This window comes from Phacochoerus africanus, chromosome 5 (genome assembly GCF_016906955.1).
Source record: "Phacochoerus africanus isolate WHEZ1 chromosome 5, ROS_Pafr_v1, whole genome shotgun sequence".
Classification (NCBI taxonomy): domain Eukaryota; kingdom Metazoa; phylum Chordata; class Mammalia; order Artiodactyla; family Suidae; genus Phacochoerus; species Phacochoerus africanus.
Window position 1 is genome coordinate 17,925,970 of NC_062548.1, and position 142,899 is coordinate 18,068,868.

The 142,899-nt window shown below is 44.3% G+C and overlaps 5 protein-coding genes and 1 non-coding gene across 13 annotated transcripts in view; 2 read left to right on the top strand and 4 right to left on the bottom strand.

The window, feature by feature from the left end:
* Positions 1–41: 41 nt before the first annotated feature.
* TRNAK-UUU (transfer RNA lysine (anticodon UUU)) lies at positions 42–114 on the bottom strand. The gene has a single exon. It is a non-coding gene; the product is annotated as a tRNA-Lys (tRNA).
* A 5,155-nt stretch (positions 115–5,269) lies between these two features.
* PSPH (phosphoserine phosphatase) lies at positions 5,270–31,402 on the top strand. Of its 4 annotated transcripts, XM_047779960.1 has the most exons (8): positions 5,270–5,426; positions 6,062–6,210; positions 10,568–10,622; positions 20,814–20,972; positions 22,078–22,212; positions 23,866–24,011; positions 26,560–26,708; positions 30,910–31,402. In XM_047779960.1, exons 4-8 carry the CDS (start codon positions 20,833–20,835, stop codon positions 31,015–31,017), a joined length of 678 nt encoding a protein of 225 aa, XP_047635916.1. In that variant the 5' UTR covers positions 5,270–5,426; positions 6,062–6,210; positions 10,568–10,622; positions 20,814–20,832; the 3' UTR covers positions 31,018–31,402. The 4 variants fall into 4 exon arrangements, with proteins under 4 accessions (XP_047635916.1, XP_047635917.1, XP_047635915.1 ...); XM_047779959.1 differs by lacking the exon at positions 5,270–5,426 and having other exon boundaries at positions 5,830–6,210; XM_047779961.1 differs by lacking the exons at positions 5,270–5,426; positions 10,568–10,622 and having other exon boundaries at positions 5,827–6,210.
* A 7,777-nt stretch (positions 31,403–39,179) lies between these two features.
* NIPSNAP2 (nipsnap homolog 2) lies at positions 39,180–70,587 on the bottom strand. The gene is made up of 10 exons (XM_047779963.1): positions 70,432–70,587; positions 58,604–58,743; positions 58,476–58,521; positions 55,556–55,650; positions 55,149–55,219; positions 53,456–53,596; positions 51,896–51,927; positions 44,981–45,075; positions 41,870–41,953; positions 39,180–40,321 (listed from the first exon to the last, which is right to left on the bottom strand). The coding sequence occupies exons 1-10, from the start codon at positions 70,521–70,523 to the stop codon at positions 40,257–40,259; spliced, it is 861 nt and encodes a 286-aa protein (XP_047635919.1). The 5' UTR covers positions 70,524–70,587; the 3' UTR covers positions 39,180–40,256.
* A 4,624-nt stretch (positions 70,588–75,211) lies between these two features.
* Positions 75,212–79,883, bottom strand: MRPS17 (mitochondrial ribosomal protein S17). Of its 2 annotated transcripts, none has more exons than XM_047779970.1 (3): positions 79,771–79,883; positions 78,898–79,037; positions 75,212–75,638 (listed from the first exon to the last, which is right to left on the bottom strand). In XM_047779970.1, exons 2-3 carry the CDS (start codon positions 79,018–79,020, stop codon positions 75,369–75,371), a joined length of 393 nt encoding a protein of 130 aa, XP_047635926.1. In that variant the 5' UTR covers positions 79,021–79,037; positions 79,771–79,883; the 3' UTR covers positions 75,212–75,368. The 2 variants fall into 2 exon arrangements, with proteins under 2 accessions (XP_047635926.1, XP_047635925.1); XM_047779969.1 differs by lacking the exon at positions 79,771–79,883 and adding an exon at positions 79,542–79,760.
* Positions 79,884–79,923: 40 nt separating this feature from the next.
* On the bottom strand, positions 79,924–110,645 carry ZNF713 (zinc finger protein 713). Of its 4 annotated transcripts, XM_047779965.1 has the most exons (6): positions 110,409–110,645; positions 98,729–99,162; positions 98,060–98,145; positions 93,058–93,184; positions 92,382–92,474; positions 86,893–90,143 (listed from the first exon to the last, which is right to left on the bottom strand). In XM_047779965.1, exons 2-6 carry the CDS (start codon positions 98,763–98,765, stop codon positions 89,095–89,097), a joined length of 1,392 nt encoding a protein of 463 aa, XP_047635921.1. In that variant the 5' UTR covers positions 98,766–99,162; positions 110,409–110,645; the 3' UTR covers positions 86,893–89,094. The 4 variants fall into 4 exon arrangements, with proteins under 4 accessions (XP_047635924.1, XP_047635921.1, XP_047635923.1 ...); XM_047779968.1 differs by lacking the exons at positions 86,893–90,143; positions 110,409–110,645 and adding an exon at positions 79,924–80,001 and having other exon boundaries at positions 98,729–99,316; XM_047779967.1 differs by lacking the exon at positions 98,729–99,162 and having other exon boundaries at positions 110,409–110,644.
* Positions 110,646–118,205: 7,560 nt separating this feature from the next.
* SEPTIN14 (septin 14) overlaps positions 118,206–142,899 on the top strand; it is a 41,127-nt gene continuing 16,433 nt past the window's right edge. The window contains exons 1-6 of the mRNA XM_047779125.1: positions 118,206–118,259; positions 128,292–128,412; positions 129,100–129,295; positions 133,797–133,983; positions 137,198–137,359; positions 142,531–142,627. Coding sequence (XP_047635081.1) covers positions 118,206–118,259; positions 128,292–128,412; positions 129,100–129,295; positions 133,797–133,983; positions 137,198–137,359; positions 142,531–142,627 — 817 coding nt within the window. The remainder of the gene's footprint in view (positions 118,260–128,291; positions 128,413–129,099; positions 129,296–133,796; positions 133,984–137,197; positions 137,360–142,530; positions 142,628–142,899) is intronic.

Below are 142,899 nucleotides of genomic sequence, written 5' to 3' on the forward strand. Positions count from 1 at the left end.
CACTGAGCTACTAGGGAGATCCACAAAACAGACTTGCATAGTGCCTGGACAGGGACTTGAACCCTGGGCCCTCAGATTAAAAGTCTGATGCTCTACCAACTGAGCTACCCAGGCTCTTCAAATCTTATGATTTAAGAAATACATTTCATAAGGCTACAGCTTCCATAAATAATGAGTCCTCTGATGGATCTGGGCAATGGAAATTTAAAACCTTCTGGAAAGGATTCAACATTCTAGATGCCATTAAGAATATTTGTGGTTCATGAGAAGAGGTCAAAATATCAACATTTACAGGAGTTTGAAAGAATTCGATTTCAATCCTCATGGATGACTTTGAGGGGTTCAAGTCTTCAGTGGAGGAAATAACTGCATATGTGGTGGAAATAGCAAGAGAGCTGGAAATAGAAGTGAAGTCTGAAGATGTGACTGTATTGCTGCCACCTCCTGATAACACTTTAATGGATGAGGAGTTACTTCTTATGGATGAAGAAAGAAGGTGGTTTCTTGGGATGGAAACTGTGCCTGGCGAAGATGCTATGAAGGTTGTTAAAATGACAACAAAGGATTTAGACGATGACATAAACTCAGTTGATAAAGTTGCCACAGGATTTGAGAGGATTGACTCCAATTTGTGTGTGTGTGTGTGTGTGTGTGTGTGTCTTTTTAGGGCCGCACCTGCAGCATATGAAGGTTCCCAGGCTAGAGGTCTAATCAGAGCTGTAGCTGCCAGCCTACACCACAGCCATAGCAACCTGGGATCCAAGCCGTGTCTTCAACCTACACCACAGCTCATGGCATCGCTGGATCCTTAACCCACTGATCGAGGCCAGGGATCAAATCTGCATCCTCATGGATGCTAGGAGATTCGTTAACCACTGAGCCATGACAAGAACTCCAGACTGACTCCAATTTTGAAAAAAGTTCTACTGTGGGTAAAATGCTATCAAGCAGCACTGCAAACTACAGAATAATCATCCATAAAGGGAATGTTCAGTTGATGTGGCAGACTTCATCATTGTCTTATTTTAAGAAGTTGCAAGGAGTTCTCTTGTGGTGCAATGAGTTAAGGATCTGGCATTGTCACTGCAGGAGCTTGGGTTGCTGCTATGGCATGGGTTCGATCCCTAGCCCAGGAACTTCCACACGCTGTGGTGCAGTTCTCCTGTAGTGCAGTGGTTAATGATCTGGCTTGCCTCTGTGGCATTGCTGGCTCTATCCCTGGCCCAGCACAGTGGGTTCAGGATCTGGCGTTGCTGCAAACTGCAGCATAAGTTGCAGATGTGGCTTGGATCCAGTGTTGCCATGGCTGTGGCCATAGGCCAGCAGCTGCAGAGCCAGTTCGACCCCTAGCCTGGGAACCTCCATATGCCATGGGTACGGCCCTTAAAAACAGAATATAAAGTGTTTCTTTTGGTCATGTGGAAAATTCTTTGTGGTCAAATTCATTAATATTTTTAGTAAATTTTGAATCCTAGTCAAAAATACTTCCTTCAAAGTGAAGAGAAGTTTATTTCTTCTTATGTCACTTGTAATTTCTGCTTTATGAATATTACTGATATGTATAATATTTATCTTCATTGTAAAATATAGCCTTGGAGTTCCCATGGTGGCTCAGCAGGTTAAAAATCTGACTAGCAGCTGTGAGGATGTGAGTTCGATTCCTGGCCTCACTCAGTGAGTTAAGGATCTGGCATTGCTGTGAGCTGCAGTGTAGGTGGCAGACACAGCTCAGAGCCCAAGTTGCTGTGGCTGTGTGGCGTAGGCTGACAGCTGCAGCTCCAATTTGACCCCTAGCTGGGGAACTTCCATGAGGGTGAAGCCCTAAAAAGACCAAAAAAAAAAAAAAAAAGCAAGAACCAAAAAACCCTGGAGGACTTGGTCCCTTAGGTCTATCCTCACCCTTTAATTTTAGAGCAAACTCTTTGTTCTGGAACATAATATTTGCCCCTAAGCTGTGGTTCTGGAGTTTAGTGAAAGGTGTCTAAGATGTGTTCCAAACCCTCTGCTTTGGCAGGATTCAAATGACAAACTCTGTGTACTCTGTGACCAGCAACTGAAACCTCTGCTTTGTTCATTAGTTTTTGTTTTCTTAGCCTCTACCTGCAAATACAGAAAGCTCAAACTACACTGGCTTAAACCAATAGGAATTTATTTTTCTTAAAAAAAAAGAAAAGAAAAGAAGCCTAGAGATGGGTGGCTGTTGGTATTACCATCAGTGTGCAATTATTTTTATTTTACTTTATTTTATTTTTGTCTTTTTGCCTTTTCTAGGGCCCCTCCCGTGGCATATGGAGGTTTCCAGGCTAGGGGTCCAATTGGAGCTATAGCCGCCGGCCTACGCCAGAGCCACAGCAATGAGGGATCTGAGTCACGTCTGCAACCTACACCACAGCTCACGGCAACGCCAGATCATTAACCCACTGAGCAAGGCCAGGGATTGAACCTGAAACCTCATGGTTTCTAGTCAGATTCATTAACCACTGCGCCACGACGAACTCCAGTGGTGCAATTGTTTTTATAGCTGGGTTGCTGCCATCTTCTTTGTTTTTCTTTATGGTTGCAAGATGACGTCTATACCTTCAGTCATGTCATGAATATTTAAGGCAGGAAAAAGAAAGAAGGAACTAGGCCAGCATGTTCTTCTCATGAAGAACAAGCAAAATCTTTCCCAGCAACCTCCTCAGCATGTTTCTGTCTGAATCTCATTAGTCACATCAGGAATGCATGGCTACCCTAAGTTGAGAAACTGGGAAGGTGAATAACAGGATTTCACAGTTGGCTGAGGGCAGTTACCAATTTTAGATAACTTTTTTGATACGTAATCATTTGACTTTGAGTCATTTTTTTTTAAATGTCAAGATTTTATTTACTAAGTTAAGGAATTGACATGTACCATTACATTGGTTTCAGGTGTGCAATATGATGATTTGGCATTTGTTTATATTGTGAAATGGTCATTATAATACGTCTAGTTAACATCCATCACCATACACAGTTATACTTTTTTTCTTGGGATGAGAACATTTACGATCTACTCTCAGCAACTTTCAAATATGCAGTAGAGTATTATTAGCTCTTGTCACCATGCTGTACAGTACGGTGAGATAATAGAGCATATATACTGGTCTCTACCCCTGGTTACCGGCGCAGAGCTCCTCAGCCCTTTGTAAGGTCCTAAGTGATAAGAACACTAGGAGCATCTCTTGTTCTAATGTGGGTCTTTGACCTCTGTCCCTGACCCAGAGCTCCTGAAACCCTTAGAGTGTCTTTTGTTCTAATGAGGCAACTCCGGGTGGGCTCTGGACGGCTCTGGATGGCTTTGGATGAGGGCTAGTCTCTGGGAAGACCGACTCACGATTAGAAGCTTGGCATTTGCCGCCCTGTCCCACATTCTCTTGAGAAGGGAGAAGGCCTGAAAATGGAATGAGTGATCCATTATACCCACATGATGAAGCCTCCATAAAATCCCAAAAGTACAGGGTTCAGAGAGCTTCCAGGTTGGCAAATACATCCACACCAGGGGGGTGACACACCCCTGCTCCACAGGGACAGAAGCTCTTGTTCTCACTGCCCTCCTCACCTCCCCTTATGTATCTCTTCACCTGGATGTTCATCTGTATTCTTTATCATCTTCTTTAATGGTAAGTGTAAGCAAGTGTTTCTCTGAGTTCCGAGACCTGTTCTAGTAAATTAATTGAACTCAAGGATGGGGTCAGTTTAGCTGCCAGTCTGTAGCTGGTTGGTCAGAAGAAGCACAGGTGATCCTGGCCTTGAGAGAGGCGTCTGAAGTGTGTGTGTGTGTGTACGTGGTGGAGGGAGAAGGCTGGTAGGACTTCCCCTATCTGGGAAGATAGTGTCAGAACTGAGTTAAATTATGGGATATCCAAATGGTGTCACAGATACCCAAACAGTGTCACAGATGCTTGATGTGGGGGAAAATCCCCACACATTTGATGGCCAGAGTTAAGTGTTTTGTGTACCTAGTAAAGAAAACACAGTAGGGAAGAATTGGGTTTTTCCATACACAGGAGGAAAAAAATTGAATTTTCCTATTTTAATGATACTCTGATCTTTTTTTTTTTTTTTTTTTTTTAATGGCTGCACTTGTGGAGTAAGGAAGTTCCCAGACCAGGGCTGAATTTGAGCCACAGCTGTGGCAATGCCACTGCTCCGGGTGGGGACTGAACCCACACTTCTGCAGCAACCTAAACCACTGCAGTTGGATTCTTGACCCACTGTGCCACAGCAGGAACCACCAACTTATTTTATAACTGGCAGCTTTGGCCACCTTCACCTATCTCGCTCCACCCCACCCCTGAGGCATTGAATTTTGATTGATTTGTAAATCACAGCACAGTAATAAATGTTTTTTTGTTTTTTGTTTTTGTCTTTTTTGCCATTTCTTGGGCCGCTCCTGCGGCACATGGAGGTTCCCAGGCTAGAGGTCTAATCGGAGCTGTAGCCACCGGCCTACGCCAGAGCCACAGCAACACAGGATCCGAGCCGCGTCTGCAACCTACACCACAGCTCACGGCAACGCCAGATCATTAACCCACTGAGCAAGGGCAGGGATGGAACCCGCAACCTCATGGTTCCTAGTTGGATTCGTTAACCACTGCTCCACGACGGGAACTCCTAATAAATGTTTTAAAACTAATTTCAACCAATATGAAACCAAATAAAATTTCAACTACAAGTGTTAACACAGGTGTGAATGTGAGGTAGGTACAAGAGTCATAAGTAGCTGACAGATTTTATTTGGTATATTTTATCTGAAATCTATTTAATAGTAAACATCTGTGAAATATGAACTATGGCAAAAATGAACTCTTCTACTGTTTCGCATTTATCGTACCTGGGTTTCTTTTCCTTTTGAAATAAATCCTCAGTTACCATTTTTATCCTTAAATATGATGTTTAACACCTCGTTTCTTTTATTATACTGATTTCTAAATTATTTACTATAAAATAGTTTCTTGACTAGATTGTTATTTTAGACCCCCTTATTTTGCCCTCCCCTATTGATTGTATATTCTTTTACCTCATAATCAGAACATCAAAATTTCTCCTTTCCGTCTGTCATCAAAACCATCTCTGGCAGATCTAGGAGAAATTAAACTGGGTCTGCCCCAAACCTGCCACCACTTTCTTACTAATGATGTCTGAGAATGTTGAACTCCACAGAGCATCAGGACTCTTGTTTGTCTGGATAGAACTGTTGTTGTTGTTGTTGTTTTTTGTTTTTTGGTTTTTTTTTTGCGGGGTCCTGTAGCAAATGGCAGGAATGCTGTGACCAAGTGCCCTGCTCTAGCGATCGCAGCCCCCCTGCCTGAACGACCGGTTTGGAGGGAGCGTGCAGACATGACCGTCAGTATCTGAAGTTGCAGCTTGCATTTTAGGATGGGACCTGACCGCCCAGCTCAAAGGTAAATGTTTGCGACAACCACCCCTTATCTATTGTAGTCAATATAAAAGTAGCTGGGCAAGTGACACCTAGAAGAAGATAAGATGACCAAAAAAAAAAAAAAAAAAAAAGCAAAGATTGCCTTTGTCACTTACGTGTTTTTGCAATTAAGTTGCGAGTATAAATAGTTTTTGAAGTTCTCTTGGCGCGTACATTCCTATAAGGGCATAATGCCAAACGTGGATTTCAAAAAAGGCCCCTAACGGGGCCTTCGTTAATTGCAAAATCAGTGCAGAGGTCCCTCGCTTCTCTCACGGTCCCTTATCCCAAGTGGTGGTGGCGGTGGGGAGGGCTCGTAAAGGTCGCCAGCTCTTTTGCTCCTCCTCCCAAAGTGGAGGCACTGTGGCCTGCGGCTTTGCAGGAAAACGTCCAATGCGGAGTGCAAGGGAGTGCAAGTCTGGGTCCGTAATCGCTGAGCCCCCGAGGGAAGGAGGGGGCGGGCTCAGGGAGCCCCTCCCTCTGGGGCGGGGCCAAGGGCTTCTTCCCAGCCTTGCTCTGCTGGGAGGAGGTCTGCAGGCTCCAGTTTAGTTAAGTACATGCAAACCCCGCCCGAAGCCCCTGCACTTATCATCAGATCTCATATAATTGTTGGTAAAGACTCTGCGAGTCTGCACAGGTCAGTTCCCTCCGACCTCCGCGGCTGAAAGTCGGAGTCAGCCCTCCGCCCCCCAGCAGTCGGAAGGTTACGGCCTCGGGAGACCTGGAGGCGGTGGCCGCGGCCCAGGAAGGAGCAGCGGCGGCGCCGGGTAAGTTCGGGCATGTGTTTATCTCTCTGTGTGCCCAACTTTCTGATTGACCGGGCTGCCTTTCCTATACCCAGGGCCTCTGTGATTCTACACTTATTCTTCTTGATCGGGATGGAAAGGCTTGGAATTTTAAGGCTTTTCATCCGTTTCCTTTGAATGGTTTTCACTTGTTTTATCCCACCGCTGCCTGTTACCAAACAGCATGAATGAATGATGCAATCGTGCATAGGGGAGTCATCAGTACAAGAGTAGGAAAATCTCCAGAATTTAGAGTTGCAGTGTCTCACATTGTCAACTTTATTCCCATTAGAATTTTAAATATGTACTTAGCAGGTATGTCGTTGTAAAGATACAGCTTCAAGCTGAGAATTAAATAACTCTTCCATTCATTACGCTTATGTACTGCATTTTCTTCATGCGTGCCTGACTTGCACTTTGTGTTTACTCTTTAAATATCTGACTGACCGGTATTGGAATTAGGATCAGGGAAGAAAAATAAAATGTAAGATTTCTATATGTTATTACACCTGCCTGGTAAGTTTTCAATCTAAATGATCATCGTCCTGTCACTTTTATCTGGAAAAGAAAAAAAAGCAATTAGGAGGTTTTAAATTTTCAGATTATTTGATACCTGCCTAATAACTTAAAAATTTTTTTTTTCGCGGCTGCCCTGGGGCATCCAGAGTTCCCAGGCCAGGGTGCAACCTACTCCACAGCTGGGACAACCACAAGATCTTTTAACCCACTGTGCTGGGCTGGGAATGGAACCCTGCATCCTGGTGCTGCAGAGACACTGCAGATCCCATTGCCCCACAGCAGGAACTCCCCTAATACCTTTTCTTAAGCTAATAAATGCACCCTTTTTAGTGTACATTTTGATGAATTTTGACAGTTATACATTCGTGTAATCACCACAACAACAGAACACTTCATCCCCCCTAAAGTTTCCTAGGGCTTCTTTGCAGTCAGGTCCCCCTCACCCGACCCCTACTGAACTGATTTTTGTCATTATAGCATTTGTTTTATTTTCTAGGGTTTCACATTCACAAATCATATTGTATGTACTCCTTTGTGTCTGACTTCTTTTGGTCAGTATAATGGATTTTATATTTATTCATATTATATCAGCTATTCATTCTGTTTTATTGCTGAGTAGTGTTCTCTTCTGGGGATGTTCCGCAATTTGTTTATGTACTTTTTATTTATTTATTTTTAGGGCCACACCTGCAGCATATGGAGATTCCCAGGCTAGGGGTTAAATCCGAGCTGAAGCTGCTGGCCTACACCACAGCCACAGCAATGCCAGATCCTACACCACAGGTCACGGCAACGCCGGATCCTTAACCCTCTGAGCAAGGCCAGGGATCGAACCCACATCCTCATGGATACTAGTTGGGTTCGTTAACCGTTGAGCCACAGTGGGAACTCCCTGTTTATGTACTTTTTAAATTTAATTAAAAAATTTTTTTGGCCCACCCGAAGCGTGTGGAAGTTCCCAGGCCAGGGATTGAATCTATGCCACAGCAGCAACCCTAGCAGCTACAGTGACAACACCGGATCCTTAACCTGCTGCACCACAAGGAAATTCCTTTTATTTATTTAATTTTAATTTTTTATTATTTGTTTATCTTTTTGGCAGCTTTGCTCCACAGCATATGGAGTTCCCAGGCCAGGGGTCAGATCTGAACCTCAGTTGTGACTTAAGCTGCAGCTGCCGAACCGGCAACGCTGGATCCTTAACCCACTGTGCCGGGCAGGTATCTAACCTGTGTCCCAGCAGGAGGTTCCTAGGGCTTTTTTGCAGTCAGATCTGGCATTGCTGTGGCTGTGGTGTAGGCCGGCAGCTGCAGCTCCAAATCGACCCCTAGCCTGGGAACTTCCATATGCCACGGGTGTGGCCCTAAAAGACAAAAAAAAAAAAAAAAAAAAAAAGCAAAAAACAAAAAACAGAGAGAAAGAATTAATTATGGATTCACAGGAGGTTGTAAAGAAATATACAGGAAAATCTCCTTCCCTTAAGGCCACCATCCTAAGGAACTGACATTGGCACAATCTATAGCGCTTGTTCAGATCTCACAGTTACACACAGTTATTTGTGTCTATATATATATTTTTTGTCTTTTTGCCATTTCTTGGGCTGCTCCCACGGCATATGGAGGTTCCCAGGCTAGGGGTCTAATCGTAGCTGAAGTCTCCAGCCTACGCCAGAGCCACAGCAACGCGGGATCCGAGCCACGTCTGCGACCTACACCACAGCTGACAGCAACGCCAGATCGTTAACCCACTGAGCAAGGGCAGGGATCAGACCCGCAACCTCATGGTTCCTAGTCAGATTCATTAATCACTGCGCCGCGACGGGAACTCCTGTGTCTATTTTGCAAGTGATACCCTGCTTCATTCTATTCCCTGGAAGAGAGTCACTAAATCCAGCTCATTATTAAGGGCAGGGGGTTACAGAAGGGTTGGAACAGCAGGAGGCCCATTCACTAGAGGCCATTTTAGAGGCTGCCTATACCACAGGTGTGCAATTTTCCAAGTGCATTTTATTTATTATGCTTTTTAGGGCCGCACCCGAAGCACATGGAGGTTCCCAGGATAGGGGGCGACTCGGAGCTACAGCTGCCGGCCTATGCCGGAGCCACAGCAACACCAGATCTGAGCCACATAAGATACCTACACCACAGATCCTTAACCCACTGATTGAGGCCAGGGATCAAACCTGCATCCTCTCCTTGTGGATACTAGATTCATTTCTGCTGTGCCACAACCAGAACTCCCATCCTTCGTTTTAGAAGTCTTGTAGTTTTGGCTTTTGTGTTTAGGTCTTGATTCCTTTGTAGTTAATTTCTGGCATTGGATTGTTGTTTAGGGTAGAATATAAGTTCCAAGACTTTTGTGGGTTGTTACAACTACCAGGTAGTATTTCAATATAATAACAGTGATAGTCTTCTCATTTCCATCTTAGTGAAACAAAATAGAAAGGACTTCTTAAATTTTCACATCATTTAATAAAGTCTCAATTTTATTCCTTTAATATGCCCCCCCCCCCCCGCAGCATATGAAGTTCCTGGGCCAGGGATCAGATCAGAGCCACTGCTGTGGCAATACCAGATCCTTTAACCCACTGTGCTGAGCTGGGGATTGAACCTGTATCCTGCAGAGACGCTGCTGATCCGCTGTGCCACGGCAGGAACTCCTATTCCCAATTTTAAAAAGTCAAGTATGAATTTCAAAGAGAAACAGAGCAGGCCTTTATGAGTAAAGCAATTCTCCTTTAGATGTAAGTGGATCAAAGGAGGAAGAGTAAACTAAATGATATGAAAGCAGCAAATCGGAAACATTCCTTTTCTCCTCCTGCTACTCTGGGTTCTCTCTTAAGAGCAGCAGCATCCATAAAAAGAAAAGGAAAAAAAAAAAAAGGCAGCAGCTTCCGGAGAGGGCTGCTGAGATGCAGCTCTCACTGGCCTGCAGGGGATCGGGGTTCAGGACACCTGCCGAAGTCTGTCATGCTCAGCAGAGTGGGAGAGAAACACCAGATGAGCATCCCCAGGTTCAAGGCTTTGAGTACATCCTGTGCTCTTCCTCCCTCGCAGGACTGTTATTATTATCCTATGTGACTCTGCTGGGAGAAGGGGTCCCTTTCTGAGTTCAGTGACAACCCTATTGGAACCTTCTGAATGATTTATTTCCATCCTGGTTTCCTTCTTCTGTCAACCTCTACTTTGCTTTTTCTTGCCTCTTCTTAACTCTTTCTTTTAATCTCCACCCGCTGCCTCTGCTTCTGCCATTTAGCACCTTTAGCCACTTCTCTTGATAGTTTTCATGGTGAGGATTATAATTGGAAGTTGGCTTTGTTCCCTTGTTACGGGGCAGCAGCCTTCCTCTCTGACTGTTCTGGAATGTTGCCAACCTTCTCTCGTCGTTTTGAAGACAGCAGGGACTATTTTGTAGAGGCCGTAATGTGCCTGTGTCGGCTTCTCTGTATTTGCATTTTGTTTTCCCACTAGTTCCTCTTTCCCGCTCCTTTCCAGCACCTTTGCACCCTGCTCATCGGGTGTAGGTGATTCCCTATCAGGCTAATGAGCGTTTGCAGAACCAAAGCCACAGAAGAGAGTGGTTCCCCCTCTGCGGTGCTTCGAGGCGGTGGAAGTTCCAGAGCAGAAGCAGTCTTAGGAGGCTTTGCCTCTGACTCTTCTCTGGGAGGGAAGATGCAGCTGGATGGTCTCTTTCATCTCCTGTGTCTGGATCTTGCCGTTCATCTCCTGTTCCCTCTCTCTAGGCTCTTACTCTTGCAGAATTCACACGATCTCTCTTGAAGAAGTTTAGCGTCAGAACTTTATGCTGTGTTTTTATTCAGGAAAGAAGCAGGAAGAGAAGACCGTCCTCTCTTAGGAATCCAGCACTGGAGAAACGTGAGTCCGATTTGTGTTTTGTTGTTGTCATTGTCATAGTTCTATGTTTCTCAGCGGTTTTATGCTTCCTCTGAATAAAAAAAAAAAAAATCTGCTGTAACCTATGTGGTCCGTATAAACTCTTAGGTTCTTTTAAAATCATAAAATGTCCTATAAATGCACTGGCCAGGAGTTCCTGTCGCAGCTTAGCAGAAATGAACTTGACTAGTATCCATGAGGACACAGGTTCCATCCCTGGTCTTGCCTGGTGTGTTAAGGATCCGGCGTTGCCATGAGCTGTGGCGTAGGCCGGCAGCTGCAGCTCTCATGTGACCCCTAGCCTGGGAACCTCCAGGTGCCGTGGGTGTGGCCCTAAAAAGACAAGAAAATAATAATAATAAAAAAAGCATTGGCCAGGAGCCTTAGTCCTAGTTACAGAAAGGGTCTTTGACTCTCCTCTAATCCAGAAACTTTTCAGACTCCACAGGGCATTGTTTCAGTGCCTGGAGGGCCCTAAACAGGGCCCACCAAAGCCTCCCCAGCTGACATCCATCTAAGCCCGGGAAGCTTTGCTCTGTCAGCTTTCTCAGCCTCTATACCAGCTCGTATTTGTTCTAACACACATGAAGGTAAGAGGTCAATCCTAACAAAAGGGGTAGTTGGTGAAACGGATCTCAGATGCCTCTGACAAGATACTTAGATGCAGAAGTTGGAAGGGAGTTTGTTTGGATGAAGAAGTTTGTTTTTTTTTTTTTTTTTTTGCTCATCCAAAATTCGACCTCCTGAGGTTGGCCGTGAAGGACACCTGCGTTTGTACTTTCGGGACTGGGGGTTTGCAGGGGTGCTCAGCTGTTCTTCTTTACCTGTTGGTCCTCTGCTTCCCCAAGATGCACCTGCTGGGGGCTGGGTGGGCAGGAGTCCTGAACCACAGAAGGCGGTAGTCCAGTGGTCAGGACTGGGCCTGGGAGCTGCCATGTCTCCGCGCAGACCTTCCCACGCCCCACCTCCCCGCCCCCACCCCCGTCCTGTCCCCTGTCCTGTGGAGGGCCGGCGGGGAGGGATCCAGAGTCCATTCTCCAGCAACGATTTTTCTTTGTGTGAAATTCTAATGTACACAATTGACTTTGAAGCAACTGAACTTACTCAGCAGATTCCACCACCCCCGCCCCCACCCCGGCCCCGGAGCTATGAAAATTTTGAATTTGTGTGAATCATGACTCACTCCTTATGGAGACAATGAAAAAAAGACGGAACTAGACGTGAACACAGAGGCAGCGTGTTTTATAGTGTGGGTTGGGACGTGCTAAAGGAAGCTGAATTTGCTCTGTAGTCTAGGCAGGGGATTGAAACCTGTGTTAGCTGAGGGGTGGAGGGCATATCTCCTGGCATGAGTATTGTGTGGGCAAAGTTACGGTCATATAATCCAGCTCCATCTCCTGGGGAGGGTGTGGAGAAAGAAGCAGTCTTTGGAGTTCCCATCATGACTCAGTGGAAACAAAATCTGACTAGTATCCATGAGGATGCAGGTTCGATCCCTGGCCTTGCTCAGTGGGTTAAGGAGCCGGCGTTGCCGTGAGTTGTGGTGTAGGTCGTACACGAAGCTCGGCTCCCATGTTGCTGTGGCTGCGGTGTAGGCAGCTGCAGCTCCAATTGGACCCCCTAGCCTGGGAACTTCCATATGCTGGGGGTAGAGCCCTTAAAAAAAAAAAAAGAAAAAGAAAAAGAAAAAGAAAAAAAGAAGCAGCCTTTGTAATGTTTGTGTGTGGCTGTTTGCAAAACTGTTGGGCCCTTACAGTTGTTCCTGTCTGACCCTACCCAGGACTGTACTGTGTAATGAATCACTGCTTGGTGGTCAAGGGCTTTGTAGTTAATAGGCATTGTTTAATATCATTAGCACCAGGTGGCCTCTATGCTCTGATAGTCCCCAAACAATGATGAAAAACCTTCCCTGACGTATTCCGGGCACCCACGAGACTAGTTACCTGTTCATAAATCTTTTCAGCAGTGCACGCCCTGTTTCCACCTCCCACCGTGAGTTAACTATAATATTGCCCCAGTGGCCTCTCCGCTGTGCCAAGTGCAGCTGCAAATGCTTCAGGGTCCTTGTCTACCCCACCCTCTGAGTAAGTTACCCACAGTAAGCAATTGATTATATGGAGCTGGCTGCCTCGTTTTTTGTGTCAAGATGCCTTCTCCGTTGGGTGGGCACGTTCCTTCCCTCCGTCCTCTGGTAGTTTGTCTCAAACATCCTGTCTTTGGAACCAAACATCTGTCTTTGGAACCAAACATCTGTCTTTGGAACCAAACATCTGTCTTTGGAACCAAACATCTGTCTTTGGAACCACAGTGCAACCCGGGATGCAGGTGTCAGTAATTTGAGTCCTAAGTCAGGACTAGCGTTCGTCTAGGTCTGTGAAAATCAGTCCTTGCTTTATTTGAGGAAATGTGTGTTCCCTTTCATGTTTGATGCTTAAGATCAGGTTGAAGCTATTGCTGGTATCAGAGGTTGGAAAGAGGCTCAAGTCACTGGCTTTTCAAACTCGAGCAATAATGTTTTGTCTGATCATCCCAACAGAACTGGGAGCTTCTTGAAGGCGGTGCTGGTTCTCTGCTTCCCAGGTCTGTGGACTGGCTCTGTCTTCTTACAGCTGTGAGGCTTGAGGAGCCTCAGTCATTCTCAGGAAGATTGCCCATGCTTCATTATTTGTCTGGCCTCATGTGCAGTCTTGAAAGATTCTTTTTTTTTTGGTCTTTTTGCCTTTTCTAGGGCCGCTTCCTGTGGCATATGGAGGTTCCCCAGGCTAGGGGTCTAATCGGAGCTGTAGCCACCGGCCTATGCCACAGCCACAGCAACGCAGGATCCGAGCCACGTCTGCGACCTACACCACAGCTCACAGCAATGCCGGATCCTTAACCTACTGAGCAAGGCCAGGGATCAAACCCACAACCTCATGGTTCCTAGTAGTATTCGTTAACCACTGCGCCACAACGGGAACTCCCAGTCTTGAAAGATTCTTTGGCCCATCCCATTTATCTCATTTTAGCTTCTCTACATCATTTGTTGGTCTGGTGCTGGCTTTCTCTCCACTTGCACATGGCTCATTCTCTACGCTCAGTGGAATTGCACTGCATTAAGCACTGCTTCTCTGCTGATAGACCTCTGTCTTCTAGACTTTTATAGTCAGTCCACCTGGCCTGGTCGTGTTGGGTTGATTCCCTCTGGCCCAGAGCCAAATGGGGGTTTCTGAGACACAGAGAGTGGGATACGGAGCTCCTTGGAGTTCCCTGGCTTGGTGAAGATTTGGCACTTTATGAAACCTGACTCTATCTGCTGGTCTCCCAAAGAGTGAGTAGACTTTCTTCTTTCCCTCTTAGTGAATCATCACTTGTTGTGTTGTATGGCTGGCAGAACTTTGGTCTGAATTTTTTTTTCTTTCTTTTTTTTATTGGAGTATAGTTGATTTATAATGTTTCAGGTATACAACAAAGTGATAGATAACAAGGACCTACTGCATAGCACAGGGCACTATATTCAATATCTTATAATAACCTAGAATTGAAAGAATTTGAAAAAGAATGCATATATGTGTGTATATATATTTTTTTAGTTTTTTAAGGAATCTCCGTACTGGTCTCCATATTGGCTACACCAATTTACATTCCCACCAGTTGTAGAGAAGGGTTCTCTCTTATCTACATTTACTGTTTGTAAACTTTTTGTTTATTGATCTATTTATTTTTGTCTTTTTGCCTTTTCTAGGGCCGCTCCCGCAGCATATGGAGGTTCCCAGGCTAGGGGTCTAATCAGAGCTGTAGCCAACCGGCCTACACCAGAGCCATAGCAACGCAGGATCCAAGCCAAGTCTGTGACCTACACCACAGCTCACAGCAACACCGGATCCTTAACCCACTGAGCAAGGCCAGGGACCGAACCCGCAACCTCAAGGTTCCTAGTCGGATTCGTTAACCACTGTACCACAAGGGGAACTCCAATCTGTAGACTTTTTAATAATGGTCATTCTGACTGTTGTGAGGCTTACCTCATTTTAGTGTTTTGTTTTTTCCTTGTCATTTTGTCTGTGCCCACAGCATGTGGAAGTTCCTGGGCCAGGGATTGAACTTATGCCACAGCAATGATCTGAGCCACAGCAGTGACAATGCAGGATCCCCAAACCACTGTGCCACAAGGGAACTCCCTCATTTTAGTTTTGATTTGCATTTCTCTAGTAATTAGTGACGCTGAGCATCTTTTCATGTGCCTCTTGGGCATCTGTGTGTCTTCTTTGGAGAATGGTCTGAATTCCTGATAAAAGTCTTTGACGTTTCCTGAGTCCACGTTATGTTCTTAACAATGTCTAACCTTGTTTAATTCTACGTAATTTATCTACATGTTGTCGTTGTGCATTCAAAATCCAAGTTTCAGTTCTTTGGTCATCACATAGGAGCTATATGACCTCGAGTAAAGCATTTACCTTCCTTGCACCACTATTAGTTAATCTACAAATATTGTTGCTGTAGAAAGGTGTGGGACTAGCCCCAGATAATGGCTTTGCGTTTCCTTCCAACTTCAGAATGTATGATGTTGATTCTGTTTCTCTGGTATAGTTATCATGGCTGGTTAAGGATTTTAATTTTAGGCAAATAGCCTACTAAGTTGGGATTATTTTATTGAGAACAAGTCTGTGGTTTTTTTGTTTGTTTGTTTTTAAATCACATCTGAGCCACAGCTGTAACCTATGTCACGGCTGCAGCATGTCAGATCCTTAGCCCACTGCACTGGGCTGGGGATTGAACCCGAATCTTAGCAGTGACCCAAGCAGCTGCAGAGACAATGCTGGATCCTTAGCTCTCTGTGCCACAGTGGGAACTCCCTGTGTTGAGTTCTTAATAACTGCTTAGATCCAACTCTAATTCATGACGCATTTACTTTTAACACCTACTGTTCTGGAAGCAGAGTTGGAAAGGTAATACAGTGAAAGTCCTACCCCGAAGGAACTCACATTCTAGGAAGCGTAGTACAAGGAAGATCATTTAGTCTGCACCTCGAAGAGTAAATAGGAATTTGCCTGTTAGACATGAGGGAATAGGTGATATCACGTCAGGTAGAGGGAGCGGCATTTGCAAAGGCATGGAGAGCTAAAAAACCATGAGGTATTTAAAGAAGAAAAAGTTGAGCAGCATTTGCAAAGGCATGGAGAGCTGAAAAACCATGAGGTATTTAAAGAAGAAAAAGTTGAGCAGCATTTGCAAAGGCATGGAGAGCTTAAAAACCATGAGGTATTTAAAGAAGAAAAAGTTGAGCAGCATTTGCAAAGGCATGGAGAGCTAAAAAACCATGAGGTATTTAAAGAAGAAAAAGTTGAGCAGCATTTGCAAAGGCATGGAGAGCTGAAAAACCATGAGATATTTAAAGAAGAAAAAGTCCTCTGTAGGGAGTTCCTGTTGTGACGCAGAGGAAATGAATCCATGAGGATGCGCATTCGATCCCTGGGCTCAGCTCAGTGGGTCGGGGATCTGGCATTGCTGTGAGCTGTGGTGTAGCTTGAAGATGCGGCTCAGATCTGGCCTTGCCGTGGCTGTGGTTCAGGCCAGGAGCTGTAGCTCTGATTCGACCCTTAGCCTGGGAACCTCCATATGCCACGGGTGCAGCACTAAGAAGCAAAAAAAAAAAAAAAAAAAAACAAAGTCCTCTATATTCCCTGAGCAAAAAGTGTGGGTGTGTGTTTGCGATATTTGTAGGGAGAGAAGAGCAATGGGGAGTAGACTGGTGAAACTGATTGGATCCAAATCCTGAAGGGCATAAATGAATTGAGCAACAGAGACATCATGTTAAATTTTATGCTAATCATGAGGAATGGCTGGACGAGGGTGCGTAGGGAGGTCTGATGTGGTTAAGTTGACCTAGTTTGATTGTCCTTGGCAGCCAAACCTGAATACAGGCAGGCACAGGGGGTATAGTTAAAACTTAAATGAAAATGACTATGTTAAAAAAGAAAGTCTTCACCTTTTAAAAATATATACTGAAATTTTTTTCTTATGAAATGATATGATTTGCTTTGAGATAAAAAAGTGCAAGTGGGTGGGTGTGAGATTGTGATTTGTAATAAGAAATGTATATATTTGGTCCTGCTCCATTTCTGGCACAAAGCCCCTAAAACCCTTGGAATTTCCTGTGATGAGAGCGATAAAGAGGTCTTTTATGTTAATCAGGTGACTTTTGGACCTACCTAAGGATGAGGGCTCTTTGCCACGAGAGTCAATCATGTGATCAGAGTGAACTTCGGGCCCCACTGCCCTGACCTCTGGGGAGGGGAGAGGGACCGGAGGCTGAGTTCAGTCACCAATGACCAATAATGTATCAGTTGTGTATCAGCTTGATCACTTAGGTATCAAGCTGATCAATTACACATTTGTCATGAGGCCACCATAAAAACCCCAAAGGAGGGGGTTGGAAGAGCTCTGGGTGGGTGAACCCGAGGAGGTTTGGGGAGCTCCATGCCCAAGTACTTGCCCCTCTGCTCCTCTTCCATCTGGCTGTTCCTGAGTTAAAGCCTTTAATAATAAATCCGGTAAAGTTCTGTGAGCCACTCTAACAAATTGATCTAACACAAAGAGGGGGTTGTTGGAACCTTCAGTCTACAGCTGGTCAGTTAGAAGCATAGGTGATAACCTGGGCTTGTGACTGGCTTCTGAAGAGTGAGTGAGTGTGTGTGTGTGTGTGTGTGTGTGTGTGTGTGTGTGTATTGGAGTGAGGTCAGTCTTGTGGGACCAAACCCTTAACCTGTGAAATCTAATGCTTACTCTGGGTAGATAGTGTCAGAATTTTGAGTTGAGGAGTTCCTGTCGAGGCTCAGTGGTAGACAAACCTGACTAGTATCCATGAGGACTTGGTTCAATCCCTGGCCGTGCTCAGTGGGTTGGGGATCCAGCCTTGCCATGACCTGTGGTGTAGATCGCAGACACCGCTTGGATCCCATGTTGCTGTGGCTGTGGTGTAGGTCAGCAGCTACAGCTCCAATTCAGCGCCTAGCCTGGGAACCTCCGTAGCCTTGAGCGGGGCCCTCAAAAGACAAACAACAAAAAGAAAAAGAAAAAAGAATTTTGAGTTGAAATGTAGGCTACCCTGCTGGTGTCCAAGAATTGCCTGGATGTGTGGGAGCCCCACCCCCAATGTTGGAATTGGGATGCAGAATCCTTTTTAGTGGGGTTGTTGATACAGCAAGATTTGCTATGATTGTTGAAGCAGGATGATAAATACATGGAGTTCATATATTCATACTTTGTTTTTGTATGTATTTGAAGTTTGCCACAATCAAAAGTTAAAATAAATGGTTAGTTGTGGGTATGTAATTCACAATTGTATCATTGTATTTATTCATTCAACCTTCAGAAGCTAATTGAGCAGCTACTCAAAAGAGGTTCAAAGCAATAGCTATTTTGGAAAATATTGGCTCTTAGTGTAAAGAGCTTGCAATCCAGGAATGGGGGTGACATGTACATAAATCAGTTTAAGATAAGCTGGAATATTGTGAATTATATATCTTTTTTTTTTTTTCTTTATCCACTGTACCCATGGCATATGGAAGTTCCCAGGCTAGGGGGCGGATCAGAACTCCAGCTGCTGGCCCACGCCATTGCAACAGCAACTTGGGATCTAAGCCTCATCTGTGACCTACACCACAGCTCACAGCAGCTCCAGACCCTCAACCCATTGAGCAAGGCCAGGGATCAAACCCTCATCCTCATGGATCTTAGTCGGGTTCGTTTCGCTGAGCCACAACGGGAACTCCCCACATGCATTGGTTTAAAGTCAGTTCCCGAGTTGGTTGGTCAGCTCCTTCAAGTCTGTTTTTAGCCACTGTTCATGCTAAATATAAATGATTTGCAGCATCTGTGTGGCTTAAACATGACATAGTAGATCTTTGATGGGCTAGTGGTCTGGGTCACCTCTAGGATCTTGTTCACCCCTAAGATTCTAGTCCAGTAATTTTCTTTTTTTTTTTTGTCTTTTGTCCTTTTAGGGCTGTACCCACAGCATATGCGGTTCCCAGGCCAGGGGTCCAATCGGAGCTGTTGCTGCCTGCCTACACCACAGCTCACAGCAACGCTGGATCCTTAACCCACTGAGCAAGGCCAGGGATGGAACCCCCAACCTCGTGGTTCCCAGTTGGACTCCTTTCCACTGCACCACGACAGGAACTCCGATTTTCTTTTTTTCTTTCCTTTTTTTTCTTTTTTTTTGGTCTTTTTGTCCTTTTAGGGCCGCACCCGCAGCATATGGGGTTCCCAGGCTAGGGGTCTAATTGGAGCTGAATCCGCCAGCCTACGCCAGAGCCACAGCAACGCAGGATCCTAGCCTCATCTGCAACCTACACCACAGCTCATGGCAACACTGAATCCTTAACCCACTGAGCGAGGCCAGGGATCGAATCCGAAACGTCATGGTTCCTAGTCAGATTTGTTAACCACTGAGCCACGATGGGAACTCCTCTGATTTTCTTAAAAAATATAAAACTCTCAGGAGTTCCTGTCGTGGCTCAGCAGTTAACGAATCTGACTAGTAACATGAGGACGCAGGTTCAATCCCTGGCCTTGCTCAGTGGGTTAAGGATCCGGCGTTGGTACGAGCTGTGGTGTAGGTCGCAGACGTGGCTTGGATCCCATGTGGCTGTGGTGTCGGCCTGCGGCTACAGTTCCGATTCAACCCCTAGCCTGGGAACCTCCACATGCTTTGGGGGTAGCCCTAAAAAAGCAAAATTAAATAAATAATCCAAAAAAACACAAAACACTCAAAATCTTTTTGAAACTCTCCTCCGTACCTCCTGTAGCACCGTGGTCTCCCCTTCATTCTCTGTCTCAGGCTCCTGACGGGAATGCCCCGGTCCCCACAGGCTCTGTCCTCAACCCTCTTCTTTTTCCTCTTCTCCTCTCTCCCGGGTGACTTTCATCCAGCCACACCTTCAATCACCCCCGCTACCCTGGTGACTAATGACTGTGTGTGTTTAGCTCCGGCTTCTCTTCTGAGATGGAAAGCCTTGCAAGGTTTCACTTTAGCTCGAAGTTACATCAAAACTCAGCCTGGCCCCCGGGAACTCCTCGGGTGCTGCTGGCAGCTGGACTCGGTGATTGGGCAGCTTCCAGCGCATCAGCAGCATCCTGCAGCCTGGCCCGTGCCCCTGCTCTTCTCTTTGCCATCACTGCCACTCCTTGCTGCCACCTCCCTCCCCCTCCCCCCAGCACACACCAAATTGATACCTTGTCCTTTGAGAACCTACTCAGAGGGCCACTTACTCTTTTATGTATTTATTTATTTTTCCTTTTTTAGGACTGCACCCTCAGCACACGGAGGTCCCCAGGCTAGGGGTCGAATTGGAGCTACAGCTGCCGGCCTACACCACAGCTCACGGCAATGCTGGATCCTTAACTCACGGAGCAAGGCCAGATCAAACCTGTGTCCTCATGGATGCTAGTCAGATTCATTTCTGCTGAGCCACGATGGGAACTCCGAAGGCCACCTACTCTTCAAGATTCCACTCAAACACCTGTACCTCTTGGAAGCCCTGTTTTAGACACAAGGTTAAGCATTTTCTCTGTGTGCTCATGGTATCTTAGGCACATTCCATTTTAGCACTTGCCTCCTTGCTATAATTATTAGGTCAAGAATGCTTGAATATTGGTTGAACATCCAACATATTTACAAGTTTGTACTCTCTCTAGACTGAACTTCTGGGAGCAGAGTTTGGGTCCCGCTTGTCTTTGTGACCCCAGAGCCTGACATTTAGAAGGTGCTTAATTTGTGTTAAAAAAATGAATGAATCTGGGAGTTCCCATCATGGCTCAGTGGTTGATGAACCTGACTAGTACCCATGAGGAGCCCTGGCCTCACCCCTGGTTAGGGATCTGGCGGTTGCCATGAGCTGTGGGGTAGGTGGCAGACACGGCTCGGATCTGGCGTGGCTGTGGCTGTGATATAGGCTAGCGACTACAGCTCAGATTCAACCCCTAGCCTGGGAACCTCCATATGCTGTGAATTCAGCCCTAAAAAGACGAGAAAAAAAAAAAAAGAGAGAGAGAGAATGAATCCATGAGGACATGCTTGTATGGGCTACACTGACTTCCATATAAATCAAAACCATCAACATACATAGACAAAATTAGATCTTCTTATGGTTATATTTTATGTCTTTATATATTTATCTTTTTCTGCTGTAGGAGGAAAATTCTCCCAAGGATGGTCTCCCATTCAGAGTTGAGGAAACTCTTCTGTTCTGCGGATGCAGTGTGCTTTGATGTTGATAGCACGGTCATCAGAGAAGAAGGAATTGATGAGCTGGCCAAGTTCTGTGGAGTTGAGGATGCTGTGTCAGAAATGTAGGATCAGTATTTATTCACCTTATGAAATGATCAAGCATTGCAAAAGAATTGTGTCTTTTGGTTGACGTGAAGGATCAAAGTCGCAATTCCCTGATTTTAGCTCCCGGCTGTGAAACATGGGCCCGAGGCTTTTTCTTCCATCCCTTTATTTTATTTATTTATTTATTTATTTTGGGTCTTTTGTCTTTTTAGGGACACACCCTCAGCATGTGGAGGTTCCCAGGCTAGGGGTCTAATCAGAGCTGTAGCCGCTGGCCTACTCCACAGCCACAGCAACGCCAGATCTGAGCCACATCCGCCACGTACAGCACAACTCACAGCAATGCCAGATCCTTCACCCACTGAGCGAGGCCAGGGATCGAACCCAAAACCTCATGGTTCCTAGTCGGATTCGTTTCCACTGTGCCACGATGGGAACTCCTCTTCCATCACTTAGAGCTGACTTTGTTAGTATACATTATCCAACCATCCATTTGTACAAGTAGTCATGGCTAAAAATATATATTGTCTCTGACAAACAAATCATGGATGACATACTCTTAGCTTGGGTCAGGGGACTGATGACCATAAGTAACCAAAGCAGATGACCTGGGGGGTCTCCAAGGGTCCAGTGCTTTGTGTCACGGCTGAAAGTGTGGCCTTAGAGGTTTGCTAGAAAGCTAGTTTTGGTTCAGAGTCTCTGTGAGTGCCTGGGTGAGAGTCCCTTCCTTCCTCCTGCCCTCCCCCTGCCACCCCGCAGTCACCAGGCCAAGGACCATTTCATGTTCAGCTTCATTTGATGCAAGAGTACCTGGCCTTTGTTTTCTTTCTTGGTAGACGAAAGCGCACGGCTTCCACAGAAGGTACCAGGGGATAGCATATGTGGTTTTCTCAGCTCTCGGGATGGTGTGTTGGTGGATGCAAAGGACGTAGCTTCAGAATATCAATGTGATTCTCAAGCCAACCCTCGGTTTATCCCAGGCCTCACTCCCATGGCAGCCTAGCGTGCCCCTTGTATGGTGGGGCACCTTCCTCGCCAGCGGACACTGTGAGGAGCTGGGGAGGGTGGGCACGTCAACTGCAAGGACAGCTGACTGGCCTGATGGCTGGGTCTTCCTCCTAGGACACGGCGAGCCATGGGCGGAGCCGTGCCTTTCAAGGCTGCCCTCACAGAGCGCCTGGCCCTGATCCAGCCCTCCAGGGAGCAGGTGCAGAGGCTCATAGCGGAGCATCCCCCACACCTGACCCCGGGTATAAGGTAAGGGGATCCCCGCTCTGGGTACACTGTCTCCCTGTCAGCACCTGCTTTGGGGCACTTCCTCCTGAGAGCATTGCACCGCTACTTTAGAGCTCCCTTCTGTGTGGTTCTTTTGGGACTTACATATAGTCCTGTTCTTGTCTGGCTGGTTGGCCTGCCCACGCATGCGCTCCCTCTCTCCAGGGAGAGCCTAAGCCTCTTCTCCATCTTGTGTTTCTAGGTCCATGGGCAGAATCGGAAGGCTTTCCTAAAGCAGTCAAGCCCCAGCCATTATTTTTTATTTTTATTTTTACTTTTTCTTTTTAGGGCCGTACCCACAGCATACGGGTAGGAGATTCCCAGGCTAGGGTTCGAATCAGAGCTACAGCTGCCAGCCTACACTACAGCAAGAGCAATGCCAGATCCGAGCCACCTCTGTGACCTTAACCCACTGAGCGAGGCCAGGGATCGAACCTGCATCCTCATGGATACTGGTCAGATTCGTTTCCTCTGAGTCATGATGAGAACTCCTTTTTTTTTTGTCTTTTTGCCATTTCTTGGGTCACTCCCGTGGCATATGGAGGTTCCCAGGCTAGGGGTCTAATCGGAGCCGTAGCTGCCAGCCTATGCCAGAGCCACAGCAACACGGGATCTGAGCCGTGTCTACGACCCACACCACAGCTCACAGAAACGCCAGATCGTCAACCCACTGACCAAGGGCAGGGATCGAACCCACAACCTCATGGTCCCTAGTCGGATTCGTTAACCACTGTGCCACGACAGGAACTCCGAGAACTCCTTTTTTCAAGTTAAAATAAATTTAAAAAAAATAATTTTTTTTACTTATTTATTTTTTTCTTTTTTGACTGCCCCGCAGCATCCAGAGTTCCTGAGCCAGGGATAAGATCTGGGCCACAGTTGCACCCTACGCTGTGGCAGTGGCAATGCTGAATCCTTAACCCACTGGGCTGGGCCAGGGATGGAACCTGCATCCCAGAGCTCCAGAGATGTTGCCAGCACAGCAGGAACTCCCCCACCCATTAATGTCTAAGTGCATTTAGAAAAACATGTATAAAACATTACTTCACTAGCCTAATTAATACAGGCTTGTCCAGTGTACCTTGGGCAAGTGCATTCAGGAGAAAAAAACATATCTGAGTTTCTTTTTCATGTTTCACGTTTTCTCTTTCGTATGAACCAGCATTTGGTATTTTCTTTCTTTCTTTCCTTCCTTCCTCCCTCTCTTTCTCTTTCTTTCTTGTTTTTTCTAGGGCTACACCTGCAGCATATGGAGGTTCCCAGGCTAGGGGTCGAATTGGAGCTATAGTCACCGGCCTACGCCAGAGCCACAGCAACACCAGATCCGAGCCGTGTCTGCGACCTACACCACAGCTCACGGCAATGCGGGATCCTTAATCCACTGAGCGAGGCCGGGGATCGAACCCACAACCTCATGGTTCCTAGTCAGATTCGTTAACCACTGAGCCACAATAGGAACTCCTATATTTCTTTTTTTTTAGAACACTGTAAATCAGCTATAATGGAAAAAATAAAAATTATTAAAAAAAAGTGTGACTGGGTCACCTTGCTGTGCAGTAGAAAATTGACAGAACACTGTCAATCAGCAATAATGGAAAAACTAAAAATCACCATAAAAATGGTTCTTTTTTGCAGGGAGCTGGTAAGTCGCCTACAGGAGCGGAATGTTCAGGTCTTCCTGATCTCCGGCGGCTTCAGGAGCATCGTAGAGCACGTGGCTTCAAAGCTCAACATCCCGTCGACCAACGTGTTTGCCAACAGGCTGAAATTCTACTTTAACGGTAAGACGCTAACATTTTGCCCTTCCTATCGGTTGTGGTTGTGGTATCCAGTATCCTAGGTAACGTCCTTGGAGTGGGGCTTAAGCAGGAGGGCAGCAGAGTTAAAGGAGTGTCTGAGGTAAAGGAGTGTCTCTCTCTTTTCTTTTTTTTTTCTTTTTTGGCTGCACCCATGGCATGTGGAGGTTCCTGGGCTAGGGGTCCAATCAGAGCTACAGCTGCCAGCCTAGGCCACGGCCACAACAACCCCAGATTCAAGCTGCCTCCTGCAACCTGCACCACAGCTCATGGCAAAGCCAGATCCTTAACCCACCGAGTGAGGCCAGGGATGGAACCTGCGTCCTCATGGATGCTAGTCACATCTGCTTCTGCTGTGCCACCTCGGGAACTCCTAAAGGAGTCTCTTTACTGAAGTTTTTGCACCTTGGTGTCCTTGGCTCTGCAAAACAGACTTTGCTCGTCATCTCTCCTGCCTTTAGAATCCATATAATCTTCTATCTGCGTATAAATATCTGTACTTATAAGTCAACTATAATGGAAAAAATAAAAATCATTAAAAAAAATCTGCACTTAGTAAAACGTTAATTCCTATGTAACCCTCATGACTTATTTTGTGATGCATTATTTTTCAGTTTTATGAAAGCTCTTCTATTTGAACCAATTTAGACTCAGGAAGGAGAGTTAATTTACAAGCCGAGTTAATTTAGCTGCCTCTGGAGACACGTCCTGGCCCTTCTCTGGACCATCACAGAATCACAGCCTTAGGGGAGTTCCTGTTGTGGTGCAATGGAAACAAATCCGACTAGGAACCATGAGGTTGTGGGTTCAATCCCTGGCCTCGATCAGTGGGTTAAGGATCCAGTGTGAGCCATGTGTGTGCTGTGAGCTGTGGTGTAGGTCGCAGATGCGGCCTGGATCCCGTGTGGCTCTGGCTGTGGTGTAGGCTGACAGCTGTAGCTCTGAGCCCTAGCCTGGGAACCTCCATATGCCACAAATTTGGCCCTAAAAAGCAAAAAAAAAAAAAAAAAAGAAATAGAATCACAGCCTTAGTTTTTTGTCATCTCAGGATGTCTCCAGTTACATTAAGGGGTGGCTAACATTCTTAGAAGGAAATAATATTAATTTAAAATGGTAGGAGTTCCCGTCGTGGCGCAGTGGTTAACGAATCCGACTAGGAACCATGAGGTTGCGGGTTCGGTCCCTGGCCTTGCTCAGTGGGTTAACGATCTGGCGTTGCCGTGAGCTGTGGTGTAGGTTGCAGATGCGGCTCGGATCCCGCGTTGCTGTGGCTCTGGCGTAGGCCAGTGGCTACAGCTCCGATTCGACCCCTAGCCTGGGAACCTCCATATTCCGAGGGAGTGGCCCAAAGAAATAGCAAAAAGACAAAAAATAAATAAATAAATAAATAAATAAAATGTTAAATGTGTTAAGAATAGAATACATTTAGAGTTCCTTCATGGCTCAACTACTTAAGGATCGGGCCCTGCTGCAGCTTTGATTACAGCTGCGGTGTGGGTTCGATCCCTGGCCCGGGAATTTCTGTGCTGCAGGCACAGCCAAAAAAAAAAAAAAAAAGAACGTTTGAAGGGTCTATAGGTACAGGTCATTAAAAAAAAAAAGAAGAAGAAGAAGGGGATTTCTCTGTTGCGGGTTAGTATGTTAAGGACCTGACGTTGTCCCTGAGGGTGGGGTTCGATCCCTGATCTTGCTTGGTAGGTTAAGGATCCAGTGTTGCCATAAGCTGTAGCATAGGTCCCAGATACAGCTCAGATCTGGGTTGCTGTGGCTGTGGTGTAGGTTGAAGCTGCAGCTCCGCTTTGACCCCAGTCTGGGAATTGCCATATGCTGCAGGTGTGCCCATCTAAGAAGAAAAGGGGAGGGGGGAAGTAGAGCAATGGAGTCCCCGTCGTGGCCCAGTGGTTAATGAATCTGACTAGGAACCATGAGGTTGTGGGTTCGATCCCTGGCCTCGCTCAGTGGCTTAGGGATCCAGTGTTGCCGTGAGCTGTGGTGTAGGTTGCAGACTCGGCTTGGATCCTGCGTTGCTGTGGCTCTGGCGTAGGCCGGCGGCTGCAACTCTGATTGGACCCCTAGCCTGGGAACCTCCCACATGCTGTGGGAGCGGCCCTAGAAAAGGCAAAAAGATGGAAAAAAAAAAAAGTAGAGCATAAGTGTGGTGATTAATGTGAGAATAGAAATAATCAACTATAAATTGGAATCCCCTCTTAGATGGGGTTACATATTACCTTGTTTTAAATGAATATGTTGCTATTTCACGGTGTTCTGCTACCTCAACAAGTTTTGAGAATTACCACGGTGGAAGCCTAGGGGATAAAACTAATTTACCCCAAGATGTTTATCGCCTAAAGGGGTAACCTTGAGAAGAGGTATTTGGAATTTCAAAGCAAAGCTTGTTCCTTCTGAGGAATAAGTGTGGAAGTCCAGGCTGTGTCACTTTCCTGGAGACTGTTTTTAGCTTTGTCATTGTCATATGAGCGAGGATAGCATCCATGAACTGACCCCACTGATACTGTTCCGTGGCTCTTTTAAGGTGAATATGCAGGTTTCGATGAGACGCAGCCAACCGCTGAATCCGGTGGGAAAGGAAAAGTTATTAAATTTTTAAAGGAAAAATTTCATTTTAAGAAAATAGTCATGATTGGAGATGGAGCCACCGACATGGAAGCCTGTCCTCCTGCTGTATGTATTAAGTGTACTAATTTTTTTGTGGTTGTACTTTTATTGTAGGTAGCTGACTTAGAACTCAGTTCGCAGCGGAAACGAATCTGACTAGGAACCATGAAGTTGCAGGTTCGATCCCTGGCTGTGGTATAGGTGGCAGACACGACTTGGATGCTGTGTTACTGTGGCTGTGGTGTAAGCCAGCAGCTACAGCTCCGATTCGACCCCTAGCCTGGGAACCTCCATATGCCGTGGGTGTGGCCCTAAAAAGTAAAAACAAAACAAAACAAAACAAAACTCAGTGTAGAAATTCTTGTTATGGCTCAGTGGTAACAAGCCCCACTAGTATCCATGAGGATGCAGGTTCGATCCCTGGCCTCACTCAGTGGGCTAAGGATGCTGTGAGCTGTGGCGTAAGCTGCAGATGTGGCTTGGATCCTGCATTGCTTTGGATGTGGTATAGGCCAGCAGTTGACGCTTCGATTTTGATCCCTAGCCTGGGAATTCCATATGCTGCAGGTGCGACCCTAAAAAGCAAAAAAAAAAACACAAAACAAAAAACTCAGTGTAATTTGTGATAAACAAAAACATGTATCATCATAGACTAAAAACCCAAATTAAAACAAATTCAATCTCAATATATTAATTGTCTCTTTGCAAACCCAAGGAAGGTTGCAAATAAGGAACTAAAAAACTTTTTCAAACATCCAGAGATCCTCTGGCTGCAATCTGTCTACCACCTCTTAGCCTAAGTATGTGCCCAATGAGGTTTGGTTTCATTTCTGCAAATAATGCAGCTTTTATACTGTAACCAAAAAAAAAAAAAAAAATTTTTTTTTAGAGCCGCACCCACTGCATACAGAGGTCCCCAAGCTAGGGGTCAAATTGGAGCCACAGCTGCGGGCCACAGCCACAGCAACTCAGGGTCTGAGCCATGTCTTTGACCTACACCACAGCTCATGGCAACGCCAGATGCTTAACCCCACTGAGCGAGGCCAGGGATCAAACCTGCGTCCTCACAGATGCTAGGCAGATTCGTTTCCATTGAGCCACAATGGGAACTCCTACTATAACCAAAATTTTAATGTTGTTTTATATTTGAGAAACTTTCCTCACAGGTTATGTCATCCAACCTCCTGACAGCCCTGTGACATTACCTGTGATCTTCTCCTTTTTACTGATCGGGTGACCAAGGCTGATTATTGATCGGGGGCCGAGGCTTGTGGATGTTCGATACCATGCCTGTATTAAAACATTTTATTCTGGGAGTTCCTGTCGTGGCGCAGTGGTTAATGAATCCGACTAAGAACCATGAGGTTTTGGGTTCGATCCCTGGCCTTGCTCAGTGGGCCCGACAATCCAGCGTTGCTCTGAGCTGTGGTGTAGGTTGCAGACTCGGCTCGGATCTGGTGTTGCTGTGGCTGTGGTGTAGGCCAGCAGCTGTAGCTCTGATTTGACCCCTAGCCTGGGAACCTCCATATGCCGCGGGAGCGGCCCAAGAAAAGACCAAAAATAAATAAATAAATAAATTTATTCTTCTATGCTAATATTTTCTTTTTGTTTCTTTGTTTTTTTAGGGCCACACCTGCAGCATATGGAAGTTCGCAGGCTAGGGGTCGAATTGGAGCTGCAGCTGCCCAGCTACACCACAGCCACACCAGTTTTGAGCCCTATCTGTGACCTACTCTGGATCCTTAACCCACTGATTGAGGCCAGTGATGGAACCCATATCCTCATGGATACTAGTCAGGTTCTTAACCGGCTGAGCCACAGTGTAACCCCAAAGTTAACATTATTTTCTGAGACTGGCAGGAAACATGCTGTGTAGCCAGTATCTTAAATATCGCATGTCCACGTCATGTAGGATTTTGACTTTATATCATCTCATTCTAACTTAAGAAAAAATGAACCAAAACCATAGTGGTGAACATTTTTGTACCTAGTTTCCTGAGCTCTAAGAATAGTGTCTGTCTGTCAGTGATTCATCAAAAGCAGTTAAAGAATCTTTGGGGATCCTTTTAACATGACTTGAGTCAGTTTGAGATAACGCGGCCTCAGATGATTTACTGCTAACATTGGGAGGGACCAGTTAGTGAGGCCGGGCTAATGGATCGAGGGGTACAGGGCGTCAGATGCAGGCTTCTCTCAGGGAGCTCCGGATCCCAGTGTCCAGAAAGGAGAGGATTACCCCTCCAGCTAACCTACGAGTCAGAAGATGAGACAGAGCCTGACTGATCCAAGGGAAAGTGGCCTGGCTGCAGGCCCTTGAGGTGGTCAGAGGAACCTGCCCTAAAGGACAGTTAGCAGCTGCCACGTGGAGTCCTGGCAGGACTTGGGGGGAGTTTCTAGAGGGACAAGAGACAGCAGAGCAGAGTTAGGGTGTCTGAGACACAGTCCTGGGCTGGCCAGTGGGCAAGGAATGGCAGGAGTGGGCTTTCTTTTCAGTTAGAGAAGACGACCCCACATCCCAGGCACTTGGGTGTTACCTTTGGGTCACAGAGAGCCCTGAAGGCTTCTGGTCCAGGAGGGAACAAGTCGGGGTCTTAGGCCGGCTGAGTTATTGCTGGCGTGCAGAAAGCGCTGCTGCAGAGGCAGGGAGCTTGGTTAGGAGGTTAAATTTGACGGGAAGCTAAGAATCTAGTTATTTTTTTTCCTCCCCTTGTATGGTATGAAAATGAAAAGGAAGAAAAAGAGCAGGTAAGGAGTTGCCGCGTGGCTCAGTGGCAGCAAACTGACTAGTATTCATGAGGATGCAGGTTCGATCCCTGGCCTCATTCAGTGGGTTAAGGATCCGGCATTGCTGTGGCTGTGGTGTAGGCCGGCAGGATTTAGGTTTGATCCCTGGCCTTGCTCAGTAGATTAAAGATCCGGTGTTGCCATGAGCTGTGGTGTAGGTCACAGATGGGGCTCGGATCCAGTGTTGCTGTGGCTGTGGCGTAGGCTGGCAACTGTGGCTCCCATTCTACCCTAGCCTGGGAACCTCCATATGCTGAGGCTGCGGCCCTAAAAAGCAAAAAATAATAAAACATCATCAACTGAAAGAAGGTATCACTGAGTAGGAATTAACAAAGCAGTGTAACTCGAAGGAATTCCAGCCGAGAACAATAGAGCGTTGCTAACAGACGCTGGAGTTGTCATCTCCCTCAGCCCAGAATAACATGCCACCCTGGGCCCGAGATGCCTCGCGTTCACCCAGGACACCAGGCGGGAGATGCTTGCTCTGGTCCTGCTTCTAGGCCCTGTGGATTTATTTCCACTGCATCCCAGGCTTGTCTTTTAAATTCTCTCTTTTGAAACTGCCTGGCCTGGGTGTCTTTGGTATCCAGTTTAGAAGGTATCACTGAGTAGGAATTAACAAAGCAATGTTAATTTTTGTGGTATGGTTTTATTTTTGTAAGCAATTGTCTTGGTTTCGAGAGGGCTTCAGTTCTCCTGAGCCCACAATGTCCAGCCAAATGTGTGGGCAGTGGTGGTGCAAAGACTCATTCATTCACGTGGCAGGAGGAGGCGAGGAGGATCCTGGGGAGCTGGGGGAGGGCGGTGCCCCAGGTGAGGTTGGGCACCCCACTCTTTGCACAAAGAGTTTATTCTTTTTTTTATTTTTTAAATTAATTTTAATTTTTTTTTTTTTTGCTTTTTAGGGCCGCACCTGCAACATATGGAGGTTCCCAGGCTAGGGTGTCCAGCCTACACCCCAGCCAGCAATGCCAGATTGGAGCCCCGTCTGTGACCTACACCACAGCTCACGGCAACACCAGATCCTTAACCCACTGATTGAGGCCAGGGATCGAACCCCTCATGGATCCTAGTTGGGTTCACTAACCACTGAGCCACGATGGAAACTCCCAAGAGTTTATTTATTTACTTATTCATTCGTTATTATTATTAATTTCTTTGTCTTTTTGCTTTTTCTAGAGCCACTCCTGTGGCATATGGAGGTTCCCAGGCTAGGGGTCTAATCAGAGCTGTAGCTGCCAGCCTACACCACAGCCACAGCCACGCCAGATCTGAGCTGTGCCTGCGACCTACAGCACAGCTCATGGCAAAGCCGGATCCTTAACCCACTGAGCAAGGCCAGGGATCGAACCCACAACCTCATGGTTCCTAGTCAGATTCATTAACCACTGAGCCACGATTGGAACTCCCAAGTGTTTATTCTTTTAAATAACATTTAGTGCTCCAGGCTGCTGCTGTATCTCTCTTTTTTTCCCCCCTGTAGGATGTTTTCATTGGATTTGGAGGAAATGTGATCAGGCAACAAGTAAAGGACAACGCGGAATGGTACATCACTGATTTCGTAGAGCTTTTGGGAGAACTGGAAGAATAAGATCAACTTTGATACAGTTCATAACAACTTCAGGTTAATTTTTTAAAATGATACAGTTTGGTACTATTTGCTTACAATTGCCTATTACAATCTAAAATATAAATTTTGTACTGATTATCCGTACTGCCAAGTCAATTCCTGTTAAGGCTCCTAGAAAATTGATTATTTTTAAAGCTGTAGTTCCAGTAGCATTATGACCCATTTAATTACCTGGAGAGTTTTATAATCTGAATTCATTATGTATTTTCCTAGTTATATTCCATTTGAAGCCATTTAAAGGTGGATAGGAATTAAATACCTTCACTATTGGAAATAGGGATTTGGCAGCTTTAAGTGAAATTGGTTTTCCCTTTATATATATGAATAAAAGTTTATCTACACATGAGAACAGGTTTGTAGAATTTTTAATTCTGCCTATCATGTATTTCAGTAGCCAGTATTTCAAGCCCTTAAGTATTTGAATAGAAACAACCCCCGGGCAGGGAGCCAAGGAGTCGTGCCCCCCCCACCCCCCCAGCTCCCCCTGACCAGCTGAGCACAGGGCCTAGTGCTCATCACAGTGTCCGCTCATCTCAGCCCCTGCCACTGAGGGGAGCCCTGGGCCAGAGGGATGGAAGCTGTTATTACTTCTTGGTATTTGTCATATAGGGAACGTTACAAAGGCTTTTTTGAAAAGCTAACAGTGGAGGAGTTCCCTGGTGGCCTGGCAGGTTAAGGATCCGGCGTTGTCACTGCTGTGGCGTGTGTCTCTCCCGTGGCACGGGTTCAACCCTTGGCCCAGGAACTTCTGGACGTTGTGGGCATTGCTGGAAAAAAGAAGAAAGAAAACAATCCAGCCTTAAGTGAAAGTAGTGAGTTAAAAAAAGGGATATTTAATAATCAGATGAATTAAAAGAACTAAAAACTGGAGTTCCCGTCTTGGCGCAGCGGAAACGAATCCAACTAGGAACTAAGGTTTCAGGTTCAATCCCTGGCCTTGCTCAGTGGGTTAAGGATCTGGTGTTGCTGTGAGCTGTGGTGTAGGCTGGCAGCTGTAGCTCTGATTGGACCCCTAGCCTGGGAACGTCCATATGCCACAGATGTGGCCCTAAAAAGACAAAAGACAAAAAAAGAACTAAAAAGTTTTACTTAGCCCAAATGAAGGTTAGCATTTTCCCTTAAATGAATTAAGATATAACTCCTCAGAGCACATACGAGCCATTTCTTTCTTACAGATGACTTGGGAAGACCTGCAATCCCAGGTTCATGTTTACTTTGAGCAGAGCCTTGAAAGGGACATTTCAGAACAGGTTTTGAAAGGATGAGCTTATATATGCTCCCTGGTGGGAAAATGGGGAGACAGAGCCCGGGTTAGGAAGAGGCAGGCCACGAGCGGATGCTCTTGGATAATTAGCTAGAAGAGGCCGGAAGGGATCTAACACTGGAAGTTATTTGAAAAATTTATAATTTAACCACCATCAAATTTGGCCAAATAATCAGGTAATTATTTAGTCAAATAATCAAATGAGATGAATCAAATTTCCTTCCACATCAGGGTTTCTGTAGGAGAGCCAGGAAATTGGTTTGGCAGCATTTATTTATTTATTTATTTTGTCTTTTGTCTTTGTTGTTGTTGTTGTTGCTATTTCTTGGGCCGATCCCGCGGCATATGGAGGTTCCCAGGCTAGGGGTTGAATCGGAGCTGTAGCCACCGGCCTACGCCAGAGCCACAGCAACGCGGGATCCGAGCCGCGTCTGCAACCTGCACCACAGCTCACGGCAGCGCCGGATCGTTAACCCACTGAGCAAGGGCAGGGACTGAACCCGCAACCTCATGGTTCCTAGTCGGATTTGTTAACCACTGCGTGGTTTGGCAGCATTTAAATGAGACCACAGACAGCGAGGCAGTTGTTCCATAATTGTGAGTGCTCACTGGCAACTCTCCTAGAGGCGGTTTTGTGGTGTCGGCACTTCCAGGGGCTCCAAGTGGGCAGGACCAGGCCTGCCAGGGTTGTGCAGAGAGGGCAGGCGCTGCAGGCTGCCCCAGCTTCTGCCACCACCCTGTGTGCCTGAGCTGCAACAAGCCTTGGCCGGGAGGTGACAGGCCTGCAGAGCCTGCCCTCCGCTGGGCAGTGGCCTCAACAGGCAGTGCGTGCTGACTTTGGCTCAAAGGAGTCTGAGCTGCTGAGAAATTGCATTCCCACAGAGAATCTTTTATAGCAGCCACGCAACCCTTCCTCTGGCCCTCGGCTGCCCCGTTGTCAGCCAGCTGCCCAGGAGCAGCAGGCACAGTCCCTGCTTTGTCGTGTCAGAGGGGTGAGTTTGTAACATCGGAGAACTGTGCTAACCTCTTTCATGCTTGTCTAATTCCGGACTCACTGGCAACAGCTACAGCATGGCTCTCCCAGGAGCTCTGTACATGGTGACACCAGGACAGGAATCAGAAAGCAGTGCCAGTGTCATGTGGCTTCCTACCCTTGTGACACCATCTTTGATTCTGATTGACCATTTGCTTATGTCAACCACAAAATTGATGTGATTTCCACAGCATTCTTTTTTTTATATGTCTATACATAATATACATCACTGTTTATATATGTAATCATATATATAATTTTAGAGGCATTAGCATGTAGTATTTCAGAGAGTTCTGTTGTCAGACTGCCAACTTATTATTTTTTTTTTTTTGCTTTTTAGGGCCACACCCGTGGCATATGGAGGTTCCCAGGCTAGGGGTCTAATCGGGGCTGCAGCTGCCAGCCTACACCACAGTCACAGCCATGCCAGATCTGAGCCACATCTGGGACTTACACCGCAGCTTGTGGCAACACCAGATCCTTAACCCACTGAGCGAGGCCAGGGATGGAACCCGCCACCTCATGGTTCCTAGTTGGATTCATTTCCCCTGCGCCATGATGGGAACTCCCTCCACAGCATTCTTTATCCATGCATTACCAGACTGTTCACAATTTACCGGGGCCAGGAGAACCCACCCTAAGCTGTGATCCTAAGTGTTAACATATATTAATACAGTAGATGAAATTTTACTTCCTAGGAAGGAAGACAAATTGGGCAAGAACTGCTAAAGTGATCATTTGATAAATAAACAATGATAGAATGTTCCTGTCAAAAAAGTCACCGCGTGACCTCCATGTGGCTAAATTAATGGTCTATTTTCAGCCCTCATCCAACCCAGCCTCGAAGGAGCATTTGGCACCGGTGCTCTCATGCTTGCTGGACTTTCTCCACTGGGTTTTCATGAAAAAAAATCCCACGTCCTTGAGTTTCCTCTTATTTCCTTGGTGGCTTCTCACTCTTCTTGGTCCTTTTCTCTGTCTAAACTCACTTCCCATTGACTTTCTTATTTTTGAAAAATTTTCCTTGACTATAGCTGATTTACAGTGTGGTGTTAATTTCTGCTGTAGGGCAAAGTGACTCAGTTTATATATAAATATATATATATATATTTATTCTTTTCCATTATGGTTTATGGTTCCATTATGGTTTCTCACAGGATATTGAATATGGTTCCCTGTGCTATACAGTAGGACCTTGTTGTGTATCCATGCTCTATATAGACTAGTCTGCATCTGTTTCATAGATAGGATAGACGTGTTCACTTGCGTCTTTCTTTTAACAGCTGCACACTTGTAGCATATGGAGGTTCCTGGGCTAGGGGTCAAATCTGAGCTGCAGCTGTCAAGCCTACACTACAGCCACAGCAACGTGGGCTCCAGCCCACATCTGTGACAACTTGTGGCAACACTGGATCCTTAACCCACTAAGCGAGGCCAGGATTGAACTGGCATCCTCATGGAGACTATGTTGGAGTCTTAATTGGATGAGCCACAACAGGAACTCTATTTGTGTCATATTTTAGATTCCACATATAAGTGATATCATATGGTATTTATCTTTCTCTGACTTACCTTGCTTAGTACAACAATCTCAAGGTATTATTTCATTCTTTTTTATGGCTCAGTAATATTCCATTGGATATATGTACCATGTCTTCTTTATCCATTCATCTGTTGATGGACACTTAGGTTGTTTCCATGGCTTAGTTGTTGTGTATATGCTGCTATGAACACGGGATGCATGTTATCTTATTGAATTACAGTTTTCTCTGGATATATACCCAGGAGTGGAATTGTTGGATCGTATATGGCAACTCTATTTTTAGTTGAGGAAACTCCATACTGCCATGGCGGCTGCCCCAGTTTACATTCCAACAGTGTAGGAAGGTTCCTTTTTCTCCACACCCTCTCCAGTATTTGTAGGCTTTTTAAATTTGTGGACTGACCATTCTGACCTGTGTGCGGTGGTACCTCACTGTAGTTTTGATTTGCATTTCTCAATAATTAGAATGGTGAGCATCTTTTCATGTGCCTATTGGCCATCTGTCTATCTACTTTGGAGAAATGTCTATTTAGGTCTTCTCCCCATTTTTCTACTGAGTTGTTTGCTTTCGTTATTGAGTTGTATTTGCATATTTTGGAAATGAATCCTTGTCGGTTGCATTATTTGCAAATATTTTCTCCCAGTCCATAGATCGTCTTTTCATTTTATTTGTGGTTTCCTTTGTTATGCAAAAGCTTGTACATTTGATTAGGTCTCATTTGCTTATTGTTGCTTTTATTTCTGTTGCCTTGGGAGACTGACCTAAGAAAACATTGCTACGATTTATGTCAGAGAATGTTTTGCTCTCCCCATGGACTTAAATTCTACACACAGACAATACTATCTCCAGGCCAGACTGTGTTCCTGAATTTCAGACTCCTGTACCCAACTGCCTCCCTGGCATCTCCACCTGGCTATGTGCATAGACATCTCAAACTCAACATGAGCAAAGTGAAACTCCTGATCTTCGCCCCCCAAAATTTGTTCCACCTCCAGCCTTCCCCATCCTTCCACTTGCTGAGGCCAAAGATGTAAGTCACTTTTCCATTTTTCCCTTTCATTCACACTCACTTGTCCAGGAAGGCATCGTGGCTGTGTTGTCAGACTATATTTAGAATCTGACCATTCTCCCCGCTTCCACGGTATCCCTAGTCCAGGCCATCATTTAAAATGTAAGTCAGGAGTTCCCATCATGGCTCAGTGGTTAATGAATCTATCATCCATGAGGATGCAGGTTCAATCCCTGGCCTTGCCCAGTGGCATAAGGATCCTGCATTGCTGTGGCTGTGGTGTCGGCTGGCAGCTACAGCTCTGATTTGACCCCTAGCTTGGGAACCTCCATATGCTGTGGGTGCAGCCCTAAAAAGCAAAAACAAAAACCAAAACAAAAACCCTAAGTCAGGTCATGCCCTTCCTTGGCTCAAAACCTTCCAGTGGAGGAGTTCCCACTGTGCCTTAGTGGGTTAAGAACATAGTCTCCATGAGGATGTGGGTTGGATCCCTGGCCTCACTCAGTGAGCTAACAATCTGGTGTTGCCATGAGCTGTGGTGTAGGTGGCAGATGCGACTCAGATCTGGTGTTGCTGTGGCTGTGGTGTAGGCCAGAAGCTGCAGCTCTGATCTGACCCCTAGTCTGGGAACTTCCATATGCTGCAGGTGTGGCCTTAAAAAAAAACAAAAAAAACCTTCTTTCCAGTGGATCCCATCTCACTTAAAGGCCAAGGTCATTCCAGCGGCTTCCAGCCCTCACTGCTCCAGCTCTGTGACCCCTGTGACCTCTTCTCCCACCAGGCTCTCGGTCTCCTGTTCCCGCCCCGGTGGTCTCCACCGGCTCTGGTGCACAGCAGGCACGGGCCTGCTGCGGGGCTGTGCTGTCTCCACCCTGCAGCACAGAGGGATTTCTCCCCAAACACTGGCTAACTTCCTCACCTCCAATTTTTTTCTTAAATCTTAAGCTTCTCGGGGAGGCCCGCTTTGATCAGACATGTACCATTACGTACTGCCTGCCCCTCCAGCCCACCCTCAAGAGTCCCGATCTTCATTACCCTGTTCTGCCTTCTTGCTACAGCACTGACCAACCTCTGCCACTCCAGGTAACTTACAATGTCTTACATTTTATTATTATTTTTTGTTTCTAACAGGGTTTATTCACAGTGCCACATTTTGTTCTTGCATATACTGCCCTTATCTCATTTTTTCATTTAATCGTAATGCAGTGTTACAGTGTTTTTTATTTTAATTTTTATTAATCTTAATTGCCCATCTCCTCTTGCTGGACTGTAAGTTTCACAAGGGCAGGGATCATGTTTGGTTCATGATGTTATTCCAAGTGCCTGGTGCTTGGCACAGTGTTTGTGGAGCTGAATGAAGCCTGACATCCCCTGTGAGGCTTTTTTGCTGCCTTGCGAAAGCTAATGACTTAGCACAGAAATTCCTCAGGACTCCTGGAGTAGGGCGCATTCTGAAAGAAGTCCATTTTAGAGAGTCCGATATATTGCTCTCTGCTTTTCTGAACGGAGAGATCCTTTAAGAAAGCAAGACGAAAAGAGAGCAGCAGACTATTTCTAAAAGAAAATATTCTTGCATATCCCGTTTGGCACGTGCACACTCTGGTTCCCTCCAGACACAGCATGGCCAGTGGACGGGATGTTGGCTGGACGAAGCAGTCTGAGGAATCTCTTGAGCCCAGTTATGAAGGTTAATTTTATGTGTCAACTTGACTGGCCTAGGGGACGCCCGGAGAGCTGGCAAATCTTTATTTCTGGGCGTGTCTGTGAGGGTTTTTCTGGAAGAGATTAGCACCTGATTCAACGGACTGAGCGCAATGCACTGCCGTCCAGTATGGGTGGGTATCACCCCAGCTGTGGTGGGGTGAAAGGAACAAAAAGGTCAGCGAAGGGCGAACTCACTCTCTTCTGGAGCTGAGTCGTCCACCTTTTGCTCTGATAGTGGTGTTTCTCGTTCATGGGCCTTTGACCTTGGACTGAAGTCACACCATCAGCTCCTCGTGATTCTCAGGCCTTTGGACTTGGACAGAATCATTGGGTTTCTTGGTTCTCCAGTTGGCAGACAGCCAACTATGGCACTTCTTGGCTTCCACAACGGCATGAGCCAGTTCTCTTAAAGGTATCTGTATCTATTTCTTTTTTTGTCTTTAGAAGGCTGCGCCAGTGACATAGGGAGGTTCCCAGGCTAGGGGCTGAATCGGAGCTGTAGCTGCTGGCCTACACCACAGCTCACGGCAATGCTGGATCCTTAACCCACGGAGGCAGGCCAGGGATTGAACCTGTGTCCTCGTGGATACTAGTCAGATTCGTTTCCGCTGTGCCACCACAGCAACTCCTTAAACATATCTATATCTAGATAGCCTGTTGCTTCTGTTTCTCCGGAGAATGCTGATACACCAGTGAATGACAGAAGATTCCTGACTTCTGCAGGGTTTATTTCATTTACAAGTCCATACAATTTTGTAAGTGAAACTTCTCTCTGTTCCCAGCAGTTTTTTTCAGTTCTGAATAGCGAAATTACCTTTACTAGTAATGCTAATTCTACCATTCTTCTTTAAGTAAAAAAAAAAAAAACAAAACTGCTTTAGAAAGCGGTTTCACTTAAACTGTTCTTTTAGGAGTTCCCACAGTAGCACAGTGGGCTAAGGATCTGGCATTGTTTCTGCAACAGCGCAGGTTTGATCCCCAGCCTGGCGCAGTGGGTTAAAGATCCAGTATTGCTGCATGTGTGGCGCAGGATGTAACTGCAGCTCAGGTTCGATCCCTGGCCCAGGAACTTGCATATGTCTCAGGTGCAGCCAAGGAAAGTAGTTCATTCACATTCTGTAGACATGCTCTGAGTATCTAATGAGTGGAACAGCTGGTGCTAAGCTGCAGGTTCTATGCCGGAACTCACTGTACCCTCTCTCTCCTACTGCCTCCCAAAGAGCCAGTTACAGAAATTCAGAACTGAAGGGGCCTTAAAGTCTGCTGCGTTCAACCTCCTCATTTTAGAGATGAAAGCACTCAACCCCAAAGCAGGTACGTTCCCCATCGGGGAGCAGAGCCTGTTCCTCCCCTGGCAGCCCAGCCCCCACACGCTGTGACAGCCGCCCTGGTTCACAAGCTTCCGTTCCCCACGACACCTTCCAAATGGCCAGGAGGAGCGGCCGATGAGCTCATGCGGTTCTTACTCTGTACACGCGCTTCTGCCCACTGAACTGGGACAGGCTATTTTTCAAGAGTGACAGGGTCCTTCTCAGCACTGGTTCATTTAAGAAGATCGCAAACGTGTGATATGTGAAAATTTAGAGGATTTTATTGATTTTTATATATTCTTGCAGAAAACCATTCACATGGAAAAGCTTGACATTTGCTAGGAGAATTAGTCACACTTGAACATCAGTTCTTTGATCCGGGGGTCAGACGTCAGTTTTCATTTCAACAGGACTTTCACATGATCACAGTCACGAAATTGGCACACGCTATTAAAAACTCAGTCAGAGCTAGACAAAGGAGGCAGCTTTATGCCAGTTTCAATTCAACATGCACCACCCCTCATACATGATCTGGCAAGTATCTGCTGTGAGCCAAAATATTAACCAGAGAATGGCTGAGGTCACAAATGATTGTTTACAAAATAAAACCTCTTTTTCTAGGGCTACCTACCGTGTTATAGAAAAATAGTCCAAATAAAAATTAGTGCCATTCAAGGTGTACATGTCAAAGTCACATGTGATACACAGGTTCAAGCCATTTTCCCCCTCATATAAAGACATCACCATAGACAAGGTGGATTAAATGTACCCGGGGAACGACCACCAGCTTAGTGATGACACACTGTCTACTATGCCGACGTTAAAAAGGAGAGAAATAAAACATTTTCAGGTACTGGGTGCACTCAGATTTTGTTCCTAATCTGAGACTCAGGAAAAAAATGCTACAGAAACATGACAAAATTTATATTTCTTCCTGATACAAGAAAATTTGTCTAAAAATCTGCAGTTATAAAACAGATTTGCTCTTTATAAAGAAATGACTTAACGTCTTCCCATGGTTATCCGGATTGTCAGTTGGAGGTGATTCAAATTTTAATTTGGGCCCTCTTGGGGGGGGGTGCGGCTTGGGATTATAAGGGATCGCTGAGAAACACGGGCGGTTTCCGAGGACTGCAGCGCAGTTACAATCAGCCACACGGCAATAGTCTCCTTTCTTGTGATCGTTATGTAAATTTTAAAGAAAAGAGGTCTCTTACAAGCTATGTACAGCAGTTTACGCTTCAGTGTTGCTTGTTCACTTGATGTACAGTTCAAATTAATTTATGACACGTACTTGTCACATCACTGCATGTAGGCACATCTAAATCCCAGAGCTTTACTGGAGGGGTGAGGTCTTCTGTGGGATCATGATTCTGGATTCCATCTCCTGAATAAGCGGGACTGAAAACAAGGATCCGGGTTATTGGGCTTGACCTCTCCTGAGCAGACCGAAGCAAACAGACATTAACAGGCTGCTGCAGATGTTGAGAAGATGTGCTGCTGGAAATCGGAAGAGGGTCCTGGAATAGTCAGGACCCGCCTCGGGTAGAAATAAACAAGCTGATGATAACCAGCCTAGGTTACTAAAATTCAAACACAGTCTGTCGGGAGATGTGTTTCGTTTGCAGGAAATTAGGAAAGTCCCTTTTGTGAGAAAAACGGCGCTTTTTCACAAGCCTCTCTGAACGGCAATAAAATGTACATAAAATCAAACAGTTTGACTGTATTCTGTATAAAGGAACAAGTACACTGCACCTGGAAAAACTGGAAACCTCCTTGCTGAGTAAAACACATCTTTGGGAACTAATGAGACTGTAAGAATACAGAGCAGAGCCATGTACACTTTGTGATTCTTTTTTGAACTAAAAGACAATAGTCATTTTTCAGAACAGACAGCTCTTTGATTTTCTTGGTAGGATGTGGGCGTAAATGTACCTGACATGCAACGTGGGTGGTACTTACTACCTGCACGGGCGTCACAGGGTGGTACTCAGCCGGGCTGTTTTCTTTTAAAAACCAAACAACTAGGATTTCATCGTATATACGTATGTGGGTACACGTGTGTGTGTAGTGTACATGTATATGCACAGGCACATACACGTACAAATGGAAAGTCTAAATATCAATTTTCTTTTTTGCTTTCTAGGGCCACACCCGAGGCATACGGAGGTTCCCAGGCTAGGGGTCGAATCAGAGCTGTAGTCATTGTCCTTCGCCACAGCCATGCAGATCCAAGCCACATCTGTGACCTACACCACAGCTCACAGCAACGCTGGATCCCCAAACCATTGATCGAGCCAGGGATCGAACCTGCGTCCTCATGGATACCAGTCAGATTCGTTTCCACTGAGCCAAGATGGGAACTCCCATCAAATTAATTTTCAAAGTTACTTTTAATTGTTGTACTAAATTGTAATGTTTTGGGGGATGGACAATTTTTACGAGAAGGAGAAAGCTTAAAAAATTTGTGAATTTTTTAGAGAATATAGAAATGTACAAAAGTAATGATGTAAAATTTACAAAATACAAGTATCTGAACACTGTATCGGATAACATATATACTTGAAAGCATGAAGATTCTATTAAAGTCATGTACTAGCATCCATGAGGACACGGGTTCAATCCCTGGCTCAGTGGGTTAAGGATCTGCAGTTGCCGTGAGCTATGGTGTAGGGTGCAGACACAGCTCGGATCCCGCGTTCCTATGGCTGTGCTATAGGCCGGTGGCTACAGCTCTGATTTGACCCCTAGCCTGGGAACCTCCATATGCCACAGGAGCAGACATAAAAAGACAAAAAAAAAAAGAAAAAGTCATGCAACCAAAGAAAAATACATTTTTCTATCCTAGAGCAACATACTATTTAAAAAAATACATTAGTTTCAGGGTGAAAGAACATTAAAACAATGAGATGAGAGGAATGAAATGTTTTAAGCCTATTAAAATATTACCTGTGTAATAGACCAGTTCTTCCCAGCCGTGTTTATGCCATGCTGCATTCCGGATATCTTCTCTGGTCTGAAGATCCTTATAAGCTTAAAAATAGCCACATAGGAGAATTAAGACTTAAACCGAACTGGAGTTCCCGTCATAGCTCAGTGGTTAACGAACACAACTACAATCTATGAAGATGAGGGTTTGATCCCTGGCATTGTTCAGTGGGTTAAGGATCTGGCTTTGCTGTGGCTGTGGTGTATGTAGGCCAGCAGCTTCAGCTCCGATTCAGCCCCTGGCCTGGGAACCTCCATGTGCTGTGGGTATGGCCCTAAAAAGCCAAAAGCCAAAAAAAAAAAAACCAAAACCAAAAAAACTTAAACTGGTACAGGGGTGAGTGTGGGCTGGTTCCAGGACCCACTGGGAATACCCAAAGCGACAGAGGCTCAAGTCCCACAGTCGGCCCTCTGTGCCCCTGGTTCTGCACCTTCGGATTCAGCCAACTGTGGACTGGGTGGTACTGTGTGTATTTACTGAAAAAGATCCATGTATCCACGCAGTTCAAACCTGTGCTGTTCAAGGGTCACCTGCATGTGCAGTGAGTGTTGATTCCGTGGCTCATCTAGTTTTCTCAAAGGGCCTGCACATCCACCTCGACTCGTGCTGGGGTGACGTCCCAATAAGCCTAAATCCACAATGCATTCACTGTGCCTCGGCTCCTGGAACATCCCAGCTCAGCCTTTCGACCTTAAAGGTGCTCAGAACTTGTTACCAACAGTTGGGCAAAATCACCTGACACGGGAAGTTCCTGTTGTGGCTCAGCAATAAGGAGGCTGACGAGGATTCATGAGGATGCGGGTTCAATCCCTGGCCTCCATCAGTGGGTTAAGGATCCAGGGTTGCGATGAGCTGTGGTGTAGGCTGGCACTTACAGCTCCCATTCTGCCCCTATCCTGGGAACTTCCATGTGTCTCGGGTGCGGCCCTAAAAAGCAAAAAAAGTCTGACACAAAGCTCATTTAATCAGTGGAGAGTATCTCGTGTAATTTACGGAATATGGTATTGAAAGTGAAAAGTGGAACGTTCGGAAGTGTATCGTGGTTCAGTCTTGTGATCGCCTGGCTGACTGGGAGCTGTGGCTGCCCCTGCCTGGGCACCACGAGAGCATGTGTCGACAGCCCCGGGAAACAGTAAAATGCAAAACTCGAAGTATAGTTTCTGCTGAATGTGGATCACTTTTGGATCGTCATAAAGCTGAAAAATTGTACGCTGAACCACCATAAATCGGGGACCATCAACCCTTGGGGGATTTAGTACTAAGTTGCTGTGTTCCTCTGAGCAAAATTTATTAGACCTTGTGGGGGACACAAAAGAATCTGCTCACATCTTACAGTCAGGTGCATCCAAGACGCGCCTTTACAAACCACGTGACCTTCCCCAGTAACATGCTGATCCATAACCAGGAACTGTCAGATGACAGAGAAGCCATGTTAGACTCCATTCTGCTCAGCATTTAGGAAGCACTACGGTGATTTGGGTGAGATGCTGTTCAATGCAGTGGAAAACAGACTCCACGGTGAGAATGGAGCCGCCTGGAAGCTGGGATCTAACCGAGTGGGTCTTAAGGCTGAAAAGGACATTTCATCATCGACATGCAGGGATGGGAGAGAAGGCCTCCAGCGGGTGGGAAGAGCAGGCACAAAGGGTCAGAGTCCTTGGCGTGCAATGCAGAGAGTGCTCATCTGGGTGCCTTGGTTTTGGGTTGCCAACCTGGGCAAGACCCTTCCAACCCCAGACCAGGGAAATGCCTCTTAGGCATCTCGACACAGTGTAGGATGAGACGAAAAGATCACCCAGGGCTCCCTCGTCAGTTCGAGTTTCTGTTTGGGGGCTTCCTTTTCCCTGTGGGAAGACCTAACCTTGTAGGCCTGGCAATTTGACCATCTAAGGACAAAATTCACCTCTACTAGTAATGGATGTACATTTATTACGTGAAATTTTTTTTTTTTTTTGGTCTTTTTGCCATTTTCTTGGGCCGCTCCTGCAGCATATGGAGGTTCCCAGGCCAGGGGTCTAATCGGAGCTGTAGCCGCCAGCCTACGCCAGAGCCACAGCAACGCGGGATCTGAGCTGCGTCTGCGACCTACACCACAGCTCACGGCAACGCCGGGTCCTCAACCCACTGGGCAAGGCCAGAGATTGAACCTGAAACCTCATGGTTCCTAGTCAGATTTGTTAACCACTGAGCCACGACGGGAACTCCTATTACATGAAATTTTGAAGATGCTGAAAACAGAAGCAAAAAGAAATCTTTACCTCTTACCACTGGAGGAAAGCAGTTAACATTCATGTGACAGATGGCAGTGTCCTCATCAGGGTCATGTGCAGTTAGTGCACATGAGCTGATGCCCCCTTGCAGGGCACACAGGTTGGAGGGGCCTGTGTTCTTTTAAAAATTTCTTAATTAAAAAAATTTGGTAGGGGGTAGAACATATCTAACAAAATTTACTAACCCCCCCTTTTTTTTCAGGGCAGCGCCCACGGCATATGGAAGTTCCCGGGCTGGGGATCAAATCGGAGCTGTAGGGCCAGCCTATACCACAGCCACAGCAACACCAGATCTGAGCCGCGTCTGCGACCTACACCACGGCTCATGGCAATGCCGGATCCTTAACCCACTGAGCGAGGCCAGGGATCGAACTGCATCCTCACAGAGACAGCATAGGTCCTTAATCTGCTGAGGCACAATAGGAACTCCCTATTTTTATTATTTTTAGATGTATAATCAGTGGCATTAAGTCCATTCACACTGTGCCACCCTCATTCCTATCCATCTCTAAAGCTTTTTCATCATCCCAAATTAAAGCTTTGGCAGTTCCTGGTGGGGTGCAGCTACAGCTCTGATTCGATCCCTGGCCTGGGAACTTCCATATGCCAAAAGTGGGGCCAAACACCAAAACCAAAACTTTATCCACTGAAAACCTTTCCATGCCCCCTGCCATCTGGGATGTGTGGATCGGCCACAGTGTTTAAGTTCCTGACTTGAGATGTGCTTTACTGCCTAGGACAACTTACTTAGTAATGAACCCTGAAATTCCAGGAACGCACACATGACGGGAAAAGACATACCCCAAAGATGATGCACCATGTATAGCTCCCCAATCTGGGAGAAGAAGCCTCCAACTGCTTCATTCCCGTCCTGTCTGAAGCGAATTGCACGAGCCCTAAACGGGGGAAAAAACAATGTTCAGATGTTGGACCAGGTATGTTAACAAGTACCAGCGAGTCTCCCCATACTCCGCAAGTGGTTCAGAAAGAAGAATAATTGTTACACTGTCACATGTGTTTGAAAGATATTTTAATGGCCATAAGATGTAGATGTACCTTTCTGTAACTCATCATTTTTGTGAGGAGTAGAGAGTAATTAATCACTAATATAAAAACTGGGGGAGTTCCTGTCATGGCACAGTGGAAATGAATCCAACTGGGAACCATGAGGTTTCTGGTTCGATCCCTGGCTTTGCTCAGTGGATTAAGGATCTGGCATTGCCATGAGCTGTGGTGTAGGTCACAGACACGGCTCGGATTTGGCGTGGCTGTAGCTATGGCTGTGGCTGGCAGTGATAGCTCCGATTAGACTCCTAGCCTGGGAACCTTCATATACTAAAAAAGCAAACAAAAAACAAAAAAATCTGGGAGTTCCCACTGCGGCTCAGCAAAAACGAACCTGATTAGTATCCATGAGGATGTGGGTTTGATCCCTCGGCTCACTCAGTGGGTTAAGGACTCAGCATTGCATGAGCTGTGGTGTAGGTCGCAGACTCGGCTTGGATCACAAGTTGCTGTGGCTGTGGTGTAGGCCAGCAGCTGCAGCTCCGATTTGACCCCTTTCCATATGCTATGGATGTGGCCTTAAAAAAAAATAAAAAATAAAAAAAACCCACACACATGAGAATAAGTGATTGTGCTGCTGATTCTTCTTTTTGTAATGGCCACACCTACACAGCATATGCAAGTTCCCCAGCCAGGGACTGAATCTGAGCAGCACCTGCAATCCACACCTTTACACCAGAGCTGCAGCAACGCCCTTAACCCACTGCTGCCAGGCAGGGTATCAAACCTGTGTCTCCACAGCAACCTGAGCTGCTGCAGTCAGACTCTTAACTCACTGCATCACAGCAGCGATTCCTGTGCTGCTGGATCTTAATGTAAAATATAGAAAGTTGGCAGAGGAAAGGACCTGTCAATTTAAAAAGAGTAGCTTTCCCAGTTCAGCAGTGTCTCTGCAGCGCCGGGATGCAGGTTTGATCTTGGCCCAGCACAGCAGGTTAGGAACCTGGCGTTGCCACAGCTGCAGTGGAGGTCACGAGTGTGGCTTGGATCTGATCCCTGGCCCGGGAACTCCATGTCCCAATGGGGGGTTGGGGTGGGCAAAAAAAGAGAGAAAAAAAGTTGCCTTCCAAGAACACACAGAAAGGGAGGGAATTCTGGATACGAGAGCACCCAGAGTGCCACTGGCCCTGTTTCCCAAGGGAGACGGGGAGCTCCCCTGGAGAATGCCGCTGCAAGTCGAAGGAAGCACGCCTCCACAGCAGCAGTGGACAGAGCACAACGAGACACACGCAGCTCTCTGGTCTACCGGGTGGGGGCTTCTCCGACAGCGTGGGCATGGACAGGAACTTCCCGGCAGTCCACCGGCACTCCCACCACTGCAGCCCGAAGCGAAGCTGCCTCTTTTGTTCTCCTACCTGAGCAAACCGTCAGGAAAGGAAGTACCCAATGGCCTGCGCTATGTACCATGTGTGGGCGAAGCTGTGTATATACGTGTGTCTGTGCGTATAACATCAGACTGTAGAGTGCCCGTCCTGGCTCAGGAGAAGTGAATCTGACTAGCATCCATGAGGACACAGGTTCAATCCCTGGTCTCACTCAGTGAGTTAAGGATCCGAAGTTGCTGTGAGCTGTGGTGTAGACCGACAGCTACAGCTCTGAATGGACCCCTAGCCTGGGAACCTCCATATGCTGAGGGTGTGGCCCTAAAAGGAGGAGAAAAAAGAGTCAGAAGCCATAAGCAAAGGTATCAACATGTTGCTATCGACAGTGAGACAAGATAATTTTTTTTGTCTTTTTGGGGCCACACTCGCAGCATATGGAAGTTCCCAGGCTAGGGGCTGAACTGGAGCTGTAACCACAGGCCTATGACACAGTCACGGCAACACTGATCCTTAACCCACTGAGTGAGCTAAGGGGATTGAACTTGCATTCTTATGGACACTAATCAGGTTCGTTATCACTGAGCCACAACTGAGCCACAAGATACTTGAGTTGTCTTGACCAGAGCCTTCTCTTCTTGGAGGCAAAATTCACAGCAACAGAAGGAGAACATCTCAAAGCAGGGGTTGGAATCGGGAGCCAGTGCCTGTGGCGGGAGTGGGGAAGCCTAGCTCCTTTGGGTCACTTTGTGCATCTCGGCTCTCCTTCGCCATGTGCTCAAGTGCGCCAAGGTGACCCAGGCTTTCAGGCTCTTTTGGGAAGGAGGGATCTCTTGCTGTCGCCCCACGGGTTACCTCCAAGTGACAGTCACTTTAACCTTACAGGTAGTGTTAAGTGATCATAATCTTCAAAAATTACAAATCTGATTAGTAAATTATGGAAATTAAGCAAATCACTTTAATGTGCATTCCGACTCCAAGGGGAAAAAAATTCTAGGTCTCATTGACAGTGATATTCAGGGTTGTTCATTTCATTCTGAATTGTTCTCATTCACTTACGGTGGGCAAAGAAAACATACTTGCCTCAGCCTGGACATAATCAGAAGCATGAAGAGAAGATCACCGTCTTAAACGGTTACCTATGTGCCAAAATACAAGCTGAAAGCTGAACTGGCTTTATAAATCATTTTCATAAATAACTTTTAAGATAAGTGAAGAATGGTAGAGTTCCCGTTGTGGCACAATGAGAATGAGTCCGAACAGTATCCCTGGCCTTGCTCAGTGGGTGAAGGATCCGGTGTTGCCGTGAGCTGTGGTGTAGGTCGCAGACGTGGCTTGGATCCCATGTTGCTGTGGCTGTGGCTGTGGCTGTGGCTGTGGCTGTGGTGTAGGCCGGCAGCTGCAGCTCTGATTCGACCCCTAGCCTGGGAACCTCCACATGCTGTGGGTGTGGACCTAAAAAGACAAAAAAAAAAAAAAGAAAGAAAAGAAATTTCATAATTGAAATAAAGAGAGGACACACACACACTGAAAGTCAGGTAAAGGCCACGGTTCCCCTTCTCCACAGTGGCTGTGCCATTTTACAGTCTCAGCAGCAATGCGTAAAGATGCCGACTCACTTACAACCTCACCAACACTCGCTCCTCTGTCTGTCTGGTCACGGCCAGCACAGTGGGTGTGAAGCGCTGTCCCACTGTGGTTTTACATGCGGTCCCACAAGGACTAAGGATGTGGGACACCTTTTCATGTGCTTGTGAGGCAGTCACAGAGCTCCTCCGAGGCAATGTCAAAAATTCTTTGCCCATTAAATGTTTCCTCAAATTTACTTTGTGACCTTATTTTTTTTGTAGTTAGAGAGCACCTAACATTAAATTTATCTCAACTGTTTTCAACTGCACATACAGGCCAGGAGGGACAAGTATATTCATGCTGTGCAACAGATCTCCAGAGCTTTCCATCTCGCAAAAACTGAAGCCACACCCACTCAACTCCAACTCCCTTCCACCCAGCCCCGGGCAACCTTCTCATTTTCTGTTTCTGTGGTTGCGAGTACTTTAGAAACCATGTATTAGTGGAATCATAGAGTATTTGTCCTTTTGTGACTGCTTTATTTTGCTTAGCATGTTGCAAGGTTCACCCTGCACGTGGCAGGATTTCCTTCTTTTTAAAAGTTGCATCATATTCTAAGTATATGCCGTGGAGTTCCGGTCGTGGCTCAGCAGAAACAAATGTGACCAGCATCCATGAGAATGCAGGGTTGATCCCTGGCATTGCTCAGTGAGTTAAGGATCTGGCGTTGCTGCGGCTGTGGTGAGGGCCGGCGGCTACAGCTCTGATTCCTAGCCTGGGAACCTCCACATGCCTTGGGTGTGGCCTTAAAAAGGCAAATATCAATACATACATGTACATTTTTATCATTCATCTGCTGGAGACATTTAGGTTCCTCCCACTTCTTACCTTCTGTGGATAGTGCTGTGATGAACATGGGTGTGCAAATAGCTCTTTGAGAGGCTGCTTTGAATTCTTTTGAATACATATCCAGAAGTAGGGTTGCTGGATCATGCAGTAATGCTATTTCTTATTTTTTCATTTTTTGGCTGTACCCACAGTATGTGGCAGTTCCCTGGCTAGGGACTGAACCCCTGCCACAGCAGCAACCCAAGCCACAGCAGTGTCAACGCTGGATCCTTAATCTGCTGTACCATAAGAGAATGCCAGTAATGCTTTCTTTTTTTTTTTAAATGTTTTGGAGACCTCTGTACTGTTTTCCATAATGGCTGCACCATTTTATATTCCTCCCTACAGGGGAAGGGTTCTGAGTCTCTCTGTCTTGGCCAACACTTGTTATTTTCTGCTCTTTTGATAAGAGCCCTCCTAAAGCTGCGAGATGAATGGTATCTATGGTTTTGATTTGCATTTCTCTAATGATTAGTGATGCTGACCTTCTTTTATATGCTTTTTGGCTATTTGTATATTTTTGGAGAATTGTCTATTCAAGTTCTTTTCCCATTTTTTTGGGGCCACACCCACAGCATGTGGAAGTTCTGGGGCCAGGGATCAAACCCAAGCCACAGTAGTGATGACAATGAATCCTTAACTGCTAGGTCACCAGGGAACTCCTGAAAGTGTTATATTTTAGCTCTTACATTTAGGTCTACAATTCATTTTGGGTTAATTTTTGTATATAATGTGAGGTAGGGGTCTAAATTCATCTTCTTCTTCTTCTTCTTTTTTTTTTGTCTTTTTGCCTTTTTTAGGGCTGTTCCCACAGCATGTGGAGGTTCCCAGGCTAGGGGTCTAATCAAAGCTGTGGCTGCTGGCCTACGCCACAGCCACAGCAACACCAAATCCGAGCCACATCTGTGACCTAACCACAGCTCACAGCAATGCCAGATCCTTAACCCACGAGCAAGGCCAGGGACTGAACCCACAACCTCATGGTTCCTAGTCGGATTTTTTAACCACTGAGCCACAAAGGGAACTCCTAAATTAGTCTTTTTGCAAGGAGGTTCAGCTCTCTCAGGACCCTCTGATGAAAAGATTATCTGTCCCCACTGAATTGCTTTGGGACATCTGTCAAAAACCAACTAACTACAAACAACTTACGCAACTCCACAGCAAAAAAGCCAACAACCCAATTGAAAAATGGGCAAAAGACCTGAATAGACATTTCTCCAAGGAAGATATACAGATGGCCAATAAGCACACAAAAAAAATGCTCAACATCACTGATTATGAGGAAATGCAAATCAAAGCTACCACAAGATACCACCTCACACCAGTCAGAAAGGCCACCGTTAATAAGTCCACAACTAACAAATGCTGGAGGGAGTGTGGAGGAAAGGGAACCCTCCTACACTGTTGGTGGGAATGTAAGCTGGTACAACCACTAGGGAGAACAGTATGGAGGTATCTTAGAAAACTATACATAGAACTACCATATGACCCAGCAGTCCCACTCTTGGGCATATATCCAGACAAAACTTTCCTTAAAAGAGACACATGCACTCACATGTTCATTGCAGTACTATTCACAATAGCCAAGACAACCCAAATGTCCATTGACAGATGACTGGATTAGGAAGATGAGGTATATATACACAATGGAATACTACTCGGCCATAAAAAAGAACAAAATAATGCCATTTGCAGCAACATGGATGGAACTAGTGACCCTCATCCTGAGTGAAGTAAGTCAGAAAGAGAAAGACATATACCACATGATATCACTTATATCTAGACTCTAATATACAGCACAAATAAACCTTTCCACAGAAAAGAAAGTCAGGGGTTTGGAGAACAGACTTGTGGTTGCGGAGGGGGAGGGAGTGGGATGGATGGGGCACTTGGGGTTAATAAATGCAGACTATTGACTTTGGAATGGATTAGTAATGAGATCCTGCTGTGTGGCACTGGAAACTATGTCTGGTCACTTATGATGGAGCATGATAATGTGAAAAAAAGGAATGTATATATGTATGTGTGACTGGGTCACCACGCTGTACAGTAGAAAATTGACAGAACACTGTAAACCAGCTATAATGGAAAAAAAAAGATCATAAAAAAACCCGCAACTGCTCACATGTGAGGATTTCTTTCTTCTTTTTCAATTCTATTCTGTTGAGCTGTATGCCTGTCCTTACATCACTCCCATGTTGTCCTGATCTCTCTGGCTTGGTAGTCAGTTTCGAAATTGGGAAGTGAGTCCTCCAACTTTGCTCCCCCTTTTCAAGGTTGTTTTAGCTATTCTGAGTCCCCTGCATTTCTAAAGCCTGCTAGGGCTTTGACTGGGATTCTGTTGAATCAGTTTGAAGAAAAACTGGTCTTTTGACAATTAAACTAAGAAAAAAGGAAAAAGAAGCAACGGTATCATTGCAGTGCTCTTTCTGTGGCAAGAGCAATAGTTCAGAAAGATAGTAGTGAAGGAGAATATGAAATAACTTTGTGCAACACTGGGGTTTGTTTAAACAAACAAACAAAAAAACCAGAAAAACTCCTTATCTCTCAGAGGTAAATGCTAAAATATTTACAGATGAAATGGTATGTTGCCCGGGATTTACTTCCAAATACTCCAGGTTGGGGGATTTAGAACCAAGCAAGGCTGGCTGTGTGTTGATAATTACTGAGGCCGATAATAGGTATGGAAGCGGGGAACCTGCGGTATTCCTCTCTCTAGCTTTTCATGTATTTGAACAATTTCATAGTATGTCAAACAAAACAACAGTGTGGCATCCAATCACGGCATAATCCCCACGTTTTACTTCTAGAATGAACACTGTGGCCTCAAAGGATCTATTTCTAAGGCAAACGCCTCACCTGGTCATATACTCACCAGTAATTGCCCCATTCGATCATAGTTCCTGGCTGAAAAGAGATTTGAATTTGGTTCGTTAGTTCTTCTGTGAAGAAATACAGATAACAGTATAAAAAATAGCGAATGACAAGACTAACTTAAATAATGTGAGATCCAACAAATAAAAAATGTAACAAAATAATATTATCTACTGTGTTCATACCCATCCCAGAGAGGGAGCAACAGGCTATGGCCTCATCTAAGGAGACAACAGATACGTCAAGTGAGAATTCAGCCATCCAACTGCAGTTATGAAGGCTAGAGTCAGGCCCGTCACCGCTAAATTGTTGGTGCCCATTCCGACTTCATTGTGAAAATTGCTTTTGGCCACGCCTGTGGCACATGCAAGTTCCTGGGCCAGAGACTGAACCCGTGCCACAGCAGCAACCCCAGCCGCTGCAGTGACAATGCTGGATCCTTAACCCGCTGCACCACAAGAGAACTCTTACTGTGAGATTTTTAAATAATTCAAGAAAACCTAGGAAGGACATTACTTGATCTTTTTTTCCAGGATAATACTGAGGATAAGACCACTGAGGTCTACTGATATGTTTTCCCTTTAACTATGTTGCTATCTGAGCCTTTCTTTTTAGTAGTCACCTGGCAGGGAAGCATCTAGAAAGTCGTACAAATTACTCCCTTTCGCTCTTACGGTGCTGTGTAACTTACTCAACAGTCACAGGCTTATTAGCTGCTCTAGTTCAATGACAACAGATGCTATATAATCTACCCAGTCCCGCATTTTAGGTCTTTCCACTTAAAAATAGAAATGCTGGAGTTCCCATCGTGATGCAGTGGTTAACGAATCCGACTAGGAACCATGAAGTTGCGGGTTCAATCCCTGGCCTCGCTCAGTGGGTTAAGGATCTGGCGTCGCCGTGAGCTGTGGTGTAGGTCGCAGACGTGGCTTGGATCCCACATTGCTGTGGCTCTGGCGTAGGCCGGTGGCTACAGCTCTGATTCAACCCCTAGCCTGGGAACCTCCATATGCCGCGGGAGCGGCCCAAGAAAAGGCAAAAAAACAAAAAAAAAGAAAAGAAAAGAAAAAAAAATAGAAACGCTATGCAGAAAAATGGCCAACAATAAACATTATGTATAAGGCTATAAAAACCAAATGAGCTTAGCAGAAGGAAAAGAATGAAAAAGGAAGAAGATTTAAAAAAAAGGAAACAAGAGGAGTGCCTGCTGTGGCGCAACAGGGTGGGCAGCGTCTCTGGAGCACTAGGACGCAGGCTCGATCCTCAGCCTGGCACAGTGGGTTAAGGATCTGGTGATGCTGCAGCAGAGGTTGCAAATGAGACTCAGATCTGATCCCTGGCCCAGGAACTCTATATGCCATGAGGCAGCCAAAAAAAAAGAAAAGAAAAGAAAATTTAAAAAAAAAGAGGAAACAAGAGAAAAAGAACTGGACAGAGGAGAAAACCAGCCAAACACACGTCACAGATCATGCCCCCAGCGAGTGCTGTCCACTAAGCATCAGGGGCAGGGGTTCTTTGCACAGAAGAATGAGGGACGGGTGACTCACATCTCAGTACTTACTCGGAGCTGGTAAGATCTGAGTTCATAGATGTTCGGTCCTGACCGTGGGACAGGCTCGTTCCAGAAACTGAATTCCAGCAGCAGCTGATTCTTCCTTGAGAGAAGCATGTTGCTTCTCTCCTTACGGAACCGTGAAAATTCCTTTGAGGGAAAAAAGGTGCTCATGAAATCTCCTAACACTTACACACAACGAACCCACTCGAGTACCATTTACGGTCCTGCTGTTATAGAATACTCTTCTAAACACTCCAGTTGGCTGGGGTCAGTCCCAGTTTGCATCCTGTGGAACCAGCACGACTGTGAGCAGGCCTTTCACTCTCAGAGTCAACAGTCTACACAGTCAACCCAACGACTTAGAGGACAATGTAAACAAATTCAAGTTCCCACTTGTGGGTTCTCCTAACAACATGTGACAGTACATTAAGAGAGGTGGCAGTTCCCATCATGGTGCAGCAGAAACCAATCTGACTGGTAACCATGAGGATGCAGGTTCGATCCCTGGCCTCGCTCAGTGGGTTGGGGATCCAGCGTTGCCGAGAGCTGTGGTGTAGGCCACAGATGCGGCTTGGATCCTGTGTTGCTGTGGCTGTGGTGTAGGCCGGCAGCTGTAGCTCCGACTGGACCCCTAGCCTAGGAATTTCCATATGCCACAGGTGTGGACCTAAAAAGACAAAAAAAAAAAGAGAGAGAAGTGACACGGAGACCTCAAGACAGCAGATAATCCAAGACCCATTTTACACATGGACTGGGAATCTACCCAAAAGGTTCTCCTTCCTAATGATGTAATAAGGCTGTTAGAATTTTCTCGGCTAACACACGTCTGTTAGTGAAGGGAGGGGGAGGACAGCCAAGTCAGCCCAAGGCAAAGACCGTGTAGCTGGCAGTTTCTGCAGCAGGTATGTGTTAGGTAATCCAGGCTGACTGTGGCTGCCAGGCTGACTTGCCGATTTCAGAGCATCAGCTTATCAGTTTCTTTCTTTTTTTTTTTTTGTCTTTTTGCCTTTTCTAGGGCCACTCCCACGGCATGCGGAGGTTCCCAGGCTAGGGTTCCAATTGGAGCTGTAGCCACCGGCCTACACCACAGCCACAGCAACGCGGATCCGAGCCTGCGTCTGCGACCTACATCACAGCTCATGGCAACGCCAGATCCTTAACCCACTGACCAAGGGCAGGGATCGAACCTGCAACCTCATGGTTCCCAGTCGGATTCATTAACCACTGAGCCACAACGGGAACTCCCAGCTTATCAGTTTCAAAGTACAACTGACTTTTACAGTAAGAACTGTTATTCTAATGGTATTACAACTGGCTATTCTGTGTGTAAATACAACCTCAAGAGTCCAAATAATAAAATTTTTACAACAGAAAACGAAGTAATTCACTAACAAAAACTGATGACACAAGCCACTTAATTCTGTATTAAGATCTACTCTATCATTAGGAATGGAGAAGCAATGCAATCCTGCTGCATAGCACTGGGAACTCTGTCTAGTCACTTAGGATGGAGCAGGATGGAGGATAATGTGAGAAAAAGAATGTATATGTGTATGTGTGACTGGGTCACTTTGCTGTGCATAGAAACTAACAGAACACTGCAAACCAACTATAATGGAAAAATAAAAATCATTTAAAAAATTTTCAAAATCTACTATATCATTAGCCTGAATAAGTAAATAGTTTTCAAAATCACTACCTGATTTTCTTTAAGTTTATTCATGACCTCTGTGAGCGCAGGATAGCCTCCTTCATACCTCCAGAGGTGAACTGAAATAGATTTTAAGATAATACACATTTAGAGTTTCGGGACACTCTTACCTTGCGAACATTCTAGACAGACATAGTGTTAACACAGAACAAAACAAAACTCTTGGCCCCTGAGTTAATACCCACAAAGTTTCAATAAAAGAGTCAACCTTGGAAAACAACATAAAAAAGTTCTGCAGTTTTTTTTTACTGGAGAAACTACTTTAACCATAAAACTATACTGAAACTTGGAAAGCCTTGATTATAAAAACAAGCATTAAGTTAAAAATCATTTACGTAATGACAGGAAAGGCTTAAAGAACAAGTGTTTATTATTCCAAAGATTTCTCTTCCTACCAGCTTGATCCTGCTCGCCATACCACGTGTTCCAAGTCCCCACCAAAGTACAAGGGTAATGTTTATCTTCATGAATCTTTGGCAACACCTCTTGACTTAAAGAGAAGAAAGAGCAACACTAATTAAACAACTGACAAAACTGCACCAGGTGAACAACACATGACCAGGAACAGGAAAAGGTCACCTACTCTGTGTTCTGACCACTGACCTCCGAATACATTCATGATCAAAACAGCGTGCAGAAGTAAGCTTTCAGCTGAGTTCTGGTGTCCCCTAATGTCCCACTTAGCAGCAGCTTAGGTGACAGATAACCCAGCTATCTACAGTGGTGGTAGGTGACTCAAATAGGTTGATCAAAATGATAAAGAAGAGCCAAAGGTCCCCACACTCCAGGAACTATGAATCTACTATTTGCTGTTTCGGCGGGAAAAAACAAACAAACAAACAAACAAAAAAGCAGCAGCACTTCACACTGGTGATGCTCATACAAAGTTCTCTGTTTCCAAAGACAGGAAGGAGGAGAGAAATGGGAATAGCAGAAAAAGAACATGGGAGAAGAAAGGGCAGAACGTAATGTTTAGGAAGTGGCCCAGGAGGCAGAGGAAGCAGGGGCACGGGGGGGGGGGGGGGGGGGGGAGGAAGACAGAGCTGGAACATGGTGTGTCTGAAAGCGACCCCAACCCCAACCACCCCAAAGGGCTTCCACGGGGCAGAAGAACCCAGATGAAAGCACACCTGCGTTTCTCCTCAATTCACCCAGCTGAGGGGATCCGGAAGGGAGCACATACTCCCACACGGGACACACCACCCGGTTTTGTCACCGCTGTCCGGGCATGGTCATGGCAGGATGCTAACGTAACAGAGGGGTCCGAGCGGCGCCTGGTTCCGTGGAGACCTTCCCAGAGTTCGGATGCTAACGTACAGGGAAAGGCAAAGCAGAGAGGCACAACTGCCCCTCACCAGGGAAAAGCTAAAACCGGCACATTCTGGACAGAAAAAGGATGACAACAAAGTACAATGTAGATTCAACAATGGAAGCAAAAAGATATCAAGGGTCCGAAATGGAACCTGTCTATTTGCTGACATCAAGCGACACTATGAAGCGGGTGATCACCACCAGATGCTGAGGCACTAGGACCGGGCGGGTGTGAAGAGTTATCAGAGAAAAGCTGGTAACAAAACTCTAACGTCTTTATGACCCAGTACAATGGCCAAACCACGTGTATTTTTTTGAAGGGGAGCATTTCCTTTTAAAATTAAGACCAGATATTAAATCTACCTGATGTATATGACCCATGAATGTTCAGAAACAGCACAAGACTGATGGGAATCGGGGGTGGGGAAAGATGGATGAAGTGAGGGATATGGACACGGGTTTCCTTTTGGCCACAGGACGTGGGCAGGGAGTCAACAACCCAGAACTGGAGCTGCATGGCCACTGGAAGCCTGCACAGAGGACCCAGGTGAACGGAGGTTGTGAGGTGGGCAGTGCTTGTAGCCAGCCCTTGATGAGCTGGGCAGAACCTCATTATTTGGGCCCCTAAAAACCAGGCAGGAGTTAAGTCTTTATATACTGGAAACAGGAAGCTGCTGAGAGCTCCAGAGAAAAGAAGAAAAACAGGACGAAGGAGAAAACAGAACTCAAGCAGATGGATTTGACAAACTTTAGGGAAGGGCTCAGGGTGGGGGCAGGGCAGGGGTACAGATGCAGCTTCAGGCCCAGGAAGTCAGGAAACGCACCTCGCCCGGCCTGGAGCGGGAGGTGGAGAAGGAAACAAGCCAAGAAAAGCAAAGATACACGTCAAATGAAGAAGGCACAGCCCTTGGTGACTGATTAATCACCAAAAACTACGGAAAGAGTCCAATAGAACCACTCTGAGTGTCACACACAGGGAAGCTGGAAGGGCAGGTGATTCCATATATTGCGTTTGAGGTGAGAACAAGACTTTCAACTAGAAATATGGACAGACAGCCAGGAATGTGAGACAGGAGATAAGGTGATAAAAACAGGATGGGAAAGGTAATCCAGGGAAACATCAGCGTACAGAAAAACTGCATTTTCTGAGAAGAGATTCAGAAAAAAAGCATCTGCTTTGTATTAAGGGCCTTTTTTAAAAAAATAAAGGCAACCCTGCTGATGTTACATTTCACAAACCACCTCCAAAAGTAAAACAACAAAAGATTTTTTGCTTCTGAAAGTTATGCTGGCTCTGGTAACAAAATCATTTGCTTTCTCATGAAAGCAGCAGATGTGAAAGGCTTAAAAAAAGCTTGTTAGTTCTGTCTGCTGACAATTTGACCTTTAAAATGCTATTGCTATTATTTAAGGACTGATGCAATTAATTCTCTTTGATCTTAAAGTTTATAAATCCTTTAAGAGCACATGCATTTCATGTCATATGAGAACCTGCTGAAGAGGCTTGCATCCTGGAGGATGGAAGACTTGGGGAGAAATGTTGGCTCTACTGAAACCCATAAGAGCGCTCCTGTGGCCTGTTACTCAGGAGTAAAACTGGAAACAGTGGAGGGCCCTGGGGTGTGAGTTCCAGCTCCTAACACTCAGAACCATCTGGAGATGCGGCACATGAAGGTAATAAGCACAGGCAGTCAGCAAGGGCTGCAAAAGGACTCAGGCGCTGGACGAGGAGCTGGGCTGGACTGCCTTGCAAGGGTCCTTCCAACCTCAAGAGCCTAGTAACATTCCAAAGTCTGAGAACCTGGGTGATGTCTTCGCTCTGAATGTGTGCTTGAGATCAAAGCGCCCTTGGCAACCCCACAACCGTGCTCAACTTCAGAGCCTCGAGTGTTCTGCTTTAAGAACAGCCGTGAAAGACCTCACTCTGCTAGCAAGGGTTAGCTCAACGGACAAATATTAAAATCACTCTTTTCCCCCAAGAAAAGGATAGTCCGGTATACACACCAAATTTTGTTGTATGCTTCTAGGCATTCCGGTTTAACATTGTGAACTGAAACAAAAGAAAATTCAACGATAAACTTAGGAACAAAGGGGGAAAAGTCAACTATGAAGCTAGCAAACCTGCCACTCACACTGTAATTTGTACAGACTGCTTGTTTCCTTCTTGGCCAGGAGGTTCGAGTGCGCATCCTTCCTCGGATCGACCTTCCGGACAAACAAGGATTTTAGCCAGCTCTCTTCTCGAAGCCTGTTATTGGAAGACGCCAATTTCCTAAGGAGTAACCAAGGCAAAAATGTGAGTATAATCAGAGGTGCAAAGATTTCAGGGTCTTTAGGTTGTGTGGCGCAGTACACTGTTTTCATAAACCCCATCAATCCATTCAGCCAACACACACTCCAGGCACCGCTCTAGAACCCGGGTTACCACAGGTCCGCTTTCCACCCCAACAGCATGCGCTCCCACGCACAGGAGCAGAGCGTGACAGAAGTGACTTCCACGGCTCCTGGGGAGCTCACACACGTGTCTCCGCGAGTTCCGCCACGTGCTCTTCCCTCCTCCAAGGACATTTCAACCCAGAAAAAACATACATGGAAACCTGGAATTGTGAGATTCACAGAAAAAGAAGGTAGAACTGTGGTTGCCAGGGGTGGACTTATTATTCGATGGATACAGAGTTTCAGTCTGGGAAGATGAAAAGGTTCTGGAGATGGTGGTGGTGGTGGTGGCTGCACAACTCTGGGAATGTACTTAATGCCACTGAAGCGTGCACTTAAAAACGGCTAAAATGGCAGAGTTTCCACTGTGGCGCCATAGGATCGGCAGTGTCTTGGTGCCGCTGAGATGCAGATTCTATCCCTGGCCTGGCACAGGGGCTTAAGGATCTAAGATCCTTAGATCCCCACTGCGTCTTGGATCTGATCCCTGGCTCGGGAACTCCATATGCCATGGGGCAGCCAAAAACAACAAACACTCCCCCCAAAAGAAAAATGGCAAATTTTATATGTACTTTACCACAATATAAAATGTGAGAAGAAATATACAGAGAAAGTGAAATGACATTTTTTCTTTAAAAATCAAGATTTATTTTTTCTTGTTTCTTTTTTTTCTTTTTAAGGCCACACCTGAAGCATATGGAAGTTCCTGGGCTTGAGGCTGAATTGAACCTGCAGCTGCAGGCCTACACCACAGCCATAGCAACACCAGACCCAAGCTGCATCTGCAACCTACACCACAGCTTGAGGTAACATGGAATCCGTAACCCACTGAGTGAGGCCAGAGATTGAACCCATATCCTGACACTATGTCAGGTTCTTAACTCACTGAGCCACCAACAGGAACTCCCTCTTTCTTTCTTTCTTTTTCTTCCTTCCTTCCTCCCTCTCTTTTCTTTCTTCCGTCCCTTCCTTCCTTTTTACTTTAGGGCCGCAGAGGCATATGGAGGTTCCCAGGCTAGGGGTCAAATCGAACCTGCAGCTGCTGGCCTACACCACAGCCATAGCAATGCCAGATCTGAGCCTTGTCTCTGGCCTACAATGCAGATCATGGCAATGCCAGATCCTTAACCCACTCAGTGGGACTGAACCCACATCCTCACAGATACTAGTCGGGTTCATTTCTGCTGAACCACAATGGGAACTCCTTTTTGGGGGGGTTGGGCCATGGTATGCAGCAGCTTGATGTGGGATCTCAGTTCCCAGACCAGGGACTGAACCTTGGCTGCAGTGGTGAAAGCACCACGTTCTAACCACTAGACCACCAGGGAACACCCTGAATCAAGATTTCTAATTGTCGCAAAACCCTAAGAATACACACTTTTTACACAATGGAATAAAAAATTAGTAAAATGAAATAAAAGAATACAAACTTCATTATTGTATAAATAATTTGCTGATTTTCATCTCACCACTGAATTTCTACTATACACGCTTCAGAGAGTGAGGATAAATTTGACAGAACAAACTCTCACTTTGCCCGTGCAATTTTAAGTGCATGTTTAACTTCCATATGCTTGCTAGTGGGACCACATATGTGTGCAACCTCCCTAGAGGGCAGTGTGGTGTTACCTACAGCAAACTTCAAACCGTGCAGGCCTTCCGGCCTAATCCTTGCACTTGGAGTTATGTCCTACAGCAGCTATATTTAGGCAGGCGCACACAGCTGAATGCGAGACAGCATTCCTTACTGTATTTACCAGTTTACCTCTGAACAGGCCACCTAGAACCCATCAATAGGGACGGGTCAAATACATCAAGGCACGTCCAATATCAGAACAGAATGCAATCACTAAAAAAGAATGAGGCAGATCTACAGGCACGGATGTGTTGGTATCTCTGAGACGAATGATGTGGAAAAAGCAGGCCCAGAATAGTATCATAAATACACGCACAAGGTGAGCTGCTACGAGTGACGACATCCAGGAAATGTGACTGGGCTTAGGGGTGGGAGGAGAGATTTTTCCTTTTCGTTGTATAACCTTCCGGATTATCTGAGAATTTTCCACATACGTATATTATTTTTATACTTGAAATTAGCTAACATACCTAAAAGCACATGTTTAGAAACTCGCTAATGGGTAAGGTATACAGGTATATCTAACTTGTTAACAAATTTTTAAAAACTAAAACCTGGCTGAAACTCATCCTCTTCCTAAGTTCATATAACCACAATCAAATGACACACCATGTCCCTGCATCTCTGTCACTTTAATTCAAAGGCATGTACCGTAAAATTACTCCTTTGGGATACAGTTCTACAAACGCCTAAAACCATGTAACCACCACCACAATGAGATACAGAACGGCTCCTCGGTTCCCTAAAATGCCTCCTTTGATGATCAAACCCTTCTCCCAACTTCCAGCCACCAGCAACCACGGATCTGTTCTATGACGCCCTCGTTTGCCTTTTCCAGGATGTCTTATAGATGGACTCGTACAGAATGCAGCCTTTTAACACTGTGCCTGTTCTTTCCATGCCATGGCTTTTCTGGCCATCATCTCTGGCCAGAGCTATCACAGCGTACTCGATTGTGCTGATCTTTAATTGATGGACAAACACATAAATGATCTTCCCTGCCCTCTGCTAGGTCACACCTAGCATGGAATGAGCTAGGATGCCAAACGGCCGATATAAATGCTCAGATCTCAACTCAGTGCTGCTCAACGAGGTAGGAGGCTGACAGGCCAGTGGGAGCCTTCTCTGGGATACCGCTCAAAACACCTGAAGATTTCCTACAGACTATTTCTAATCCGCTGAGCACACCTGCTCGAGGACAGACACCACAACGCCAATGTAACAGGAAAAGAGAGGGTGACCCCTCTAAGGCCCTGAGGAAGGGGAGTTTAAGCAAGAGACAAGGAAAACTCATGAGATGAGCGTGGGGATTCCACATTAAATAATGTAAAATCTTCTCACTCAACTATGGGGCTTTAGAAATAGAACTCTAAATTTCAAGTGTTACACTGGCGGCCTTTTTCTTTTTTTTTTTTTGCTTCAAAAATCAACAAATCAACTTGTTTTAACAAACATGACAGAGCACTTTCCTCCCTATATGATGTTCTTTTAATTTAAAAAGCAATTCAATGATATCACAAATAGCTAGAAACCAGATAAAAAGACTTTTTTGACTGGTGGAACTTACAAATGTATAAACAAAATATTTATAAATATAAAATTAACAATAAAATGTTTTCTATATCTACAGTAATGATCAAGCAATATAATAGCACTTTCCAAAACTTTTTTTTTTTTTTGCTTTTAGGGCCACACCCGCAGCACATGAAGGTTCCCAGGCTAGGGGTCTAATCAGAGCTGTAGCCACCGGCCTTCGCTACAGCAACGCCAGACCTGAGCTGTGTCTGCAACCTCCACCACAGCTCACGGCAACATCAGATCCTTAACCCACTGAGCGAGACCAGGGATCAAACTCGCAACCCCATGGTTCCTAGTCGAATTTGTTAACCACTGAGCCACGACAGGAACTCCCCTACTTTTCAAAACTTTTAAGATTAAAAAGCAGGAAGCTCATATTAAATAAGCAAAATAACAAGTTAATACCAGTACATGCACTTCTTCTTGTAAGTGCACAGGACAAAAATATATAGCCCTAAGTGGCATCTGTAAAAAGAAGTTGGAAATTCTTCCACTTTGCTTTTATTATATGCTAAAATTCCTTAGAATTAAACAAAGTATTAATGGTCATACCCCTGAAAGGACAGAGTTAAAAGTAAAATAGACACAGCTTTCCCCATACAAAGTCTGTATTGACAATGTTTTTCACTTTTGTTTTAAAGTACATGTTTAACCCCTAGTAAATATGCTTAAAGCACTTAGGAGAGCACCTGATTAGGGATGAGAGATGAAGAAATTGTTTTAAAACTACTTTTTTAAAAAACGAACTTTTAAAAGAAATTTTATATAGAGGAGCTGGCACTTTTTTCCCCCACACCTTCTCCATTGTGCACAAGCTATCTCTTTTAATAAAAAGCTTTGCTTGCCTTTGTTTGTTTGTTTGTTTTTGTCTTTTTTTTTTTTGCTATTTCTTGGGCCACTCCCGCGGCATATGGAGGTTCCCAGGCTAGGGGTTGAATCGGAGCTGTAGCCACTGGCCTATGCCCCAGCCACAGCAACTCGGGATCCGAACCGCGTCTGCAACCTACACCACAGCTCACGGCAACGCCAGATCGTTAACCCACTGAGCAAGGGCAGGGACCGAACCCGCAACCTCATGGTTCCTAGTCGGAGTCGTTAACCACTGCACCACGACAGGAACTCCCTTTTTTTTTTTTTTTTTTTTTAAAGAAATTCTATAAAAAAACTATTAGCCCTTTAGCAAAACCTGAAATCATATGGTATTTATCTCTGTTTTCAATTCACTCTTTGAGTATATAAACAAACTAATTCTGAAGAAGGCAATTTTCCAAATAAATCATTACAAAATTTATTTCCATAAAAATAAAAACATTTTGTCACTTTAAAGCATTTTATTTTATTTTATTTTTTTGGTCTTTTGTTGTTGTTGCTGTTGTTGTTGCTATTTCTTCGGCCGCTCCCTCGGCATATGGAGGTTCCCAGGCTAGGGGTCCAATCGGAGCTGTAGTCTCCGGCCTACGCCAGAGCCACAGCAACGCGGGATCCGAGCTGCATCTGCAACCTACACCACAGCTCACGGCAACGCCGGATCGTTAACCCACTGAGCAAGGGCAGGGACCGAACCCGCAACCTCATGGTTCCTAGTCAGATTCGTTAACCACTGTGCCACGATGGGAACTCCTAAAGCATTTTAAATATGCCACATTGTGGGATGTTTGCTTAAATAATTACAATGAAGTAAAATGTCAAGCATATAAAATTAGTGATATGCAAAGTAAAAAGTTTCAAGATTTGTTAATGGGACCCTGTCTAATTCTTGTTTTTACTTTATTTCACAGTTTAAATTTACTAAACAGAAATTGTGTGGAAATTTTTTGGGGGGATCAAATAAATTTTTGGAGTTTAGGGATAACAATTATGAACAACTAGGAAAAGGGCACAATGAAAGTTTCTAAAAATATAGGAAATCTCATTAAGAAATGCTCACCAAAGTAACCACTACTCATAGTTCTTTATTTTAAATTTTTAAAATTATAGTTGATTAAAAAAAATTTTTTTTTTGTTTGCTTTTTTTTAGGGACACACCTGTGGCATATGGAGGTTACCAGGCTAGGGGCTGAATCAGAGCTGAAGCTGCCCGCCTACATCACAGCTCACGACTATGCTGGATCCTTAACCCACTGAGCGAGGCCAGGGTTCAAACCTGCAACCTCATGGTTCCTAGTTGAATTTGTTTCCACTGCGCCACCACGGAAATTCCTAAAAAAATTTTTTTTTTTAATTGTAGTTGCTTGTACTAATAGTTCTTAAAATACATAGACAAAAATACATAGACAAACATATACCATGTGCACACATATTGATATTTAATTCCTAGGGGTTTAATACTTTATAAAACAAGACAGCGTGATAAAGAATTATTGGCAGACTGAATCTGGAGGGGAAAAAATTCCAAAGCAATCTCTTCCTCTTTAGAATTTAAGGGAATTTCAAGTTTATAAGCACACAGCTCCTGCACTGGACTAAGTGGTTTGTCTATACCTACTCTTTTAATCCTTGGAACAATCTAGCAAGGTAGATGTTATCGCCTTTTACAGACTAGCTCCGAGAGGTTATTACACAACTTGAGCTAAGAAGTAGCAAGAGAAAACTACGAACCAAGATCCATAAAGTTCAAAATATTGTCACTAAAAAGGTATGCCTCCCCACCACAAATCTCCCCAAGTGAGCACCTGTTCCGGATTTTAATACCAGAGGGATTTACTTTAGGATGGGGAAAATGAGATAAGGAATAGGACAACACTCTGTAAACTAAACATTAACCTAAGAAAGAGTCAACATCACGGGACAACCACAAGCATCCGAGTGCTGCCTGCTTGTCACACTTGGGTAGCAACTGTCTTGACAAATGGAAAGCGACATGGCCCAACATTAGCCCCAACTGACAGAGTGGCAAGTGACCAAAGGTGCCTCATGTGCCCAGTCCATTCGGCTGTCCAAGCTGAATCACGGAAGGGGGAAGAGGCGGCCATGCCAATAGCTGTCAGGGTGACAAGACCCAGGCGGGGCTGCTTTAGAGACAAATGTCACGATCAGCTGTCTTTATAACATCATCTAGATGCTGGGTGGCACGTTCTACAAAACACTAGCCTTTAAACACAGTAAGCATTGGGTACTGGTGGATATAAAGATCAGGCAGTGCCTAGCCTGCCCAACTGCACACAAAAAACCTAGCAGCAAATAGCCAGAGCAGTCACGGACACGGCAGACTCACACACACGCTGTGGGAACTCAAGGGCACGAACCATCTTGGCCTTGGCTTGCAAGGAGCAAGAGGGAGTCCAGTGGAGACACTCGAGCTCTGTCTTGGAGGTGAAAATTCCAGTCAAAGGGAACAACGTGTCCAGGGGCATGGAGTCGTGAAGCTATGTGGCATATTTCTGGACCAGCAAGCATTCGGGAAGGCAAGAGAACAGGGTGGGGGAGGATGGTGCAGGACAACAGGAAGGCGAGGGGGGCGGGTGGCTCCCGTGCACCATGCCTACCAGCTGGACTTTATCCCGTATGCCGTGCAATGCTAGCAAGTTTCCAGAAAAGATCTGGGTGTAAACAACAGCCTGACAGTGGTGTGGTGGATGGACTGCAGCAAGAAGGCAGGCAGGAGCTCCCGTTGTGGCTAAGTGGGTTAAGAACCCAAATAGGATCCATGAGGATGCGGGTTCGATCCCTGGCCTTGCTCAGTGGGTTAAGGATCCAGCATTGCCATGAGCTGTGGTGCAGGTCGCAGACGCGGCTCGGATCTGGCATTGCTGTGGCTGTGGCGTGGGCCGGTAGCTGCAGCTCTAACTAGACCCCTAGCCTGGGAACCTCCATGTGCCGCAGGTGTGGCCCTGAAAGGAAAAGAAAGAGAAAGGCAGGGAGCATGGGTCCTGGGCTCCTGGCTGGCTGCCCAGCCCAGTAGTACCAATCAGGAGGCATTCAGGACTCACAGGATGGACCACAGATGACCCTGGTTAAGATGATGGCAGTAGGGATGAAGGAAAAACAATGCATTCCAAAGATACTCCTGAAGGCAGCATATGGAGTTCTCGGGCCAGGGATTGAATCTGAGCTGCAGCTGTGACCTACACCATAGCTGCAACAAGGCCAGATCCTTAACCCACTGGGCTGGGCCAGGGATTGAACCCACGTCGTAGCAGAGACAACATCAGATCTTAACCTGCTGCACCAGAGTGGGAACTCTGAGCTCTTTCTAGTAGGAAAATGTCCTGCTCAGAATTCGCTAGTTGTCCCCATCACCAGGGGCTTCAAGTCCACTCTCTCCGTAGAAATCCAGCTGAGCGCTGCCCACAGCTGCGCTAGGGGAGTGGTGGAGGCCACACATGCTGGAGGCAGAACTAACAGATCTGGCAACTGACTAGATGGGAGAGAACAGGAGGGGACAGGCTTGGGGAACCGGGTTTCTGGCCTGGACCACTAACGGAAGACAGTCCGGCACTGGGGAGAGAGAACGCAGGAGGAGCAAGCAGGTGCTGCAGGAGGAGGAAGAGTTAAATTCCGGGACATGGTCGTTTCTAGCACCTGGGGGAGACCCGTGCCATGTCCAAAGCGCTGAACAGAGGGCCCGGCCCTGAGCAGAGCCAAGTAAGATGTGCTGGCAAAAAAGTCTCCCAGGAAGACTTCCTCCTTCACTCTGAAACGGCTCCTGCAAGGTCACCCACAACACCCCTGTGGGTAAATGCAGTTTTCTTTTTTTTTTTTTTTGTCTTTTTGCTATTTCTTGGGGCGCCCCTGCGGCATATGGAGGTTCCCAGGCTAGGGGTCCAATCGGAGCTGTAGCCACCGGCCTACGCCAGAGCCACAGCAACGCGGGATCCGAGCTGCATCAGCAACCTACACCACAGCTCACGGCAACGCCGGATCGTTAACCCACTGAGCAAGGGCAGGGACCGAACCCGCAACCTCATGGTTCCTAGTCGGATTCGTTAACCACTGCGCCACGCCGGGAACTCCCTAAATGCAGTTTTCTTATGTCATCTTAACTCTTCCCTCCTGGAAATAACCTCCCCAGGGCACTTAGAGACAACAATACCCCATGGGAGTTCTCTTTGTGGCTCAGCAGTTAAGGAACCTGACTAGGATTCATGAGGTTGCGGGTTTGATCCCTGGCCTCGCTCACTGGGTTAAGGATCCGGCTTTGCCATGAGCTGTGGTGTAGGTCGCAGATGCGGCTCGAATCCCGAGCTGCTGTGGCTGTGGTGCAGGCCAGCGGGTGTAGCTCCGATTCATCCCCTAGCCTGAGGACTTCTGTATGCTGCAGGTGCGGCCCTAAAAAGCAAAAAACAACAACAAAAAAACAATACCCCACAGCTGCTTCTTTTCAGTCTCCCTTGCTGCTTCTCCTTCCTAATCCAGCCTATAAATGCCCATAGAGCCCAGGGCCTGTTTCTCAGCTCCTGCTCTACCCACACTCCTCAAACAATCTCATCCATCCCTACGGTTTTAAAAAACATTTTATTATACAAATTTCAATTGACTCTAAAATGCCATATTGAAACCCATGGATCTATCAACACTGTGCATTCTTATGTGCTGACAACTCTCCAATGCTGTCCAGACATCTCCCGTGAGGAGTCAGAGGTCCAGCAGGCCAACTGCTTAGCTGGCCTTTCTATCTGAATAGTGCACGGCCATCTCAAACAAATTTCACCAGGTCCACTGCCCTGGGTCCACCCCTTCCCCACCCACACCTGTTCCTCCTCCTCTGAATTCCTAGCAAGCTCTCAGTGGCCAGCACCTCGTGTGCCTTATTCACTGACGTTTCCCAACAGCACCTGGCAGGTGGCCGGCACGCTCACCTGGGCAACAAACAGCTCTAGGTAAATGGCACCAGCATCCTCCCCGCTGGCCATTACCTTGATTCTGTCCCCCTTTCAAAGCCAGACTGATATTTTATTTTCTATGTTTTCCTTTTTAGGGCCACACCTGCAGTGTATGGAAGTTCCTAGGCTAGGAGTCAAATTGGAGCTGCCACTGTTGGCCTGCACCACCGCCACATGGGGTCTGAGCCACATCTGTGACCGATGCCACAACCTGCAGCAATGCCAGATCCTTAACCCACTGAGCAAGGCCAGGGATGGAACCTGCATCCTCATGGATGCCATGTCAGGTTCTTAACCCACTGAGCCACAATGAGAACTCTCCAGACTGATCTTTTAAAAATGTAGCTCAGAGCATGTTACCCTAGGGCTTATACCTTTAAATGTTTTCCAGGGCTCAGAATAAAATGCAAGCTCTCTAAATAGCTGTAAGGCCTGGAATTTTCTGGCCCCTGCTCCTTGCCACCTGTCCTGTTTTCCTTTCACTCCTACCTCCTAGATTTTTCTGGGGTTTCCCAGCATGTCTGACTCCTCCCCTTCAGGGCTTTCATGCCCACTGACCCTTCAGGTCTCAGTTTGACATCACCTTGTCCGAGAGGCCTTCCATGACCTCATGTGGGAAGTTCCCTGATTTTGTCCCATGGCACCTACCTCGATCTGTAAGTCTCTATGGGTTTTCATCTCAGCCACGGCTTCCTGGGGAGAGTGACCACAGCTCTTACGCTCAGGGCCAGAGGGCTTCAAAGACATCCTATACACTCAATATGTGATAGAATCAATGAATTGACTGAGTCTAGACTGAGTCCTAAAGTTGAGGCAGTTAAAGCTTAAGGCAGACTAGAGCCCAGGAAGGAGTAGTCAGAAGGTACAGGGGACCTTGAATAGAGACAAGGACCCCAGTGTTGAGAGCATGTGGCCCTAGCAGGAACCTGGGGTATCCCAGGTGACCTTGGGCCCTTTAAGTGAACACCTTCAGGCGCAGCTTTTTTTTTTTTTTTTTTTCTTTTTCGGGCCGCACCCATGGCACATGGAGGTTTCCAGACTAGGGGTCAAATTAGAGCTACAGCCACTGGCCACAGCCATAGCCACGTCAGATCCAAGCCGCGTTCTGCGACATACACCACAGCTCAGAGCAACGCCACATCCTTAACCCACTGAGCAAGGCTAGGGATCAAACCCGCAACCTCAAGGTTCCTAGTCCGATTCATTTCCACTACACCACAAGGGGAACTCCCTCAGCTGTCTTTTTTGAAAAAAAGGAAATATCAATTTCATGGGCTTCTATCACTTGTGGGGAAAAATAAACAGTAGATACTTAATAACAGAATAAAAATAAAAGAGGGTTGATTTGTTGATCAACTTGGAAACATAAACATCCAATTTTGTAACACAACTTGAGCAGCAGTCCTTGCAAGGGCACTGGGCCTGAAGTGTAACAAACTTGGGTTCAAATGCCTTTTCTAGCCACGTGTCTTCAGCAGGTTGAGGTTCCTTCTCATCTCTAAGATGTAGATCCTATTACTTCCTTCTTAAGATTGCTACTAGGATTACACTGAATAAATAAGCTGTTATCATATAAAGCTGGCCCACATTAAGAGTTTAACAGGTACTTCCTTCCCTTTTCCATTTTTTGAAATGCCAACTGTATTTCCTAGAGGCTCACTATTGAAGATAAACAACAAGATAAAATTCATATAACCTAACGTAAATAAACCGGGAAAGCAAATGGATGTGTAAATTGGTTGATGGGAGCTCTGGCTTTTCAACTGGGCAAACAGGACATGGCTGTGTCCGGGATGGACTCAGAAAATCGAATATGTAATCCAATGAGGTTAGGAAAAAAGTTTAAACATGAACCCAACCCCTACTTCGTGCTGATAACTGTACATACTTTTTTGATCCACTACCTACTTTTCAATGCAAGTCAACAACTGTCCGTAAGGCGGACACCTCTTGGCTACTTCCCCAATCTCCACTGAGGGATCGCCGGGGCCGATGTATTATTTTATTTCTTCACAGCAACCTAGGAGGTGAGTGGTAGGTACCTCCACTACCGTTTACAGATGCTGACACTGAGGCTTTGCGCGGGCGAGCAGCTTTCTCAGGACGCCCTGCAGGAACCCCGAGGCCCAAGTTCAAGGCCTGCGGCCTCAGCCACGCGCCGGCCGCTCCCCCACGACTCCGGCTCGCGCAGGGTCAAGGTCCAACAGGCCGGGCCGGCTCCGCGCGCGGACGTGGCTTCGGCGCTGGGTGTCATTCCCGCCATGACCTTGAGCCCCGCCGGCCCGGCGGCAGGCGCTCCGACCCTGCCGAGGCTCCGGCTCGCCCCGCCACGCGGACCGCGGCCCCAGCCCAGCCGCCCCACAGCCCCGGCGGCCCTGCCCCATGGGAACGCTACCGAGCCAGGGCGGAGACCCGCGCTGGGACCCCGCGCCCTCCGCCCCGCGGCGGCCCCTCCCCGGCCGCTCCCGGAAAGGGCGGCGCTGCTCACCGGAGCCCGGGCAGTAGGCTGCAGGGGGCGGCCCGCCACAGGAAGCCGCCGCCTGAGGCCGCTCCGCCGGCGCGCAACACTCGCACCGCCATCTTGCTCCGGAGCCTCGACTCCCACCGCCCCGGCCTCCGCTGACGCCGCCGCCGCCGCCGCCGCCGCCGCCGCCGCCGCGACCCCTCCCCCGGCCGGGCCCGCCGAGGCGGGGGGCGGGGCGGGGCGGGGCAGGGCGTGCGGCCGCTGCAGTGCGGGGCGCGACCGCCAGGGGGAGTGGGGCCCAGGACGCTGCACCGCGGGGAGCGGCCGCCAGGGGGAGCGGGGGGGGGGGGCGCAGAGGTCTTGTCCTCAGTGCGTCCTGGCACTGAGGTCCCGGAGTCGCAAGAAAGCAGCGGGAAGCCTGACGGCAACAGATTTTGAGACTTCAAGCTCCGACGAAAGGAGCTCGGTGCCCAGCACAGGGGCCACGCAGGGGTCGAGGGCAAGGCTTGAACATACGTGGAGAGATTCACCGGAAGAGAGTAGCACAGTTCCTAGGGGAATCCAGGGCCTGAGGGCGAATCTGAGAGGCAGCTTCTTTTTAGATTTTGCACCATGTACATACATTGCCTTTTCAAAAATAGATTACGCTTTAATAAAAGCATTCTCGTTCTGGATGGAAACATACTCAGATACTCTCGTGGTCTCCGGACTCCTTGTTCTGTTGATGTGAGCACGCCGCTGGGTATGAAATGATCGGAGTGTGTCAAGTGTGAGAATGGAGAGATTGACAAGACCGGAAGGGAGCCCAGGCTGGAGAGTGCGTCCCCAGGGGTGCCTGGAAAGTGGAAGAAAAACCCTGGGGAGCTGGCACAGCGGCCTGGTCCCAAGGAAAGAGCAGACAGGTGGAGGGAGGGAGAACTCCGGCCGCCCAAGGAAACAGCTTAAACAAAGGCGTGGGTTGAAGTTCCCGTCGTGGCTTGCTGGTTAATGAACCCGACTAGTATCCACGAGGATGCAGGTTCCATCCCTGGCCTTGCTCAATGGGTTAAGGATCTGGCGTTCCGTGAGCTGCAGTGTAGGTCGCAAGTGCGGCATCGGATCTGATTTTGCTGTGGCTGTGGTGTACGTTCAACCTCTAGCCTGTTTGGGAGAAATGTATCCTGTGGGGAAATAAAAGAACCACTGATAGAATCATGAAACCGCAGCTAAGAGCTAGACAGAAAATTGAGGAGCAGTTAAGCTCCTATTAGATCCCTAGCCTGGGAACCTCCATATGGCGTAAGTGCGGCCCTAAAGAGACAAAAAGACCAAAAAAAAAAAGAAAATGGGGAGAAACAGGGGAGGAGCTTCCCAGCCACCAAAGGGGGCATTTTCATGGCCCAGAGGAAATTGTCCTTAGGACTGGGTAGCTGACAGATCTCTAGGAGGGGTGGGGACAGGCACTCAGTTTGTGTGTGGGGGGGGGTCTCTGGAGTTGGTAATTCTAAAGATGAAGGGAGGAGGAGGGGGCTTCAGGGCTGAGTCCCACAATGTTAATATGGCAAGGAGCCACCAGGAGGGCAGAAATGGGTCCTGTGGATGGAGGAGTGGCAACAAGGATTTGCTCCACACCAGGGAGAGGCATGTGGCGGGAAGGCGATCAGGCACAGAGGGACAGGTGGCCACAGGCTGAGTGGGTGAGGTTGTTCCTGATCTCAACTGGCTTATGCTTCTTGGGGCGGTGGAGGTGGCAGAGACCCAAAAGGGAGGCTGGTGTGAGCTCTCCCCAGGGCGGAAAGGACAGGTCCCCATCCTGGACTGTGGGAGGCAGGGCCTCTTAAAGCCAGTGATGCTGATGTGACTTTCTAACACATTCCCTAGATTTCTCAGTTCTATTTCGGGAGACAAATGCTTTCAAATCTATTTTCCTGAAATGTAAACTTGATAGGCGTTTCTTTGATGACTTGGCTCTTGGGTTCTTTATTAGGCCACTCATTCTGCCCTTTTTTTTTTTGTCCACAACCTCAGCATGTGGAAGTTCCCAAGCCAGGGATTGAACCCATGCAACCGTTGAGGTCTGCACCATAGCTGTGACAACACCAAATCCTTAACCTGCTGTGCCACACGCAAACTTCCTTGTTCTTCACTTTTTTCTCCACTATCATTTTGCTCCAAGTTCTATTAACCCAGTGCATTTTACTGAAGGGAGGGAGGTGCTCCATATTTATAGGTGTGTGGCTTAGGTTCCAATATCATAGGATAAACATTAGGCATCTTCCTGGAGTTTAATTCTTACATCAAGATTTCCAGGAAAATATCTATGTTAAAATTAAAATGATACATTAGAGCATATGTAAGCATTTAAAGTACTTGAGCTTTTATTTCTATTCTTTTTTGCTTTTTTTAGGGCCGCACCCACGGCATATGGAGGCTCCCAGGCCAGGGGTCCAATCGGAGCTACAGCTGCCGGCCTACACCACAGCCACAGCAACGTCAGATCCAAGCTGTGTCTGTGACCTACACCACAGCTCATGGCAACCCTGGATCCTTGACTTGCTGAGTGAGGCCAAAGATTGAAACTGCATCCTCACAGACACTATGTCGGGTTCTTAACCCACTGAGCCACAATGGGAACTCCACTATCTGCGCTTTTAGAGATGGCTCGGACGGGTGTCCTGTCCCCTCCAGGATAACCAATACCCCACGCTCCCACCTAGACAGTCTTAGATGCTCCCCTTTCACTCACCCTCCCTGGCGCCAAGCCTGCAAGTTCCTCTTGGCACATAATCTAACTTCTTTTCAGCTTCCCTGCCCGACTCAGTTTACATCTTAGAACCAATCTTTGAACAGGTCACTGTCTCCCGACCTCTAATCTTCTCCGTTCCCGTCTATTCCTGACACGGATGCTATTATCTTACGGAAATGTGAATCTAAATATATCACTCTTTAAAACATTAAGTAATGGGGGTTACTTAATGTTTTAATTAAGTTCTAATTAGAACTACTAGAAATACTTCTAATTCCAGAATTTCTCTAAGTTCCACCCATGTCCAATGTCCCAATGTGCTCACTGCTTTCAGAACCCCTTGGTCATGCTTCCTCTCATCCTTCGAGGACTTCATATACTCCCTTCCCTCTGCCAGGAACGCCCTTTTCACATGCCTCATGCACTAACCTTAAGACTTGTCCTTTAAGATTCAGTTCTAGCACTATCTCATCTCTTCTGGAAAGTTACCCTAACTTCACCCCACTCATGTGCTTCTGTTTGTCATGAAGGAATCTGTGCATCCCTCCCAGGAGATTATGAGCCCTGAGAGGGCGGGCAGTGCCTGTTGTAATTACTGAAATGCTCTGCCTGACAATACATGTATTCCCTAAGGTTGAAATATGCTCCAAGTCCCTTTCTGGGAGCCAGAAAACTGAAATATAGAGCTCAATGCTTCATCAGCTTATCACAGGTTAATCTAAGTTATCACAGCTTATAATGAACAGCAATAATTCTGAAACTCAGAGTTCACATCATGGCTCAGCGGAAACGAAATCTGACTAGTATCCATGAGGATGCAGGTTCGACCCCTGGCCTCACTCAGTGGGTTAAGGATCCAGCATTGCCGTGAGCTGTGGTGTAGGTTGCAGACGCGGCTCGGATCCCACGTTGTTGTGGCTGTGGTATAGGCTGTGGTGTGGGATGGCAGCTACAGCTGATTCGACCCCTAGCCTGGGAACCTCTACATGCTTCGGGTACCGCCCTAAAAGAGAAGTCAAAACTCTGAAACTTTCCAACTCAAATGCATGTGTGAGAAGTTCTACAGCTTCATCAATGTATCAGATTTTAAGAACTCATTTCTATTTAATCAAGCCTAGGACATGGAATAAAAGAAAAATGGCAGAATTTGAGTTTAATTTTCTACATGTCAACATTTTTTTTTTTGGCCACGCCCAAGGCATGTGGAAGTTCCCAGGCCAGGGACTGAACCCGAACCACAGCTGCAATCTGAGCCACAGCAGTGACAATGCTGGAGCCCTAACCCACTGTGCCACCAAGGGAACTTTTTTGTTGGCTGTGCCTGTGGCATATAGAAGATCCTGGGCCAGGGACTGACCCAAGCCACAGCAGTGACAATGCTGGAGCCCTAACCCACTGTGCCACCAAGGGAACTTTTTTGTTGGCTGTGCCTGTGGCATAAAGAAGATCCTGGGCCAGGGACTGACCCAAGCCACAGCAGTGACAACACCAAATTCTTAACTGCTAGGCCACCAGTTCTTAAAATACAGAACTTTAATCTGATAAAGTCTGACCAAGTCATGTTTATTATTTCCCTGTGGAATTGGTTAAATCAGAGTAAAAAATTAATTTTGAATATATGCCATCAAAAATAAACATTCGCTTAATGCAGGCTTATCTATGAATAATATCAAAAGGTTTTCTTCTTTCAAAATAAAAAAATGGAAATGGGAAAAAAAAAAACACACCTTCTAAAAGTTTTTTTTTTTTTTTTTGCTTTTTAGGGCCAAACCTTCGGCATATGGAAGTTCCCAGGTTAGGAGTCGAATTGCAGCTATAGCTGCTGGCCTATGTCACAGCAACTTGGGATCTGCGACCTACACCACAGCTCACAGCAACACCGGATCCTTAACCCACTGAGTGAGGCCAGGGATCGAACTTACATCCTCATGGATCCTAGTCCGGTTCGTTAACCACTGAGCCATGAAGGGAACGTCTTCTAAAACAGTTTTACGAAACATTTCAGTGGATCGCTAGGCACACTTAGTATAACAGGAACTATGTTCACAGAGAAGGAACTATGAACCATAACCATAGTCCTTTAAGAAAAATTATAACAAAGTTTTTATTTCATTTACTTTCACTATTTCATAAATACCAGAAGATTAAACTGGACGGTTTGTGAGGAAACTTAGAAAAATTTTTCCATAAAGCAAACTTATAAATCCTTCCCTTTGGCTCCGTCTTCACTCCCCCTTCACTGTGTTGACGAGAGCTGGAGTGCTTCCAGGTTTTTGGTCAGGCGGGTGCTTTCGGGACTGATGGGGCTCTCCAGGTAGGTGGTTCCTGCACAGGGCTTGCCAGTCACCGGATCTATGACTTGTCCAACTTTGAAAATGATCTCGGCCAGTTCATGCTTCACGTGCTTGGTTCGAGGGACAGGTAAAGCTTTGAGAAGCACGATATCCCCGACGGTGCACTGCTGAAGAGCATCGTGGGCAAAGTAGGTTTTTCGCTTATTAAAATACTGTGGAGAGAAGGAAGAAGAAATCGGTAGTTCCCACCTGTGATCACGCAAGGCCGCACACGATACGAAAAGGCAACGCACGGACAACAAGCTGGGACTTGGGAGAAAAAAGAGATCATATACGGATAGAAGCTTCTAATACAAAAATAAACTGCTTAATTTCTGGGAAGCACAGTGACTTTTCCAGAGCTGATCCTGTCCCTAAGTTTTCCAGCCTAATCCCTGTGGTCCCTTCACTGTATCAGGGATCATTCTTTTCTACACTATTTAAACTCTTTCTGGGGAGTTCCCATTGTGGCGCAGTGGTTAATAAATCCGACTAGGAACCATGAGGTTGCAGGTTCGATCCCTGGCCTCGCTCAGTGGGTTAAGGATCTGGCGTTGCCATGAGCAGTGGTGTAGGTCGCAGATATGGCTCGGATCCCGCGTTGCTGTGGCTCTGGCGTAGGCTGGCAGCTACAGCTCCGATTAGACCCCTAGCCTGGGAACCTCCCATATGCCACGGGAGCGGCCCAAGAAATTGCAAAAAGACAAAAAAAAAAAGAAGAAGAAGAAGAAGAAATTGTCACAACATTGTAAATCAACTACACCCCAATAAAACCTTAAAAAAAAAGATGAAAACAAATAATTAAATTAAAAAAATGTAAAAAATATTAAAAAAATAAATAAATAAAATAAAATAAACTCTTTCTTCCCAGTAGAGCCTTCTCTGCAGCCTAAAAACACGTTCTCTCACCACTAGCTCTGTGACTTGGGACAAGCCCCTTAAACACTCCATGCTCAGGTTTTTTCCCCACCATAACATGAATGGAAAAATACCTGTGCCTCTAAAGTTACCAACACAATGAAACGTTATAATAATGTATATACAGCAATTAGCTCCATGCCATGCTCTAAGTAGAGCAAATAAGCCGCAGATGAGAACTGGAACCAGCTATTACGTACAACTCACCCTGCCACGGCAGGTGTTCCCATTTTACACAGAACAAAGACCAGGGAAGTTAGGTAACGTGCACAGCTAGTGAACAACAGCCAGCACTTAAACTAAGGTCTTTTTTTTTTTTTTTTTGGCCCCGCCCACAGCAGGGAGACGGTCCTGGGGCAGGGATGGAAACCACACCACAGCAGTGACCCGAGCCACAGGAGTGACAACACAAGATGCTTAATCTGCTGAGGGACCTGGGAGACCAAACTAAGGTCTTCTGATTCTAAGGCCAATGATGATGCCTTCACTCTATAGCTTGCTCCTGTGTTTCTTTTCTTTTTTTTTTTTTTTTTTGGCCTTTTAGGGTGACACCTGTGGCATATGGAAGTTCCCATGCTAGGGGTCAAATCGGAGCTTCAGCTGCCAGCCTACACCACAGTCACAGCCACACGGGATCTGAGCTGTGTCTGTGACCTACACGACAGCTCATGGCAACGCTGGATCTCTGACCCAGTGAGCGAGGCCAGGGACTGAACCCAAATCCTCATGGATACTAATCGGACTCATTTCCGCTTCGCCACAACAGGAACTCCTAGCTTGCTCCTGCGTTTTTCTTTTTTTTTTTACTTTTAGGGCCGCACCAGAGGCATATGGAGGTTCCCAGGCTAGGGGACTAATAGGAGCTACAGCTGCCAGGCTATGCCACAGCAACGCCAGATCCAAGCTGCGTCTGAGACCTACACCACAGCTCACAGCAACGCTGGATCATTAACCCACTGAGTGAGGCCAGGGATAGAACCCGAAACCTCATGGTTCCTAGTCGGGTTTGTTTCCGCTGCGCCACAATGGGAACTCCTGCATTTCTTTTTTTTTTTTTTGTCTTTTTGCTATTTCTTGGGCCGCTCCCACGGCATATGGAGGTTCCCAGGCTAGGGGTTGAATCGGAGCTGTGGCCACCGGCCTACGCCAGAGCCACAGCAACGCAGGACTCGAGCCGCGTCTGCAACCTACACCACAGCTCACGGCAACGCCGGATCGTTAACCCACTGAGCAAGCGCAGGGATCGAACCCGCAACGTCATGGTTCCTAGTCGGATTCGTTAACCACTGTGCCACGATGGGAACTCCATGCATTTCTGATCCTAGATAACAAAAAGCACTTGTACTGACCAGTGTGCCCAACATCGAATGCAGAAACATCCTTGGCACCTCCCCCTCCCTCCCTTGCCCATCTACCAAATCGGGGACTTGAGCTCTCCTTTTCTGAAATCTACTTTCCCCATGCCATCCCCGCTGCTCCAAGGACTGCTCAGTTCTTTATCATTTCTGTCCCAGACTTTTGCAATAGCCTCCTTACCCATTTCCTTACCTCCAGTCTTCAGCCCAGCCCTCCCAGTCTGTCCTTCCCTTGCTTACAGGATGAATCCCAAAATACAACATAAAAGACCCTTCACGGTCCAGCTCTGGTTGTTCTTGGATTCATTCAACAGTGCCTACTGAATGCCAAGCTCTGGGCTCAGCCTTGCCGAACCACTTGCTGCTCCAGTAGAATGTCATGACCTTTCGTGTGTGAGAAATTAATAAACAGAAACCCCATTTAAACAGGGTTGGGAGACCAGAAGGGGAAGCTCTCAACCCTGTGATGATAACAGAGCTCAACATGAAGAACGACCTTCTCTTCCTTCCCGGCAATGATTCAGCCAATGGAAAGCCATGAACTCTTAGTCTAGTGTATCCCTCGCAACCCACCCCCCCCGGCGCCCCGTAAAAGCATCCTCCCCTCGTTCAGCTGGCCACTGCCGTAGGGGACGTGCACGTGGCTCACTGTGGTTACAGACCCTGAACTGCAATTCTCTGCACATCTCGAATAAACCCACTGCAGAAATAACCAGCAGTCTGTTTTAGGTCAATATACTGCTAAAAGAACTTTCACAAATTATCCATCATGGGAGCAATGGCTCCCCACATCCCTGCTGCCCTCTACCTGGTCCCCTGGATAAAACCCCTTTTGACATTCAGCTCAAATGTCTTATAGTCAAGAAGTCTCTCCTTCAGCAACTTGGGAAGGAAGACTGAGTCCTACTTTCTGCGCCCCACACTGTTTCACACAGAGAATGACCATAGCAGTTAATCAGATTGACTGAAATTAACTCTATGTGTCTCTACAATGTGAGTGCAAACCACGATTGACTCGTTGTTATACCCACAGACCAGCACGATGTCTGGTGTATAGCAGATGCCCAATGCATCTTTACTGTCAGGGAAGTGTTTTTCTGCTCAGAACCGAGACCACGCTGATTTATCAACGTCATCTGAAATGAGAGATGCTCCTTACCTTTAACAAATAGGGATCCAGAACCAGTCTGGTCACTCTCACTTTAGCAGTTTTTTGCATTGCTGTCCCAATCACCTTCCCCACAACCCATTTGGCATGGACAGACGAACGTGCTATTGACATTCTGTGGCTTGGGTCACCTGAAAACAAATTCCAAAGTTTGATAATTTGGTAAAGTTGTGACTTGCCAAATCAATTTCGTCATTAGACCTGCCCAAGTTCTGAGTTCCTGTCATGGCTCAGAGGTAATGAACCAGATTAGTATTCATGGGGACGCGGGTTTGATCCCTGGTCTGCTCAGTAGGTTAAGGATCTGGCATTGCAGTGATATAGGTTGCAGATTCGGCTATCTGGTGTGGCTGTGGCTGTGGTGTAGTCCCGCTGTTGTAGCTCCGATTCGACCGCTAGCCTGGGCTCTTCCATATGCAATGGGTGCAGCCCTAAAAAGACAAAAAAAAAAATCCTATTTAAGTTCTGAAACACCTCTTGTTAGCTTTCTGAAATCACTTTAGAGATGCTTACTCGTTTCACTATTTCCTTACTATTCAACCTCCCGTGTTTATACTGTTTATAAAGTTGTAATTTTAATCTAAGCCTTAGTTTCCCCCCCATGCAAAATGGGAATAACAACAGGGCTTACTCACAGGAGTGTCGAGAATTTAACCTATAAGGCGCGCGACAGGGCGAACAAACGCTGGTCTTTACCGGCGTTCCTCATTTCTTTCCATCCCGCTCAGCTGTCTCTCCCTAAAGGCTCACAGCCCAGCTACCTGGGGCGCGCGTGAGTCCACGCCGCCCAGTCTAGGAACGGGTGGGGGTGATTGACCTCTTCGTCCCTAAAACCCCGGGGTCTGGTAACTCGACTCGACTCGCCTGGAGGGTTCGGTTCCCACGCTGCAGCGTCTCGGGCCCCGGAATACCCCCGGTTTCTGCAGCTGCGCGCGGCTGGCGGTCACCTCCAATTCCACAGCTCGCGGAGGGCCGACCCGAGCGTGATGGCGTCACGCCGCACGCGTAAATGGCTCCGCCCCGGACCGCCCTCTCATTGGCCATGGGTCTTCTCAGCACTGGGCGGGATAAAAGGCACAGATCCGCCTACTCTCCCTTAAAAAGAACCGCAGACCCTGGGTTAGTCGGCGGCTGCGCCCATGAGGTTGTGGGTTCCATCCCTGGCCTTGCTCAGTGGGTTAAGGATCCGGCGTTGCCGTGAGCTGTGGTGTAGGTTGCAGACGCGGCTCGGATCCCGCGTTGCTGTGGCTCTGGCATAGATCGGCGGCTGCAGCTCCGATTCAACCCCTAGCCTCGGAACCTCCATATGTCGCAGGAGCGGCCCTAGAAAAGGCAAAAAGGCAGAAAGACAAAAAAAAAAAAAGGTGGAATCATTAGATTGAAGTGTGGATTCAGAGAAAGAATTAAGGCCAAGGGCACACTTAAAAAGTGAATTTAAAAGGAGATATGGTGTTGGGAGAGTGTGAGATGTTTGAAATTTCTGAAACGGGAGCTAATTTTTCTTTTTTTTCTGTCATTTCACGGCCACACTTGTGGCATATGGACGTTCCCAGGCTAGGGGTCCAATGGGAGCTACACCACCAGCCTACACCACAGCAATGCTGGATCATGGCAATGCCGCATTCTTAACCCGCTGAGCGAGGCCAAGGATCGACCCCACCTCCTCATGGATACTAGTCCGCTTTGTTAACCGCTGAGCCAGGATGGGAACTCCCAGGAAGCTAATTTTTAGTGGCAGTGAAAATATTATTGCATATAAACAAAAACTGTTCCAGGATATATTTCCCTCTAGCTTTGAATTTAAATTCCTTTCTTTTACAGGCAAGCTTAAAAGTTCTCTTGCTAATGACACCAAAGACATACCTAGAGAGATAACGCAAATCAAATCATTTCACACCATTAAAGATACAATAAACATCTGTGTTTTTTTTCCCCCAACACTTGTTTGGGAGGAAAACTTTCCCTCTTCTAACTTAAGTTTGATTGTTGTGGGTGGGGCTGTGAATGAACTGATAATGGATTACCAGGAGAGAAGATAAGGTTTATTTACACATGGGAACAGGAGCTTTCATTGAATGAAGAGACTCTTGAACAACTAGAAAGAGGGGATTATATACTAACTTAATAAGGGAAAAGAAGGAGGGAGAAAGGGCCTCTGGGAAAATAAGTGGACTTTAGGGAAGTCAAATGGGCTTTTGTGAGAATAATGGAAAGTATAATAATTGTGAGAATAATGGAAAGTATAATACTTCATGATAAATTGGTTGGTCACCTTCCTGGCTGGAATCTCCCCTGAGAGATTTATGGCAGCTTCACTCTCACAGCTCCGCCTTTACCTGGATAAGGGATGCTCCGAAAAGGCTTTTTTTTTTTGCATCTGCTGTATCTTGAATATCCTAAGTTTTAGGTAACCTTTATGCCATTTTGGTAGATCTGAGTGGGTCCCATCATCCATTAGTATTCTTTTTGTCTTCTGGGGTAAAAACACATTGATTTGCCTTTGTGAATTACTGTGTCTGCAGTCTAGATGGGCCTGCCAATCAAAGGGCTCTGTGTTCCTGCAGCACATGACCCAAGCTGGACCAATCAGATTACCTTCAGGAATATGAATCTTGACTGTTTTGACTGGAGGATGGGAGGTGGCCTGAAGAGACTATCCAACCAGAGTCATCATCTGCTGCTTGCACTTATAGGAAATCAACTATACAGAAGTTGGTACTTGGAAAATGGAAAACAATATGCAGTCATTCATGATGTAAGACACGAATTAGATGCTTTTGGATAGGAGTAAAACCTCCCTACATTTGATAAGCTTCTTGGTCAGCCATCCAATCCCCTAGCCTATGACCCATATACACATTATTCATTCTCATTTTCTATCCCCCTACCCCACACCCCCCACCACCTCTCCAACCCAGCCTTCTCATCCACTTCCCTTCATGGTCACTGCTATGGTGTGAATATTTGTTTCCTTCCAAAATTCATATCTTCACTCTTGACCCCCATAGTGAGGGTATTAGGATATGACACTTTGGGGAAGTGATTAGGCTTTGCCCTCAATCTCTTTTATAAAAGGACTCCAAGAAAGCTCCACTCGTTTATCAATGGATGAAAGGTTGCATCTATATCTTGGCCATAGTAAATAAAGCTGCAAAGAACATTGGCATGCATATGTCTTTTGAAATTATTGTTTTTATTTTCTTCAGATATATACCCAGCAGTGGAATTGCTGGATCATGTGGATGGTTCTATTTTTAGTTTTTTAAGGAAACTCTGTACTGTTTTCCATGGTGGCAGCACCAATTTACATTCCCACTAACAGTGTACTAGGGTTCCTTTTTCTCCACATTCTTGACAACATTTGTTATTTGCACACTTTTTTTTTTTTTTTGGTCACTCCATAGCACACAGAAGTTCCTGGGCCAGGGATCAAATCTGTGATACAACAGTGACCCGAGCCACAGCAGTGACAACACCAGATCCTTAATCCACTGAGCCACCGGGGAACTCCTTTTTGTAGACTTTTTGATAAAAGCCATTTTAACAAGTGTGAGGTGACATTTCATTGTTTTGTTTTGTTTTGTCGTTTTGCCTTTTCTTGTGCCAATCCCTCGGCATATGGAGGTTCCCAGGCTAGGGGTCTAATTGGAGCTTAGCCAATGGCCTACACCAGAGCCGTAGCAACTCGGGATCCGAGCTGCGTCTTCGATCCACACCACAGCTCATGTCAATGCCAGATCCTTAACCCACTGAGCGAGGCCAGGGATTGAACCCGCAATCTGGCAGTTCCTAGTCGGATTCATTAACCACTGTGCCACGCCAGTGGTTTTGATTTGCATTTCCATGATGATTAGTAATGTTGAGCATCGTTTCATGTGCCTGTTGGCTGTTTGTATGACTTCTTTAGAAAAATGCCTATTGAGGGTCTCTATTCACTTTTCAATTTTTTTTTTATATTGAGTTGTAGAAGTTCTTTATTTGTTTTGGTTACTAATCTCTTATTAGACACATCACTGCAAATATCCTCTCCTGTTTAATAAGCTGCCTTTTCATTTTGTGGATGGTTTCTCTGCAAAAGCTTTTAAGTTTGATTCTGTCCCATTTGTTTATTTTTGCTTTTGTTTCCCTTGTCTGAAAAGACAGATTTTAAAAAAATATTGCTAAGTCCCATGTCACAGAGCAAACTGCCTTTGTTTTACTTTAGGAGTTTCATGATTTCAGGTCTTTTTTTCTTTTTAGGATCATTCCTGTGGCATATAAAAGTTCCCAGGCTAGGGACTGAACTGGAGCTGCAGCTATGACCTACACCATAGCCACAGAAACGGCAGATCCAAGCCATGTCTGTGACCTACTTTGAAGCTTGCAGGAATGCCAGATCCTTAACCCACTGAGCAAGGTCAGGGATCGAACCTGCGTCCTCATGGATACTAGTCGGTTTCTTAAATCACTGAGAAACAATGGGAACTCCCTCTACTATCTAACTTTTAGTGCTAAAAGTGTCCTGATGGCAGTGGCTGTAGTAGCAGCAGGGCTTTTGCTCACTCTCAATGGTCATGTGCATCCCCAGTGCCCAGATTTTGGTCTTTACTACTACTCTGCACTAAAAGAATCCACAACTTTTTGGGTAGGAGGTGGAAGAAGCTATTCTCACATCTTAGAGCAGGAAAAATTTTGGGATGGGTTTATAACACTTCCAAATATGAGAATGTTTTTCAGGATAACAGATAAAGTGCTAAGAGTTAAAAGAAGACAGCTTAATGGAGCTTCCATTGGCCAAGTTGTCACAATTTGAGTATAAGAAGTGATTAATTGGAGCTGCTTGTACATAACAGGGCAAGTGTTCATAATGATGCTTAAGAGCAAAGTTAATATAATAAAGTATGTTAAAACAGTTATAAAAGGATGATCATAACATGGTATGTATGATTCAATACTGATCTTAAAAAGTAATATATATTTTCTTGCTAAGTGTGTGCATATGTACATATGTATGTATATATATATGCATGTATATATATATATATATTTTCTTTTTTCCTGTTTAATCTCTTAAGAATTAGGAGTTCCCTTGTCGTTCAATGGGTTAAAGATCTGGCATTGTCACTGCAGTGGTTCGGGTCACTGCTGTGGCATGGATTCAGTCTCTGGCCTGGGACTTCTGCAGTGCCACTGGAAAAAAAAAAAAAGAAGAAGAATAAGCACAAGGGTGTTGGGCAAGCCAAATCATCCTGGAAGACATTGAACCATGTCAGGAAATAGGAAGAACTGGACAGTCACTTAGACCAAGTGGAAAGAGGGTTCAACATTTAATCCGCTCGAATGGTCACATACAATAACCAAGCAGAATGAGGATTCGATAGTGTGTTGCAAAATGATGGAGTAGCCAAATGTTCTGCAGAGGAAAACCGACAACAAAACTTGCTTTCTTCAGGAAGGTGCTGGATAGTCTCATTAATTATCCAAATGACACATGAAGCTTTAAATAATGCTGGCCAGAAAGATCACCATACCACAATGACAGGACAACAGGCCAGATGGTTTTGGGAAAGTTCAAGTGTCAGAAATTTACAATCTATATAAAAGGAAGGTCTTGAAATATTCCACAACACAATGAGTGGTGCATATATATATATATATATATATTTTTTTTGTCTTTTTGTCTTTTTAGGGCTGCATATGGAGGTTCCCAGGCTAGGGGTCTAATCAGAGCTACAGCTGCCGGCCTACTCCTGAGCCACAGCATTGCCAGATCCAAGCCGTGTCTGTGACCTACACCACAGCTCACAGCAATGCCAGACAGATCCTTAATCCATTGAGCAAGGACAGGGATCGAACCTGCAACCTCATGGTTCCTAGTCAGATTCTTTCCACTGTGCCATGACCGGAACTCCAATAAGTGATATTTTGTTATAAAAGGAGATCAAAGAGAAGTTTTTTTGTTCTGTGCAACAAAGGTTTATGGGTGTCCTAAGGATCTGCCAGTCGCTAACCCATAAATTTCAGCTTTACTTGTCTGAATAAATAAGTCTTGTTCTTATTTTGGATCAGGTAAGATTACTAAAACCCAAGGAAGGTATGCAAACAGTACCTGGTAAAAAAAAAACCCTAAACCTAGAAACAGAAAAATTGAAACCCTAGGAAAAAATATAAAAAAATCAAATCCATGGAATTAACATTTTTATAACTGGTTTTGTATCATTATTTTGATATTCTGGGTACATCCTGTTTCTTTTTTTTTTTTTTTCGTCTTTTTGCTATTTCTTGGGCCGCTCCCACGGCATATGGAGATTCCCAGGCTAGGGGTTGAATCGGAGCTGTAGCCACCGGCCTACGCCAGAGCCACAGCAACTCGGGATCCGAGCCGTGTCTGCAACCTACACCACAGCTCACGGCAACGCCGGATCCTTAACCCACTGAGCGAGGGCAGGGACCGAACCCTCAACCTCATGGTTCCTAGTCGGATTCGTTAACCACTGCGCCACGAAGGGAACTCCAGATTCTTAACCTATTGTGCCACAGCAGGAACATCTTAGGTTTGTGATATTAATGAAATGTTTAGGTGTGTTTAAATTTGGTCAGTGTTTAAAAGAGTAGGGAGGAGTTCCCACCTGCTACAGTTCGGGTTGCTGCAGAAGTGCAGGTTCAATCCCTGGCCCAGCTCAGTGAGTTAAAGGATCTGGTATTGCCACAGCTGCGGCTCAGATTTAATTCCTGGCCCGGGAACTTCCATAAACTGCTAGTGCAGCCATTTAAAAAAAAAAAAGGGAGTTCCCGTCATGGCTCAGTGGTTAACGAATCCGACTAGGAACCATGAGGTTGGGGGTTCAATCCCTGGCCTCGCTCAGTGGGTTAAGGATCTGGCGTTGCCGTGAGCTATGGTGTAGGTTGCAGACTCAGCTCGGATCCCACTTTGCTGTGGCTGTGGTGTAGGCCGGCGGCTACAGCTCCGATTCGACCCCTAGCCTGTGAACCTCCATATGCTGCGGGTGCGGCCCTAGAAAAAAGGCAAAAAGACAAAAAATAAATAAATAAATTTAAAAAAAAGGAAGTGAAGGAGTAGGGATATCTAATTTTAGATATTAAGTTTTTATTTATTATTTGCACATCTATGAATAATTAGAGGAATGCTGGCTGCCTAAACAATGTTAGTTGGTTTCTTAAATTAGTAAATTGAATATAAGTCGAGATCCAAATAAGTATTATTTTTCTCCAAGCCCATAAGCCCTTCGAGCATAAGAGCCTTTTATACTCAAGAGTTTCTGAGAAAGACAGTCACAAGAATTTTGATGTTGAGCAGCAATCTCTAATTAATTTTTATTTGTCAAATGTTTTCAGAGTGTTATAAAACACTTTTGCAGGCACTGTTTGTATCCACTGGATTAGGAGTAAGATGATTCATGTACTAGTGACATTTCAGTCTGAGAAACCCTGGATAATAAATCATTTATTATTATGTCTAAGCTTAAGTATCTCTTTTCATAAAAAAAGACAGTAACATCTGGTTGGATAGATCAACTGAACTAATATATGTGAAAGGGTTAATTATCTTGCCCTCCTAGGCAAAAGTAAGTCATGACAATGGGTTTTTGAAAGAGTAGCACTCGTACAGATCTAACTTTGATCTAATAAATAGATTTAGGATTCAGGAGTTCCTGTCGTGGCTCAGCAGTAACAAACCTGACTAGTACGCAGGAGGATTAGGGTTTGCTCCCTGGCCTTGCTCAGTGGGTTAAGGATCTGGCATTGCCGTGAGCCGTGATGTGGGCCACAGATGGGGCTTGAATCTGGCATTGGCTGTGGCTGTGGCATAGGCTGGCAGTTGCAGCTCTGATTCAACTTTTAGCCTGGGAACCTCCATGTGCTGAGGGTGCGGCCCTAAAAAAAAAATGACCAATAAATAAATAAATAAATAAATAAATAAATAAATAAATTTAGGATTCACTTAACTTGGAACATTTTGAAGAGAACAAAGGACATGAGAATGAATTCATACCAGAATGACAAGGTTTACTGTATAGTTAACAGAAGCATAATTATTTATGACCCTAAAGATACATATATAACAGGCTTCTAATTTTACAATTCCTGTAAGAATTGGTGAAAATCCATGGCCAACTTCGGTCTTCTTCAGTTCAGACTCCTCTTTTCTGGGATTGTCTAAATTCTGCTGATCCTCTTCTAAAAACCCCATATTGCTCTCCTTCACCCATGCTGAGGTACACTGCCTTGTATTGAAGCCCTTAACACTTTTGGGGGGATTATGCAAGGTTTCTTTTCCCTAGCAACAAAATAAAACTTTGTGCAAAGCCTTAACCAACTGTAAGTAAGCTTTACTTCTTTTAATCTATACCTCTGCTGTCTCAGACATCACCTTGGTTCACTCTTCCTGAAACCTGAGTGCCTTCAATATTTATATGCTCTAAGGAGGCAGAGTAGTTCTTTTGGTGAAGAGACACTTCAAGAACTGATTTGCTCTGAAAATGGATATCCATTACCAAGATATTTGAACACAGAATATTATTAAGAATCCTCCCTGACTACCACAACTCGGTTCTAGCAACTTTTTCACCCTCTGATGCGTGGGACAAAAATATACTTTGAAAAGTGTAATTTCCATGATGAAAGGAGTTCATTACTTTCTTGGCGTTTTAGTGTTTTAATTTAAAAAAGTTAAATCATTTCAAGCTTTGACTTAAGGCTTATAAAATCTGGTCCTTCACAGGGAAAAAAAAATTGGGGAAGTCCTGAGCTGGGAGATAGATAGGTTTGAGGAAAGGAGAGAAAGCAAGGGACTGTATTCCTACTTTAGCCTCAGAGCTTCTTCAGCCACATCTGAGAAGACCGAAAGAAAAACAGAGAGCCGAGAAACAGAAGCGGCTCCATAGCTGCGGCTCCATAGTTGTTCATGGTTTATGAGAGCTTGTGTTTACTGTGCTTTGTAACATCAAAACGTGATCTCTGGCAAATGAAGCAGTAATCATAAATATCAAATTAAATGACCTTAATTTTGTTTTGGAAACAGGTATTACAGAAATACATTTCAATAAATAAAATGAATTATTAAGCCAACTAGTGACACTTCCTTAGTTGTGTATACAAGTTGTGTCTATAAGGCTCTTCCCTGGTTCTTAGCCTCGAAGCACCACTGCTTACCCTCGGGAACAGCCCCTACTTCTTGTCTTTCCATGGCGGTGCAGGGAGGTGTAGGGATTCTTATAACCCCCCTGACATTACAAAACAAAATCCCCTCTCTATTCAAACCTACAAATGTAACAGAAATAACAATTTTAATTAAAAAAAAATCTATGTTTGCTATAGGGAAATTTAAAACTAGAATAACAGGATAGAAAAGTAGACTTCTCTGAATCACTTTCCAAAGTTTATCAATAGGACCCCCAGTGTCCTCCAAGACTCTTCTTAAAGATCCTAGGACCCATTTGATGAACATAATGCAGGGTTTCTAAAAAAAAAAAAGCATGATACTGCCATATCCTACCACATGGATTTTCAAATAATGGTACGGAAGATTTCGGTGGTCCACCAAAGGATATTTTCAGTTTCAAAGTTATATATTTATTTTGGTGGAAATTAGAATATAATTAGCATATAAAACTCATACAATTTCCATAAATAATACATCCTAGGACAAGGCTAAAAACTCTGAGTCCCTTTAAAGAAAAACAATAAGTAAACACTAAATATGGTAAAATCTGTAAAGGATGCACACAAATGAGTGAAGCTTGAGAAATATTGCTCTTTTCTGTTTATTTCAAATTTATGTGACTGGTTATACTACATAATAGCCTTGATTAATCAATGTTTATATAATTTTAAAACTTTATGCCATAAAAATCACAGGTGAATAATTACAGGTTATTGCCTACAGAATTTCCGGCCAATTAAAAAGTTTTAGACCATGATGCCTAATATAATCTTGTTTATAAAACAAATTATTTTCACTATTTATAATCTCTCCTGGGAATATAATATGCTACTAGTTTAAGGTCCAAATTTATTTAGTGTCTATGCATTAGGAGTTTATTTATAAGCCTTCTCTTCACTATGAATAATTTGATATTGAATGGGATGAAAAGGCCTAACCAAACAAGTCTTTTTTTTTTTTAATGTCTTACTTTTATATAGTCATATGATTCTCCTCCCCCCACTCCCACCTCCCTGAGAACAAGGCTAAAAATTCTGAGTTATGTGCTGTTGAGTAAGTGAAGGACTGTGGCTTAAGGTTTTCTCACATTTATTATATTCACATAATTTCTCCCGAGTATGGATTTTCCTATGTTGATTAAGGTGTGCACTCTGGCTAAAGGCTTTTTCACATTCATTACATTTATAGGGTTTCTCTCCTGTATGAGTTCTCTCATGCTGATTAAGATGTGTCCTCTGGCTGAAGGCTTTCCCACAAAAACTACATTCGTAAGGTTTCTCTCCAGTATGAAGTCTATGATGTTCAGTGAGGGATGTGATACGGCTAAAGGCTTTACCACATTGACTGCATTTATAGGGCTTCTCTCCAGTATGAATTCTCAGATGTTGAGTAAAAGATGAGTGCTGACGAAAGGCTTTCCCACATTCATTGCAAATAAAAGGTTTTTCTCCTGTGTGAATTCTCTGATGTTGAATAAGATGTATCCTCTGGCTGAATCTTTTCCCACATTCATCACACTTATAGGGCTTCTCTCCTGTAAGGACTATCTGAGGTTGAGTAAGAGATGAGTTTTGGCTGAAGGGCTTCCCACATTCACTGGGTTTCCCTTCAGTACGAATGTGATTAGTAAGAAGAATATGTTGATTGAAGATTTTTCCACACTCATTATATTCATAAGGATTCTCTCTTACATAGTTTCCCTGATAGTAAATCAGGTCTGAATTATGTTTGATGCTATTTCCTTGTGTGTTTGAGTCAAGGGGTATTTTAATTGAAGGAATTCTCTGATGCATAATAAGGTTTGAGTTCAGATTGCAGTTTTCCACAAATCTATTACACTCAAGGCTTCTCTCCTGTGTGATCTTTCTGTGGGTGAAAGATACTTGTCCTAAATGTCTCTGCTGGTTTTCTTGGTTAAATTCTAATTGGTAATCAAAATCCCAGAGTCCACCTAAGATGGAATACCAGAAACTGTCTCCTGTTAGTTTCTCCATTATCATGTCATGGGTCTGATTTTCATCAGAGATACTCTGGTTTGGGGTTGATTTTTTAATTTCAGATCTATTCTCCCCATCTAAAAGAAATTAAGAACATACAAACACTTTGTAGTATTCTGTTTTGTAAAATAAATATTACATAATAAATTACCAAACGAAGCTGACAGTAATGTACATAAAGCAAATGTGGCACTGAAAGTTGTGAAAATGGCCACATAACAAGGGGAAAGGCCATAAAAGGATCACAGTGAGCAGAGGGGCATTTAAAACTATGTGTGGTAGGAGTTCCCATCGTGGCGCAGTGGTTAAGGAATCTGACTAGGAACCATGAGGTTGCGGGTTTAATCCCTGGCCTTGCTCAGTGGGTTAAGGATCTGGCGTTGCCGTGAGCTGTGGTATAGTTTGCAGACGAGGCTCGGATTCCGCGTTGCTGTGGCTGTGGCGTAGGCCAGTGGCTACGGCTCTGATTCGACACCTAGCCTGGGAACCTCCATATGCTGTGGAAGCAGCCCTAGAAAAGGCAAAAAGACAATAAATAAATAAATAAATAAAACTATGTGTGGTAATCAGAAAAAGGAGAAAGTGTTCAAGGAGTTCCCTTGTGGTGTAGCAGGCTAAGGACCTGGCATTGTCACTACAGCACCTCAGGTTGCTGCTGTGGCACAGGATCAATCCCTGGCCTGGGAACTTCCATATGCCATGGGTGTGCCAAAAAAATGAAAATTTATTGTAGTTGATTTACAATGTTAATTTCTGCTGTACAACAAAATGATTAAGTTATACATATACATACATCCATTCTTTTTCAGATTCTCTTCCCATATCACAAAAAAAACCAAGTCAAATGATGAGACAAGGTGCCAAAAAAAGAACTGGAGGGAAAACTAGATAGAGATGGTGTAGGTTAACCTGGTTTAGTGGACCAGAGTGGAAAATGCCTAACTCAGTATCTGGCATATAGTCAACAGTCTACTGTTTGCTATTATAACCAGGGAGAGCACTGTAGGTTGTGTGGCAACAAAAGGGAGTTAAGTTTTTTGTTTTGAGGTTTTTTTGGGGGGGTTGAAGAAGTCTCATATTTAGTGGATGCTTTAAAGAAGAGAGTAGAAAGTCAACAGATCTAGTTTTTGAAATACTTAATTAAAATGACAGTATGGCATTCATAAACAAAAATGCTATCTAAAATCTGGAAAGAAAATGTGGGTGAAATACTATGGCTAGAAATGTAGAAAAGGGGAATGATATTGAAAAGCTACTTAAAAGTGCTGTATTACACAGTGAACATCAAGTCTATAGGAATGCTTGCCTTTAGAAGAACTAGGAGGGAGAGAAGGTAGTAAAGGAGCAGGTAGAGGGACAGGGGAGAAGCTGGAAGGGACAAGGGTGGTGTGCACCACAAGCCAGGGTGCAAGAAAATTTTAAGAAAGTAAAGTCAACACAGTCAAATGCAACACGACCACAGGAAACAGTAGCTGGGTTTTTTAGCTACTGGATTTGACTGGAAGGCAGTTAGTGAAAATCTCTAAGAAAACAAATTTAGTAACACAGGTAGGATAGGTGTCATATTACAAAGGTGAGCAAGAGATTAAAATCGAAGCTATGGGTTTTAGACAAGTTTAAAGAGTTTGATAATAAAAAGGGAAAAAAAAGAATGAAAAATAGGTTAAAAGGGCAGAGGATTTTTGGTATGGAAAAGAAAAGATTTAAAGAATACCGAGAGGATATATGAATAAAAAATAGAAAATGCTACATGGAGATTTGTAACATCAAGGTATTTGTGGACATTCAAAATAATACCTTCAAAATAACTTCGGTGTTGTGCAAAATTTTTAATAATAAGTATATATTATCTGTTTAATCAGAAAAAAAAACCAAAAAGAAACATTTCAACTTTGGAAAAATATCAAATATGAACTGATTTTTTTTTGTCTTTTTTGCTATTTCTTTGGGCCACTCCCACGGCATATGGAGGTTCCCAGGCTAGGGGTCTAATCGGAGCTGTAGCCACCGGCCTACGCCAGAGCCACAGCAACGCAGGATCCGAGCCACGTCTGCAACCTACACCACAGCTCATGGCAACGCCGGATCGTTAACCCACTGAGCAAGGGCAGGGATCGAACCCGCAACCTCATGGTTCCTAGTCGGATTCGTTAACCACTGCGTCACGACAGGAACTCCTGAACTGAATTTTTAAAAAGGTCTCAGTATCCTTTAAACTTCAGGGGGAGATTTTCGAGCATACTACTCAGTTAAGTATTTCAAAAGTGACTATCTTTCCTCACTGAGTAGCACACACCCAGATGCTCACTTCTCACCTGAATGAGTGTCCAACAGGCTGCCTCTTCCCATCATCCGCTCTTCCTCTTGCTCCAACTGGGTGATCACCTCTGGCTTATAAAGCTGATGACCTATTCGTGGAAAAAGTGTTACATCTTAGCATCTTATACTGAGAACACAGAATCTCTCAAAACTCATTTCTAACCTTTTTAATCTTTGGGGACTCTGCGTTCAGAAAGGGGAGGCTGCAGAGGCAGCAAAATAAAGCTACTCATCATCAAGTCAAGACCTTTAACTCAAGGAGAAAGCAGGAAACAGAGGTCTCTATCTTCAAAACTGAAGTGCATTTTTCCATCCCGGCCTGAACTACACTTACAAAAGCTTTGAAGGTTTTCATTACTAAAAGGCAATAAACCTGAGAGTTCCCATCAGCGGAAACGAATCTGACTAGTATTCATGAGGATGCAGGTTCGATCCCTGGCCTCGCTCAGTGGGTTAAGAATCCAGTGTTGCTGTGAGTTGGGGTGTAGGTTGCAGACGTGGCTCAGATCTGGCCTTGCTATGGCTGTGACTGGCTGGCGGCTACAGCTCTGATTCAACTCCTAACCTGGGAACCTCCATGTGCCACAGGTGCAGCGCGAATAAGACAAAAAAAAAAAAAGGAGATAAACCTATGAAAAATGAGATCCAGTTTTACAGGGATGCCAATCTTACCTAGAGCAACCAGATTTCTATAGTTCTCCAGCATCACATCTCGGTAGAGGTTCTTCTGAGCAGGGTACAGCTGGTCCCACTCCTCTCTGGTGAAGTCCACAGCCACGTCCTGGAATGTCAGTGATTCCTGAAACACCAAGTAGTACACCCCTGCTCAGCCAGAAACCTTTGTTTACAGAGGTCCTTAGGGGAAGCCGCAAAGGTGCAGCAGTAGACAAAGGTTAGGATGTCTAAACAATTGTGCTGGGAGTCTTCAGTGCTCTGAGTAATCCAGACCAAATTTTTGGAAACAATTACCAGTCCTTTTCTGTCATCTTTCAAGACAGATACAAAAACATGCATAAAATGATACATGTTTTAGGCTTTTTATAGTTTGCTACAGAGGAAACTCTCTTATCATCTAAACAACTAAAAAAAATACATGGGGAGTTCCCATCGTGGCGCAGTGGTTAACGAATCCGACTAGGAACCATGAGGTTGAGGGTTCGGTCCCTGCCCTTGCTCAGTGGGTTAAGGATCCGGCATTACCGTGAGCTGTGGTGTAGGTTGCAGACACGGCTTGGATCCCGCGTTGCTGTGGCTGTGGTGGAGGAGGGCGGCTACAGCTCCGATTAGACCCCTAGCCTGGGAACCTCCATATGCCTCAGGAGCGGCCCAAGAAATGGCAAAAAGACAAAAAAAAAAAAAAAAAACATGGAAAAGACATGCTATAAGACTTCTGAATGGAGGAGTTCCCATCTTGGCTCAGCGCTAATGAACCCGACTAGTACCCATGAAGATGAGGGGGTTAAGGATCTCGTGTTGCCATGAGCTGTGGTGTAGGTTGAAGATGTGGCTCAGATTCGGTGTTGCTGTGCCTGTGGTGTAGGCCAGCAGCTACAGCTCTGATCTGACCCCTAGCCTGGGAACATATGTGCCGCAGGTGTGACCCTAAAAAGACACACACATAACAAAAAAATTTTTTTAGGCTGCACCCTTGGCATGTGGAAGTTTCTGAGCCAGGGCTCGAACCCAAGCCACAACAGTGATAACGCTGGGTCTTTAACCTGCTGAGCCACCAGGGAACTCCTGCATATACTATTTTTAAATTTCACCTTTAATGATGGAAATCTTTCCATCTTAGACATATTAGAACATAGAGAGCTCCCTCATTAATGTTTTTAACATTTAATGTTATTAAAAAATTTTTTATGTAATTTCAGACTTTTTTTTTTAATGGCCACACCTACAGTATATGAAAGTTACCAGGCTAGGGGTTTCGTCAGAGCTGCAGCTGCTGGCTTAGACCATAGCCACAGCAATGCCAGATCCTAGCTGCATCTGCAACTTGCACTGTCACTCAGAGCAACACTGGATCCTTTAATCCACTGAGTGAGACCAGGGATCGAACTGGCATCCTCATGGGTATCAGTTGGGTTCTTAACCTACTTGGCCACAATGGGAACTCCAACATATTTCAGACTTAAGAATTTCAACAACAATAAAATAAATTCCCTCCCTCTCCTGTTCTCTAATTTTTCTGGACTATTTAAAAGTAAGGTGCAGACATGATGCCCCTTTACTCTTAAAAAATTTGGCGTTTATTTCCTAAAAACAAGAATTCTCTTCCATAACAACAGAACTCTGATAAAAACCAGGAAATAACACTGACACACTACTGCTGTAAACTATATACTTATTCAGACTTCACTAAAAGTCCTAATAGTGGCCTTTGTAACTTAAAAAACTCTAGATTTTTGGTTGTCATGTATCTTTTGTCTCCTTTAAACTCCTTTAAATTTATTTTTTATTCAGAAAGTTATAATCATTTACTATCACTGCTTTTTTTTTTAAATGAGCTTTTTTTTTTTTTTTTGGTCTTTTTTGCTATTTCTTTGGGCCGCTCCCGCGGCATATGGAAATTCCTAGGCTAGGGGTCAAATCGGAGCTGCAGCCACCGGCCTACGCCAGAGCCACAGCAACACAGGATCCGAGCCGAGTCTGCAACCTACACCACAGCTCACAGCAATGCTGGATCCTTAACCCACTGAGCAAGGGCAGGGACTGAACCCGCAACCTCATGGTTCCTAGTTGGATTCGTTAACCACTGCGCCACAACGGGAACTCCACTATCACTGCTTTAATGCTCAGATTGTCCTAGATTTAGCCAGGAGAAGCCCTTTCAAACTGGCTTCTGTGTCCTTTTGAAATGTACCTATCATTCTTTGTGTATTTCCTTACTATTTGGGGCAGAAAGATGTTCTTCCTTCAAGGCTCATCTTGTGTGGGGCTTTTCCTGCCCCACACCTGGAATCAGCCATTTCTCAAAGGATCCTTGATTCCTTTTAATGGTCAAATACTGAGTGGCTCTGCTTCCCACCAGTGGACCTAAGGGTCGCAGTCTGTTATGTTCTGCTCTGTTGGTCAAATACTGAGTGGCATGTCTGTCTTTTAATGGTGAATGGCACTTAGAAACCATCATCTGAGACTAGATGTGTTCCATGCTACTGGAATATCATTATCTCTTGGCTCTCTCAAGGGCTGTATCTGGGAAATACATATCCAGATCTAGATAGACAGATGGACATAGATATTGATCTATATAATGATGCATGTATACATGTGCAAGCGTGCACACACACACAACTCCACATCCAATTCTACATGTAGCTGTATGTATTAAAACCTCTGAAGAGTTCCCATTGTGGCACATCAGAAACAAATCTGACCAGTGTCCATGAGGATGCAGGTTTGATCCCTAGCCTCGCTCAGTGTGTTAAGGATCCAGCGTTGCCATGAGCTGCGGTAAAGGTGGCAGACACGGCTCGGATCCTGCATTGCTGTGGCTGTGTGGCGAGGGTGTGGCCCTGAAAAGCAAAAGCAAAACAATGACAACAAAAAAACCTCCAAAATGTCTTAGTCCACACTGATACCACTAATTCTAATCCAACGTGGCAAGGTTCCTTCTATCCTCTCTTTTCATATCTATAATTCCTTTCTCTGAAATGAAAAGCCTGGCTCTTATTACTCACAATATATTTATTTGCTCAATTCTAAAATGTAAAGAAAGTGGTTTCAATGTTGCTAACACATGCTTCTGCACCAAAGAAGCCTACAAATGAGAGTTCAGTATTTAGAACTGTTTTCTTCTTCTTCTTTTTTTTTCTTTTGGGCTCTTGTCTTTTCAGAGCCGCACCTGCGGCATATGGAAGTTCCCAGGCTAGCGGTCTAATCGGAGCTGTTGCTACCGGCCTACGCCACAGCCACAGCAACGCCAGATCCTTAACCCACTGAGCGAGGCCCTCCTCCCATACTTTGCTCCTCCACTTCCTCTATCTTTTTCACCCTACTCCCTTCCAATTTCATTAGACTCGAGTTTATCCTTCCAATGTCTCAAAGTCTTCTTTTGCTCAAAGGAGCAGATATATTTATATGCACATTTTTATTTCCTCTTTTTTGCTACAAAAAAATTTTTTTTTCTTTTTCGGCCACATCCACGGCATATGGAAGTTCCCAGGCCAAGTACTGAATCTAAGCCAGAGCTGCAACCTATGTCACAGCTGCAGCAATGCCAGATCCTTAACCCACTGTGCTGGACTGGGGATCAAACCAGTGTCTCCAGAAACAAGCTGGATCATTAACCCTGTGCCAGCAGCAACTCCTTATTTTAATTTAAAGTACACAAATGTACATTTATTCCCTTGTGGTTTTTTTTTTTTTTGGTCTTTTGTCTTCTTAGGGCCGCATTTGCGGCATATGCAGGTTCCCAGGCTAGGGGTTGAATCAGAGCTTCAGCCACTGGTCTGCACCACAGCCACAGCAATGTGGGATCCCAGCCTTGTCTGTGACCTACACCACAGCTCATGGCAACACCGCTTCTTAACCCACTGAGCGAGGCCAGGGATCGAACCTGAGTCCTCATGGTTGCTAGTGGGTTTGTTAACCACTGAGCCATGGCGGAACTCCTATTGCCTCATCTTTTGATATGAAACCAAACCTTTTCTAAGAGTGATTTTAACACTTGAGTGCCCATATCCATAATGCATCAGTTTTTGTTTCATTAAAACAGAGCAGGCAAATGACACTTAGGAAATAATATTGGTGCAGAACCCTCTGAGATCTTTATGATTGTCCTTCAGTGTTTTAGCACAGTTCTGTTCACACCTAATTTGAGAGCAATATTTTATTTTATTTTATCTTTTGTCTTTTCTTGGGCTGCTCCCGCGGCATAGGGAGGTTCCCAGGCTAGGGGTCGAATCGGAGCTGCAGCTGCTGGCCTACACCAGAGCCACAGCAACACGGGATCCGAACCGCATCTGCTACCCACACCACAGCTCACGGCAATGCCAGATCCTTAACCCACTGAGCAAGGTCAGGGATCGAACTTGCAACCTCATGGATCCCAGTCGGATTCGTTAACCACTGCGCCACGGCGGGAACTCCGAGAGCAATATTTTAAAACATGATTGGCATTTACTGAGTCTTTTCAAAGCACTGAACTAGTTTCCACAGAAACAACTTGTCACACACCTCATCAGTTTACAAAATAATCAAATTGTAACAACAGGCTTAAATAGGTTTTTGAAGAGATTCCACAGATTCTTGATAAACATTAACTTGTGGCAGCAGATGTCCTCAGGTTAATAACCCCACTACCTCCAACCAGTGGCAGTGACATGGCTGTCGATCACTGTCTGCAGACAGAAGGGCAGTTGTTGTATAAATTTTAGTGAGCTGTTTAAGTGAAGGGTGATGAAGAGATGGCCTACGGCTTCCTAAGTTGCCTTTAAAACATCTAGCACAGACCTAAGTCCATGATCTGGTAACAATGCTGGAAGGAGAGAATCGCTATAAAGGGCACAGAAGGTGAATGGGAAACATCCTGTAGAGATAAGCACCTGTCACAAGAGTCTCAAAGGCTCTGGATTTGGGGAAGCTTAGCACTTCTGAGAATTGAAAAATAAAAATGCCCATATTCTGAGAACTATAATAGCATTTCAGAGGAGAGTAAAACTGAACTTACCTGAGACCTAACTATCTGTGATCCAACATTCATTTCCTTCTCCATGTTTCCCTGCTGGGAAAGTATAGCATTCTGAGAAGGCATCACTAGGAAAAGAGAAAAGAAGCATCTTGTCAATATATGACATTAAGGGTGAAACATAAACCTTGGAGCTTTTGGTTTGTATTAGGATGGCAAATAGTTCAGAGAGAAGCCCTCTAAGACATACACAAGCCTAAAGGCTGAGTGACTTAACCGTGACATTCTTGTTTCTCTATCACACAAAGGAATTTAACGCAGGACTGTCTCTCCTCTGTGGGACAACCCCACTAGTTGTGACATAAGGGAGGCTCAAAAGAGCTCAGTGGGTTTCAGCCCTGGCTACACACCTGGGGAATTTTTAAAAGATGCCAATGCTTAGTCCCCATTCCCAGAGATTCAGAGTTAATGGTCTGGGGTGAGCCTGGGTAACCCCGAAGTCTCCAAGTGATTCTAAGTGGGAGATGAGAACCACTGAGACGAGGTGACGCAGAGAATATACATTGAGGACGTATTCTTACTCTTTAAAAGGATAAATTCATCCCCAAACTCGACCTCCAAAGATCTTCTCTCCTCTACTCTTTTTAAGGTGATCCTTCTAACAGAGAAAGGAGATTTCACTCCGCCTTTTTCACTTCTTTTTATGAGTACCTGGATTCAGTCCTCCACCAGGATGACTACACCTCATTGCAGCTCTTAAGTTGCAATGTCACCAAAGCCTTGTTCTCTTTTAACATGACAGTCAAGAGACAGACCGGAGCTAACAGCTTCAGTATCCTTGGCAGTCCCTTGGAGGCTGATTTTTCAGCACCTTATGGGAGACAGGCACTCCCAGGTTTTAAAGGTGCCTCATCTCAGGAGAGCATCAGGAGCCAGTGGGTAGGTGTAAGAATGCTTTCGGCTTCCCAGGGGCAGCCACTCTCAGAATCCTGCCTTGCTCATGCAGAGTTGACATGTGTAGGCTCCTGAAGGTGGCTATTGCACTGGCTTTTTCCCTAAAGGTATTAATCTTTCATGTCCCGACTATGATATTCAGATCTGGCTCCTGGCAGGGATCTTGAGAGATACAATTTCGGCTTGAGCACCTGTAATGAGATGCACCAGAGTCAGCAGAAGAAATCCAGCAGTGTTGGTCACCTAGGGACCTACAGAGTCTATAAAGAGACACACGAGCTATAGATTCATAAAGAAAAAGCACATTGGAGTTCCCATCACGGCTTAATGGTATGAACCCAACTAGTATGCATGGGGATGCAGGTTCAAACCCTGGCCTCGCTCAGTAGATTAAGTATCTGGTGTTGCCGTGAGCTGTAGTGTGGGTCATAAACTCGGCTCAGATCTGGTGTTGCTGTGGCCGTGGGGTAGGCTGGCAGCTGCAGCTCTGATTAGACACCTAGCCTGGGAACTTCCACATGCCACAGGTGTGGCCCTAAAAAAAGCAAAAAAAGCAAAAAAAAAAATATATATATATAAAGAACACTGTAAGATGGGGATTCCTTTAAAACAATCAAAAGTCATTTTAGAATGTCTCAGATTACAAAAAGCAGAGATGAACAGACTACAACAAACTCACCATCAGTCTTCTTCCACCCTTTTCTCATAAGAGAAAACATGTGGTTCTTGCCTAGAGAAAAGACTTTCAGATAGAGTGGTTTTCTCCGAAGAGGAAAAAACAAGCATTTTACCAATACTAACAAAAGAGTAAAATGTATTGATTTACTAATGACCATGAGAGAACACATTCGTTTTCTGTTCAAAAAGTAAACCTGAAAAACTTCTCTGAAAAGCTAGTGACAGAAATGAAGAACTATGCTGTTTCTGAGAAGTAACTAAAAAAAGAAAGAAAACTGCAGTTCCAGTGGAATGGCTCTGTTAGACAAGGAAACCATTCCAGCCAAGACATGGCTCGAATCTAACATTTACAGCCAGTTCACTAAGAGGCATATCTTCCAAGAGTAATTTAAAAGCACTTTAAGAAAAAGTGCTTATTTTACCAGACAAAAGCTCTAAAAAGGTCTTATGGTCTAAAGAGCCAGGTAAAATCTTCAAGAATACCCTGAGGTTCAAAACCCAAACACGTGAAAACCATTTATTTACAACACAAACTGCACTTGTCACATTAGGTAGGAAGGGCTTCTCTTTCACACATGTTCCTCATCCAAGGGAGGAACATGTCGAATATATTATGTTATATGAAAATACAGTTAGTCTGAGAACATTTTTATGGCATTTGATGGGACTAGGGTTCCATAAAATACACCTTTGGAAATGCTGATTTAGTTCTCAATTCCTTGCTTTAGTGAAGGATTCTGAGTTTAATGACTTCTTGGCTTACTGAAGCTCTGATTACAGAGATGAGTGAAGGAGCTGGTTCCTGAACACCGAGTCTTCTCATTTAGCCGTGGGCTCTTTCTAGTATATTTTAAAGCCCTTTTTGCTACATGTTTTCTCTTTTCCTTCTGAAAAACTTGACCCCTTTCTTCTCACAATTTTACCTTTTAATTCCTATACTGGAAAGATCTACGACAAAAAAGAAAACCACTCCCAACCTCCAAACTGTGCCATTTCTCATATAACCAACACATTGAGCTTTACAGAGAAAAAGATTGCAGGATTGCCAGAGTCTTTTTCAAACAAGTAACCATTGGCTTGGAAAGTAAAATATTCCCTTGATTGCTTAAGGAATAATAGAATTATAATAAATTCAGATGAAAAAATAACTTTGAGTGTTAACACTTTCCTTTTTCACCCCAAGCTTTTCCAAAAATAAGAGAACTTCACTGACCATGTAGTGGTTCTCAATCTGGGCTATGCATTAGACTCAGCCCAAATTTAAAAATCTACTACAGGGGTGTGTGTGTACAGATGGATAGATAGATAGATAGCCAGGCTCTACTAAGAGGTACTAAATCAGAATTTGTTGAGATGAAGTCTGGCATCTACATTACTTTTTTTTTTTTTGTCTTTTTGCCATTACTTGGGCTGCTCCCGTGGCATATGGAGTTTCCCAGGCTAGGGGTCTAATCGGAGCTGTAGCTGCCAGGCTACGCCAGAGCCACAGCAACGCGGAATACATTACTTTTTTTTTTTTTTTTTTTTTTTGCCTCTTAGGGCCGCTCCCGAGGCACATGGAGGTTCCCGAGGCATATGGAGGCATACTCTGGGTCCAATCAGAGTAGCAGCTGACGACCTACATCACAGCCACAGCAACATCAGATCCGAGCCACATCTGAGACCTACACCATAGCTCACGGGAACACCAGATCCTTAACCCACTGAGCGAGGCCAGGGATTAAACCCGCCACTTCACGGTTCCTAGTCAGATCTGTTTCCACTGCGCTATGATGGGAACTCCCGACATATATTTTTTTTAAATGCCCCACAGGTGATTTCGATGCAAGCAAGAATTCAGAACAACTATCAGTAGGAACCTTTCACTTCCTCTGCATCCTCTATCCCAATGATTTTCACCATCATTCTACTTCAGTCACTCACTGGAGTAGGGCTGAACCACTTGTGAAATCTTCCTTATCGTACAAAACACTAGACTGTGAATCAGGAGACCTAGGTTCTAAGCTGGATGGGGAAAAAGTAAAGGCAGTAGTAGTGGGGTTTTTTTTGTGTGTCTTTTTTTTACTTTTAGGGCTGCATCTGCAGCATGTAGAGGTTCCCCTGCTAGGTGTCGAATCCAAGCTGTAGCTACTGGCCTACGCCACAGCCACAGCCACGCCGGATCCGAGCTGAGTCTGTGACCTACACCACAGCTCACGGCAATGCTGGATCCTTAACCCACTGAGGGAGGCCAGGGAATGAACTTGCGTCCTTATGGATGCTAGTCATTTCTGCCGAGCCACAAGAGGAACTCCAGGAGGAGTGTTTTAATAGATAGGGCAAGGGAATAGAAAAAGGAACAATGTTTATCAAAGTGTGGTCTGAAGATCATTTGAATCATGGTATTTGTTGAAAAGTAGATTCGCTGGTCCTATCCTAGATCTCATGAAATAGCACCCCTGGAGATATCAGTGGCCCAGGAATAGGCATTACATAGTATTTCTTCCCTGGAATCAGTTCATTCTCTCCACTCTCTTTACAGGTATGAATCTAGCACCTACCTTCTAGTTTACAGATCTTTCTCTTTTATTGATTCTTTATCATCATTTAAAATCATTTGATGTCTTTCTCAAACATTAAAAATTTTCACTGGCTTTACACTTGACTGCAACTACCATTCTTTCTCTTTTCACGGCCACAACTCTTCAAGGGATTGTCAGTACTTGTCTCTACCTCCTCACTGCCCATTTATTTTTCAATTTTCCGTAATCTTGCTTCTGTTCTGTCATCAGCCCTCCATTGAAATTGCTTTGGTCAAGAATGCAATTCGGGAGTCCCTGTCGTGGCGCAGTGGTTAACAAATCTGACTAGGAACCATGAGGTTGTGGGTTCGGTCCCTGACCTTGCTCAGTGGGTAAAGGATCCAGCGTTGCCGTGAGCTGTGGTGTAGGTCACAGATGCTGCTCGGATCCCGTGTTGCTGTGGCTCTGGCGTAGGCCGGTGGCTACAGCACCAATTTGACCCCTAGCCTGGGAACCTTCATACGCCGCGGGAGCGGCCCAAGATATAGCAAAAAAAAGAATGCAATTCGACTCCCTTTTGCCTTTCTTGCATTGAACCTCATTACTTCCTTTTTTTTTTTTTTTGTCTTTTTAGGGCCTCACCCATGGCATATGGAAGTTTCCAGGCTAGGGGTTGAATGTTACACCATAGCTCACTGCAAAGCCGGATCTTTGACCCACTGAGCGAGGCCAGGGATCAAACCTGCAACCTCACGGTTACTAGTTGGCTTCATTTCCACTGTGCCACAACGGGAACTCCACTTCCTACTTTCCAGAGCTCTGACCATATCTGATACTGCTGACAGCTGCATCTTGCTTTACTTTACTTGTGTCTCAGTGGGCTATGCTATATCCTTTTTCTTCCAATGGTAGGAGGAGGAAAAAGGATATAGCATAGCCCACAGCAATGCCAGATCTGAGCCACATCTGCGACCTACACCACACCAGTCCTATCAAAGTAACCTACCAAGTAACCTCATTACTTCCTTTTTTTTTTTCTTTTGTCTTTTTAGGGCTGCACCCATGGTATATGGAAGTTCCCAGGCTAGGGGTCGAATCCTACACCACAGCTCACAGCAACACCAGATCCTTAACCCACTGAGCAAGACCAGAGATTGAACCTGCATCCTTATGGATACTAGTCAGATTCATTTCTGCTGAGCCATGATGGGAACTCCACACCTTCCTTCTTTAGGTCACACTTTTTATTGCAATTACTGTACAGTTATCCATCTTTCTTTACACCTCACCACTGTGTGATGTTAACCTCCACGAAGGCAGGAATCTGTTCTGTCTTACTTAACCATTCTCATTTCAAGGCCCAGTGCGTGGTTCACAGCAGGTAGGTAATAAATATTTGCTAAATGGGTAAATGAAAGGGTTCTGGTGTTTGTTCCTCGGTTTTTTAACTTTTTATTTTGAACTTACTTTGTAAAGCTACAAAAGTAGTACACAGGGTTTTTTTTGTTTTTTTTTTTTTGTCTTTTTGTCTTTCTGCCTTTTCTAGAGCTGCTTCTCTCGGCATATGGAGGTTCCCAGGCCAGGGGTCCAATCAGAGCTGTAGCCTCTGGCCTACACCACAGCTCACGGCAACGCCGGGTCCTTAACCCACTGAGCAAGGCCAGGGATCGAACTGGCAACCTCATGGTTCCTAGTCGGATTCGTTAACCACTGCACCATGATGGGAACTCCCACAGTTCCCAAAACACCATTTTCCTTGTCCTAATGTTAATATTCTAAATAACCATGGCATAATCATCAACACCAGGGACTTAACATTGGCACAATATTATTATTTCAAATTATTCAATTTTTGCCAGTTTTTCCAGTAATATTCTCTGATCCAGGATCCCACATGGCATTTAGCTGTTATTTTTTACTGAGTTTCCTCCAATCTGTAATGAGTCCTTGGATTTTCTATCTTTCGTGAATTTGATACCTCTGAAGGGTACTGATGAATTATTTTTTAGAATGACCTTCAATTTGGGTTCATCTGATGCTTTCCCACAATTAGAATGAAGTGAAGATTTTTGGCAAGAATATCATAGAAGTGATGCTGTGTCTTTCCTACTGCATCATATCAATGGGCTTATGATGTAGATATATCTTATGAATGGTAATAGTACCCATTATCACTTGCTAACGTTGGTGTTTAATAGGTTTCCCCACTGCAACAATTATTACCATTTTTAAAATTTATTATCATTATCATATTGCTTTTTAGGGCCACACCCACAGCATATGGAGGCTCCCAGACTAGGAGTTGAATCGGGGCTACAGCTAGCGGCCTACGCCACAGCCACGGCAACGCCAGATCTGAGCCACGTCTGCGATCCACACCCCAGCTTGAGGCAACACCAGATCCTTAACCCACTGAGCTAGGCTGGGGATCGAACCTGAAATCTCATGGTTCCTAGTCAGATTCGTTTCTGATGTGCCACGATGGGAACCCCATCCACTGCAACAATTATTAATATGGTGTTTGTCTAATGGCGATTTCCCTCTTTCCTACTAATTATTATTATTTCTGTCTGTGCCCACAGCAAGTGCAAGTTGCTGGGCCAGGGATCAAACCCGTGCCACAACAGCAACTCAAGCCACTGCAGTCACAATGCTGGATCCACAAGAGAACTCCTCCTACTAATTACTCATTGGAATTTTTCCATAAGGAAAAGTTGCTTCTTAGCTTTTATTTATTAATTTATTTATATCTGTATGGATCCATGGATATTTGTTTTATTCTGAGTTAAAATACAAAACATTATTTTATCGCACAAACTGTTCCAGCTTTGGCCATTAGGAGGCTCCTGGTTGTTTTTTTGTTTTTTGTTTTTGTTTTGCTTTATAGGGCACCTGTGGTATATGGAGGTTCCAGGCTAGGGGTTGAATAGGAGCTATAGCTGGCAGCCTATGCCACAGCCACTAGGGATCTGAGCCAAGTCTGTTACCTACACCACAGCTCATGGCAATGTTGGATCATTAATCCACTGAGCAAGACCAGGTATCGAACCCACATCCTCAAGGATACTAGTTGGTTCGTTACCACTGAGCCACAATGGGAACTCCTAGGAGGCGCCTGTGTTATTTTGAGTAGCCTCTAATTTTGAGCACTTCCTGGCACCATTAAGATGTTCCAAGCTCTTGTATGTACCCGCCCTAGAATCAACTACTTCTCCAAGGAGCCCTGGTTCCATTTACTGGTAGAAGTGTTTAAAACAAAAATCTGGGAGTTCCCGTCGTGGCTCAGTGGTTAATGAATCCGACTAGGAACCATGAGGTTGTGGGTTCAAGCCCTGGCCTTGCTCAGTGGGTTGAGGATCCGGCATTGCTGTGAACTGTGGTGTAGGTTGCAGACGCGGCTCAGATCTGGCATTATTGTGGCTCTGGACTAGGATGGCGGCTACAGCTCCGATTAGACCCCTAGCCTTCAAACCACCTTTATAGGGTGTGGCCCTATAAAGACAAAAAGACAAAAAAAAAAAAATCTGGGTATGAGGTGTGCTGATTGCTACTGGGCTATCATTGCGTCGAGTCAAATCCTGGTAAATTTACTTCCTTAAATAGTTAGTGAACTTCCATCTTCACTTCCACTACCTTGATTCAGTCTACTATCAGCTCTCACTTTGATGACAAAATTTGATTACAAAGCCACACCCATCTATCTGGTCCCTGGCTTTCATCCAACATCTTCACACTGCAGCTAGAGTGGTCTCCACATCCCTTCTACACTGTGGAAACACCTTCGTTTTATTTTCTGACAAATATTAATACAAAAATTCTAGTAAATATAGAAAAGCATAAAGAAAATCACCTATAATGTCATCATCCAGAGATAACCAGTTACTTTTTGGGGGATGTACCCTTTCAGGTTTTTTCTATGCACACACATATACAGACATTACAATATGGTGTATGTTATTAATATGTGTATAATTTTCTTTTTGGAAACCTGGATTTTAACTGATAATATTGTATATATCACTAAATGATAGAAAACAAAAATCTAAACATTCACTTAAAAAACAGATTCAGGGAGTTCCCCTTGTGGCACAGTGGAAACGAATCCAACTAGGAACCATGAGGTTGTGGGTTCGGTCCCTGGCCTTGCTCAGTGGGTTGAGGATCCGATGTTGCTGAGAGCTGTGGTGTAGGTTGCAGACGTGGCTTGGATCCTGCGTTGCTGTGGCTGTGGTGTAGGTTCCCTAGCCTGGGAATCTCCATATGCCGCAGATGCGGCCCTAAAAAGGCAAAACAAAAACAAAAAAACAGATTCATAGTGTATTCCATTGTATGCAGTACCCAAAAGGTACTTAATAAGTTTATTATTAATACACATTGAGCTTCCTTCCTCCCTTCCTTCCTTTCCTGTTACAACAACAGCAAACACTGTACAGTTACGGCATAATTTTGACAACTTCCTTAGGATAAATTCCTGGAAGTGGGACTGCTGGGTCAAAAGGCAGGCAAAGATGTTCAGGAAGCTTGTATCATTTTATATATTCATCAACAATGTATGAGAGTGACCATTAGCCTATGTTAGGTTAGTCTTTTTATTAATTTAATTTTTTTTAGGATGCACCTACGGCAGAATGAAGTTCCTGGGCCAGGGATAGAATCCAAACTATAGCTGTGACCCATGCCACAGCCAGGGGCAAGGCTGGATCCTTAACCCACTACACCAGGCTGGGGATCAAACTTGTGCCTCGGCAGTGACTCGAGCTACTGGAGTTGGATCCTTAACCCACTGCGTGACAGCAGGAACTTTTGGTATTATTCTTTCAAAATCAAATCCACAAATAGTATTTAATTGCTGTCTTAATATGCAATTCTTATATAACATGTGAAGTAGAACTTTGGGTTTTTTTTTGTTTGTTTTTTTATCTTTTCCTTTTTACGGCCACACCCTGGAAGTTCCCAGGCTAGGGATTAAATCCCGAGCTGCAGCTTCAGAACTATGCCACAGCCACAGCAACACCGCGACCTATGCTGCACCTTATGGCAACACCCCAGATCCTTAACCCACTGAGTGAGGCCAGAGATAGAACCCAAATCCCCACAGATGTCGGGTTCTTAACCCGCTGAGCCACATTAAGAACTCCTGAGGTAGAACTTCTAATATTTTTAGACTTCATTTTTTTTTTTATAAATTACCCTTTTGTGTCAATTGTCCACTTTTCCAGAATAGTGTCTTTTTCCTATTGATCTGCAAAAGCTCTTTATTACACAGTACAGTATGTAGTAAAGAATTAACTGAGCAGGTCTGGATGGTCCAGGTAAAGGTCTGACCATGGCCTGGCTCCTGGTAGATAACCGATAAGACCGTGGAACATCCAGTCTGTTAAGAGTGTCTCTGTTCACCTGAGGACTGGGAACAGGTCAGAAGGTTTATGCTAACAATGGGATTTATGGTGGGAACCCTGGACCACGTGGTATCAGTCTGCCACTTCCCTGGAAGACGTGAAGACCAGAGGTCAGCAAAATGGGTCATCGGCCATGCCTGTATGACCAACTTCCAATAAATTGTCTGGACACCAGGTTTAGATTAGCTTTCCTGGTTGAGAGTACAGCAGACGGACTGTCACAAGTCACTGCTGGGAGAATTAAAACACTGCCTGCACAAGTTCACTGAGAGAGGACAACTGGAAGTTTGTCTCTCCTGGCCCCTGTCCTATGTACATTTTTCCGGCTGCTAATTTTTTTGTTTGTTTCTTTTTTAGGGCCACACCCATAGCATATGGAGGTTCCCAGCCTAGGGGTGAAATCGGAGCTACAGCTGCCGGCCTACACCACAGCCACAGCAATTCGGGATCCAAGCCGAGTCCTATACCACAGCTCACAGCAACACCAGATCCTTAAACCACTGAGCGAGGCCAGGGATCAAACCTACAACCTCATGGTTCCTAGGTGGATTTGTTTCCACTGGACCATGACGGGACCTCCACATTTTTGCTGCTTTTTAAAAAAAGCTAATTTAAAAAAGAAACTAAAAATTAAAGAAGCTAATTTTAAAATTTTCTGTTATAATATCTAGGTATTTTTCCCCCCTGTATAGGTGTGTGTGAAGGTTTGAGCACTTTTTCCTTGTACAAGTTATATATGCTAAGTTTTTTTTACACATTCTACATAAAAACATGAGTACACAAAACCTGGGTGTATACAGAGTAAAATGCTAAGTGCCTTTCAACTCTTCTTCTACTCCACTTCCCTCCCTGGAGGTAACTCAGTGTTAGTCACTTGGTGTGCATTCTATGAACATACATAATATATAATATACATAATTGACATAATGTACATTTACATACGTAATACAATACATAATATAACCACATACATACTAAACATAATGAACATCATACCTAATATGCATCCTTTGGCACCATCCTTTATTCACTAAATGTCTTTGAGATCTTTCCCAGTCTGTTAACTTCATAATAAACTTCCTTATGCCGTTTTATAGTGCCACAATATTCCACTGTATGTATCTACCACATGTTTAACCACATCCGTAGTGAACATTTAGGCTGTACCTATTTTTCAAATTACAAACAATATTGTAATAAACATCTTTGTGCACCCATGCAAGTATTTCTGTAGGACAGCTCTTAGAACAGAACTTCTGAGCCACAGAGTGAGCTCATTTAAGATTCGGTGGGTATAGTAAAACTGCCATTCAAAATACTTCCTCAATTATATAATCTGCGTCCTTCCCCCTTGCACCTCCGAAACGCTTTGTATCACCAACATACATATATACTTTTCCGTCTTTTTGCCTTTTTCTAAGGCTGCACCTGCGGCACATGGAGGTTCCCAGGCTAGGGGTTGAATTGGAGCTGTAGCCACCGGCTGACGCCAGAGCCGCAGCAACACAGATCCGAGCCGCGTCTGCAACCTACACCACAGCTCAAGGCAATGCCAGATCCTTAACCCACTGAGCAAGACCAGGGACTGAACCCACAACCTCATGGTTCCTAGTCAGATTCGTTAACTACTGCGCCACGATGGAACTCCAGTATTACCAATATTTTTATATCTTGCCAGTCTAATATGAAAAATATCCTGGTCTTCATTTGCATTATATGGTTACTTGTGAGATTAAGCACTCTCTTTATTGGTTTCCTGTATTTCTTCTATAAATTGCCAGTGCATATCTTTTGCCCACTTTTCTTTTTTCCACAAGTCTCTTTACGTATGATGGACACTGACCCTTTTTCTCTAACACATGTGCAAATATTTTCTTCATGTGTCTTTTTTTAGCCTTCTGTTCTTTTCAAATACAAAACTTTTAAATTTTGATATAATTAAATTAATGAATTTTCCACAGAGGGTTTTGTGTCCAGTTTGGGTAGTCTTGTGCAGCTAGAACATAAAGTGCAAGGATGGAAAGCAAAGCAGTATGCAATGTTAAGGTCATAAAGGGCTTTGAGGGCACTGCAGAAAAAACTAAAACATTATCCTGATGGCAACAGGGAAACATATAAAAGTTTTTAGCACTAGAGCGACTTTCAACAAACATTCTCCATTTAATAAAAATACCTACTAAATGCCATGATCAATTCTGTCTTTTAGAAAATGATCGTTTCCCGCAATTTAAAATACGTAAAAGAAATAGAAAGCTCATTAGGTCAAAGGACATAATTAAGGGAGAATCTGCTCTGCCACATATTAAAACATTTTAAATTAAAACAAAATGGTATCAATGCAGAAACTGTGAGAGCCATGAAACAGTCTAGAAACAGATCCGAATATATATATACACGCCTGTAGAATAGGATTAAAGTGTCATTTGAATTCAGTGGGAAAACAGATGATGGCAAGATCACCGGGAAAGTAGGCATAGTCCTAGCTAACACTTTTATCAGAAAATTAATACTCAATAAAATAGAGACAAAAATGTAAAAAAGAAGCTATTTTTAAAATCCTTTAAAAAATATCAGAAGAAAATAAAGCTGCATGCTTTAATACTCTTGAGATGGGGAAAAACTTTCCAAAAATGATACACGCCGCGTCTACACAAAGATACATAGCAGAAGATACTTGAGGAAAATAGGTTTGTAATCTTGGGATGGGGGGGGCCTTCCTATCCAAGGGGAACCGGGTCTCCGAGAAGCCTGAGGGCGTTGCTGGGGGGCTGGCGTCGAGCGCAAGGGCGGCGTCCGAGACCTGGGACCTGGGACCCCCGGCGGCCGCCCTCCCTGTCCCCTCGCCGCCGCCGCACTCACCCGCCTCCACAGACAAAGGGCGCCCCGGGCGGCTCCGCCCCCTGACGCCGCCACCACCGCAGCCGCCGCCGCCGCCGCCCGTCCCGACCAAGGCGGGAGAGGGTGATGAGGGCGCTGATGCCTGAGCCAATGACGCCTAGTGACTGGGCCGCTGGGACTGGACCAGCCGCCCGCGCCAGCCGGGCTCTGACGAAAGCCTTCCAGCAATGGCGGCCGCGCCGCGCTGGCTTCTGCTGCGCGATACGCATGCGCCAGGGGCGCCCGGGGCCGACCGCTTCCCACGCGCCAGCCTGGGAACTTCCACCCGCTCCCAGGGGTCTGCCTTTCACCCGGGCAGCGCTGACCCTGGAGGCCGGACCCCATCCCCGCCCTCACAGAACTGCCCTCTCGGAGGGGGGCTGAGGACCCTCCCATAGCTCCTGCCAATCAGAAGCTCCCTCGCCCGGTGCCGGTCGGCCCCCAAGGTGACCACACAAGTCGTCGCTCTCCTCAGTCCTGAAATACCGCCCCCCTCCTCAATTTTATATTGACGAAACTCAAAATATAATAGTAACGATTGGATATATACATATACACACACACACAAAATATAGTGATACAGACCTACTGATGAGAAGAATGGAATTCTTTTAATGATAACATTTTGCTTTAACTGGAATGCAAAATGTTCTCCACCACCGAATCCATTGCAATTTCAACTGTGAATGCTTAGCATTCAATGGGGGGAAAGAGACTTTTCAACAAATAGTGTTGGGAAAACTGGATATTCATATGCAAGAGAATGATGCGGGACTCTAGCCTTAGGCATATATAAAAGTTAATTCAAAATGGATCAGAAACCTAAACGTGAGAAAATTAACAAAACTCAGAAAAAAAACATGAGTGACACTTTATGACATCGTTTTTGGTAATTATTTCTTGTATATAACATCAAAAGCACAGGTAACAAAAGGAAAAAATGGGAGTTCCGGACGTGGCTCAATGGTTAACAACTCCGACTACGAACCATGGTTGTGGGTTCAATCCCTGGCCTTGCTCAGTGGGTTAAGGATCAGCGTTGCCACGAGCTGTGGTGTAGGTCACAGATGTGGCTTGGATCTGGCATTGCTGTGGCTGTGGCGTAGGCCGGCAGCTACAGCTCAGTTTCGACCTCTAGCCTGGGAACCTCCATATGCCGTGGCAGTGGCCCTAGAAAAGGCAGAAAGACAAAAAAAAAAAAAAGAAAGAAAAAGAAAAGAAAAGAAAAGAAAGATAAGTTGGACTTCAATATTTAACACGTTTGTACAACAAAGGACAGTAGCAACAGAGTGAAAAGACAGTCCATCAAATGGGAGAAAATATTTGCAAATCGAATATCTGATAGAAGGAGTTCTCTCACAAAACAGGATCTCTGGAGAACTGGGACCCAGCAGCAAAGTGGGTTAAAAAATCCAGCATTGTCATAGCTGTGGTGTAGGTTGCAACTCTGGCTTAGATTTGATCCCTGACCAGGGAACTCCAAATACTGAAGGGTAGAAAAAAAATCTGATAAGGGATTAATATCTAGAATATATAAAAACTCCTATAGATCAACAACAAATAGACGGCAACCAAATTTTAAAATGGGCAAAGGACTTGAGTAGGCATTTTTTCAAACGAGGTATGCAAATGACCAATAAGCTCATGAAAAGATGTTCAACATCGGAGTTCCCGTCGTGGCTCAGTGGTTGATGAGTCCGACTGGGAACCATGGGGTTTCGGGTTCGGTCCCTGGCCTTGCTCACTGGGTTGGGGATCCGGCGTTGCCATGAGCTGTGGCGTAGGTTGCAGACGTAGTGGATCCCGCGTTGCTGTGGCTCTGTCGCAGGCCGGCAGCTACAGCTCCGATTTGACCCCTAGCCTGGGAATCTCCAGGTGCCGTAGGAGCGGCCCTAGAAAAGGCAAAAAGACAAAAACAAACAAAAAACACAAAGTACAAATGTTGGCAATGATGTCGGAACACTTGCGCATTACTGGTGGGAATATAAAATGGTACAGCTGCTGTGGAAAAGTTTGGGGATTTTTCAAAAAATTAAACACAGAATTACAATATGATCTGGCAATCCCATTAGTGGGTTGATAACCAAAAGAATTGAAATCAGGATCTCGAAGAGATATTTGCATCCCCATGTTTATTGAGCATTAGTCACAATAGCCAATAATTGCAAGAAACTGTATTCATTGACAGATGAATGAATAAGTAAAATGTGGCACATATTTATATATAAATCTATATAATTAATATTTATAATAAAATATAATCTGCATTTTTATATGGCATATATTCATATAAAACCATACAATTTATATATATTTAAAATATATAGAATTATAATTTATATTTTTATATATTACAGAATATAACTCAGCCTTAAAAAGGAAGGAAATCTGCAGCATGGATGAACCTTGAAGACATGCAAAGTGAAATAATTCAGTCACAAAATGACAAATACTGTATGATTCCACTTATATGGGATACCTAGACTAGTTAAATTCTGATATTGACAGAAATTACAATTGTTGCCAGAGGCTAGAGGGATGATGAAGATGGCTATTTACTGTTTAATGAGCATAAAATGTCAGTTTGAGAAGATGAAAAGAATTCTGGAAATGGCCGATGCTGATGGTTGCAAATGTCAATCATCAAACATCACTGTGAATGTACTGAATGCCACTGAACTTAAAATGGTAAATTTTATGTTATATATTTTTTAATACAATAAAAAGAAAAAAGGGCAGTTGGAGCCTTATATCTGTTTCTACTAACAATTTATTTTTTTTTCTTTTTTGGCTGCCCGAGGCAGCGTATGGAGTTCCCTGGGCCAGGGATTAGATCCGAGCCACAGTTGCGACATAAGCCGAAGCTGCAGCAATGCCAGATCCTTAACACACTGTGCTGGCTGGGGAATCAGCAGCAGATCCAACTTGCGTTCCAGCACTCCCAAGACACCACCAATCCTGTTGCACCACAGAAGGAACTCCTACATTCAGTATTTCGAAATATGTTTTAGTTGATGTTTCTGAAGAAAAATCTGGCTTCATATAAATCGTAGTTGGAAAAAATCCTAATAAGACTTCTCACATAATTGTGAGTATTCTTTGACACTTTACCAAAACTTGACAAGATTAGTTGCAATATAGAATCTGAAACCATTTTTATCTTTTTTTTTTTTTTTTTTTTGTCTTTTTAGAGCCGCACCTGCAGCATGTGGAGGTTCCCAGGCTAGGGGTCTAATCGGAGCTGTTGATGCTGGCCTACGCCACAGCCACAGCAACACTGGATCCAAGCCCCGTCTGTGACCTCTACCATGCCTCACGGGCAACACCAGATCCTTAATCCACTAAATGAGGCCTGGAATCGAACCCACAACCCCATGGGCCACGATGGGAACTATCTTCTTCCTTTTTTTTTTTTTTCTTTTTTTAAACCTTGCCTATAGCAGAAGTTCCCGGGCCAGGTATCAAACCCAAACCACAGTGGTGACAACACAGACTCCTTAACCACTAGGCCACCAGGGAACTCCCATACAATTTTGTTTTTACATTAAAATCTGTTGGTCTGGAGTTCCCGTCGTGGCACAGTGGTTAACGAATCCGACTAGGAACCATGAGGTTGCGGGTTCGGTCCCTGGCCTTGCTCAGTGGGTTAACGATCCGGTGTTGCCGTGAGCTGTGGTGTAGGTTGCAGATGCGGCTCGGATCCCGAGTTGCTGTGGCTCTGGCATAGGCCGGTGGCTACAGCTCTGATTCAGCCCCTAGCCTGGGAACCTCCATATGCCGCGGGAGCGGCCCAAGAAATAGCAACAACAACAGCAACAACAACATCAACAACAACAACAACAACAAAAAAGACAAAAGACAAAAAAAAAAATCTGTTGGTCTATCTCACTCTCCAAATGGATCTCGAACTCATGCATGACTTTGTAATGTTGCACATGGACCATTTGGAAAATCTCTTTTTTCTGAGTTACCTAACTCAGTGGTTCTCAGCTGCGGGGTGATTTTACCCTCCAGCGAATATTTGGTAATGTCTAGAAAGAGGTTTGATTGTCACACTCTGGGGTTGCTACTGACAACTACTGGGTAGAGGTCAGAGGTATTGCTAAACATCTTGCAATGCACACAATAGCCCTCCACAGCAAAGGATTATATAACTCCAAATGTTGACATTTCTGAGGTGGGAAAACCCTAGTTTATTTACTGCTGACATGATTCATTATACAATGTAAAAAATTTGTATTTGTTAATATCATCACTAATCTTTTAGGGAAAGTTTGTATTAGGAAACTGTGAAGATGGTGGATACAAGTGCTCCAAAAACTTTAAGCTCAACTTTGATCATTTACAACTTATGTTTCCAGCTACCTTCCTTCATGTTACAGAGCACACTTCATTCATTTTCAAGAAACTTAGAAATAACCAAGTCTAAAAAACGAGTATTTGTCTGTTGTTTTTGTAGTTGAAATTGTTGTTCCATGAAACAAGGAGTTACTATTTCTCACAATCACATACCTGTTTTACTCATACTTGAATACAGTATAATTACTACCTTGATTAAAGTAGCGGCAGTTTTACCCCCCCACTGCTTTGGAACCATCAGTGTGAATGTCACCTCAGTGGAAAAAGCAAATCACCTTAGTATTATTGGGGGAAAAAAACAGACCTTATGGGCCCCCTGAAAGAGGGTCAGGGATCCTCAGGGGTTGAGACACCATACTTCGTAAACTTTTGCTCTACATTTATGTGAGAGAAGTAAACCTCTATTTGTTTAAGGAACCATTACTTAGGTTTCAAAATACAAGATAATTTGTATCTCTAGTTTCCAAACCTACTTTTTCAGTCTTGCCAAGAATTCAGCAGTTACACGGTGATACTCTTATTTAAAACTCTTTTCTTTTTGCCAGCTTTATTGAGATACAACTGACAAATAAAGATTGTATATAGTTGGAGTTCCCGCGGTGACTCAGTGGTTAACGAATCAGACTAGGAGCCACGAGGTTGCGGGTTCGATCCCTGGCCTTGCTCAGTAGATTAAGGATCAGCGTTGCCTTGAGCTGTGATGTAGGTTGAAGAAGTGGCTTGGATCCGGTGTTGCTGTGGCTGTGGTGTAGGCCGGCACTACAGGTCCAATTAGACCCCTAGCCTGGGAACCTCCATGTGCAGCGGGTGCGGCCCTAAAAAGACAAAAAAAAAAAACAAACCCACAAAAAAACACAAAAAACCGTATATAGTTAAGGCGAACGATGTGATGTTTTGAAATATGTATTCATTGTGAAATGATTGCCACAGTCAACCTAACATATCTGTCACCTCACATAGTTACCATTGTGATTGTGTGTGTGTGTGTGTATGTGTGTGTGTTGGGAGCGGGGGATGAACATTTAAGATCTACTCTTTTAGCAAATTTCAAGTATACAGGAGAATATTACGAATTATAGTCACCATGCTGTACATTAAATCTCCAGATTTTTTCATCTGCATAAGTGAAACGTGAACGCCTTAAATTTATAACTTTAATTATGAGCTAGGATAGGTATAAGAAGTTAAGAAACAACCCAGAAGACCCCTTGTGGCACAGTGGGATAAGAATCTGGCCACTGTTGGCACGGGTTGGATCCTGGGCCTGGGAACTCCCACAGGCAGTGGTTGTGGCCAAAAAGAAAAAAAGAAAAAAAAAAAAAGAAAAGAAACAACTCTTTTACAATGGTTTCAGTGTTTACTGTTGATTGTAATTAAAGGCTGAGAATCATTGCAATGCCCATCATTAATGTTTTGCTAAATAATATGGACCCTTCATATACACTAAACCACACCATAGAACAAAACACTATCTATATTAGAAAACACTATTTACCATTAGAGAAAAAATGAGGTAAATCTATATACTAAAGTGGAATAATCCTCAGGATATATCCAGTGAAAAAACTATGGTACAGAACCATTCTTTTTTTTTTTTTTTTAATGGCCACACCCACAGCATATGGAAGTTTCCAGACCAGGGCTCGACCCACCCTGCCACAGAGACAATGTAAGGTCCTTAACCCACCGCACCACAGTGGGAACTCCAGCACCATTCTTTAATTCTGCTTGTTTTTCCCTTTGCTATACTCAAATATAATATTTTCTTTTATTTTTTGATTTTTTAAAAATCAACCTTATTGTCTTTTTTGGGGGGGGCAAACTTATTGCATATGGAAATTTGCAGGCTAGGGGTCCAATCAGAGCTGCTGGCCTAGGCCACAGCCACAGCCACATCAGGTCTGAGCTGCATCTTCGACCTACACCACAGCTCACAGCAATGCTGGATCCTTAACCCACTGAGCAAGGCCAAGGATCAAACCTGTGTCCTCATGGATTCTGGTCGGCTTCATTACTGCTGAGCCATGACAGGAATTACCAATATTTCCTTTAAAAACATGGCTTATAGTCTCAGCATCTTTGTGTCACACTCAAAAGTAGGGTAGCACGTCCTTCTCAGGCGGTTCTGCCTAGAAATCAGCACAGCAGGATCTGTTGCACCTCTCCTCCCTTGATGCAACTGTTGCAAACACAGTGAACAATCAGTCTACAACTGGGGACAGGAGAAAGAACATCAGCTCTGGAGTCAGTTCAGACCCGTGTCTGCGGCCCAGCTGAAATCGTGAGCAAGTAAGTTACTTTTTCTGATTCTGCGTTTTCTCCTTTGGTATATGGTAATGCAACCAGGTGTGTCATATTTACTTTGAGGACTAAAGGAGTTCTCGGCACATTGCTGGGTATAGAAAAAGTGCTTCATAAATGACAACTGTCATTAATTTGGCTCCATGTCTAAGGGAGTTGTTTAGACTTTTATAAGCTCTGCTTTCCCAATTCTCCTTCAGTAAGTACACTCTGACACCCTAGCCTTCCCTGATAAGCTACTCTGGAAAGTTAAGTAATTGTGTCTTCCTGGTTCTTTTAGCACTTTTTAAGAGGGAAGGGAGAGGGGTGATATAGGGATACAGGATTAAGAGACATAAACAGCTAGGTATAAAATACATAAGCACCAAGGAAATATTGTACAGCACAGGGAATATAGCCATTATTTTGTAATAACTTTAAATGGAGTATAAGCTATAAAAATACTGAGTCATTATGTTGTACACCTGAAACTAATATTGCAAATCACCTATATGTCACTGAAAAAAAAAAGTGAAAAAGAAAAGCAAAATTCCTTATTTTGCTTTCTCATGGCAAGAGAGCCCTTTATTTTTTTGCCTTTTTTTTTTTAGGGTGGCTTGTGTAGGTTCCCAGGCCAGGGGTCAGACTGGAGCTATAGCTGCTGGCCTACACCACAGCAATGCCAGATCTGAGCCACATCTGCAACTACATACACCACAGCTCATGGCAACGCCAGATCCTTAAGCCACTGAGTGAGGTCAGGGATCGAACCCGCAACCTCATGGTTCCTAGTCAGATTCATTTCTGCCAGTCATGATGGGAACTCCCAGAGAGCCCTTGAAAGAAGAAGAATGCTCTTTGTTCTTTGGGGGTTTATCTTTCTTTAGATGCTTTTCATGTGTTTATGATTAAATAACTGCTGTATGTAAGTTGAATATTATGTTATTTATTATATTGAAGCCCGACTAGCAAAAGAGCCCCAGTTTAAAACAGGTCAATAGTGTGGACTGAAAGCCAAAACTTGGGATAATGCCTATGTTAGACTCCCTTATTGATCTAAATTACACTGTAGGAATGTAGCCTTTTAAAGTGATGTTTTCAAGGTTTTTGTTTCTTTGCTTTCAGCTCCTTCAGTCTGACATGGCAGAAAAACCAATGCGTATGTCCACACAAATACCTGATGATGAAGATACAGTTGAGTATATCTTGTCTTTTTGCCATTTCTAGGGCTGCTTCCCGCAGCATATGGAGGTTCCCAGGCTAGGGGTCGAATCGGAGCTGTGGCTGCCGGCCTACACCAGAGCCACAGCAATGCGGGATCTGAGCCACATCCATGACCTACACTACAGCTCACGGCAATGCTGGATCCTTAACACACTGAGCAAGGCCAGGGATCGAACCTGCAACCTCATGGTTCCTAGGCGGATTCATTAACCACTGAGCCACCACGGGAACTCCCACAGTTGAGTATATCTTTAACAAGAACTTCCCATTTTGTACTTCTGCAAGATTGTATAGCTTCAGAATATTGACTCAGCAAACTGATAACAGACCTCAATGATCAAGGCTTATGTCTGCAATGTTTGGACATGAGTTAACTTTTCTATTGATTAGATTTGAACATCAATGCTGGTTTAAATAATTGTTGCATGTTTCTTGCATCTGCAGACATTTTCCAGTAGTGCAAAACACTACTCCTATTTAACACCAAAGAGTAACAAATAAAGACTCCAGAGCCTCCCAGTAGATAAGAATAATGCTACTCTGATGCATACGCTTGTAGAACTTTAGGTACTGATAATAAATAACTTTTAAATGAAGTTACTTTAGGAAGTGGCTGGTTGGCTGCTTTTTAGTTACTGAGTGGGAGATTGAATTAAGTTCCATTTTAAGATGAGCCTCTATACTGGGGAAAACATAATAATTCACATAAAATTTTATACTAAAACAGAGAGTGGTAAGTCCGAATGGAAAAAAACTGGATTTTAGAACTATTTTTAACCAAAATGTCAAACAGATACATGAATATTGTGCTATGGTAAGTAGTGTGTTCTTTGTGACTTAACCAATGGCTCTCTTTTTGCTATTTCTCTTCCTCCAATTGTGCATGGTTTCCTGTATCTTAGTTTGAACCATCAGACTATCAATTTTTTCCCTTCCTCTCTTTCTCATGGCTACATTTCCATAGTGAATGGTTTATTCTACTATCATTTTTCTATCAGCCATATATATATATGTACATATATATATTGTCTTTTTGACATTTCTTGGGCTGCTTCTGCGGCATATGGAGGTTCCCAGGCTAGGGGCTGAATCGGAGCTGTAGCCACCAGCCTATGCCAGAGCCACAGCAACGTGGGATCTGAGCCGCGTCTGCAACCTACACCACAGCTTGCAGCAACGTTGGATCCTCAACCCACTGAGCAAGGCCAGGGATCGAACCCACAACCTCATGGTTCCTAGTCGGATTCGTTAACCACTGTGCCACGACGGGAACTCCTATCAGCCATATTTTTAAAATCACACCTGATCCAACAATCATCTTCACTGCTTTTCAGAAACTATCACTAATCCTTTGGCATTGGGTCCCAACAAGAGTCCTCCTACCTGGGTCACCAATAGAAGGAGACTGAGTTGGGTTCAGAAGCAAAGAAAAGTTTTAGTTTTTGATCAAAGAAAGGAGAGGTGGGAGTTGCTGGCGTGATTCAGTGGTTAAAGAACCTGACTAGTATTCATGAGGATGTGGGTTCCATCCCTGGCCTTGCTCAGTGGGTTAAGGATCCGGTGTTACCGTGAGCTGTGGTGTAGATGGCAGACACGGCTCAGATGCTATGTTGCTGTGGCTATGGCATAGGCCAGCGGCTACAGCTCCGACTGGACCCCTAGCTTGGGAACCTCCATATGCGGTGGGTGAGGGCCTAAAAAAAAAAAAAAGAATGGAGAGGTGTGCACATGCTCTAAGGTCCTAGCTCTCCCAGGCCTGGGTGGGGCTTCTTTATAGGGTTCCCACTCCTGAAGGAGGGGCGGAGCTCTCACCCATCAGACACAGCGGTGTTGCTCAAAGCATGGTGTCACCATCTTGAAGTCCTGGGTAAGTTCTTCTCCATACCTGATGCCAAGCTGGGGTGTCGGAGGCAGTGATTCTGCGCTGGGAACTCTAATCTGATGTGTTAGAGGTGAGGCTTCTGCACATGGCCCCCTATAGGCAAGTGAAATGAGACTAAGCACAAAAGAGGTTAGACCTTATTGTCACCAACCCTTTAGAGTTGGGCTCCAACAAGGGACTTGCTGTCTGGTGTCACTGGAGCCAAGAGAAGGAGACCGTTCAGAAGCAAAGGAAAGCTTTATTCTCTGATCAAAGAATAGAGAGGTGTGGCCGTTCCCGCTGTGATGCAGTGGGTTAAGAATTCAACAGCGGCAGCTCAGGTCACTGTGGAGGTGAGGGTTCAATCCCTACCTGACGCATGGGTTAAAGGATCCAATGTCGTCCCGGCTGTGGCTCAGATTCAATCCCTGGCCCAGGAACATCCATATGCCTCCAGTGCAGCCATTTAAAAAAAAAAAAAAGGAGAGGTGTGAGCTCATGCTCCAGGGAGTCCTCACTCTTTCTGATAGCCCATTGGTGGGGTTGCTTTATAGGGTTCTTATCTGCAGGGTGGGGGTGGGGGCAGAATTCTTGCAGGGCATTGCCAGGTGCAGCATCTGTGCACAGCATAGGGGTCATTGTCATGAACTGAGTGTCATGCACAGCGTCTCTCCATGCGGTGCACCAAGCTGGGGTGTTGGGGGTAGCAGTTCTGAGCTAGGAACTCTAATCTGACATGTTGGATACAAGGTCTCTGCAGGTAGCCCCCTTAAGGAAGTGAAACTAGATGAAAGGTTTGGACTTTATCTGATCACCTAGATTCCATCTTATTTGTCCCTGGGGACCCCAGTGGGCTTTGCCAGTGACAAAACTACTCTCAAAGCTTAGTGACTAAACCACCGGCCTATGGCTATTCCATATTATCTTTGGTTCCTCTTCTGCATTAAATCATGATGAATGCTCTTTTGTTTACAGCACGTTAAAACCATATAATTTTAGTATAAGCAGGATCCCAAAGACCAAATAGTCAAACTTTAACCTGATATATAAATGCTTGCTACAAATCCTTTTTCCCCCTTTCCTTTTCTTTTCTTTTTTTCTTTGTCTTTTTGACAAAAAAAAAAAAAAGACAAATATTATAAGAAAGAACTTTTGGCCCATTAGAAGATACTTGTTAAGTAAGAGCAGTGATTCTGTGGAAACCCCTGCTCGCTCTATTTGCTTTGTGGGTGAAAACTCAATAAGTTAATGAGGCCAAGGTTTCTAGTCTTTTCCTGATAAGAAAATGGGCTGTATTTTGTTCTGCAGACACACAGAGTGCTTTGATCTGGTCTCTCACTGAGCTACAGTTTTTAAAATGAGAGAAGTCTGTTACAAAGGAGTCTAAGACAGAACAGTGAGTGTCCAAATTTATTACTGTTACATTACATATAATCTTCAGATTATATAGGGCTCAGAATGTTCTCTTTTGAGCAGAGAACTCAGAAATTACCACATATATTAAACTTTCTCTTATAAGAGCACAAATAGTAACAAATTGAATTTTTCTTATTTGATTATATTTTCAGTTTAGCATTGCTAAATATGATCTCTTTAAATATAAAATCCCCATGGAATTTTTATTAGTTAATCCTTGGTTGATGCCTGGATTCCTGGTTGGGACCACATAGGACCCTGGTAGGACCCAATCCCTTCCATTCATTGTTCACCTAGCATGTACTAATTCAAACAGTAGCTACTGAGAGGCTGCTGTGAGCTTGGAATTAAGGATATAAAATGGGAGTTCCTGCTGTAGCACAGCAGGTTAAGGATCTGGCATTGCTGCAGCTGTGGCATAGGTTGCAGCTGTGGCTCGGATTCGATCCCTGGCCCAGAAATTTCCATATGTCCAGGACGAGGCCAAAAAAATTTTAAAAAATAAAAAAGGAATATAAAATGAATAAATTCCATCTCAAAGAGCTCAAAGTGGAGTTCCCATCTTGACTCAGTGGAAACAAATCTGACTAGCATCCATGAGGATGCAGGTCTGATCCGTGACCTTGCTCAGTGGGTTAAGGATCTGGCGTTGCTGGGGGCTGTGGTGTAGGTCACAGATGCAGCTCAGAGACCGCATTGCAGTGGCTGTGGTGTAGGCTGGCAGCTGTAGCTCTGATTCGACTCCTAGCCTGGGAACCTCCATATGCCGTGGGTACGGTCCTAAAAAATAGCAAAAAATTAAAACTTAAAAAAAAAGAGCTCAAAGTGTATTGCACTCTGTCTTTGGGTGAATCATGTATACTGGATCTTAATCCCTTATTTTGACGTGAGGATTAAATTAATTCTAATACTAATCATATTGAAACTATTCATTTAATACAAATATTTCCTTAGATCCATTCAGTCCATTATATTAGAACGCTTATGGAAAAAGAAATAGCATAATTTTATTTTCTAGGCAAAGGATGTCTTAAAAAATCTTTGAAGTATACTCTTATTTAGGACTACAAATTCTATGCTTTTTTTGTTAAAAGAAAATTTAATTTCATATTTTTGACTATATTTTCGAACTATTTATACTAAAAACATGATACAATAACTCTATTTTACCATTACTACCAAACTCAATTAGGAGCCCCATAGCAGGGTGATTCAGGAAGTGGTAGGAATGTAGAAAGGAATATGAAATTGGAATATGAAGAATAATGTCATAATTAATTATTTTGATGCTCAAATACGCAACACTTGGTAGTAGGTCCCACTTAAACAGATTTTCCTGTGCTTTTAAAATTGCATTTGGGAGATCCCATCGTGGTGCAACGGCAAGGAATCTGATTAGGAACCACGAGGTTGCAGGTTCAATCCCTGGCCTTGCTCAGTGGGTTAAGGATCTGGTGTTGCTGCGAGCTGTGGTGCAGGCCAGCAGCTGGCAACTCCGATTCGACCCCTAGCCTGGGAGCCTCCATGTGGCTCAAGTACGGCCCTGGAAAAGACAAAAAAAAAAAAAATCTAAAATTGCATTTGGAAGTTCCCACCGTGGCCCAGCAGAAACGAATCTGACTAGCATCCATGAGGACACAGGTTGGATCCCTGGCCTTACTCAGTAGGTTAAGGATCCGGTGTTGCCGAGATCTGTAGTGTGGGTCGCAGATGCAGATACAGCTCAGATCCTGCGTTGCTTACAGCTCCACTTCAACTCCTAGGCTGGGAACATCTGTATGCCATGGATGTAGCCCTAAAAAAACAAACAAAAAAAATTATATTTGAATACATATTGGGAGAGAGAACGTCTTAATATTAATAGTTTTTCCAATACATAAACATGATGTATGTTTCCATTTATTTAGTTCTATCTTAATCGGTCTTATTCTTTTGCCGTTTTCAGTGTAAATGTCTTACATATCTGATACTATTTCTATCATTTTGAATCCACTGAGACTCGTTTTGTGGCTTAATATATGACACCCTAGAAAATATTTTGTGTGCACCCGAGAAAAAACTGTGTTAGGCAGCTGTTAGATGGAGCTTTCTGTATGTGCCTTTTAGGTCCTATTCATTCAAATCTGCTGTTTTAAAATTTCACATCTGCTGCTTCCTTATTGGTTTTCCATCTGACTGACCTATCCATTGATGAGAGTGGCGTGTTCAAGTCCCCAACTACTACTGCTTTTTTATTTTTTTTTTACTTTTTTTTTTTTTGGTCTTTCTAGGGTTGCACCCGCGGCATATGGAAGTTCCCAGGCTAGGGGTTGAATTGGAGCTACAGCTGCCGGCCTACACCACAGCCATAGCAACGCCAGATCCCAGCCACATCTGCGACCTACACCACAGCTCATGGCAATGCCAGATCCTTAACCCACTGAGTGAGGCCAGGAATCAAACCTGCGTCCTCATGGATACTAGTCAGGTTCATTACCACTGAGCCACAACGGGAACTCCTCCTTTTACTTTTGATAGTAATTACTTTTTGTGTGTATATATATATACAAATATACATATATACATCTACATATATATATATATATTTTTGTCTTTTTACCTTTTCTAGGGCCACTTTCCACGGCATATGGAGGTTCCCAGGCTAGGGGTCGAATTGGAGCTGTAGCCACCGGCCTATACCAGAGCCACAGCAACGCAGGATCTGAGCCACGTCTGCAACCTACAGCACAGCTCATGGCAATGCCGGATCCTTAACCCACTGAGCAAGGCCATGGATCGAACCTGCAACCTCATGGTTCCTAGTCAGATTCGTTAACCACTGCATCACGACAGGAACTCCTACTTTGTATATTTAAGTGCTCCGGTGTTGAGTGCATATTTATAATAGGCACACCTTCTTAATAGACTGTCCTCTTTATAATTTAGTTTATTTTGTTTGAAATAAGTCTAGCTGCCTTTGCTTTCTTTTTGTAGCCATTTTCTTGAAATATTTTTTCCATCCCTTTTCTCTTGTTCTATTGTCTTCTTAAAGCTAAAGCTATTCTCACGTAGGCAGCATATCATTAGATTTTTTATAGTCCATTCAACCTTCCATGATCTTTTATTAGAGACTGAATCCACTTACCTTTAAGGCAACCATTGATAGGTGAGGAATTACACTGCCATTTTGTTATAGACTGTTTTATGATTGCTTTGTTATTTACTCGTTATCTTGATGACTTCCTTTGTGATTCAAAAAAAATTTTTTTTTGTTATTTCCCCAATACAATTTTTTTTCTACTGTACAGCATGGTGTCCTTTGTTATTTGATGACTTTTTTTGGTGGTATGCTCCCCTCCCCCTCCCCCCCCACCCCCCGCAGCATGTGGAAGTTCCCGGGCCAGGGATTGAACCCCCACCACAGCAGTGATAACTGCCAAATCCTAACCTCTAGTCCACCAGGAAACTCTTTTGGTCATGTGCTTTGACTCCTATATCATCATCTTTTGTGTGTCTAAAATTACCTATCACTTCATCCGTTATGCATATATTTTTTTGTAGATTCTTGAACATATTCATAATTCAAATACTAGTCATAGTATTAGTATTTGTTATAACTAGTTATAGTATTTGTCTGCCAATTCTAATATCCTCATGGTGTGGGATTTCTACATTGGGTTTTTCCTTGGCTATGAGACTATGGGATGGATTTTTCTGCTTGTTCATATCTAGTAATTTTGATTATGCATTGAGCATCATGTAGAGTATATCATAAAAAGTCTAAATTCTATTATTCTATTTCTCTAAAGAGGACTGAATTTTGTTTTAGCAGGCAGCGAGATTACTGGCATGTCACTTGGACCCTGTTGAGTCATGATGCTCTTCATAAAGGTGGATTTATCTTAGTTAATACCCTTCAACTTGAGAGTGACTCTTTGACCTAAAACGTAATTCTCAATCCTATAGCAAGCCCTTTTGCAAGTTGACATAAAAAGCCCAAAGTGTTTATCTAAAGTGTTGACCAAACCTGCTTAACTTGGGAGAAACGTAAACTCCAAACTGTGTCCTTAGGTCTTCTCAGGACCACTGCTGAAATACCAGCTCAACACTTTTCGTGACTGGCACTGACCTCTCTGAAGTCATGCCTGCATGGGCAGGGTTAGACTCGGCCAAATATTCTCAAGTTTGCAGATTTGAATCTCCTCACTCTGTGGCTTGCTCCTCCAGGATTTCTTTTCTTTTTCTTCGGGCTGCACTCACAGCATATGGAAGTTCCCAGGCTAGGGGCTGGATCAGAGCTGTATTGTTGGCCTACACCATAGCCCAAGGCAGCACCAGATCCTTAACTCACTGAGCAAGGCCAGGAATTGAACCTGCATCCTCGTGGATCCTAGTCGGGTTTGTTACTGCTGAGCCACAATGGGAACTCCCTCTTCCCGGATTTAATTTTTTTTAAATTTCTAAAATTAATTAAGTAAATACTTTAAAAAATTTTATGGCCACACCTGCAGCATATGGAAGTTCTCGTGATTGAATCCTAGCTGCTGCTGCGACTTATATCACAGCTGCAGCCATGCTGGGTCCTTTTAACCCACTGTGCTGGGCCAGGAATTGAAGCTTTGCCTCTGAAGTGACTGGAGCTCCTGCAGCCAGATTCTTAACCCACTGCACCACATGGGAGCTCCTCTTCTAGTATTTCTTAATATCCTGGTATTTTGGGGAGTTCCCGTCGTGGCGCAGTGGTTAACGAATCCGACTAAGAACCACGAGGTTGCGGGTTTGATCCCTGGCCTTGCTCAGTGGGTTAACGATCCAGCGTTGCTGTGAGCTGTGGTGTAGGCTGGCAGCTACAGCTCTGATTAGACCCCTAGCCTGGGAACCTCCATATGCCGCAGGAGTGGCCCAAGAAATGACAAAAAAAAAAAAAACATCCTGGTATCTTTGGCAATCCCAACCTCTGACTGTAGACTTCCGAACTTCAAGATTGTCACTCTGTTTGTGCTCTACTCCCCAAGTTTCTCATTTATTGGGGGGCGGGGAGGGGAGGAGCTTCAAAAGCATTAAGTGGATAAACCTAGTTTCACCTATTATGCCAACCTTATTTCCAAAACTTGATTTATTCCTGCTTCTGCCTTCTTTTCTTTCCCTTCCAGTGCCTTCAAAAAGTTGTTTCTACATGTTAATATAAGGAAAGGTAAAATGCTATAAGTTATTCTGATATCTCCAAAAGCCAGGAATGTACACAATTTTGTATCTTACTCTAACTTAATATTTTCATGTATCTTTCAATGTATTAAAGCATTCTTTATAAGTATCTTTAATGACTTAAGAATGCCCAGTGTGTGCATGAAAAAATATGTTATCTTTTACTTGGAAACATATTTCTGGGGTCATATATTTGGGTGTTAGAGGGCCACAGTGAGCACTTCTGCATAAAACATTTGTGAAATTTTTTAGTTTGGGAGAGATTTTCAGGGGTGAGATTAATATAGACTGATTCTTTGAATTACTTTTTCCACCTTTTAAAAATAATCAATTGGTAAATTTATGCATAATATTGATGGATTTCTAGTTTTCTAGATTTTGTTATTGGCAGTGGATTTCTTCCTTCCTTCCTTCCTTTTTTTGAAGTTCCCAGGCTAGGGGTTGAATCGGAGCTATGGCTACCAGCCTACACCGCAGCCACAGCAGCACGGGAACCAAGCTGCATCTGTGACCTACACCACAGCTCATGGCAACGCCGGATCCCAACCCACTGAGTGAAGCCAGGGATCGAACCCACATCCTCATGGATAGTAGTCGGATTTGTTTCCACTGCACCACAGCAGGAACTCCCTGGATTTCTTTAACAATGTGATTGAGCATGCATTCTCAGAGGGCATAAAATAAATTTGAAGTCAAAGATTTTAATTGCTTATTTAAAAATTCAAATTAACTTTGGTTTGCTTACATATATTAGCATATGTTGGGTTTCCTGAATATATTACCATACTGAAACAGAATGAAAGAATGTTGCTTCCTTTTCTCTATCAAAATAATTTCTTTTCTTTTTTTTTTTTTTGTCTTTTTGCCATTTCTTGGGCTGCTTCCACGGCATATGGAGGTTCCCAGGCTAGGGGTCGAATCAGAGCTGTAGTTGCTGGCCTACGCCAGAACCACAGCAATGTGGATCCGAGCTGCGTCTGCAAACCTACACCTCAGCTCACGGCAATGCTAGATCCTTAACGCAATGAGCAAGGCCAGGGACTGAACCCGCAACCTCATGGTTCCTAGTCGGATTCGTTAACCACTGTGCCACGAGGGGAACTCCATTTTTTTAAAAAATAATTTATTTTAGAGTAATACACTGGGCTTTCTTGTGGTATTTCCTTAATTTTCTATTTTCAAATTTAGAAACATAGGGAAGCAGGTTAAGGATCTGGCCGTGGCTACAGCTGAGGTATGGATTTGATTGCTGGATCAGGAACTTCAGCATGCCTTGGATGCAGGGGAAAAAAATGTAGAAACATAGTCTATTTAAGTGTGATCAGAGATAGAGTCACTATTTATAAAAATAATGACAAAATCTGTCTGTCTGGACAAAGATTTCTCTTCTCACAAATTTACTTTATTTGCATCTTGTCTGAGGTATGAGAGTCCCATGATAATCAATTCCCTTTCTTTGACATGTTAGTATAGTTATACTCTCAAATGTTATTTGCTATCTTACTTTAAATATTTGTTTGTTTGTTTTCCTTTTCTTTAAGCAGAAAGAAGATAATATCCGTTGCTTAACTATGCTTGGTCATTTTGGTTTTGATTGTTTGCCTCATCAGTTGGTGAACAAATCTGTTCAACAAGGATTCTTTTTTAATATTCTCTGTGTGGGTAAGTGCCAACCTCCGCACATGAATTATGTCTTACGTTTCCTAAATACTCGTTCCAACGTATCTTAAGCAGCGTTAACACTGGTGCTGGTAACTGAGGACTATGTCTTCGTATTTGTATTGGTCTCCACCTCTTTTTCTTTTTGAGCAATGACTTAAAATGTTTTTATGAAAGTATAGTTGATTTACAATGTGCCAATTTCTGCTGTCCAGCATAGCCACACAGTCATATATATACACATATATGTGTGTGTGTGTGTACATTCTTTTTCTCATGCCGTCTTCCAGCATGTTCTATCCCAAGAGATTGTTCTACACCACAGCTCACGGCAATGCCGGAACCTTAACCCCCTGAACGAAGGCCAGGGATTGAACCTGCAACCTCATGGTTACTAGTTGGATTTGTTTCTGCTGAGCCACGGCAGGAACTCTGGCTTTTATCGTCTTAGTTATGTTACTTGGGCATTTCTTTTCTTTAAAAGTTTTGGTGCTCCTTGAAAGCCGATATAGCTTTGTGTATATTATCTTTCTATATTATGTTCAGGACCGAGGGAGTCTGGAAGAGCCCGTGTACTTTGAAGAACCCTCCAGCCTTTGAAGTGTTTAGGACCCTTTAAACCACTCTAGCGGGTTGGGGTGTTACTTCTCAGACATCTTATGCTGCTTTGACGTATCTATGTTTGTACAGGGGAAACTGGGATTGGAAAATCAACCTTGATTGACACACTGTTCAATACTAATTTGAAAGACAAAAAATCCTCACATTTTTACTCAAATGTTGGACTTAAAATTCAGACATATGAACTTCAGGAAAGCAGTGTCCAGTTGAAATTAACTGTTGTGAAAACAGTGGGGTATGGTGATCAAATAAACAAGGAATCCAGGTGAGTGTTTTTTTATTTTAACTTAAAAAGGTTTTTTTTTTTGGTTTTTTTGTTTTTTAAATCCTTTTAGGGCCGAACCCGCAGCAAATGGAGGTTCTCAGGCTAGGGGTCGAATCGGAGCTGTAGCCACCGGCCTATGCCAAAGCCACAGCAATGTCAGATCCAAGCTGCATCTGCAACCTACATCACAGCTCATGGCAATGCCGGATCCTTAACCCACTGAGCAAGGCCAGGGATCAAACCCACAACCTCATGGTTCCTAGTCAGATTCGTTAATCACTAAGCCATGACGGGAACTCTGCAACCTACAGATTCTTAACCCACTCAGTAACATCTAGGATTGAACCTGCATCCTCACAGACATTATGCTGGGTTCTTAACCCACTGAGCCACAAGGGGAACTCCCCTTACAAGATTTTTAAATTAACCAATTATAGCAAAAATTTATTGATGTAGGAGTTTCCGTTGTGGCACAGTGGAAACGAATCCAACAAGGAACCATGAGGTTGCGGGTTTGATCCCTGGCCTCACTCAGTGGGTTAAGGATCTGGCAGTGCTGTGAGCTGTGGTGTAGGTCGAAGATGTGGCTTGGATCCTGTGTTGCTGTGGCTGTGGCTTAGGCCAGTGGCTAAAACTCTGTTTCGGCCCCTAGCCTGGGAACCTCCATTTGCTGCAGGTGTGGCCCTAAGAAGAAAAAAAAAAAATACTGATGTAGTTTCTATTAGTTTTAACTTATTTCCTTACTTGTCCTTTCCTTACTTGTCTGGTACTTTGGGGTCTTTTAAAAGTTTTTGTGTCAGATTTAAACTGTGTAAGAGGGAAACACATTGTGACATAGCAATAGCTTTAGATTCTTATCTTTTTTGAAATGGATGCCTATTCATTATTATCTTCTACTCTTCTAGTTTGCTCAAGTTAGCTTTTAGAGTGGAAATATGTTTTCATTTATTGACTTTTTTGGTGTTAGATGCAGTGGTGTGCTAAAACTGGCTCATACAAGCTTATGAGAGCAGACTGTACTCATCTCTGCTCAATTCTACATTTAATGACATCATTTGGGTAGCTTGAAATTGGCCGAGGTAGAAGTATTTGAAATACAGAAATCAGCAAATGCTACAAATCATTTTTTTTTCTCTTCCAGAGGGCCATACTTTAAACATTCACCAGCATACCCCTGGTTAAAGATAGACTTTTAAACACATACTTAAGTTGTAATAAGTATGAAATGATTTATGTGAAACATATAAAGAATAGACAGTTGAAGAGTTCCCTGCCGTGGCACAGTGGGTTAAGAATCCGACTGCAGTGGCTCAGGTTGCTGCGGAGGTGCAGGTTCGATTCCCAGCCTGGTGCAGTGGGTTAAAGGATACAGCAATGCCACTGCTATGGGGTAGTTTTCAGCTGCGGCCTTGATTTAGTCCCTGGTCTGGGAACTTCCATGTGCCATGGGTGTGGCCATAAATTTAAAAAAAATTTTTAAAAAAGTAGACAGGGAGTTCCCATAGTGGCTCAGCGGAAATGAATCTGACTAGTATCCATGAGGACGCAGGTTCAATCCCTGGCCTCGCTCCAGTGGGTTAAGGATCTGGCGTTGTGATGAGCTGTGGTGTAGGTCACAGACAGGGCTTGGACCTGAGGTTGCTGTGGCTGTGTTGTAGGCCAGCAGCTACAGCTCCGATTCAGCCCCTAGCCTGGGAACCTCCATATGCTGTGGTTGTGGCCCTGAAAAGACAAAAGAAAAAAAGTAGACAGAGGAAATGGGCCTTGAAGCAAAGGCAAATGCCACATTGCTTTAAGTAGTTATTAATATTTAGAAAATGAACATCACTATAGTAAGAATAATCAATTCTTCTGAAAGTATTTTTTAATATAAGATTGAGCCTAGGGTCCGTATGCTTAAGGTATTATATGTATTTCATTATATTATGGAATAAGATCCGTAGTAGGTAGTGCCTGCTGTATTAATTTCCTGGGTCTACCATAAGAAGTTACCTTAAACCGTGTGGCTTTTCAGGAGGCCAGAAGCCCCAAATCAAGGAGTGTGCAGGGCCATATGGTCAGGAAGTTCTAGAAGAGAATTCTTGCAGTTGTCATTGTAAACTGCTCTGGCTGCATCCCTCCAATTTCTGCTGCCATCTTTTTTTTCCCCACGCCTGTGACACGTGACATTCCTGGGCCAGGGATTGGACCCGCCCCACAGCAGTGACCTGAGCCACAGCTGTGACAAGGCAGGAAGGATCCTTAACCTGCGGAGCCACCAGGGAACTCCTGTCCCTTGATATTCTTCCCTGCCTCTTTCCTGATCTCCCTTTCCCGACCCCTCACCATGGACTTCTTGCCTCAATATTCTTGGTGCTATTAGAGAAAATTGGTTTTTTTCAACAGTGTCTTGCACAGCCAGGCACTGGGCACTTCCTCATTGCCTCCCTTTCTCCTGTGGGAGAGGTTGCTGCTGACTATTTTAGCCTTGTGCTGTGTTGTTTTGGTGAGGGTTGACTCTGGCAAAGTTTCTCATGCCCTCTCCAATGCATCCATTTTTTTTTTTTTTTTTGGTGGGGGGCAAGCTCAGGGCATGTGGAAGTTCCTGGGCCAGGGATTGAACCTGTGCCACAGCAGTGACCCAAGATGCTGCAGTGACAACACTGGATCCTTAACCCACTGAGGATAAGGGAAATCTGCATCTTTTTTTTTTTTTTTTTTACTTTCTCCCCGGACTGCAGGATCCTCCCATGTAGATTGCTGAACTTCTACAAATCTCTCCTGTCTGTGGGTGTACACCCAAGTCAGCACACTCCAGTTTTCCCCTGACGGCATACAAGAGGGGCTGCGCAGGTTCACTGGCTCCTGCAGCTCCCACAGCCTGTATGGAGGCCTGTCTGCCTATCGCCAGACAATGGGGCAAATCCTCCTGGTTCTCCAGCATGTCATTCTGGGTCCCAGTTTCCCACAGAGCTATTTTGTTGGTGGGTGGATTCAATTATTCCTTGTTAAAAAGGGTGACAAGGGAGTTCCCTTCATGGCTCAGCAGTTAACGAACCTGACTAGGATCCATGAGGATGAGGCGTCAATCCCTGGCCTCGCCCAGTGGGTTAAGGATCTGGCATTGCCGTGAGCTGTGGTGTAGGTTGCAGACGCGGCTCGGATCCCACGTTGCTGTGGCTGTGGTGTAGGCTGGCAGCTACAGCTCTGATTGGACCCCTAGACAAAAGGAGAGACGCTGATGTCACTCTTTTTCAATTTTCCGTAGTGTAAGACTCAATTTTGGGGAATTCCTGCTGCAGCGCAGCGGGTTAATGACCTGGCTTGTCTCTCTGGAGCCGCTGGATCAATCCCCAGCCCAGTGCAGTGGGTTAAAGATTCAGGGTTGCTGTAGGTCACAGGTTCGGATTCGATCCCTGGTCTGGGAACTTCCATATGCTGTGGAGGGTGGTGGCCAGAAAAGAAAAAAACCTCAATGTTTGTAATGTATATTTCTTTATTTTATTTTATTTTGTCTTTAGCCATTTCTTGGGCCGCTCCCATGGCATATGGAGGTTCCCAGACTAGGGGTCCAATCAGAGCTGCAGCTGCCAGCCTACACCACAGCCACAGCAATGCGGGATCCAAGCCGCGTCTGCAACCTACACCACAGCCACAGCTCACGGCAATGCCGGATTGTCAACCCACTGAGCAAGGCCAGGGATCGAACCCGCAACCTCATGGTTCCTAGTCGGATTCGTTAACCACTGTGCCACGACGGGAACTCCTGTAATGTATATTTCTATTGGTTTTAAAGAATGCATAGAGTCGTATATCCACCCTCTCAGTTGTGACATAGAACAGTTCTATCACATCCAGAAATCCTCTTGTGCTTTAGTATATTTATCCTTGTGCTGATATATGCTGTACTAATTATTTTAGCTTCACAGTAAGACCTGCTTATAAAGAATATATCTCCCTAGTTTTTTTCAGTATGTCATGAGCAGTCTTGGTTTCTTTGATTTATACCTACGTAGATATATAAAAAATTTGGTTTCTGATAGGGACTGCATTGAACTGATAGCTCATTTTGCTATTTCTAGAAATAAGGGACTTTTTTTTTTTTTGCTTTTTAGGGCCGCACCCACGGTGTATGGTGGTTCTCAGGCAAGGGGTCCAATTGGAGCTACAGCTGCCGGCCTACACCACAGCCACAGCAATGCAGGATCCAAGTCTCATCTGTGACCTACACCACAGCTCATGGCAACGCTGGATCCTTAACCCACTGAGCGAGGCCAGGAATCAAACTTGCAACCTCATGGTTCCTAGCTGGATTCGTTTTCACTGCACCAGGACGGGAGCTCCCCAAGGGGCCTTTTTATCAGTTTTTAGTTGTTATCTTTGTAAGGACATGTTATGCATATTTTGACCTCTGTGGCAAACTAGCAAGTACACATATTAACTATATCTTACATGGCAAAAATGCAGACTTCAGATGATATTAATTCTGGTATGCTAAATATTCAAATAATCATTTTCCCAGCTACCAGCCAATTGTTGACTACATAGATGCTCAGTTTGAGTCCTACCTTCAAGAAGAATTGAAAATTAAACGTTCTTTTGCTGATTATCACGATTCCCGTATCCACGTGTGCCTTTACTTCATTTCACCTACTGGACACTCTCTGAAGTCCCTTGATCTGTTAACCATGAAGAACATTGACACTAAGGTACGTCTGGTAAATCCATCAACCTACCAAGCTTTTTTTTTTGTCTTTTTGCCATTTCTTGGGCCGCACCCACAGCATATGGAGGTTCCCAGGCTAGGGGTCTAATCGGAGCTGTAGCTGCCAGCCTAAGCCAGAGCCACAGCAACAGGGGATCGAGCCGCGTCTGCGACCTACACCACAGTTCACAGCAATGCTGGATCCTCAACCCACTGAGCAAGGGCAGGGATCGAACCCGAAACCTTATGGTTCCTAGTCGGATTCGTTAACCACTGCGCCACGATGGGACCTCTCCTACCAACCTTTGATACTTATTTTGAAATAATACAGGTCTTGAAGGCCTTTGCACACAAGCATTTGTTCTTTAGTAATATGGGTATATAACATTTTTTTTTCTTTTTTTTTAATTTCTAATTTTTAATTTTTTTTTGTCTTTTTAGGACTGCACCTGCAGCATATGAAAGTTTCCAGGCTAGAGGCTGCACTTAATGTTACAGCCATAGCAACACCAGATCCAAGCTGCATATGCAACCTACACCATAGCTCACGGCAACGCTAGATCCTTAACCCACTGAGTGAGGCCAGGGATCGAACCTACATCCTCATGGACACTAGTCAGGTTCATTACCAATAAACCATGATGGAAACTCCTTTTTTCTGTTAGTCTTTAAAGCATTTGTGTTTGTTCCTGGGGATGCCATACAGAAATCCCACAGACTTAGCAATTTAAACAACGGAAATTTATTTGCTCACAGTTCTGGAGGCTCAAAGTTCAAGATCAGGATGTCACCAAGTTTTGTTGTTTCAGAAATCTCTCTTTTCAGGTAGCAAGTGGCCACTTCCTCACTGTCCTCACATAATCTTTCCTTTGAATGCACATCTGATGTCTCTGTGTGTCCAAGTTTCCCCTTTTTAAGAGGACACTTGTGGTATTGGATTAGGGCTTATCCTAATGGCCTTGTTTTGACTTAATCACCTCTTTAAAGATTCTGTCTCCAGGAAGTTCCTGTCATGGCTCAGGGGAAACAAATATGACCAGTTTCCATGAGGATGCAGGTTCAGGCCCTGGCTTCTCAGTGCATTAAGGATCCGGCATTGCCATGAGCTGTGGTGTCCGTCACAGATGCGGCATGGATCTGGCATTGCTGTGGCTGTGGCTGTGGCCGGCGGCTACAGCTCCAATTCGACCCCTAGTCTGTCACGTTGGGAGATAGGTAGGCACGTAGGCAGGTGTGAGGAGGGGGAGACCTAATCAGCCCATCATAGCATTAGATACATTTCAACCTTAGCTTGGTTTCCAGAGGAATTTAATTAGAAAGTGTATCAGGGAGTTCCTGTTGTGGCTCAGTGGGTTACGAACCCAACTAAGTATCCATGAGGATGCAGATTCCATCCCTGGCCTTGCTCAGTGGGTTACGGATCTGGCAATGCCACAAGGTGCAGCACGGGTCAAAGAGGTGGCTCAGATCCTGAGTTGCTGTGGCTGTGGTGTAGGGTGGCAGCTGCAGCTCCAATTGGATCCCTAGCCTGGGAACTTCCATATGCTGCAGGTGTGGTCCTAAAAGAAAGAAAACAAGGAAAAAAAAAAAGAAAGAAAAATATATCAGTTAGGAAAATGAGATACAGGTTTTAAAAATTAAAATAAAATTTAAGGGCCGGTGACGACATCATAATGCAAGTCATGATCATGGACCAGTGTTTTTGAACTAGAAATTTACTCTTTGTTACTATAAAATAATCGCATTAACGTTTACCTGGTACCACTGATGGTGTGAAACTTGAAGCTTTTCATGATCATGATCCTTGCATGTGTGGAAGACATCTCCTGGAAAATAACACGTGAAGTTCAAGAACTGAGATAAGAAGCTTTATTCTTTTAAACCTGTATGTAGATGAAAACTTGAGATCTAGATTTAATACTCTATTTCTTAAATCTCCAAAAATAAATAAAGAAAAATGGATTTTGAGGAATCTAAAACAAAAGAAATAGACCTAAAGCTGATTTTTACACACTTCTGCTGTATCACAGAACTTAATATTATGGCTATAATTTAATAGGAGTGATTTATTTTAACAGTAATAAAGGGTATTTTAGAGTTTTATGTTGTCGTTTTCTACAAAGTTTAATTATTAAGATGTAAAGTCACTGAGGCAGGAATGATACTATTGCAGAACTAGGAAGAAAAGTTTATGGATAAAATTTCAACCTCAAATATGCAATATGGAAATAATCTCTTTTTACAAATTATAAATGAACTTTTCTGTTAGTAAGGTAGTACACACCCATACCCACACTAAGCCTTTAGAGTATGGTAACAAAAAAAGTCTGTTATTTTTAGGTGTTTTTTTGGCAAACACAAGTAGATCTATCTGCAAAGATATCTAGGCAAGACAAGGATCTGTGAAAATGGGATATTATTTAAGATGGATTTATGGAGAAAGTGATGCAAATTAATGACAGGTAGAAGGACTAAATTAATCTGATCTACAGGGTTTTGTTTTGTTTTTGGCCTCACCCATGGCACGTGGCTAGAGAGTGAACCTGTGCCACAGCAGCCACCTGACCACAGCAGTGACAACAGCAAATCCTTAACCCACTGCGCCACCAAGGAACTCCTGTTCTACAATTTGATGAAAGGTCTCTCCTGATTTTCTAACACTCAGTTTAAAAGAAACAAAATGATAATGAATTAAACTGACTACTTCATTCCACTACGTTCATTTTACTCACTCCAGATGTGTTGCAAGTCTAAGAAAGTTTGAGAAGAAAATCGAGACTTCTAAACCTGAATTGTGATAAAAGATTCATCATTAAAAGTTCTGATGGGAGTTCCCATTGTGGTGCAATGGTTAACGAATCCAACTAGGAACCATGAGGTTGCAGGTTCGATCCCTGGCCTTGCTCAGTGGGTTAAGGATCCAGCGTTGCCGTGAGCTGTGGTGTAGGTTGCAGCCGAGGCTTAGATGCTGTGTTGCTGTGGCTCTGGTGTAGGCTGGTGGCTACAGCTCTGATAAGACCCCTAGCCTGGGAACCTCAATAAAAAAGAAAAAAGTTCTGATGATGTTGGAAAGCAAATTTGTAAAGAAGTCATAACAGCCAGTGGTTATCTAGTTATGAAAATTTATTGTCAGGGATTGTGAGGTTTTTGACTGTAATAATTCCAGGCTTAATAGCAAATGCTCAATGGTGAGATTTTGTTTGTTTCCGTTTTCATAGGTGAACATTATACCACTGATTGCCAAAGCAGATACCATTTCTAAAAATGATTTACAGAAATTTAAGTGTAAGATAATGAGTGAATTGGTTAGTAACGGCATCCAGATATACCAGTTCCCAACAGATGACGAAGCTACCGCTCAAATGAACTCCTCCATGAATGTAAGCTTCCAAGCATTGACTATCAATTCTATTTTGCATGTGGGGATGAAAAAGTAACTTTTAAGTAACAATATTAGTAACAGTGTCACTTGTATCTGACAGAGAGACTGTAAGGTATTTTTCTCCCCCCAAAGCCAGTGTGGGGAAAATGCTTCACTTTCTTGATTTCAAAAAATGTTTGCTGAGTATCAGTTCTTTTATTTATTTATTTATTTATTTATTTATTTTTGTCTTTTGTCTTTTCGAGGTTCCCACACTAGGGATCAAATCAGAGCTACAGCTGCCGGCCTACACTGGCCTACAGCCACAGCAACACCACATCTGAGCTGCATCTGTGACCCATACCACAGCTCACGGCAACACTGGATCCTTAACCCACTGAGCTAGGCTGGGGATCGAACCCACAACCTCATGGTTCCTGGTCAGATTCGTTTCCACTGCGCTACAATGGGAACTCCGAATATCAGTTTTTTTAAAAAGAGTTTGGAGGAGTTCCCGTCATGGATTAGCAACGAATGAATCTGACTAGCATTCATGAGGACGAGGGTTCCATCCCTGGCCTCCCTCAGTGGGTTAAGGATCCGGCATTGCCATGAGCTGTGGTGTAGGTCGCAGACACAGCTGGGATCTTGTGTTGCTGTGGCTGTGGCTGTGGCCGGCAGCTGTAGCTCCGATTGGACCCCTAGCCTGGGAACCTCCATGTGCCCAGGGTGAGGCCCTAAAAAGACGAAAAAAAAATAAAAAATAAATAAATAAAAAGTTTGGAGTTCCCATAATGGCTCAGTGGAAACAAATCTGACTAGCATCCTTGAGGACACAGGTTCGATCCCTGGCCTTGCTCAGTGGGTTAAGGATCCGGCATTTCTGTGAGCTGTTGTAGGTCACAGACGTGGCTTGGATCCCAAGTGGCTGTGGCTGTGGTGTAGGTTGGCGACTACAGCTCCAATTTGACCCCTAGCCTGGGAATCTCCATATGCGGTGGCTGTGGTCCTACAAAGACAAAAGACAATAAATAAATAAAAAGAGTTTTATTGAGATATAGTTTATATAATGTGATTCACCCATTAAAGCATACAATTTAATGATTTTCAGTCTAATCACAGATATGTGCAACCATCACCACAACCAAATTTAGGACTTTTTTTTTTTTTGCTTTTTCACTTCCTGTGGCATGTGTAAGTTCCTAGGCTAGGGGTCAAATCCGAGCTACAGCTGCTGGTCACAGCCACAGCCACAGCAATGCCAGATCTGAGCCATGTCTGTGACCTACACCATAGCTCATGGCAACAATGGATCCTTAACCCACTGAGTGAGTCCAGGAATAGAACTCGCATCCTCATGGATCCTAATAGGGTTTGTTCCTGCTGAGCCAGGACAGGAACTCCAGAACATTTTTTACTATCCCAAAAAGAGACCGTATACTCTTTAGGTTTCTCCCCCACTACCTGTCAGCCCTCCTCTCCAACCCTAGGAAACCAGGGATCAGCTTCTTTCTCTTCAGATTTCTCCATTCTGGATGTATCATAGGATGAAACTATATCATATTTAGCCTTTTTCTGTTTTTATTGCCTATTACCATAGCATCTCAGAAGAAGTATTTACTCAAACCTTGGTCCATTTTTAACTGGGCTTTTATCTTTTTATTATTGAGTTGTAAAAGTTCTTTTATATTCTGGATGCAAGTTCCTTATGAGATATATGATTTGCAAATATTTTTTCCCAATCTGTTTCTCCCAATCTGTTCTTCCTCTTTTCACTTTGTTGTTAAAATGTCCACACTACTCAAATCAATATGCAGATTTATGAAATCCCTGTCAAAAATCCAATGGCAGTTTTCAGAGAAATAGAAAAATCTTAAAATTCATAGGGAATCACAAAGATCCCTATTAGCCAAAGAAATCTTGAGAAAGAAGACCAAATCTGCAGGTATCATGCTTCCTGATTTCAAATTATATTACAGGGAGTTCCCGTTTGGTGCAGCAGAAACTAATCTGACTAGGAAACATGAGGTTGCAGGTTTATCTCTGGCCTTACTCAGTGGGTTAAGGATCCAGTGTTGCTGTGAGCTGTGGTGTAGGTTGCAGACGCAGCTTGGATTAGTGTTGCTGTGGCTGTGGCACAGGCCTGCAGCTGTAACTCCGATTAGACTCCTTACCTGGGAACCTCATATGCAGTGGGAGCTGCCCTAAAAAGCAAAAACAAAACACAAAAATAACCAAATTATATGACAAAGTTATAATAATCAGAATGGTATGGTATTGTCATAAAAACTGACAGAGATAAATGGAACAGAATATAGAGCCCAGAAATAAACTTATGTATATGTACTTAATTAATTTAACACAAAGGAGCCAAGAATATACAATGGGGAACGGGAAGTTTCTTCAACAAATGGTGTTGGTAAAACTGGATAGCTATGTGCACAAGAGTGGAACTGGACCACTATCTTACACTATAAACAAAAATTAACTCAAAATTAATTAAAGATTTGACACAAGACCTGAAACCATAAAACCCCTAGAATAAAACAAAGGTGGTAGGTTCCTTGACATTGGTCTTAGTGATGATTTTTTGGATTTGATATCAAAATAAAAAATAAACAAGTTAAACTACATCAAATTAATAAGCTCCTGCACAGAAAAGGAAGCTATCAACAAGATGAAAAGGTAACCTATGGAATAGAAGAAAATATTGGGAAATTATATGTCTGATAAGGGGTTAATACCCAAATATCTAAAGGACTCATACAACTCAATAGCACAAAAGCAAACAATCCAGTTAAATAATGGAATACTATCTGAGTAGATATTTTCTCAAGGAATACATACACAATAGCCAATACACACAAAAAAAGCTGCTTAATATCACCAATCATCAGGGATATGCAAATCAAAACCACTATAAAATGTCACCTCACACTTGTTAAAAAATATAGGAGTTCCATGGTGGCCTAGAGGTTAAGGATCCAGCATTGTCACTGCAGTGGTGTGGGAACAGTTGAAAAAAAAAAAAAAAGACAAGAAATAACAAATGCTGGTGACAATGTGGAGAAAAGAGAACCCTTGTGCACTGTTGATAGGAGTGGAAATTTGTGCAGCCACTATGGAGTTTCCTCAAAAAATTAAAAATAGAATGGCCATATTGTCCAGCAATTCCACTTTTGACTATCCAGAGAAACTGAAAACATCAATGCAAAAAAGATATCTGTTCATTGCATGTTCATTGCAGCATTATTTACAATAGTCAAGACTTGGAAGCAATCTAAGTGTCCATTGATGGATGAATGGATAAAGAAGATGTGGCATACACACACACACACACACACACGTGTGTGTATATATATATATACTAGAATATTATTCAATGAAGTCTTGACATTTGTGACATGGATGGACCTTGAAGGCAGTATACTAAGTCAAATAAGTCAGATCTGAAAAAGAAAAATACCATATGATCTCACTTATACTTAGAATCTAAAAGACACATACACAAACAAACAAAAATCTGACCTCAGGAGTTCTCACTGCGGTGCAGTGGAAATCCAACTAGTATCCATGAGGAGGCAGGTTCAGTCCCTGGCCTCACTCAGTGGGTGGGGGATCTGGCATTGCTGCGAGCTGTAGTGTAGGTCACAGAAATGGCTCAGATCCGGCCTTTCTGTGGCTGTGGTGTAGACCTGCAGCTGTGCCTCCAATTTGACCCCTAACCTGGGAACTTCCATGTGCCGTGGGTACAGGACTAAAAAGCAAAAAAAAAAAAAAAAAAAAAAATTGAACTCATACATACTGTTTGTAGTTGCCAGAAGCAAGGGTTAGGGGGTGGACAAAATGGGTGAAGGTGATAAAAGGCACAGATTTTCAGTTATAAGATAAATACTTCCTAGGGGCGTGGTACACAGTATGGTAACTCTAGTTAACAGTTCTGAACTGTATATGTGAAAGTTGCTAAGAGAGTAGATCCAAAAAGATCTCATCACAAGAAAAAAATTGTAACTATGTGATGTGTGTGGCGATAGCTGTTAACTAGACTTACTGTGATCATTTTATAGTATGCATAAATACTGAATCATTACGTTGTATGCCAGAAACTAATATGATGTTACATGTCAATGATATCCCGATTTAAAAACATAAAAAAATATATCATCTGTGAACAGGTAGTTTTACTTATTCCTTTCTAATTTGGATGCTTTTTATTTCTTTTTAATTTTCTTTCCCATTTTTCTATATAGTATTATTTATTAATATACTTCATGGTGTATTTCAATTAACTAATTATTATAGTTTTCTTACTTTTTCTTTTTTTCTTTTTTAGGGCCACACCTGCAGCATATGGAAATTCCCAGGCTAAGTGTTGAACCAGAGCTGCAGCTACCAGCCTACACCACAGCCACGCCAGATCTGAGCAGCATCTGCAACTTACACTGCACCTTGAGGAAATGCTAGATATTTAACCCACTGAGCCAGGCCAGGGAGGGAACCCACATCCTCATGGATACTGGTCAGGTTCCTAACCCAGTGAGCAAAAATGGGAACTCCACTTTTGTCTCTTAATTTTTGTACTGGAGTTAAAAGTGATTTGCTTATTGTGTTTCAGGATAAAGATAATGTAAGAAAAACAGTGTGTCTACCGAAACTGTTTTCTTCATATTTCATATAGTAGAATGCCTTGCTTTAGGCTGTACTCAGTAGGCAGTTTTCAATTGCATGGTCTCCCTAATGCCTGCAGAAATTAATTTGCACCTATTTAATGCCAAGTCACAAAATCCCTTGTTTGAATAAACTTATTATGTATTCTTGTCTCTGTTATTTCCATAACAGAAATAAGAGTAACAGAGTAAACCATCTTGATATAAGGAAACATGATTAAAATTGCTCTTACAGGGAGTTCCCGTCGTGGCTCAGCGGTGAAGAATCTGACTAGTATCCATGAAGATGTGGATTTGATCCCTGGCCTCACTCAGTGGGTTAAGGATCTGGCATTGCAGTGAGCTGTGGTGTAGGTTGCAGACACGGCTCGTATCTGGCATTGCTGTGGCTGTGGTGTAGGCCAGCAGCTGTAACTCTGATTTGACCCCTAGCCTGAGAACTTCCATATGCTGCAGGTGTGGCCCTAAAAAGCCAAAAAAATTTAAAATAAAAAAATAAAATAAAGTTGCTCTTACTTTCTAGGGACTCTTACCTTTTGCCATAGTAGGAAGTATGGATGAAGTGAAAGTTGGAAAAAGAATGGTCAGAGGCCGTCAGTACCCTTGGGGAGTTTTGCAAGGTAACTATGACAAAGATGTGCAGGCCTCCACTGGAATGATTATGGTTAAATATATAGATAGTTTAAAAAATTATATAAAGTAAAACTATCAATATATGAAACAAAATATAATTTTAACTTGAGTCAATATTGGTAACTTTTGCTAAAAAAGCAAATTAACAGTTACCAATAAGGAGCAGAGATTCTGTTTAATTGAAGATAATGCTTATTTTGACTGTAATTTATTCTCATGAGAGTTTTCTGATGGGCTTTAGAAAAAATTCAGAAATTGG

What these genes read in the sequence shown, in the direction of transcription:
- PSPH (XM_047779960.1), top strand. Translation starts at nt 20,833, where the DNA reads ATGGTCTCCCATTCAGAGTTGAGGAAACTCTTCTGTTCTGCGGATGCA. An exon ending in GAGGATGCTGTGTCAGAAAT is followed by an intron (nt 20,973 to 22,077) that starts GTAGGATCAGTA and finishes TCTTCCTCCTAG; the next exon opens with GACACGGCGAGCCATGGGCG. An exon ending in GCTGAAATTCTACTTTAACG is followed by an intron (nt 24,012 to 26,559) that starts GTAAGACGCTAA and finishes GGCTCTTTTAAG; the next exon opens with GTGAATATGCAGGTTTCGAT.
- NIPSNAP2 (XM_047779963.1), bottom strand. Translation starts at nt 70,523, where the DNA reads ATGGCGGTGCGAGTGTTGCGCGCCGGCGGAGCGGCCTCAGGCGGCGGC. An exon ending in CAGTCTGTACAAATTACAGT is followed by an intron (nt 58,522 to 58,603) that starts GTGAGTGGCAGG and finishes CTTTTGTTTCAG; the next exon opens with TTCACAATGTTAAACCGGAA. An exon ending in GAAGCATACAACAAAATTTG is followed by an intron (nt 55,651 to 58,475) that starts GTGTGTATACCG and finishes CTTCTCTTTAAG; the next exon opens with TCAAGAGGTGTTGCCAAAGA.
- MRPS17 (XM_047779970.1), bottom strand. Translation starts at nt 79,020, where the DNA reads ATGTCAATAGCACGTTCGTCTGTCCATGCCAAATGGGTTGTGGGGAAG. An exon ending in TGGATCCCTATTTGTTAAAG is followed by an intron (nt 75,639 to 78,897) that starts GTAAGGAGCATC and finishes TTCTCTCCACAG; the next exon opens with TATTTTAATAAGCGAAAAAC.
- ZNF713 (XM_047779965.1), bottom strand. Translation starts at nt 98,765, where the DNA reads ATGAGGTGTAGTCATCCTGGTGGAGGACTGAATCCAG. An exon ending in TGGTGGAGGACTGAATCCAG is followed by an intron (nt 98,146 to 98,728) that starts GTACTCATAAAA and finishes CTCTTTTCCTAG; the next exon opens with TGATGCCTTCTCAGAATGCT. An exon ending in TAGAAATCTGGTTGCTCTAG is followed by an intron (nt 92,475 to 93,057) that starts GTAAGATTGGCA and finishes TTCCACGAATAG; the next exon opens with GTCATCAGCTTTATAAGCCA.